The sequence below is a fragment of the Bacillus rossius genome, chromosome 2 (genome assembly GCF_032445375.1).
Source record: "Bacillus rossius redtenbacheri isolate Brsri chromosome 2, Brsri_v3, whole genome shotgun sequence".
NCBI classification, from domain to species: domain Eukaryota; kingdom Metazoa; phylum Arthropoda; class Insecta; order Phasmatodea; family Bacillidae; genus Bacillus; species Bacillus rossius.
The window spans coordinates 73,000,128-73,122,023 of record NC_086331.1 but is presented as its reverse complement, the minus strand read 5'-3'; the positions used below and the strand labels follow the sequence as shown (position 1 = coordinate 73,122,023).

The window sequence follows — 121,896 nt, the reverse complement described above, 5'->3', positions numbered from 1 at the left end:
TCTTAATTTTATTTTTATAAACTTTAGGAATATTAGTTTGGTTCCTGAAGTAAATGCAACCATCAACAGATCAAAAATAAGATTTTTTGCTGGAAAATTTGTTTAGAAAAATAAATTTTTGTTTTATTTTTACTATTGAGGTTTATTTTTTCCAATGAAAATTGTCATCACTTACCACGGGAAGATTAACCGTGTCAAAATTGATATTATACGAGTTAAACATGAAATGAAACCACATGCAATAATAGAACAAAATATTTGTTTAAAATAATTTATTAATGCAATTTTTAAAAATAAAAATTTTGTAATTTTGTAGTTTATTAAAGCAATGATATTACAGAAATAAAGTAATTTCTGTAGCACATATTGACTACATTGCTGAATACAAAGCAAAAAACTATATTTACAAAAAATACATGTTTTGAGTGTCTGAATAATTAATATCTAAACTTAACAGCAATTTTTAAATACTAGCACTTATGTATTTTAGAATCAATTATAATGAAAGCCAATTATTAATTTCCAAATTTAATAACTAAAACTTTTTAGAGGATATCAATGAGTTGTGGAATACATATTACAATAATTTGTGTTTATTTTGTGACTATAGAGATAAAAACATCTGTGCATGCATCGGGAGGCATGTTATACATACTTCAAGCAGTTATGGATTTTTGTTTGTGTTATAGGCTATATTTGGTTATGAGTGTGGGCAACTACTTATGTAGAGTCCATGAAGTGAGTTCTTAGCCTATGTGTGGTGGCTCACAAAGTGTGGGCAGAGACTTGTGAAGCATGTATACATGTATGATTATTGTAGCATCAATAATTATATGGTACCTTTATCACGAACTCAAGTACTTCATATAAAAGAGTGGCACATACAGCCAAACATAAAACAGTGTTAATGTTATTTTAGGAGCACAATTGTTTGAAACGATTTCTATGAGTTTATAAGAGAGATACTGCACAAACAATTCCTTGCTACGGCAAAAGCATTTACTCTACTAAAAGCACTTCTTCAAATACATGAAAATAAATTCTGGTATGGTGCTTAAAAAATTAAATATTTTATTCATTTTGGAAATAAAGTTATTTAGCTAGTGAGTTCAATAGTTTCACCAATGAATATCTGCCAAAATTGCCAGTAATAATAATTTTCCTTGTTAAAATGAATATTTGCCAATTTGCGCACAATTCAACTAATTTAAGGTTAGTAATTACGACGTAGGTGTGCGACTTTTCTTTACTTGGGAAGTACCCAAAACACACTTTCTTCCTTCATTATGTGTAGTGATGTGAAAGTGAACAGAAAACATTTAATTTTGTAAATAAATGACAAAGCAGGACAATGAATGCATATTTTCTGTGTAATATTGACCATTGTGTGTTTATTATTGGCCAAAATAACTGCCAAAATAAGCAGTGTTTCTGATTCGCAATTCATTAATGGTTTTAGATTGCAATATAAAATTTTATGTGGTTTGATCATAACCATATTTTAAAAACAGAACCCATGTCAAAACAAATAATAATGCTACAACTAAAAGTCACTTAATTTTAAGCTATTTTCAACCATTATAAATTTCATAATATAGACGATACACACATACAAAACTCCGCTGGTAAAATATAATCATGGCAGTTGTTGCCTGTTTTATTTTTCTGGAATAAATCACCATTAAATCAATCATGAACATTGTATAATTATTACTGTTACTTAACTGGGTGCTATTTGGAGCATAAAGTAAGTTATAACTTTCGATTAACTCAAATATAAACCATCTTAGGCCCATATGTCACGATGCATAAACACTTATAAGATGCTTAACTCTCAGCTTCTTCAATACCTCCTGGCTTATGCAAATTAACGAGTTTATTTTGAGTCTCAGTTCCTTCGTCAAGTATCTAAACATGGCCATTATTAAATCTAAAGGTGTGTGTGTGTAATTTTTGTGGTAGTGTATGACAACATTGAAATTTAATACATGTAGGCTACTGAAATGTCAATCATATTATATAGCAATATTATTAAAAATCATATTCTGAAAAAAAAAGTTCTAATATCATTTTATTAATACCAGATACAAAATCTGGGTTTAAGGTAAGCATAAAAATGTAGATGATTTTAAAATGTTATGTACATTTTTGACTCAGTTTTATTTTTGCTACTCTGTAAGTAATAAGCAGATTGATAATTTCACGATGTTGTTGAATATGGTCACAATACCCCCCCCCCTAATACATTTAACATGTCATAATACGTCTCATATCTTATTAAGGAAACCATTAATACGCGAATTTAAACATTTTCAATAATCAAAATTATAACATAAGATGTTTTAAAAGCGTGATTTAGATTTTTTATTGAAGTGGTTAAAAAAATAAAAGATACATTTTTAGAATAAAAATATTTCGTGAAAATTGACCACCCCGAAAATTTAAAATGATTTGGGTTTGCCTAAGAAGCATGACCATGTCTAAAATAACTTTGTTTTTATTAAATAATAAATAATGTTTACTGGTATTTTGTAAATCATTCTATTTGCATAGCCACTTGCGGCACATCTAGGTAAAATTATAAAAACAAGCTGTTTAATCTTAAACTGTTTTCTCAGAACTTAAGCAAAGGCAGTGTTGTAACTAACGACTGTATGCAGCTCTGGTTCAGGGTGATGGGACAAACCCGATTAAAGTGGTAACGATGCAGTGCTTTTGAAATGTTGAGTTATACCAAGCACTGGGATTCACACATTGTCTCTTGCAGTAAGCATGGCATATTTTCTCGGACAAGATCCAATTGGACAATCTTGGCGTGAAATGTATTTTTGTTTACTGGTGAATTTTGTAACACAATAGCATAGTTTTTACTCTGACACTGACACAATTCATTTAAACCAAGTTAAGAATCTTACTAAATATGTGATTTTTTTAATACAATAAAATGAAATGCCTAAGATGTAGCTTGTAACATTTTACCCGGAGACCATCCAATTATTCGCATGCGGGTAGGAGCTAATGAGCAAATGGCAAAGTATAAAGCAGATCACTGGATTGTTCCATAGAATACTGATGATGTAGACCGCACGCGCAAGCTGCGCAGCAAAACGGTTATGATACCCTAACATTGAACTGGTTGTTTGTCAAAAGAACCGTCTAAAATGCTTCATGGCGGCTGCAGTTGGCACATCGTTAAGGCTATATCCCACAAGCCATTTTGGTTATTCCATTTTCTTGTTATTGATAATATTTAAGAGCTTTTTTAATTCATCACGATAGCTTTCTTGCATTTTATGTTTCGTCTCAAATGTTCTCAACAGATATTTCCTAAATACATATTACCTAATTGCAGTGAAATGGCAGATACGTTTTCATAATAATTATGATCACTTGCGTGACATTCTACAACTCAAAAATTATATTTACTAAATATGTGATAAAACCATTCGTGGTCAAACAACAAACGCAAATGTGATATCAGAAAAAAATTACACAGGAAAATCCCTTAATTTACAGTAATGAAAAATAAAAATTAATAACCAACTCGGCAAGTGAGACGAGCCACTTTTAAAGTCCAAGTTTCAAAGCAGTAAGATATATTCGAAGACCTGCCTATTAAAATGAGTAATGCTTGAAAATACAATTTTATTTTCAAAAATAAATTCAAAAAATGCTTGTATGTTTGAGTACTATTTGTAAAAATGTAAAAGGTTCTGAGAGTTCTATTGTCAAATAATAAGCATGTAATGGTCACCTGCGTAGAACTAAATCATTGTATACCATAACTAGTTTAAGTATTGGTAATCTCAAACTATACGCCGCTGTAAGAAGCTGGTATAATATACCAAATATGAGATAAGCCAGAGGTGTAAAACTTAAAACGGACGTGGGATATTTTTAGAAATACTATATTTTATGCGGGCCAGCATGATCCGCAAGCAGGCTTAGTAAATTTTTTAGCACAAAACTTTTAAAACACATTTAAACCATTGGAATAATATTTGGTGCTTCTACTCTGAATTCTTCAACTAAACAAATAATGAAATAAAGGTAATAATATCGTGGAAAAAAAGGTAAATTATTCGCCTTTATTCCATGGCAGTTTGAAAGTACTTTTTGAACTATATTGAGATGAACATAAAAAGTGTGTTTTATATGCATTTCAATAGTTAAGAGACAGGCCGCAAACCAGTCCTTTTCGTGCCGCCAATCATTGACTTCCACACATGACTGCATAATTGAGTTACGAATTCCCAATAAAACTGAAACACTCATGAGCCAAACATTACAAATGGCACTTCAACAGACCTGCGCTATATGTAAAGATGTATTATGATGCGGCACGTATTTTGGCGACCTTAATGACGATTTCTAAAACGCCTCACCGCTTTGTAACTGGGGCCTAGAAAGTGATGCCAGTTGTTATAACCTCCACAATATGCCAACTACGTCCGTCGCAGGGACCTCGTGACCGTAATCAGACGGAAGGGGTTGTGGGTTCAATCCCAATATTCTGACATGAGCAGTGAGTTGGTATGCAAGTGGTTCGCAGCACACCGAAACCTCGGAGGTCCCGCCACCTTAGCCTGCGTGCATATCAAACAGTTTAAAAAGGAAGTCCGCCATGACGTATTTGCGGGCGAGTAAGCACATGTGGGCGGAGAGCCACCGCCTCACTCCCGGATCTGGTCGAGGATCCACGCCGCGTACTTGGGCACGAGCGTGTAGACGCCCGGCCAGCCGTCGCGGCCGCACGGGTCAGGCCCGTACGACACGACGCCCAGCAGGTAGAAGCGGCCGTCGGAGTTGGCGTGCCGCTGCAGCTGGTCGGCGACCATGAGCGGCGCGCCGCTGTCGCCGCGGCACGAGTCCTTGCCCGTCTCGCCGCCGGCGCAGATCTGGCCGTCGCCCACGGCGCGCCGCTGCTGCTGGTAGACGCGCGCGCACGCGTCCGTCGCCACCACGGGCACCTTCACGTCCAGCTTGACGGTGCTGCCCGAGCCTGCGCACACACCCCCTCGCCACCAGTCCTCTAGTTCTCCACACTGCTGCTGCTGCTGCTTGTGGTCTACCTTGCTTTCAGTTGCCAACTGTCAATACTCCGTTCTCTCTCTTGTTGCTGCTACTAATGAACGTCATATCCCTCGCTTTAAGTTGTAAGCTGTGGACAATCAAAACAATCTATTGTGTCACTGCTACTATTGTTACTCATACATCATGCTTTCAGTTCCAAACTGTCAATCCATTCTCTCTCTTGTTGCTGCTACTAATGAACGTCATATCCCTCGCTTTAAGTTGTAAGCTGTGGACAATCCAAACAATCTCTTGTGTCACTGCTACTATTGTTACTCATACATCATGCTTTCAGTTCCAAACTGTCAATCCATTCTCTCTCTTGTTGCTGCTACTAATGAACGTCATACACTACGCTTTTAGTTAGAAACTGTGGACAATTACTGCTACTTTTGATCCTCATCAATAATGGTTTTAGTTGTAAACAGTGAGAAATATGTTTATCTGTTTCTTATTGATGCATGCATTGATGTTTATTTGTGAAGATGATGCTTAAATATACATACTGTTTTCCGTTTTCCCCCAGCCAGCAACCACAGTCTTCTGACCAACATAGGACTTAGTAAGAATTTCATCTCGAGGGAAGCAAATTGGGTTCGTCAGGTAACCTAAAACAAAGAAATAGTTGGGTCACACCAAAGCCAAACAACTGTGTATTTATTGAATAGCAAAGGAAAATAAGATAAAATAAAATAAAAATTGTTCCGTGATTAAAAATACTAAATTAAGAGTAGGCTAGTTAATTGGTATGATTAAATATATATAAATTTCACTGTAAAGCTTTCTTCAAGATTGTTTAATGTGAAGGAAAAAAATAAATTACATATTTGTTAAAAATATAGTTAACACTGAAATACAACTTCATAAAAAATAATTTATGAATACTTCTTATATTTCAGACATTATTATTCAGACAAATTTTATTATTAATGTTCAATAAACGTAAAATTATTTTTAAAATGTTATAGAATAAAACATTTTTAGCTATACAGTGTAGGCTCACAATGACAGCTTTTTGTTTTTGGTAGAATAATTTGTACCTCTGTTATTTGCGACACTTGACACACATTTAAATTAAAGATCTCTGTTCTATAAATGATTCATTGACATTACTTTTGACACACATATTACTTATGGGCACAGAGTTTTGTATGGTAATATTTTATTATCGATAAAGTATTATTTGCAGCAGTTTTAACGACAATGTTAGAGTTGTATATAAAAGGGGCTTCTGGCCCTGTGCCGGTGTATGGTGTCGGTGGCGGTGTCAACTGCTTTAAAACCTACTTCTGACATGTGACATCACATCGTCCATCTTGGATTGCCTTGAACTTCGACCTTGACCTTGAACCCGGCCGCAATCTTGGATGGCATCCCAGCCACAATTTTGAATTATGCAGTCACCGCTGGTAATGTTAGCTAGACGTTTTTGCCATATTGAGTTATAGAATTTATAGCAATCGTTGAATCGAGAACCAAACTCCACGGACGTTTAAATTTTCATTACGGTGACATCACCATCGAATTTCCCACTCCTGTGTGTTGTATATTACTTACGTTAGATCCTCCAGCCTTTTTTTAATTATGACATTACTTCCACCATTTTGAATTATGATGGTCAGATCAGCCATTTGGTTTTCTAGAACTCTTTTTATATTAGATTCCGCAATTATTAAATTATGACATCACAGCCGCTATATCAAAAATCCACAATTATTAAGATAGAAAATCGGGACAATTTTAAAATTTATAACAAATAATTTAATTAAAATTTCTAAAAATACACATAATGGAGCTCTGAGTATTCTCTTAGAACTCGGTGGGGACAAACAAAATGGCGATGGGGTCTCTCTTCCACAGTGGCTACCAGCAAACTGACAACCCCCCTCCACCCCCCACAAATATCAAGGAATATATAACGTCAGCCAGTAATATGTCATGACGGCCATCTTGGATCCGCCATCCTTATTTCGCCTGCTAGAGTGTGCTGCCAACACAATGAGCTATTTTTTACCCACAATAGTGCAGTTCTTATATTTACTACCAAACAGTCAACTATTGTCACGTTCGCTATCTCTTCGGCTGCCTTGGCCGCCATCTGGAAAATCTGTAATTTTTAACCTATAAATACGAAAAAAATTTCAACATTATCACAAAATCAACTGTTAATTTACTGAATGATTCAACCGATTCCTGTCATTGGTTTTATCTGTGGTCGATGAAAAAAAAATTATTTTTTATAATAATTAATTACGAAAAGTCCTCAAACAGGCTTAAATTCCTCATGTACCAGATTTCATATCGGCCGCCATATTGCAATTTTGAAATTATTACCAGTAGTATATATTGGCCAGTCTGGTGCAAGGCTTCAGGCTATGGTGCTTGGTGCTGACCGCCATCTTGGATTGTGATCTCAATTTTGGACTCATAATTCCTCAAATGACTCAAAAATCCTAAAAATTTCCCGTTTTCACGATAAGAATTCCCTTTTTGAGAGAAAATTTCGCGTCTTTGACCTTAAAGATACCATCGGCTTCGAAATTCCTAAAAATGGCTTAAATTCCTTAGCGACTAGCCGCTCTAAGCCATACCTTGTCAATTAGAATGTTATGGCCACCATCTTTAGATTACGACGTCAACGTTGCAATTTCCGTTTGCCCGCCATATTGAAAATACGTACATTTATGCTTTAAAATCATGAAACAGTTTTCATTACGGTCGCCATATTGGATTCTAGAAATGTTACACATTTCGTTACACCCACCATCTTGGATGTGTATGATGTCATCGTGGCACATTTCGTTATGAACACCACCTTGGATTCTAGATCGTTGCAATTTCCGTTATGGTCGCTATATTAAAAATCCATATTTTTTATTTAGAAATTTAAAAAAAATTAAAATTCACAAAAAATAATTAAACAATTTTTTAATAAAATATTATTTAAATGCGCACTTAAGTCCTTAGTTCGAACCCGGTAAGGTCAAAAATAAAAAGTTCGATAGATCCTTCCTCCACGGAAGCCACTGACTGACATAACACCACTAATGCCAAGGTATATATCGACAGCTAGTATGACATCATGTCCGCCAACTTGAAAATCTGTAATTATTATCCGATTTTTAATAAATTTTTTTAACATTTATAAAAAATAATCAAAATTTATATAAAAACACCGTTGCACATTTTGTTATGGTTGCCATCTTGGATTATAGAAATGTTACAAATTTAGTTACGAACACCATATTGGTCGTGAATGAAAAAATCGTTGCTTGTTTCGTTATAGAAAACCATCTTGAATTCTAGCCATTACGACGCCATCTTGAAAATTCGTATTTTTTATGCTATAAATATGGAAAAAAATTAGAAATTCATAACAAAAATATTTAATCAAATTTTAATAAAGTATTATTTAAAACATGCACTTACATCCTCGGTTCGAACTCGTTAAGGGCAAAAATAAAAAAAAATTAAAATCGCACCTTCCTCCATGGAAGCCACTGACCGACTGATCTCCCACCACATTTGCCAAGGTATATATATCGTCAGCTAGTAAGATGTCATGTCTGCTATATTGTTTTCGTCTGGTGAAGGCCGCCATCTTGTTTTCGTCTGCTAGAGTGTGCTATCATTATGTTTGTCCACTAGAGTGCAGTATTCAATTATTATTACTGTGGCATTGCCATCTTGAAATTTGGACACCATATTGGAATTGTGTAATTATTTAGCTATAAATTCAGGAAAAATTCTAAAAATAATAAAATAAGTCACTCGTTAATTTACTGATTGATTCGATCGATTCCTGTCCTTGGTTCAATTCTTGACCGATGCAAATATTTTAATTTTATGTAAAAAAATACTTATTTAATAAATCAGGTTCAAAATCCAAAAAGTAGCCTAAGTTCCACATAAACCAGCCTTTGGTAAATCTATATGTCCGCCATATTGAAATTCGTGATATTTATGCTACAAAATCGGAAAAAATTTAAAAAATAATTAATCAAAATTTAATTATATGTTATATAAATAACGCACATACGTCCGCGGTTCGTACCTGGTGAGTTCAAAAATAAATAAAATGACAACAGATCCTTCCTCCACAGAACCCACAGGCAGACTGAACTCCCATCACTAATATCAAGGTATATATTTACATCGACAGTTAGTCACGTCTACCATCTTATTTTCGTCTGTTTGAGCCCACCATCTCGTTTTAAGTAACAGATACAAGGAGCACTAGTGTCATGTAGTACACATGCTATCTGCTAGAGTGCGCTACCATCATTTTAGTTTGATTTTCATCCACTAATTTACAGTAATCATTTATTATTAATGTGGAGTCACCATCTTGAAATTTGTACGCCATCTAGTAAATACGTAATTATTTAGTTAGAAATTCGAGAAAAATTACAAATTTCATTAAATAAAATTGCAATTAATATACTGATTGATTTGACCGCCTTGTTTCAATACTTGTTCAATAATTTAAAAAAAAATAGATGTTCGAAAATAAAATAACGCATGTTCTTTTACAAAAATTATTTTATAACATAATTTCTATTCTACTACAGATACACTTGTGAAAGTTAACAATCTAATAAAAAAATTAGTTCTACATCGGCGTGAAATGACCAATTCTCAGCTCAAATCGGTTTATACTGGACAGAGACCAGCCAGATCCTTTACTGACATAGTCTTCCTATTCTTGACATAGTTTCTGGACACAATTTTTTAAAAGTCAGCTTCACATCGTCAGAACTGTAAATTACAGCAGCCGATGTCTTAAAATCACACTTCTTCACTTTGTCCTCGAAAGGATACGGCTTACTCCAATACTAAAAGTTTGCAATTCTTGTTATGGTCGCCAACTTGAAATCTAATAACATATCCACCAACTTTTATCTGATGTCTCCGTCACTATTTTCGATTCTGACTACACGTCCACTATCTTGTTTTCGTCTGCTGGAGGCCACTATCTTGGATGATGTCACGGCCGCCATCTTGGTTTTTCCATTCTGCTGGAGGCCATCATCTTGGATTCCGTCATCTTTGTTGCTGCTGTTTATTCATATAGAGCCAGCTTCGCTTTGCTTATGCACATAAAGTCGATGTACCATTACCTGCTAATGTTGTTATGGTCCTTATCGACACAGTATTTTTTTTTTACAAAATACATTTAAAGTGCTGTGGTAAAATAAACTAATATTATAATAGCAGTTAATACTATAACAATTCTTAACTTATGCCGAGTGTCAGCGAGAGCGAAAATAGCCGGATTAGAAAGAATTATGAACCAGAATGCGATCGACATTTTGTTCATTCGAGTAATCGTACCAGAAATAGTAAATAAATTCTGGAGCTACAGTGTGTATGCAAATATTAGTTCCAATGCAGGGTGGACTGCAATTGTTACGAGACTGGGTTTCGAACTAAAAAACCACCGTCATATTAACAGCCGTATAATGTCTGGAGATTCACGGGACCTCAGAATTATAAACATGTATGCTTCCTCAGTGTCACAAGGATGGCGGGAACGGGATTTGCTGTACAACAATGACACTGCGCCGTTCCTACAATGTGATAATCAACGCCTTGTGCTCGGAGGTGACTTCAATTGCGTTATAGACCACCGAGATCACGTCGGCGGAGTTTACCCTGTTAATATGCCGCTGCGAAATATAGTTCGAAAACTACATCTAGAATACGTCATCACTGTCTTGCACAAAACACATCCTACTATACCTTTGCTACCACGCACAGTAGGACAAGCCTTGACAGGTTTTACGTATGGGCAAGCCATAAAACAAATGTGGTTCCATATTGTGTACTTTCAATGTCTATAAGTTATCACAACATGGTTATCATTAAATATAAAACATTTAATGAGGTCTGGCACAGAGGAAAATGATTATGGAAATTAAATACGAAGCTTTGTATGACCCTGGAATTAAAGATGACTTCCGGAGAAGCAGGGACACATGGCGGAACCGGAAGAACAGATACGCAAACATTGGGTTATGGTGGGAACACTGCATCAAGCCAAACATACAACGTTTGTTTCAGATTCACGCGTGAAACATTGCGGAGCAAAATCGTAGGACTCTTTATTTTCACGAGAAAAGTTTTAATGAGTTGCAGGAAAAAATAGATCAAGGTCACGAGGTATTAGATCAAATGCGAAAAGTGAAGCGGAAAATTATGAATATGCAATGTCAGAACTTAAGTGACAGGAAAATGCTTTTGCTTGATCTGACATTAGGCGAACGCGAGAAACTGAGTCTTCATATGAGTATTAAAGAACAACAAAGGCACCGTCGTTCTCTCATAATGAAAATATGTGACACTGACGTAAATGTTTATTAAGACCAACACACGGTTGCGAAAGCGTTGCATACCCAGCGTCGGACAGGCCATATAGTCGAGGTGGCACTTGTCAGCCGGGCCCCAGCCTGCGCGGGCCCCCACGGGCCTGGCTTTCGGCAACCGTAGAATAGGAGGCCTGCGCAGGCTAGGTCCCAGCTCTTGCGACCTAAATGTAATACTAGATCAGATAGTTCGTTCATACAATTAGAGAGAAATGAAATAGAAAAATTCTAAAAATGGTTGAACCTGAGCAAGCCACCCCCTGAAACTAGTTTTGAATTTTTTTTTCTGAACGGCAATAACTTTTGATCGAATCAACTTATTTAGACGTGTATCATTATAGCGTAATGCATTACATTTTACATTGTTTCATATATATTAAAAAAACGAAATTTAATTTTGACATGTTTTTAAAAACTCGATTTATTCGGTACTGCAGCATTTATAAATAACAATTAACGAATGTAACGTATTTATTCACTCTCATCTCATACTTCTGATGAAACGGAACGCATTACGCAAGTAAAGAATCTTGTGGTTGGGGAATCCCCGACACGCGCTCCTGGCTACGGGCACCGTATTCCATTGTTTTGTCGGTTTGTATTGCCGTTATCGCCGATACTCTAGTTAATGCAAGTTAATAATATTACGTTTTTTTAAATTTGTTTATGGTTTTTCATGTTTGGATGTGTGATGTGTGTAGTTTTTTTTAACTCTCCTTATATTATGTTAAACACTTAATACATCAAAAAACTGAATTGTCCATTACAATGGAAAAGGTAAGTTGCATATTATTTTAATTTCCTTCTGAAAAAAAGTTACTTTGGAGCCTTTGTACATGTCTAATATTATATATGTATTTCTTACTAAAATTGATGTACATAATGGTTTCAGTCACATTCAGCGGCATATAAACACAAATCTGGTTCCGAGAAACAGAAAAATAAAAGAAAGATCGAATTACAAACAGCTGCTTCGAATCCAAAGCAATCCAGGCTTTCCTTCACGTCTACATCTCAAGAGCTTGAAGATCCTCAAAATCGGAGCGAAACGCAACCAGGTTAATAGATTTATTTTAATACAGATGTTTTTTTTTCTAATTATACAAATCTTTTCATATTTGCTAGTTTTACCCGTAGTTTCACTTTTTAATTCCTTTTTTATATTCTAAAATCTGTCCAAATTACCTGTTTTAAGCCAAAGTTACGTCTTTTTATATATTTTTTCAGTTGTATGAATTTTAAGCTACAGATAGGTACGGAATATTTTAGAGAATGCTCAATTTTTAGAAATCTTAATGTATTATATACAAAAGTCCTGGCTGATTAAATCATTAACGCTCAGCCCAAATCTTCGGACCTAGATAGCTGAACTTTTTTAATGAGGTTCCATTTACTCGTATTGTTGTAGAGGAAAAAAGGCGGATTTTTATTAAATTTCCGAAAACATGCGCCACCGATTTCAATGAATTTTCGTGAATGTGCATATCTATCAAATATGTATATACAATATTTTATTTTTATAGGACCCTCAACATCATCATCATCATCATCATCATCATCATCATCATCAATATTTGTATCAGACGAAAAATTGGATTCAGTTTCGCATGCAAGTACTTCAGAACAGAGCATGGCACCGGCGGCTGTACCGATACTAATCACGCAGGACACAGCATCACAAGAAACAAATGCATGCATTTCTAATCTTAAAGACACAATTACTTCAATTTCTAGCGATACCGGAGCTAGTGCAAATATCGTTAGCGTTGCGCTAAAGCCACTTACATTTACAGTCGATGATTACAGTGAAATTCAAAAACTTTCTGAATTTACTCCGCCAAGAAAAAATGCTACGACTGCTGAGAAATTAAGTTTCTTATCTGTTCACCCTATGCAACCTTCGGGTGATAAAAACAGTTTGCCTTTTGATGGAAATCGGTTTTACTACCGAAATTTACCAACAGGAACTTTAATTCGACGAGAACCTGTCTCTTATTCTCTTGAATTAAATAAGCTATTGTGTACTGCCTGAATGTGTTTTGCGTCTGACGACACAAAAAAAAGGAGGAGGAAGAAGTCCATCTATTGATGGTGTTACTCCGTCCAAAAAATATATTTATGAGCAACTCGTCAAACACGAGGAAAGCCACAGTCATCAGTTAGCCGTGGTCGCCTTGCTTACAGAAAAAAAAGGGGGGTGGGAAATGTGGAACAACATCTCACGCGAAAGAATATGCATGAGATTTCCAATATGCGTCTGGTCCTGAAAATAATAATTGATATAATACTATTTATATCTAAACAAGGCGTTGCTTATCGTGGAACAAGTGAGGCATTCTAATCATTAACGGATATCGCTGACGACAACCAGAAACAGAAGCACGGAAACTTTTTAAATTTAGTTGTCTTGTTGTTGAAGTATGATCCAGTTCTTAAGGCCCACATATTCGAGGAAATTACTAAAAGTAAAAAAAAAATACTCAGGAAAAGGTAAGGGTCGAGGTAGGCTTGTTACCTTTTTGTCAAAAACCACTATAAATAAATTAATAAATATATGTGCACGTCAAGTTAAAAAATAAATCGTTATAGAAATCCCGGCGGCGAAATCTTTTAGCCTCAATGTGGATTCTTGTCAGGATGTTGGCGTTGTTGACCAGGCTGCAATTTGCGTACGCTATGTTAAGAATGGGATCCCACAAGAACGGATGCTCAGCATGGTCCCTATCCGGAAATCAACAAGAGAAGATTACAGAGCTCTTGCAAGCAATGAAGTAGTCCAGTTAGGCTTAGATTTACAAGATCTTATTAGCGTATCATTTGATGGCGCCGGAAATATGGCAGGCAGGTATAATGGTTTTCAAGCAAAACTGAAGGAAGAAGTGCCAAAATTAAATTTCACGCATTGTTATTCATATGTTTTAAACATAGTGCTAGGAGGCGCGACATCAAGCTGTACTGAAGAAAATAATTTATTTAGGATCTTGGAGTCTACCAGTGTATTCATTCATGAATCATTTAAGCGCACATCTCTATGGGTGGACAACATTTCAGAATTAACAGCTGGACAAGACAAATTGAGACGATTACAGAATATTGGAAAAACGATATGGTGGCTAAAGACAAAGCCTTGACCACTATTATGAAGAAAACTTGATATGTCGCGTTAATAAACACTATAAGTGTCATATCTTCGAGCACGGAGTTCAAGCCAAAGGTTTCGTTCCAAGCAAAGGCATTGATAGATTCCTTTTTGATATTTTAAACTATCCTGACAGCCTTCACATTCAAGAAAATGTTTGACCTATCAACCCCAGTAAGCCATTATCTCCGAATCCCTATATTGGATCATCTTAAAGCTTGAGGATTCAGCAAATGTTTAGATATGAATTTACGAAAATATTTAGATACTTTTGATGATGTTTTCAAAGTTACAAGTTTATTTGCATCCGATGTTAAAGACTTGATGTAAGCCGAAAACATTGATCTCGACATACAAACAACGTTGCCGTTACGAAGAATTTCTAAAAAAAAACCGAAGAAACATTATGAGTTATGCCAAGATGAAGCAACATTATTGGCTACAGACCCAAAGAGATTCTATTCTATTTCTGTCTACAAAGTCATTATTAATACAGCTTTGGTTAAAATAAATGAAAAATTCATCTGCAACGAAGATTTAATAAAAGATGCCATTTGTTTGGACCCGAAAAACTTCAATAAAATCAACGAAAATGGGATTCCTAATGATGCACTAAGTCTCTCGCATCAATTGCAAATGTCGATCGAGAGTTGCTGTCAAAAGAACTGAAATTTTTGCAAATAATTTTAATGAACTGTCTAAAACTCTTTGGGATGAGCAAATTTCACCTAGGCAACATAAGCAAGACTCAGATTCACAAAGTGAAGAAGAAGACGACGAAGATGTCTTAGACTTAGACCAAACTGCAAAGAATGCCATGTGTTTTTCCAGAAGTGGTTTTGACGTCTTTCAAAGTTGCATACCATGTGCATGTAAACTTTTATCACAGTAAAACATGCATATCAGCACGTACACCACCTTATATGTTGCATATTGTGTAATTCTCACAATTTAATTCATGCAAGTGACTTGTGAGAGACGATTTTCAGCGTTGAAGCTCATTAAAACGAGACTTCGCTCTCTACTGGGGCAAGAACTGTTGGATTAGTTGATTATATTAAACACAGAATCGGATCTAATCAAGCATGACGAGAACAGTAGCTTTTACGATCGAGTCATTAACTGCTTAGCTGAAAGTTCTCCTCTTTAAAAAAAGAAAGTTGATTGGCTAGCTTTATTTGTTATTTCTTATACTTATTATTTTATTTTATTATTTATTGAGATATCCAACAGCTTATAGCCTAATTAATATACATGTTTGAATTGTGTTATACATAATACAAAAGCCAATAATAGGACATCATTGCCAAAGTAGCCAAGCACTCAATGGTTGGTATTTTATGTAAGTGTAATTTAAAAACAAAAACAATATTTAAATGTATGTAGTAGGTAATGTACATGTGTATTAAATACTAGGAAAATAAAATAACCTACTGCCCATTGATGTTAGAGGAGGAACTATATAATTAATATCAGTCTCTTGTGTCAAATAATTTTCAAAGTACGCCTTTCTTAAATGTGTGTTTAATATAATTAATAATTATTGGAATATCTATCAGGTTACTATACTTTGACCTTGAACTGAGCTCGAGTTATAAGAAACTCGCCTATCAAGGGAGGTCCTTTTATACTGGTAATGGGTAATTTGATGTGCTATTGTCCGTACCTAATAATTTATTACATCATTGATAATTAAATTTTATATTTTGTTTATCTCAATTTGTGTATCTCAGTATTTTCTGATAGTATCCCATCTACCATAATCTAGTCTCGAGCCCCGGGCTTGTGGTTAGCCACCTGGGCCCTTCCGGCCCAGTCCGACCCTGTGCATACCCACTATTAAAATATGTACAAATGGAAGATACGCACTGTCAACTTATTCCCCAAGATTTACGACACTGCGGAATGCATCTCAGTCACGAAAAACAACACCTGAAACTACCAGTAACATGTGTAGAAATTGCGGGAATAATAAAAAAACTACCTTTTAGGAAATGAACAGGGACCGATGGTTTTGAGTATGAACTCAACATAAAATATTGGGACATTATTGCTAATGAATTTTGTGACATGGTACATTGGGTTCTGAAAATTGAAGAATCAAGTGCTTCACAAAAATAAGGTCTCATTGTGTTAGTGCCAAAGACGCGATCCTCAACTAAAATAACACACTATAGACCGGTAACTTTGCTAACGATGGACTACAAGATCATCATGCGTGTACTCGCCAAACGTCTTCGGAGGGTCATGGGTAGTGTAATTGGGCCCGGTCAAAACTGTGCCATACCCGGCCGCACAATTATTCATAGCTTCAGTGCGCTCAGGGACGAACAGGTACTCGCGGTAACTGGAAAAACAAACACGGCCGTTATTCATTTAGACATTGATAAAGCATTTGAAAGAATAAGCCACGAATTTTTGTTAGCAGTTATGCACATATGGATTTTCCGGAAGTTGTAAATAACTGGATGAAAATGAAATTTATATTTATGGGTGCTAGGTCATGCGTAAACATTAATGAGTTTTGCATTGCTCCTATTGAAATAAACCGATCTGTCCGGCAAGGATGTCTGCAATCCATGATCTTTTTTGCAGGAATCTACATGACGAGCCTCACACCATGCACCCTATGCGTGGCCGGTTAGTGTTGACAGCATACGCAGACGATGTAACATGTGCGGTATGTGCAACACGAGATGTAGCTACAAGTTATTCTAAACTGCGTCGCCGAATTTCAGGCCGTCTCAAATATGCGAAAAACAATCAAAATAGTGCGATTTTCCATTTTTACAGCGATGAGAGTGATGGTCATACGTCTCAGACTTTCCGCACGGTGAAGAATATTAAAATATTCGGGATCACCTTCAAGAACGGTATTAGCCAAACAATACACGACAACGGGAAACACACAATAGCAACATGCCGAGGACGCATGACGAGGAATCTAGACTTATTACAGCGAGTTCACGTTATTAATACCTTCATTCTGTCCAAACTTTGGTATCTAGCGCACATCTTTCCACTACCACCAAGTCTACAAGCGCGACTAACCATGTATGTTGGATGGTTTCTATGGAAGTCGCCCGCACAAAATATTTACTTTCCTACAAGTGCCGGCGGGCGACGACTAATTGCCTTTAAAGATAAGTCAACTGCACTATTTACTGTCAATGTAATTAAGGCCCTTTTACGAGAAGACGAGCCAGTGAAACAATTGCAGCGGCAAGTGCTTGATGATGTTGACAGCCTCCCAGCTGAGTATCGAACGGCATACCAGACCGTACACGCAATCATTTAGGAACTTCCCGAAGGCAAACATGTTACAGCAAGACGACTACAAAACGCTTCAAAGGAGGAAACCTTTAATACTGCCAAATAGAGTGCTGCATTTAAACGTTAACTGGGTACAGTTATAGTGGGAACTGTCCGATCCGGCATTACATTCTTACCTGCGGTCAATTGCTTATGAATTCTACAACGACATTATCCCAACGGCATACAAACTACTGTTACGATTTTTCACTGTATTAATGGCCCGTTTCGCTATTTCCAGGGAATCCAGCCAGCTCCATGGACGGCTAGCACTCGCTCTTACTTTCTGACTGCCGCGTTGTTGGCAACTCAGCCTGTCGCTGGTCCCCTCCTCACCACTCCTACCAGCCATATCCCTGTCCGGCTGTTGTCGGCTCGTATCTGGGAGGCCGCTATCGGCCCCTGAGACCAGCTGCGCTGCCGCTCCTCGGTCCGGGGCCGGTCCTTACAGTGACGTCACTGCCGTCCCTAGTGACACTTCTTGGTGCATTGCTGCAGGTGGCTCCATCTTCTAGTCGCACATGTTTGAAGTCTCAAGGTAGAGTCCGACTGGTTCCGTGGTGCTGTCGGTCTGGGTATCCAGTTGTTCCGCGCGCGACGAGTCCGAGTGTCCACTTCGTCGTGGCAGTGTATTCTCGCTGTGCGCTGGCTGCAATATAAGGCCGGCAGTTTCCCACCCGGGAACACCCTGCGGACCTGCCTCGCCCGGTGTATGGCTTCTTGCATCATGTGTTGACACTTCCAGTGAGCCTGCCGACACGGCGCCACTGCGACACTCACTGGCGGCTGTGGCATCCGTCTCGTGCGCCAAGCCGTCATCCACTCTTTATTCCTGTTGGCGTGTGTTTTCCATGCTGATTGTTGCCTAGTCTTCCTCCGTGTAGTTGCTCCAGTCAAAGGGTGTAGGCGTGTCTGAGCTAATCCTGTTCTTTACAGCGGCCGGCAGACGTGTGGACATTTCCTTCTTCCGTTGCTACTGCCCACTGTTTGTATGGCTGTGTAGGTTCAGTGCCGACCCGTGGAAGCATAGGATATTCATTTTCATTATACGGGGTTCCCCCACGTGATGGTAGGTGTTTAACACCTCTTCTGCGTTGTTAGTTTTGTCTCTCTGCAGTTGCCAAGGCCTAAGATGGCGCTGCATCAGTCTCGTCAGCTGAGGGCAGTATGCCCCGAAATGCCCTGCCTGGTCACACACACACACTGCAAGTTTTCTGTTGATCATCATACGTCACGAAAGCTCGGTGACGGTTGATTTGCAGGTAGGACGGAATGTCCTTTTGCAAAGCCATTTTAACTAGCCGAACGCCTGTCTTCACCCTGTATGTGTATTCCTATTCCAGTACTCGTACTGTAGAGAGATTTTTGTGCCGTACGTCGCCAACTTTTCACTGATACGTAGGTTGTTAACTTCTATCGGTAGATTCACAACACGGACTAACTTTTGGTTTGATAATTCTCTTTCTATCTTCACCTAGATGGCTTCACATGATGACGACAGCAGCTGTGAAGATCCCCCCGTCTCTTGTAACACTTTGTACGCACGCATACTAAACGTAAATTTCACAAAAAACAGTTCAAATAGCCGTCAAATTGTAGCGCTTCAAAGGCATCTTCAGTTACACGTAATACATTTTCTAGCCATTGGTGAATATCAGTGGCACTTGTTCGTGACGTAAAGGTTACGCGTAGCGTATTTTTTCGCGTGACAGACATCGCCTCGTGGCGTACCGCTGCACTCGACCGCGCGAAACTCCGCTGGAACCCGCTCCTGCAGCACGATGCGAACTCCTCGGCTGCTCGCGCTCGACTGCCATCAAGACAAATACCAGACCGAGAATTTATTAAGGTATATAAAAATAATACACATATTCGGACTTGTAGTTTTTTTTATTTTGAAGAAATAGATAATATCATCCCTTGTTTGAGACAGAACCGACATATTTAATTTTTTAATACTTGCTACCAACTGTCATGGTATCCGCCATTTTGTCATTTATGTGCCATCTTGGAAATATGTAATTTTTAAGCTAGAAATTCAGAAAAAAAATTAGACTTCAACAAATAAAAGAAGTTATAATTAAAAATACCATAAAATGACAGGTCAGAGAAATGAAACAACAAAATGACTAATTTAAAAAATACTACACGAACAAGTACAAATAAATCACTAGCGTTTCTTTACATATACAGTCTTTTTAGAGTACGAAGCGAGTACCTTAAATGTTTTGACATTAATTTTTAGTTTATCAGGTCGACTAATTGGTACACTTTATTTTTTAAAATGAGAAGAATTTTCGATTTAATTAAAATGAGAATGATACATTTCATGTCGTTTTGCACTTGGAATATTTGCTAATGCTTTGTCACAGAATAGACAGTTGGATTCCAATAAATGATTAATCAGTCCTTTGCAAAACCACATGTGCTTTTTCATGTTTTAGTAGTATACAAAACTAACTACAACACGTGTTGCACTGATATTCAATGCGTTTAGAGTTACTATTACAATAATTGTAAATTACATAAACACGAATTCTCAAGTTTTTTATGTTGTCACAGTACGTACAGTCGGGTAATGGAACACCGTTAGTTTCTACTACTTTTATCGTTGTCGCTGGCACTGTTGACAACCATTTCAACACCAGTAAAACATCAGCCACGGAAGACATCAAGGTCTGCTCTGATGCCAATACTGCATGCATCAAAATCTGCTGCAATTCTGGAAGAGAAGGTGCAATTGTCGACACCGTCACCAACAGGATCGGCTTCGACATCGTCGCCGCCCTTGTCACCATTTATCGAGTTCGTCGTTAAAGATGTTAAAGATGCCACTGAGTTCTCAAGAATAGCCAATAACTGAACTTATGAATCAGATGAGTCAAACTAGCTTATCCGTACTGTACCACTGTCACAAGTGGACAGAGAGGCTTGTCGCCTGGGCCTCGCCTATATACTTGCAGCGACTGGTATGAGACGCGAGTCAAAACAGCACTAAAAAATGAAACACATTATAATTCACAATCATCAAAAAGGAAGCACATTCAAAAAAGGAAGCAAATTCGACAAAAGTAAAGGACACAGAATACACACACCTAACATGTAATGAACACGCAATACACACACTGAACACGCATACACAAATACAGGACATGCAATGGACATGAAGTACACACAATGGAGAATCTATTGTCACACAGTACACACACGGAAACACAAAGAACACACAATACACACACTGAACACACAATACACACACGTGACACTCACGGACACGGAGTACACATACTGGACACTGGACTGAAAGCACCGCCATCTGGACATCACGTAAATACACGCGAATGTTGGTATACTACACGAGACAAAGTAACGATTTTTTTAAATTATTTTAACAGGTTAAAATGCAGAAACCTTAAAAATCTAGAAATAATAAACACTTAAATGACTGTACTGTTAGCGAAACATCCTGTTGGTTTTCTGCAGCAGCGACAATTAAGTTAATGAGTAGTGTTGGCTTGATGCAGTACAAGCACTTGTTTCGAATTAATGATTATACAACGAATCCAAGAAGCATGGTCAGCGGAACACAAACTACTAATATTCCTTCGGCATAAACAGGTAGCTTGTATTCATCCTCGAGACCCGCTTGCCATCTTTGCAGCAGACAGTTCGTTAGGAGTCAGCGAAAGGTTGTTTTTCATAGCGGATGTTTTGCCTTCATCTCTTGTCTGGTCTACTTGGACGCCACTGAGTACATATGTAATGCGCTCAATAAGGGGGAAGAATACTGTTGCTGGATATTGTAGTCGTTGTCGGATACTTGCCATCTGCCTTTGTCAGCGTACCACTTATACGTAGAAATGACTGCGAAGGTAAAGTAAAGATATCTTGCTACTCTACAGCGATGCGTACTTCGGAAGGTAGGGCGTACTGTCCGAGCAGGAAAGGCTGGTGGTACTCGTTCAGTTCCAGTCATGAAAAATGAACGGGTCTTTCACGTTGAGAATTTCATATTCAATATTCATTCGGCACTGGTCCAATACTGAGTAGAAGCTTCATGTTATCAGGTGTTAATGCACCGATGTCTGGTAGAGAACTGGTTGGCTGTACGCCACTGCGATTTCTTTTATAACTGTACGGTGTCACAAACTTTATGCCCATCGCTTTAAGTACTGGCGTATTGTAATTTCTTCGTTTTGAAAATTCACCAAGCATCCTCGCTGGTCAACGATTCTGACGACGACTTCATGTGCGCACTTCACAATAACTGGAAGGTAAACAATACTTTGCGGTACTTCAACCAGTTTATATCCTGGCGGGACTATTGGCGAAAACTCGTGCGTGTTGTTTAGTCTCCCATTGAAATATGTTCCCCTTGCCAAATTGAAGTTTATTCGTATGACATTAACGGGCAATATATTTCCTGCTCGCGTACATGCTTGCTACATCGTAAATCTTTGTTTGAATCCGAGCATTGTGCCTATGGTCCCAGATTTCGTAAAGTCGTCATTTTCACTGCGTGTTAGAATGGCTTTTTGTGTGTTTGGGTTTCCATGCAGTTTAAAGTCTACATCCTTTGGTAACTTTTCCTTGATGTTATTTGCAATGTCACCAATTTCGTAATATCTGACAGGTAGTTATATTTCATTAGCGTATCCATCGTTTTCCAGGACGCGAATATTGCATTTATCTTCGTCTATATATTTGGTATGCCATTATATGTTTTAAAATCTGAGTCCAATCCACCATTCACCTTCCAACTCCAGAGGCGGGAAATGAACCTACGCAGCTCGGAAGTGTGACCACTTAATGTAAGTGCTATCGACATGACTGTCCTATTTTCATGATTAAGCAGTTATTTTATAAGCAAAACAAAGTTTTGGTAACTTACATTTTTTAGTTTAAAAGAGAAGTTACATTGTCTGCAGTTTGTTTAGTTAGGCAACTGTTCGGTTTCATAAATGTAGCACAGTGTAGTTGTCCAGCCTAGATACAGTCTAAGTTCTGTAATAGGTCTCAAATTGCCGAAACTGTTGTAATAAATGGCCTTTTTTTTTCCGACTTTGTGTATCCTACCTAGTGCGTGCCAAGGCCTGTCGACGTGTATAAATTAATAATGGCACACTTATAACTCTTTGACTTGCTGGATATATTGTCTCGCAGAAACAGGCCTCATAAACTACATATTTTCAGTTTTCGAGCGTACTTGATTAAATCTATATTGAGGAGCGGACATTTCGGTAGTAAACTTAGGATTTGTTTTTACTTGTTTCTTTTCATGCCTCTACCTAATTTGTGGGGTTGCAGATTGAGAGTGTCCTGTGACTTTTTTTACCCATGGCAATGGCTTCCATGTTGACATTGTGTCTTCTTGCTTCCTCCAACTGCTTGCGCTCATTCTTGAAAGTGTTAACTGCCCATACTATACCACTCGTAGCACCGATGAAGCCGCCGAGGGCGCCAAATGCAGGAAAAATTAGCTGTAGAAAATCTACAATAATCTTATTGTCAAGAGTCTATATTTTTGCTTCACTTTTTGCACGCCTGCACCAGCCTTACGCTTGGTCTTGCGGGTCCTGGTTCTACGAACACCCATTTCTAATTTGGTTTTTGCCTTCATCATTTTATATACTCTCCACACCGCGATTTTCTCTCCAAGTCCTGTGTCTGGCAATTTACTTTTATCTCCGGCTTCCTGTACCAGTATCTCTTCGTGTCTTGATTCTAGATCTTTGCTGAGGAAATTGGAAATATCATGCTGCTTGCACTTCTCGTCAAGAGAATTAATGCCCACGTCGCCTCAAGCTACCAGTTTGGCTAGATATGTTCCTGGGCCACAGAATTTGTACCCTGGAATGTGCAGTTCGGTAGACAAATTATTAATGAACGAGTTCACAAGTCCTGCGCCGATATGTTTTTGTTCTTACCTTTTCAAGTCATTACGCACAACTGAGACGAAAGTATAAATGCTTTTGCTTTTATAAAATTTCACCAGTACAATGCAAGTCTCAAGTAAGAAAGGTGTTTGCCCGTGCGCATCACGCAAGACGACGTAGCTAGTGCGCGCGAATCACATGGCTCGTTATTGCATCTACCGTACGATTTTTTATGGCAGGTCCGTGCAATTACGGCAAAACATGCGTTCTATAGAGTTTGCTGGAAAAACCAAAGGGACTTCGGTTCGAAAATGTGTACCTCTATTCCAAGAAGTTCCACTAACAAAGTGCCAGTGGCTGGCTACGATTCTACGATCGGTGGAAGGCCTGGAGTATTTTCCATTTACCAAAAATACTGATGTGCTGCCTCAAGAAAAGCACGAGCAAATTCTGTGATGGACTTCGACGATGTCGTGTGTGAGATACAGATACAGATACAGATACAGTAGAATCCCGCTAATCCGAACTAATTAGGACCGAACCCTGTTCGGATTAGCGAAAATTCGGATTAGGCGGAATTTTGTTATATAATGCCATATATTGTCTTTTTGAGGCGTATTTAGTGTCTGATATGTCAAATATTCAAGAAAGGTCAGACGAGAAATACACATTTATTATTTACCGTACATTTTTAGTATCATATAATATTTTTAATTACTCACATAGCTTAAACTGCAATTTCAAATATTCCGAGTTTAACAAATCCCACAGCCTACATTAAGTGAAAACATCAGGTCGAAATGAAGGGTGGTTCTTGAGTGTGTATTAGCGGAAGGATAGTGACCTTCAACCAGAGTAAACAAAGCCCCTATCCTCCTTCCCGCATAGGCTTACGCATTCCTTTCCTCTTCCATTCCCAACTATGATGAGTCGGACAGTCGGTGTGTCACCTGCTACTGCGCACTTGCCCTGTGTTTTGTGAGCCCTTGTGAGCGGTGTGTAGTGTGGTTATTTACATTCTGTGCTTGTTCCTGCTGTTGCTCAACATGACAAGCAAGCGTAAACATAACTCGTGTACATTAAAAGAAAAACTGGAAGTGCTGAAAAGACTTGACATAGGTGAAAGTGCCACTCTGTTATCGAAAGAATTCGGTGTTGGCAAAGCAACCATTTCCGATTGGAAAAAGACCACAGGTAAAATTGAGCAGTTTTGTACTACCACAAGAGAAAAAATTATTGAAAAAAGTAGCAAAACGACAGTGTCTTCTTACAAAAAATTGGACGAAGCACTTTTTTTTAATGGTTTACCCAAGAAAGACAAAAATGAATCCATATGACTTGCCCTCTGATTCAAGAAAAAGCGCTTCAATTCAACAAGCTCATTTACGGCTAGTTGCGGTTTCTTAGACCGATGGAAGAAACGACATGTAATCAGGCAGCTTACAATAACTGGGGAGAAACTGTCAGCGAACAACGAAGCAGCTATTGAATACCTTGAGAAGTTCAAAGATATCATTTCTTCCTACTTGCCACAGCATGTTTATAACGCGGATGAGACGGGACTTAACTTTAAAGCATTGCCTACCAAAAGTCTTGCATCACAAGAGAAACAATCTGCACCAGGGTTTAAAATGGGTAAACAATGCCTAACTGTGTTAGCCTGCTGCAACGCTTCTGCCACAAATAAGCTTCTGCTGATGGTTATTGGCAAATCGGCAAAACCACGCTGTTTTAAAAACATGAACATGAACACTCTCCCTGTATTGTACAGAAACCAAAAGAAAGCTTGGATGGATCGTGTCTTGTTCCAAGACCGGTTTGAAGAACAATTTGAGCCAAAAGTAAAAGCTTTTAACAAGGAAAATGGATTGCCTTCTAGTGATTTGTTACTCATAGACAATGCTCCATCACATCCTGAAGAAATGCAACTTGTTTGCGGTGATATCAAATGCATTTTTCTCCCACCAAAAGTCACTTCAATTTTGCAACCAATGGACCAAGGAGTTTTGCAGTCATTGAAACAGAATTACAGAAAAAATGCTTATTCGTAACCTGCTTGAAGTGAATGAAGAACTGACAATCTTGCATTAACTCAAGAAAATCACAATCAAAGATGTCATTTACTGGTTAGCAGAAGCTTGGGAGAAAACACAAAAGGAATCTTTACAGAAATCATGGAAAAATCATTGGCCTGATTTTTAGTTTGTCCCAATGGTCTTCCCCCCGGCAAAAGATATGTTTTGAACTTCTTCAACTAGTAAAAAAAAATTGTACCAGGTTTAGAAAATGTAGAAGAGTGCGTTGAAAAGTTGACTGCCATTGACGACTGTGGCCACGAGGAAGACAAAGATGAATATATAGTAGCAGACGTGCAGAGAACGTCAAGTAATCTCGATGCAGACGACAGTGAGGAGGAACGGAACGCGCCGACTGATGATGTTTCTCACACTGCCGCAGCCAGTGCCCTTGATCTGGCTTTGCGCTATGTCGAGTAACATGCCGATGCAACCCCAACAGATGTTATGTTTATGCGGCGTTGGCGAAACATTGCATCTTCAAACCGATTTAGTGCATTGCGTCATAGGAAGATTACTGACTTTGCCTCTTAGATAATGGTTTGCTTTTTTACGTATGGTTTTGTGTCAATCCGGTACAGAACATGAATTCTACATATAGTATATAAGTAAATTCAAAAATTTCCAATACGTACATATTGTAGCAATTTACAGGGTTTGTAAAGGATAGCCCCATTAATAGATTTTACTACACACTACACAGTTTTATTGATGGCCACTACACTTACAAGTAATATTATAAGATGGCAAATAATCAATTGCACTTAATAAAATGTCTATTCCCCCAGTCATTCGTTTCTCACAATCCACACACCTCGCTGGGCCGCACCTCTAGCGCAACTCTCGCCTCAGCACCCCTCATGGGTCTCCGCCGCGGGACTCCGTCACCGCACTCCACCACTGCCGACGCACTTGCCTTCGCCGAGGATCCGCTTGACGCCTCGCTCGGAACTTCGCTCGGGACTCCACCGCGCCCGCGACACTTTCGTCCGGAACTAAACTCTTCGCCCTGGAACCTTCTTTCAGGGACTTCGCCGCTTTATCGCCCGGAAACTCCACCGCGGGAAAACTCCCGACTCCACTCAACTCACTCACTCCCTGCCCTGAAACCTTCGTCCAAGGACTTCGCCACTCTGCCGCACCCGCGGCACTATCGCCCGGGATACTCGGCCGCGGGAGAACTCCCGCCTGAACTCTCTGACTCCCAACTCCCCTCCGAGGCCGCCATTCTTGTTTTATATATCAGCCGCCATTTCCAGAACTCAGGAGCGTGGCCGGGGACAGTCGCGTCATTCAGCGCTGACACGACGGCAGAAATCTCTCGAAACACATGTCGGTGGATCGCGTAACTCCGCAGCTGTAAGGTGTCAGGTGTCTTAGGTATCAGTGCCGCGCGGGGAGTGGAGGGAAGGAGGGGTAAAGCGAGAATCCTTGTAATCTTCCAGGCGCGCATGGCGCGTTCCATGTTGCGGCAGCCACCAGCCAGCTCTGCACCTGCACGTGTCCCGGCCTTGCTCACATTCGTAACATTGCCTCCTCCTTAAACCTGTTCGTCCCGAACAGGTAACACTGCGCTGTTGTGAGCCATGCGGCGAAGCCATTCTACGCAGCGGGCAGGTGTACTGAATATGGCCCACTTCCTGACAGATGTAACATCGCGGCCATCCTCCGACTTTTCGGGTACATAGGCCAGCTTTGCGGTGAATATGAGTCTCGCTCTTCTGCACCTGCTGCTGTGGCACTTCCCTTTCCATCAGGCAACCCCACTGAACACGTTCTTATTCCAGGCACCTCCCTTGAGAATACCCTTGTCGGAATGCCGAAGCACAACACCGTAGGCGACTTCCCGTTCCTTTAACCAGTGAGTTACCACCCTCCTTTATCATGCTGTTACATCGATGTCCTTCCTCCTTCAGTTTCTCCACACGATTCGGACAGTCACATTGGACGTGCCCTCTTTCTCGACACGTGTAACATCGTGGACGACCTCTTCTCCATCGGACCGGTAGACTCTTCTCCTGTTTGATCGTTGTCTCACAGCGTTGTACTTCTCCCTTGGGCTTCCTAACACGATTCGGACACTCGCGCCAGATGTGTCCTAGTTCTTTGCAGACGAAGCACCACTGTCTTCCCCTTGTTTTCTGAAACTGAGATTCATTCAACAGCTTCTTCAGTGTTCCAAGTATAATCTCTTCGTTAGTATCTGAGCGGCTATTCACTTGGTGGTAAGGTTCTATTACGGCCTGTCTCGCTCTGATACTCATGTTTCTTGAGGCAATGCAAGCACCTTCGATTTCCAGGGCGTGAACAAGAGCATCGCGTGTGTTTTTGTGGCGGGTCAGCCGAAGAGTTTGCTGAACCTCCACATCTCTAAGCCCGTCTATAAAAGCACTAGTGGCTAGCTGCTGGCGGAACTCTGTTGGTGCTTCTGGGTAGGCGAGGTGCACGAATCGCTCGTTGTCAGCTTCGAACTCTTGGAGAGTTTCCGAAGAATTCTGTTGACGTTTCTTCAGGGCTGTTTTGTACACCTCGTCCATGTGTCGGTCGCCATACCTCAACTCAAGGGCCTCTATTAATACCCCATATTCTTTCTTGTCTGCAACTAGTATGGTCTGCAGCAGCTCTAGTGGAGATCCTCGCAGGGCCAAGACGAGTGCCGTAACCTTATCTTCATCGTCCCTGCCATTCACTTCAGCTGCTGCCTCAATCTGTCGCCTGTAGACAGTCCGCGACGATTGCCCATAAATGGTGGGTGGCTTGAATTTTGGGTGACCGGTTGCGCCTATCCACCTTCACATCTCCAGAATAACTGCTCCTTTTCGTAGCCGATGCAGCTTCCTTGATCATCCGACGGCACTCTTCAGTTACAGCTGCAACTTGCTGTTCGGTGGTCTGCTTGAGCTGAACTAGCTGTTGTGCCATCATTTCTTCATGTTCGGCTAGCTGTTGCTCTTGTTCTGCAAGATGCTCATTCCAAACACTGCATATTGCCTTCAAAATGGATGCTGGTTTCATCAATCTTCTTCATTTCTTCTTGTGCAGCAACTATTTCGTTTCGCATCTTTTCTTGGTTTTTCTTGATGTCTTCGATCTCGGTCTTCATAGCATTCTTCATCTACTCTCGGCAGTTATCAATTTTATTCTTCATTTGTTCCTGGCCACTCTTCATCTTGTCCAGCCTATTTTCTTTTTTATCCTGGTTACTCTTAATTGCTTCCATGTTACTCTTCATTTCTTTCTTCATTTCTTCCTTGTTATTATTTGACTCGCACTTCGTTTCTTCATGACGGTTCTTACTCTCCTTCCTTCCACTCTTCAATTTTTCCGTAAAGTTCTTCATACTGGTTACCAATTATTTGTTACTGTTATTCATAATGGCTAACATTTCGTTATAGTTCTTCATACTGGCTAACATTTCTACCAGGGCAACGCTTATCTCCCTGTATTGCATGACAGTAAATCTTTCAGCAGCCATAACTCTTTAAAGCGTTTACTAATTAAACCACCAAAATAATTATTTATTTCTATTACTGTTATTAATTTTGAATGACCTTGACTAAACTTCTAATTACTCCAACAGTAAATCTATCACTACAGTTTACTCAAACTAAATCAATAAAATTCCAAATTCACTAAAGTTCTAAACACTTACTATATTCTCCTAAAATAAATTCTGTTTCTAAACTATTCTAATAATAAAACTAAATCCTAAATCTATTAATTAGAGCTATCCCACTTCTGACACCAAAAATGTTACGATTTATGGGGGTTCGTAAAGGATAGCCTCATTAATAGATTTTACTACACACTACACAGTTTTATTGATGGCCACTACACTTACAAGTAATCTTCTAAAATGGCAAATAATCAATTGCACTTAAAAAAAATGTCAATTCCCCCAGTCACTCGTTTCTCACAATCCACACACCTCGCTGGGCCGCACCTTTGGCGCAACTCTCGCCGCAGCACCCCCCGTGGGTCTCCGACACGGGACTCCGTCGCCGCACTCCGCCGCCGCTGACTCACTTGCCTTCGCCGAGGATTCGACCGATGCTTCGCTCGGAACTTCACTCGGGACTCCACCGCGCCCGCGACACTTTCGCCCGGAACTAAACTCTTCGCCCTGGAACCTTCGTCCAGGGACTTCGCCACTTTATCGCCCGGAAACTTCGCCGCAGAAAAAATTCCCGACTCCACTCAACTCACTCACTCCCTGCCCTGGAACCTTCCTCCAAGGACTTCGCCACTCTGCCGCACCCTCGACACTATCGCCCCAGATACTCGGCCGCGGGAGAACTCCCGACGGAACTCTCTGACTCCCAACTCCCTTCCGAGGCCGCCGTCCTCGTTTTATATATCAGCCACCATCTCCAGAACTCACAGCGCGGCCGGGGCCAGTTGCGTCATTCAGCGCCGATACGACGGCAGAAATCTCTCGAATCACGTGTCGGCGGCTCGCGTAACTCCGCAGCTGTGAGGTGTCAGGTGTCTTAGCTATCATCTTCGCGCGGGGAGCGGAGGAAGGAGGGGGAATGCGACAATCCTTGTAATCTTCCAGGCGCACGTGGCGCGTCTCATGTTGCGGCAGCCGCCAGCCAGCTCTGCACCTGCACATGTCCCGGTCTTGCTCACGTTCGTAACAATATGTATTTAAGTACTATGTACGTAATCCTGCTTTTTTTCTTTCTTTTTTCAATTAGAAAGTGAAATAGATAAAATATAAGTTTCTTATGTACATATTAATAAATGTACATCATTACTTGAAAAAACTTAGTTTTTCTTTACTTTTCCTAGTTCTTAAAATGAGCAAACGTTTTTACACAACCGAAGAAGCCTTGCAGCTTCTGTTAGACAGTGACTTTGAGGTCAGTAGTGATGAATCGGAAAATGAATCATTACCACGAAAAAATTCTACTCAACAATCGTGGTCAGGCCCATCGACATCTTCAGGCCCATCGGCGTCTTCCGGCCCCTCATCAACACCTGACCCTGAATTGTCTGATGATTCTTCAGAGGGGGAGGAAGGGGATGAAGAAACAATTACATCTCCAGAAGCAAAACGGAAACTTGTGTGGTCTTGTAGAAATCTCACCCCACAAAAACATAAGTTTTCCTCCACAGACTCTGGACTGAAAAGCGATGTTGATACAAACAGTTTTTTCAGTTTGTTTTCCTTGTTTGTAACTGAACAAATTGTGGCTCATATTTGCCATGAAACAAACAAATATTTCACACAAAGGGCTGACGATTTGACGGACAGGACAAAGAAAGAGTGGACAGAACTGACCCCAAATGATTTTTTTATTTTTGTTGCTATGTCTCTCATTATGACCAGGGTAAAAAAGTTGGCTTTATCGGAGTACTGGTCAAAAAATCCGGTTCTGGAAACTCCGATTATTTCTCAACTTCTTTCACGGGACAGATACTTGTCAATCCTTAGGTTCCTACACTTCAATGACAATACTGTGGAAACCACAGATTATTTATTCAAACTTCGTCCCATTTTGGAGCATTTTCGCAGGGTTTTCAGAGAACATTTGTACCCATTTGAAAATCTTTGTGTGGACGAATCACTCCTTCTGTTCAAAGGACGTTTAAAAATAAAACAGTATATCCCAGCAAAGCGAAGTCGTTTCGGAATCAAAATTTTTGTGATTTGTGATGTTCAAACAAATTATATTTTGGACTTTTTCATTTATTGTGGAACTGACACTGATCTTACAAAACACAATCTCGGTGTCTCTGGAGATGTCATTGCAACACTGGTAGAGCCCTACTTACAGAATGGGCACACATTATTTTGTGATAATTGGTATACAAGTCCTACTCTTTTCTGCTGGCTGTACAATCGCGCAACTAATGCTTGCGGCACAGTGCGGCACAACCGGAAGGAAATGCCAAAAATGGCAGAAAAATTACAAAAAGGAGAAATGACATTCAGGTCTGTTTCAGGCCTAATGTTAGCTTTGAAATGGTGTGACAAGCGAGATGTTTATATGCTGTCCACTTTTCACACAGCAGACATGCAAGAGACTGCTAAAATGGACTACAGAACAGGTGCAAAACGTCTCAAACCTTCGGTTGTAATTGACTACAACAAGTCAATGGGAAGTGTTGACCGAAGTGACATGATCATGAAAACAGTTGAAAGCGTCAGGAAATGCACCAAATGGTACAGAAAGCTTTTCTTCCACATAATAGACATGTCTCTGTTCAATGCATTTTGCCTATACAAATTGTCTTCCGGCAAAGTGCCATATGCAAATTTTCAATTAGGCTTGATCCAAGAAGTTCTGGAAAAGTTTAAAGTTGACAGAAGAGCAAGTGGGGTTGGGAGACGTAGTGATCCTCCACAGAGGCTGACTGCTGGACTTCATCTTCCAGGACAGCTGTCAAAGTATGCGACATGTATTGTTTGCAAGAAGAAACATGGGAAAATAAAGCAAACGAAAATATTTTGTAAAGCCTGCAAGCAAACACTTTGTGAATTTCCCTGTTTTGCAATGTACCACGAGGTGAAAAACATTTTCCCTGGTGCCGATGCATAAAAAATTAATATTTTGATCAACTAATATTATATGTTTGAAAAGTTTTTGAATTTGGGGATCCTTTGCAAAGACTGTGTGAATTTGTTTGTTTTGCTATGCATAAGAAGGCGAAAGACATTTGTTTTGCCCATTCAATAATAGTAATGATTTCAATGTAGACTAATAATTCCAGTAAAAAATACTTTGTTTAATTATGCAGAGCTGATTCAAAGGTTGCAATGTAAATATTTTGTGCGCTGTAAATAATATGCTTAAACTATAAATATTTTGTTTATATGTGTTTGTAATAATATCAGAGCTAAAGATAGCAAGTGGCAATTACGTTTTTATGTAAGCGATGTGAGTTCTCTGCAAGTGAGAGTATTATGTAAAGCTTTAAAACAAAGTATCTTTGTTATTCTTATGGTTTGCTAATAATTAAAAAAAATGAAATATGTATTCCCGTCAGCAGATTCATAAATAACATGAACTATATATACGTGTAAAATGTTTTCAAATATAAAAAAATTAACAACTGCTTTGTTCATTATGCGGAGCAGATTCGTAAGTTAAAATAAAAATATTTTGTTTTTAATTCTACATAAATATTGACTGTTTGTAATCAAAACTAAAACACTGCAAAGAAAGAGTTTATTTCGTTACAAACCAAGGTTTATTTTGACAAGTAGCCAGGTTTATTTCAAGAAGTACCAAGTTCTAATTCTACAAGTACACCTCAGCTAAGAAACCGCAGTAAATATTCATAGAAAATCTATACGAATTAAAATAATGTTTGTGCGCTGCTGCCGATTCACTAAATAATAATGTAATGGTAGCATGAACAATATAATCATGTAAAACGTTTTCTTTGGAAAATCAAAAATTACTCGAAAAATGTTATTTATTTTAAGAAGAGCGGACAAAACTAGCGAGCGCGCTTATCAGGTGGATTCCAGTCGGAAGAGGCCCGTACAGGGGGCTCGGCCGGCCGGCCACATGCCCGGCCACAAGGTCGCGCACGACACACTCAGCGTCCGTCGCTAAAGGGTTAAATGTTATAAAAATTATTTTTCTTGTCCTAGCCCTGTTCGGATTAGGCGGATTTTCGGATTAGCGGTGGTCAGATTAGCGGGACTCTACTGTATAATTTAAGTGTACATATCCATGGGCAGACTCGCAAATGAGACTGCATTTACCTGTGTCAGACAAACAGTCGTATACCGAAACGTCTGCTACATGACAATGCGAACATCATAGTACTTTTCCCCATAGATGAACTTCATTTGCGTCACGCTTATGATGAACATGTAAACACCGAAATTATTTTCCAGGAATTCAAAGACATGTGTACCTTTTGATGGAAAAGTGAGCACGGATCCATAGTTATAGTCAAAGACTGGTCTATATATAAAGGCAGGTACAAACAAGGTTTCGATCAGTTTATCATCAAACATGAGTCATAGCATTTCGAATTTTGGTCGCAGTAATCGCACTGACGAACCTGCATACTCAAGTCTCACTACACCGATATCCGGAAATACATTTCGCAATCGACTCAACAAGAAGAAAGTACAACAAACGAATTAATAGAGTAACTGCTAGCCATCGACCAGCATGTATAAGCCTCGGATTATCGAATACGTGACGTGATCGAAATATTCAACGTACAAAGATGAATCATTAACTCATTTGGCAACGAAAATAGATCCTGATAAAAACAGGGTAATGCTTTCTGCGGACGAATTTCAACACTATAAAGGAAGTCTTGCAAAACGTTTCAGCCAATACACTGTCGGACTTGGCCAATGAACTTTATCGTGCTATAGAGTTTGTACGTGAAAAATATCTACTTGCTATAAGAGCCAGACTTGCATGTGAAATGTAAGATGAAGAGATATTTAAACTCATCACTTGTCGTCTCGAGGAACTTAAAATATGGAAGAACCAACAACCTGTGTGAAGACAGAAAATTATGACTACTGCAAAGAAGAGAAAAATAAACCAGCTACAGAAGAAGAGGACTTTACAAGTACAAAGTCTATGCACAAGAAAAATGATGGCAATGCGGACACCAAGTTAACGTAATGGTACAACCAATCTTGAGATTTTTCATGAGCCAGAATAATGACATGACCTATGGAGTATATAGAAAACATAATAGGTGGTTCCAAGAAACTTCTAGAACTAACTCATGCGCATTTTCGCGATAACGATCCAGAAAGTGGCATATATATAGACAAAGATCATGAAAAAATCGACATTCTCACCGATATCTTCAGTTGATTAGCAGTACATAGAATGTGGCCAGAATTTTGACTATGTTTATTGGGACGACCTAAACGAATTAGTCGACCGGTCTAAAAAATTTACTTGCCTCATTTAGTGCAAGAAACTATTGACACGTCAAAGAAATAGTCTCTATAATCGAAGAACTGAAGGTAGCCAGCTCCATACAATGATTCGAACTGGAATCGCTAGCGGACTTCACACTTCTGCAAGACGAAAATACCTTCGGCGCAAAGTCGTAGTGCATGGACTTCATGATTTATTTCAGGGGGACCTTGTTGAGATTATACCACAATCCCGATATTATTAAGTTTGCAATTACCTGTTGATGGTCATCGATTGGTATAGCAAGTTCGCTTGGGCCTGACCAGTGAAATCGAAGAATGTATTTGACATAACCAAGATCATGACAGACATTTTGCATGATGGACGTATACCAAAGCACCTGCAAATGGATCTTGACAAAGAATTGTACAATGCAAACTTCAAAGTTTGGTGAATACGTTTAGTATAAACTCTACTCTACATTTAGTAATGTGAAAGCCTCTGTGTCGAAAGTTTTAACAGAACTGTGCGCACCAAGATGTAGCGACAGTTTACGGCTAAAGGACATACAATTGGCTAGTTATCTTGCCGAAACTAATAAGAGAGTACAATTACACGATGCATTCTACCACGAAAATGAAGCCCAAAAAGGTAAAGAACAATCGCTTGCTTCACACAGTGTTTTCCAAAATGAAAAAGAAAGATACACAAAAGTGTATAGCTAACGTCCGTGAAATTGTGCATATCTCCAAGCAGAAAGAGTTCTTCAAGAAAGGTTTCACCATGAATTGGTGTCGCGAACTTTACCAAGTGATCCGCATTCGCGAATCAGACCCTAGGACTTACTACCTCGAAGATCTAGAACACAAGCCGATTCGTGGTGGCTTCTATTCCGAATAGATTCGACCTACGCTGTATCCCGAAACATAATTGTTTAAGAAGTTTCTCAAACGAAGAAATGTCATATGGTAGGGCTTCCCACTTCGCTTCAATTCGTGGGTAGCAGATGCAGAAATAGAGAAACGCTTGTGATTTGTTTGTACTTGTTTCCTGCACTATAAATTATGAAATAATTTTTTTTATTTGTTTTATTTCTCGAACCTGTATTTTTTTTGAAATTTTTAATTAAATTTTATTTTATTTCATCAAGCAAAAATCGAACTAAGCATGTTATGTAATCGAATCAATCAGTAATTTAACAAGTAGTTTTTTTGTTGAATTTTGGAATTTTTTTCTGAATTTTAAGCTTAAAAATTACATATTTCCAAGATGGCACCCAAATATCAAAATGGCAGATACCACGATAATTGCCTGTCTGTTAATAAATGTTTCCTGCACTCTAGCAGGTAAAAACTAAACTAATATGACAGCAATGCACTCTGGCAGACATTGTGCATGCTAGCACCCCTGGTATCGATTACAGAAAACAATATGGACAGAGGATGATATTATCCCACCAAATAAAAAAAAAACTACAAGTCCAAATATGTGTATTATTTTAATATACCTTAATTAATTCTCGGTCTGGTAAATCTCTTGATGGCCATGCGGTAAAAGGCGTATGTTTTACATCCCAGAGGTCCGAGCTGTCATGGTTCAAACCACAGCACTTCTAAGGTATTTTGTGAAAAAAAAAAAAAATATTGTGTCGATAAGGACCATAACAGCATTAGCAGATAATGGTACATCGACTTTATGTGCATAAGGCAGATGCTGGTGCTCTCTATGAACAAACAGCAGTAACAAAGATGACAGAATCCAAGATGATGGCCTCCAGCAGAATGAAAAAACCAAGACGGTGGCCGTGACATCATCCAAGATGGTGGCCTCCAACAGATGAAAACAAAATGGTGGCTGTGTAGTCAGAATCTAAAAAAGTGACTGAGACATCAGATCAAAGTTGGTGGACTTGTTATTAGAATTCACAATGACGACCATAACGAAAATTGCAACATTTAAGGATTGGGGTGCTCGATGACAAAATGGCAGCATTCAAGATGGCACAAAGTTATAGAAACCAAAATGTCGTAAAACAATATGGCGAAATTCAAAATGGCGGATCCAAATGGCAGAAGGGATCAAAGTCAAAGTGTAAAGTTATCCAAGATGCCCGCCGTGAAGTCAGTGTGGTTGGTCATTGACCGCAACCACAATCCACATACGAACCCAGTCCCAGAAGATATATTCCAATACTTCTCTCGGTTTACAAATTTTCATGTCTTTAATATTATTTAAGATATCTTCATGGAAATTTATTATTTGTTTTTAATTTTTTAAAATATATTTTTTAAACATTATTTTGAACTTTTACCGCTATTAGACAACTTTTTGTATGCATCTTTTAAGAACATTTGAGCCGAAACATAAAATGTAAGGGCACTTAATGGTAAATTTATAGGGAAGCCTACGTATAATGCTGGTGACAAAAAAAATAAAACAACGAACATGGCAACGTAAGACAGTAAGTAGTGTATTACAGTTTTTTTAGTGCAAAGGTATTCCAATGAGCCTATGTATTTGTGGCTTGCTCGGCTATGATTTACTATTCGTGATACTTTGAACGAGTTCGGCATGTCCGTGGTTCGATATCTACGATATAGAGCGTTATTCGGTTTCATTCGCTACCTTCGGCAACCTGCCTATCATCTGAATGAATCATAGGCCCATATGAATAACATTGCGATAAAAAGGTCAATTATACACCACTGCCCTGTCAAACGAAAGCACGAAGAAGGTGCGCGTTGAACAGTGACCTTGGAAGGCGACGTCCTTCACCAGCCGGATGACGCCGATGTCGTGGAACTGGTCCGTGCTGGTGGGCTTGTAGTCAGGATGCATGACGGCCTGCTCGACCGCCACGCGCTGCACAGGCGCCGCGCACTCGGACTCGCCGCCGAACTCGTCCTGCTTGCAGTCCGGGTCCGTCGACGTGTTATACTCGCCCACCACCACCGCCGACCTGAGCGCCGACACCACACACTTCAAGCTACACTGCTCCACGCCCCTTCGGGGGGCGAAACCAAGGTGCGCAACCAAATGCGCGTGCTCCGTGCAACGGAAATTTAACAGCATGAAGTCCAATACGCATGCATTTTAGCGTCCAGTTGCAGGGCCAAACCTAGATGTAAGCGAAGTAGGCTGACGCGTCGGACGCCTGCCAAGGCAAAGGGAGCACCGATCGTGCTCGGCGCGACCTCATACTATATAGACCCATAAGTCGTAACATAATATAAATTAATAGGTTTAAATAGGCCTATAATCAATTCTAGTAGTATATGATAGGGGCTCCGAGATCAGGGTTCAGGGTGTGGATTGAAGATTGTCGGTCCGCCATCTTGGATTGTGACGTCACGGCGGCCATCTTGGATTGTGACGTCACGGCGGCCATCTTGGATTGTGACGTCACGGCGGCCATCTTGGATAAGCGTAACGTGACACTTTTTCGTGCGTGCAGCCAGCATAATGGGACACAGCGTAACGGGACACAGCGTAACGGGACACAGCGTAACGGGACATAACGTAACGGGACAAGTATATCACGGCGTCCATCTTGAATCCGCCATTTTGTATGACGTCATTGTGTGTTCTCGAAAATTCCGGTGATGTGTTTTCCGCCATTTTGAATTATGATGTCACCGTTGCAATTTTCGTTACGGCCGCCATCTTTAACTTTTTTATTTATTATCCGATTTTAATGAAATTTTTTTTAAAAATTATAAAAAAATTCACTTAATAAAATTTTAATCAAAAATATCGAAAAAACATATATTTACGACACGGAGTTCGGAGTCCTCGGTTCGAACCCGACAGAGGCAAAAAAAATAAAAATGGCGACCGATCCATTCCTCACAGTGGACGCAGGCAGACTGACCCCCACCACTTATGTCAATGCACATATACCATCAGGTAGTATGACATCATGTCCGCCATCTTGAAATTCGGACGCCATCTTGAAAATCTTTATTTATTATCCGATTTTAATGAAAAAAATTCCAAAATTCATCAAAAAATTAACGTATTTGAATTCTGTTTGATTATATCGATGCACGTCCTTGGTTCGATTCCCGACGAGAGTAAACAGTCGATCCTTCCTCCATGAAAGCTACCTAGACTGATCTACCACCACCAATACCAAAGTATATACCGTCAACTGGTATGACATCATGTCCGCCATCTTGTCTTCATCTGCTGGAGACCGCCATCTTGTTTTCGTATGCTAGAGTGTGCCGATACCATGTAGTATAATTATCTGGTCACCACACCTTTGACCTTGACCTTGACCTTGAAATTTGACCTTGAACTTGAAATTTGACCTTGACCTTGAAATTTGACCTTGACCTTGAAATTTGACCTTGAAATTTGACCTTGACCTTGAAATTTGACCTTGACCTTGAAATTTGACCTTGACCTTGAAATTTGAGCTTGACCTTGAAAATTGACCTTGACCTTGAAATTTGACATTACCTTGAAATTTGACCTTGACCTTGAAATTTGACCTTGACCTTGAAATTTGACCTTGACCTTGAAATTTGACCTTCACCTTGAAATTTGACCTTGACCTTTAAATTTGACTTAGAACCTTGAAATTTTACTTTGTCCTTGTCGACCATCATGGACCCGACATTTAATGTTCAGTACATGCTACCAGGAGCGACCAACTGCTGGAGTACGTCATCTTGTGTGTGTACTCATATTATAGAGTACATTTACATCTGGTTAATTTTATTTTAACCTGCTACAGTGCAGTAATCATTTATTACCGAGGTGCCCACCGCCATCTTGAAATTCGGACGCCATCTTGAAATCATGTAATAATGTAGCTAGAAAAGCGGGAAAAAATCCAAAATTCATCAAAAAAATCACTCATTAACTTACAAATCGAATCGATGGATCCCTGTCCACGGTTCGATTCTTGACCAGAGACAGTTGTAACTAATTATTAAATAAATGTTAGGTTCTGTTTTCCATTACCTTTCGCGGAGTTTATTAATCATTCACTCTACGAAAATCAACTCAAGTCAATATACCGGACCAACGAATTAAATCAGTGCCGATTAGCCTATTATGAAAGTCTAATTTTTCATTAATCTGAATAACATATAAGCCGTTCATGTACAAAGCCACACATATAGATCAATTGCCTTCAGTCCATGAGACCGAGTCATGTCATTATCAGACGTATAGGCTAGTCATTTCAGGACCACATGACCTTCGTAATCCATCGTGACATTTTTATACATTCTAAAGGACCAAGTAACCTTGTAAAATATTTTAGTAACACCAAGAGGTGATAAACTAGTAAATATTCAATCACTACATTTTGTACTACGCGCAATCAACAAAAAAGGAAGCACCAACAACGAAAAGACAGCACCACCAACGAAAAGGCAACACATTTAAAAGCACCGACTACGAAAAGGCAGCACATTTGGAAGCACCGACAACGAAAAGGCAGCACATTTGGAAGCACCGACAACGAAAAGGCAGCACCGACAACGAAAAGGCAGCACCGACAACGAAAAGGCAGCACATTTGGAAGCACCGACAACGAAAAGGCAGCACATTTGGAAGCACCGACAACGAAAAGGCAGCAGCGACAACGAAAAGGCAGCACATTTGGAAGCACCGACAACGAAAAGGCAGCACCGACAACGAAAAGGCAGCACATTTGGAAGCACCGACAACGAAAAGGCAGCACCGACAACGAAAAGGCAGCACATTTGGAAGCACCGACAAAGAAAAGGCAGCACCGCCAACGAAAAGGAAGCACATTTGGAAGCACCGACAAAGAAAAGGCAGCACCGCCAACGAAAAGGAAGCACATTTGGAAGCACCGACAACGAAAAGGCAGCACCGCCAAAGAAAAGACAGCACATTTGGAAACACCGACAACGAAAAGGAAGCACCATCAACGAAAAGGCCGCACCGCCAACGAAAAGGAAGCACATTTGGAAGCACCGGCAAAGAAAAGGCAGCACCGCCCACGAAAAGGAAGCACATTTGGAAGCACCGATAAAGAAAAGGCAGCACCGCCAACGAAAAGGAAGCACATTTGGAAGCACCGACAACGAAAAGGCAGCACCATCGACGAAAAGGAAGCACATTAATTTGTCATTGACTGCAATATTCATTGGTTCCAATATTCATTGGCTCCAATATTCATTGGCTCCAATATTCAATGGCTCCAATATTCATTGACTCCAATATTCATTGGCTCCATCAGTCATTGACACCTACAGTCTTTTGGTTCCAAAAGTCTTTTGGCCCCAAATATATTAGGCTAGAATTCTTCGAGTCTAAGAGACTATGAGACCACATGGCTACGAGTCTAAAATGATCTAGCTGGTTACGAGTTATACATGGCTTGCGAGGCTACAGAGCTACGAAGTTTCTAGTACACAGGTTTACATGACTGCGAGGATACAGGACTACAAGTCTGCAAGAGTACTTGACTACGAAGGTACTCGTCTACATGACTCCAGTTACCGCATCTGTCTTCGACAGAATTTTCTCTTTTGCTCCAACTGCTCCATCAGCATTATGTTATAAGATTACAAGGCCTCTTGCTTACGTAGCTTCAAGTCTACGAGCCTCCAATGCATCATGACTACGAGACTACGAGCCATGAGGTTACGAGTCTATGCGATTGCGAGTCTTCTAGGTTACGTGATCGCGAGGCTATAGGACTACGAAGCTTCCAGAACGCATGGTTACGAGACTGCGAGGCTACAATTCTACGAGGTCCCAAGACATCCTGGCTACACGACTACGAGCCATGAGGTTACGAGACTACGTGACTACGAATCTTCAAGTTTACGAGACTGCGAGGCTACAGAGCTACGAAGCCTCTAGTACACAGGTTTACGTGACTGTGAGGATACAGGACTACCAGTCTGCATGAGTACTTGACTACGAAGCTACTCGTCTACAAGGCTACAATTACAGCATCTGTTTTCGTCAGAATTTTCTCTTTTGCTCCAACTGCACCACCAGCATTATGTTATAAGATTACAAGGCCGCTTGCTTATGTAGCTTCAAGTCTACGAGGATACTTGGATACGTAGCTTCAATTCTACGAGGTCCTAAGACTTCATGACTACGCGACTTCGAGCCATGAGGTTACGAGATTACGTGACTACGAATCTTCATGTTTACGAGACTGTGAGGCTACAGAGCTACGAAGCCTCTAGAAAACGAGTTTACGTGACTGCGTGAATACAGGAATACAAGTTTGCATGAGTTCTTGACTACGAAGCTACTCGTCTACAAGGCTCCAATTGACACATCTGTCTTCGATGGAATTTTCTCTTTTGCTACATCTACGCCATCAGCATTATGTTATAAGATTACAAAGCTACTTGCTTACGTAGCTTCAAGTCTACGAGGCTCCAATACATCATGACTAAGAGACTACGAGCCATGAGGTTACGAGACTATGCGATTGCAAGTCTTCAAGGTTACGTCATCGCGAGGCTATAGGACTACGAAGCTTCCAGAACGCATGGTTACGAGAATGCATGACTAATTGGCCGCATGGCTACGAAACTTTATGTCTCTAACTGACTACAATAGCACTATTCAGTGGTGAGAGTTAATTTATTTCATGCAAAGGTACTTGCTGCAAGCAGTTCCGCTTTTCAACATCAGATGACGTCACGTTTTGCTTGCAGGTAAAATAATATTTATTTATTTTATGCGGGATGCGGGTTGTTCACTATCGATCGCATAAGAAGAATGGCATCGATAGTCTTCAAGGAGAAGGAAGTTCGTCCTTCCTGCTAGTGCTTCTCAGATTTCTCACGGTCCGCGGTCTCACGGTCTCTATCTTTGCTCAACAATGATAAGTTTACAAGCTAGCAGAACAGATTCTGCTAGCTTGTTAACTTATCATTGTTGAGCAAAGATAGAGTTCTAGTACAAGCCAGAATTTTATGTATTTTTTGTTTTTATTTTAAATTTTTTATTAATTTATTTTTATTTTTAAATATTTTTTTCTGTAATTTTATGATATCAAAGAAAACGTGTGTCGTTTTTCTCTGTGTGCTCCTGATTATTCTTGCCAATATTATGATGGTTTTCTCCGTGTGCTCCTGATTATTCTTATCAATATTTTGATGATTAATCCGAGTGCTTGCGATCATTCCTGCGGTTTCGGTCAAAGGTCAAAGTCACACCCATCCAAGATGGCAGCCGTGACGTCGCAATCCAATATGGCGGACCGTGAGAAATCTGAGAAGCACTAGCAGGAAGGACGAACTTCCTTCTCCTTGAAGACTATCGATGCCATTCTTCTTATGCGATCGATAGTGAACAACCCGCATCCCGCATAAAATAAATAAATATTATTTTACCTGCAAGCAAAACGTGACGTCATCTGATGTTGAAAAGCGGAACTGCTTGCAGCAAGTACCTTTGCATGAAATAAATTAACTCTCACCACTGAATAGTGCTATTGTAGTCAGTTAGAGACATAAAGTTTCGTAGCCATGCGGCCAATTAGTCATGCATTCTCGTAACCATGCGTTCTGGAAGCTTCGTAGTCCTATAGCCTCGCGATGACGTAACCTTGAAGACATGCAATCGCATAGTCTCGTAACCTCATGGCTCGTAGTCTCTTAGTCATGATGTATTGGAGCCTCGTAGACTTGAAGCTACGTAAGCAAGTAGCTTTGTAATCTTATAACATAATGCTGATGGCGTAGATGTAGCAAAAGAGAAAATTCCATCGCAGACAGATGTGTCAATTGGAGCCTTGTAGACGAGTAGCTTCGTAGTCAAGAACTCATGCAAACTTGTATTCCTGTATCCACGCAGTCACGTAAACTCGTTTTCTAGAGGCTTCGTAGCTCTGTAGCCTCACAGTCTCGTAAACATGAAGATTCGTAGTCACGTAATCTCGTAACCTCATGGCTCGAAGTCGCGTAGTCATGAAGTCTTAGGACCTCGTAGAATTGAAGCTACGTATCCAAGTATCCTCGTAGACTTGAAGCTACATAAGCAAGCGGCCTTGTAATCTTATAACATAATGCTGGTGGTGCAGTTGGAGCAAAAGAGAAAATTCTGACGAAAACAGATGCTGTAATTGTAGCCTTGTAGACGAGTAGCTTCGTAGTCAAGTACTCATGAAGACTGGTAGTCCTGTATCCTCACAGTCACGTAAACCTGTGTACTAGAGGCTTCGTAGCTCTGTAGCCTCGCAGTCTCGTAAACTTGAAGATTCGTAGTCACGTAGTCTCGTAACCTCATGGCTCGTAGTCGCGTAGCCAGGATGTCTTGGGACCTCGTAGAATTGTAGCCTCGCAGTCTCGTAACCATGCGTTCTGGAAGCTTCGTAGTCCTATAGCCTCGCGATCACGTAACCTAGAAGACTCGCAATCGCATAGACTCGTAACCTCATGGCTCGTAGTCTCGTAGTCATGATGCATTGGAGGCTCGTAGACTTGAAGCTACGTAAGCAAGAGGCCTTGTAATCTTATAACATAATGCTGATGGAGCAGTTGGAGCAAAAGAGAAAATTCTGTCGAAGACAGATGCGGTAACTGGAGTCATGTAGACGAGTACCTTCGTAGTCAAGTACTCTTGCAGACTTGTAGTCCTGTATCCTCGCAGTCATGTAAACCTGTATACTAGAAACTTCGTAGCTCTGTAGCCTCGCAAGCCATGTATAACTCGTAACCACCTAGATCATTTTAGACTCGTAGCCATGTGGTCTCATAGTCTCTTAGACTCGAAGAATTCTAGCCTAATATATTTGGGGCCAAAAGACTTTTGGAACCAAAAGACTGTAGGTGTCAATGACTGATGGAGCCAATGAATATTGGAGTCAATGAATATTGGAGCCATTGAATATTGGAGCCAATGAATATTGGAGCCAATGAATATTGGAACCAATGAATATTGCAGTCAATGACAAATTAATGTGCTTCCTTTTCGTCGATGGTGCTGCCTTTTCGTTGTCGGTGCTTCCAAATGTGCTTCCTTTTCGTTGGCGGTGCTGCCTTTTCTTTATCGGTGCTTCCAAATGTGCTTCCTTTTCGTGAGCGGTGCTGCCTTTTCTTTGCCGGTGCTTCCAAATGTGCTTCCTTTTCGTTGGCGGTGCGGCCTTTTCGTTGATGGTGCTTCCTTTTCGTTGTCGGTGCTTCCAAATGTGCTGTCTTTTCTTTGGCGGTGCTGCCTTTTCGTTGTCGGTGCTTCCAAATGTGCTTCCTTTTCGTTGGCGGTGCTGCCTTTTCTTTGTCGGTGCTTCCAAATGTGCTTCCTTTTCGTTGGCGGTGCTGCCTTTTCTTTGTCGGTGCTTCCAAATGTGCTGCCTTTTCGTTGTCGGTGCTGCCTTTTCGTTGTCGGTGCTGCCTTTTCGTTGTCGGTGCTTCCAAATGTGCTGCCTTTTCGTTGTCGCTGCTGCCTTTTCGTTGTCGGTGCTTCCAAATGTGCTGCCTTTTCGTTGTCGGTGCTGCCTTTTCGTTGTCGGTGCTTCCAAATGTGCTGCCTTTTCGTTGTCGGTGCTGCCTTTTCGTTGTCGGTGCTTCCAAATGTGCTGCCTTTTCGTTGTCGGTGCTGCCTTTTCGTTGTCGGTGCTGCCTTTTCGTTGTCGGTGCTTCCAAATGTGCTGCCTTTTCGTTGTCGGTGCTTCCAAATGTGCTGCCTTTTCGTAGTCGGTGCTTCCAAATGTGTTGCCTTTTCGTTGGTGGTGCTGTCTTTTCGTTGTTGGTGCTTCCTTTTTTGTTGATTGCGCGTAGTACAAAATGTAGTGATTGAATATTTACTAGTTTATCACCTCTTGGTGTTACTAAAATATTTTACAAGGTTACTTGTTTCTTTTAGAATGTATAAAAATGTCACGATGGATTACGAAGGTCATGTGGTCCTGAAATGACTAGCCTATACGTCTGATAATGACATGACTCGGTCTCATGGACTGAAGGCAATTGATCTATATGTGTGGCTTTGTACATGAACGGCTTATATGTTATTCAGATTAATGAAAAATTAGACTTTCATAATAGGCTAATCGGCACTGATTTAATTCGTTGGTCCGGTATATTGACTTGAGTTGATTTTCGTAGAGTGAATGATTAATAAACTCCGCGAAAGGTAATGGAAAACAGAACCTAACATTTATTTAATAATTAGTTACAACTGTCTCTGGTCAAGAATCGAACCGTGGACAGGGATCCATCGATTCGATTTGTAAGTTAATGAGTGATTTTTTTGATGAATTTTGGATTTTTTCCCGCTTTTCTAGCTACATTATTACATGATTTCAAGATGGCGTCCGAATTTCAAGATGGCGGTGGGCACCTCGGTAATAAATGATTACTGCACTGTAGCAGGTTAAAATAAAATTAACCAGATGTAAATGTACTCTATAATATGAGTACACACACAAGATGACGTACTCCAGCAGTTGGTCGCTCCTGGTAGCATGTACTGAACATTAAATGTCGGGTCCATGATGGTCGACAAGGACAAAGTAAAATTTCAAGGTCAAAGTCAAATTTAAAGGTCAAGGTCAAATTTCAAGGTCAAGGTCAAATTTCAAGGTCAAGGTCAAATTTCAAGGTCAAGGTCAAATTTCAAGGTCAATGTCAAATTTCAAGGTCAAGGTCAAATTTCAAGGTCAATGTCAAATTTCAAGGTCAAGGTCAAATTTCAAGGTCAAGGTCAAATTTCAAGGTCAAGGTCAAATTTCAAGGTCAAATTTCAAGGTCAAGGTCAAATTTCAAGGTCAAGGTCAAATTTCAAGGTCAAGGTCAAATTTCAAGGTCAAGGTCAAATTTCAAGGTCAAGGTCAAGGTCAAAGGTGTGGTGACCAGATAATTATACTACATGGTATCGGTACACTCTAGCATACGAAAACAAGATGGCGGTCTCCAGCATATGAAGACAAGATGGCGGACATGATGTCATACCAGTTGACGGTATATACTTTGGTATTGGTGGTGGTAGATCAGTCTAGGTAGCTTTCATGGAGGAAGGATCGACTGTTTACTCTCGTCGGGAATCGAACCAAGGACGTGCATCGATATAATCAAACAGAATTCAAATACGTTAATTTTTTGATGAATTTTGGAATTTTTTTCATTAAAATCGGATAATAAATAAAGATTTTCAAGATGGCGTCCGAATTTCAAGATGGCGGACATGATGTCATACTACCTGATGGTATATGTGCATTGACATAAGTGGTGGGGGTCAGTCTGCCTGCGTCCACTGTGAGGGTTGGATCGGTCGCCATTTTTATTTTTTTTTGCCTCTGTCGGGTTCGAACCGAGGACTCCGAACTCCGTGTCGTAAATATATGTTTTTTTCGATATTTTTGATTAACATTTTATTAAGTGAATTTTTTTATAATTTTTAAAAAATTTTCATTAAAATCGGATAATAAATAAAAAAGTTAAAGATGGCGGCCGTAACGAAAATTGCAACGGTGACGTCATAATTCAAAATGGCGGAAAACACATCACCGGAATTTTCGAGAACACACAATGACGTCATACAAAATGGCGGATTCAAGATGGACGCCGTGATATACTTGTACCGTTACGTTATGTCCCGTTACGCTGTGTCCCGTTACGCTGTGTCCCGTTACGCTGTGTCCCGTTACGCTGGCTGCACGCACGAAAAAGTGTCACGTTACGCTTATCCAAGATGGCCGCCGTGACGTCACAATCCAAGATGGCCGCCGTGACGTCACAATCCAAGATGGTGGACCGACAATCTTCAATCCACACCCTGAACCCTGATCTCGGAGCCCCTATCATATACTACTAATTCTAACTTTAATTTTAAAATTCGGAACAAAAAATAAACGTTATCTAATTTACAGTTTCATAAATTTTCGAACATAAAAATGGTTTGAAATTGCTTCAAAAGTACAATATTATAAATAGTTTATAATTGAATGAATTTTTATGCAAATTTGCAAATACAAGTTAGTGAGATTTTCAATCAAGTATCATGATTTTATTTTATTGAAGTAGTGTGTGTATGGTTAATGATAACTCTGACATTAAAATAATAAGAATCGAAGATTGCGGCTGTGACGTAAGTATCGAAGATGGCGGATGTGACATCAGAATCGAAGAAAGTGACTGTCATGTCATCATTCAAAATGGCGGAAATTAGATGGCGGCCGGGGTCATGGTCGTCTAATATGGACGTCGCAGTCAAGTCAAAGGTCAAGGTTCCCACAGATGGTAGCCGTGACTTCAAAATCAAAGATGGTGAGCTCCACCACCGACACTACACCTAGCACACAAGGGTAGTTACCTAATCTGAGGAAATGTTGCTTTCATTAATAATTGAAATTTCCACTTACAAAGGCTCTTGTTTTTTCAACTACTGTTTAAGTAAATTACTATAAAAATATAATATAACAAAATGTTATGATTTTTTTAATGTCATCTCTTTGTGTGTTTTTACTCCGTGATAAGCATGGATGAATTTACAACCAATGCTATTTAATTGTACTACAATATTTAGATAATAAAGCACAAACTATGATTGTATACCATTATAGTTCCTCCAAATGTAGGTGTTATTAAGGTTTTTATAAGTATGTTTCCCCCCGATAAATATTTCTAGACTATTTTTGAAGTTTTACTTCTTTAGATGCATTGAAGGCGAAATTTTAGTAGGCGACGGAAACCCAACGAAATGCGCTCGCATTATGCCGCAGAATTTTAACTAGTTGAAGTCCACTGCACATGCGCGTTTCCTCTATACCCACAAGCTCAAATAGTCATGATGGCATACCCATGCTTGGCAGTATTAACCTGTATATAGTCGCCTCCGTGGACATTAGGGGACGTACTAAGCATACTGGCATGCCAAAATAAACCTTTTGATAGCCAAACTATCCAGGAATACACTTTGTAAACTTGAATAGTCTTTAATGATATAATCGAAAATTAAAAAAAAAACTATAATTTATAATCCATGAAAATTGTGTTGGAACAAACATGGCTTCAAAAGTAATATTAAATATTGCATCATGCAACGTTAATTTTACATGACGAAGTCCAAAGTGCATGCGCGTTTCGTCCAGTTGCATATGCCTCGTGCCTATTGTATTTTAATGGTCTCTTTATTCCTCGAATCGGAAGTGTACAAACAAAAACTAAATAGTTTGTTACTTCCTTACCTGATGAAATGTGACGTCAATGATAACTGCAACTTCCTACATCACTATGTATTCTCACACCTACAACATTTTTTATTTAAATTTTTATTTTGAATCTTAAGTATCTTAACCCATGATGCTTACTTAAATAGGGTAAAGTAAGGTAATTTCGTGATAAAATTAATTTTTCGCTAATAAATATTGTTTTATTCAACCATTACTGTCGTATTTGGCCAAAATTGTTTAACTTCTGTGTAATACTAACATTATAAGTAATAAACTTGCAATTATATACATATTTTCAACACAAAATTTAATTTCAAATTTTAAATGGTTTGACAGGTAATTTCGTGATATGGGTATCTAATTTCGTGATAGGGGTTAGGCAATTTCGTGATACAATAAAAATACAAATATTTTCAAACAAATACCAACTATAATAACAAATAATATAATTTTAACTTGTAACATGCATTCTAATTGCTGTTTTCTTCATTTCTTCAAAAAAATGTTCAAATAACCTTCGAAAAATTAGGTTTAGTCTAGTTTTTTTTAGATGCTTACCTCGCTCAACTCACTTTCAGCATTAGCACAATTATCACACATGAAAACTAGTTCCTCAGAATCAGCAGGTTGGCACTCTTCATGATAAGGCATCAAGCAATAACAGCATTGCACCCATTAAGCGCCATTTCTTATTTGAACATCTCTGAAATAACTGTTCCCGCACATACCACAGATCCAATCTTCATAAAGAATTTGGACTTCCTTTGATTTTGTCTTGCATTCGCGAAGTTCTGGACCAGATATGAACGGTTCTAATGTTGGTGTCGAAGCTTTTGAAGTTGATGGGACAGCCTTGGAAGTTGATGGGACAGCCTTGGAAGTTGATGGGACAGCCTTGGAAGTTGATGGGACAATCTTGGAAGTTGATGGGACAGCCTTGGAAGTTGATGGGACAGCCTTGGAAGTTGATGGGGTAGCCTTAGTAGTTGATGGGACAGCCTTGGAAGTTGATGGGACAATCTTGGAAGTTGATGGGACAGCCTTGGAAGTTGATGGGGTAACCTTAGTAGTTGATGGGACAGCCTTGGAAGTTGATGGGGTAGCCTTAGTAGTTGATGGGACAGTCTTGGAAGTTGATGGGACAGTCTTGGAAGTCGATGGGGTAGCCTTGGAAATTGATGGGACAATCTTGGAAGTTGATGGGGTAGCCTTAGTAGTTGATGGGACAGCCTTGGATGTTGATGGGGTAGCCTTGGATGTTGATGGGGTAGCCTTGGATGTTGATAAGATATCCTTCGATGATGACATTACAGGATTCGATGTTGGTAGGGCAGCATTTAAAGTTGAAGTGGCAGGTCTCAATGATGCGTATTTTATTGACCCCAAGGTGGTAATTTCTCCTACTGGAGTAAGGCATCTTGCACTTGAGTCTCGCTTTCTCTTTCCTTTGTTAATGAGGGTGTCTCTTGACATTGATTGCAGGACCAAGATCTTGTCAGCTACCAATATCTGATCCTTTTCCGGCTGTTCTTGAGGTAGAGGCTTGTTTGTTAGTTTGGAGGGTTCAAAAGCTTCCTTAGGAATAGCACACTTGTTGAATGGATGAATTCCCGTTTTCTTGAAAGAATTTGTAATGTTCTTAGTGCAGAAGCTCTCAATAAAGGCAGTATTCATAATAGTATGAAAATTGTTCTATTTGGTTTTTCCGTTGGATTTCCCTTCATGTAGGAGTTAAATGTTGACCCCAATGTGATTTTAGGGATTTGTAAACTCCTACAACTAACGGTTGCAACAAATGAGTTGTATGGGCTGGGAAAGTAAATAAGAAAATATGATTTTCTTTCGCAAACGAAATAACTTCAGGGTTAATATGCGATGCGTGTGAATCCATGAAGAGGATGGCTGGTCGAGCAGGAGGAATGGAGGCTACAAAGAACTGGAACCATTCAAAGTACAGATCACTGTTAATCCACCCTTTTGGAGACAACTTCCCTATTGCATTAGGCAAACAATCTCTCTTTAGGTTATCGTTCCACCTGACACCTTTGAAAATAATCATAGGCGGAATACATGTCCCATTTGTGCACGCACATCCCAAAAGTGTATGTTATTCTCCCCTGTCTGCATAAAGTCTCTTATAAACATATCGCTTTCCCACTGCTGTTACAACTTTGTTTGCTTTCACGACATACGAAAGACCTGTTTCGTCACAGTTCCATAGCCTATCAGGTGCTTCTTTGATATCCAATCTGTCCAGTAATTCCTCTAATTTAATATAAAAATCCTCAATGATTTCTTCATTTGCCATAGAAGCCCTGTATGCTGCAAGGTTTTTCTGGAGATCTTAATGAGTGATTGTACCTACTCTTGAAATATGTCCACCACCATTTTCTTGCACTTTCACTGTCGGAATTTAATAAATTTTCACGGCCGGCATTTTTTGCGAGTTCATGTGCTAATTTCCTTACTGTAGAAACAGTTAAACCAAATCCTAACTCTTGCATCTCTATGATGTAATTATACAGACTAATTTATAGGTTTGAAGTGAGAGCGAATGGTCTTCCTAGTTTTGGCAGAGGTTCATTTCTGTTTTCACAGGTGCTATTTTTTAGACAGTCTCTTAGTGTACTCCATGGCACACCCATTTCCTTGGAGGCTTTATAAAGTGAACAATTTTGTTGTTTAACGAATTCAGCAGCTGCAATTAACTGTCTTGAGTCATATTTTCTGTATTTACTTCTTGTTTTATTCATCATTCAACTGAAAAATAAAATAAGAGCCAATATATTTTTGTGGTAGCCAATAAGTAATTTCGTGATATAGGTAATTTCGTGATATAGGTAATTTCGTGACACACTATAATTAGCTTTCTAAGTGAAACTAAGTTATTGTAAACTTAATTTACAACACAAACTCTCATAATAATTTTGTTCTAACAAGCTTAGAAAACTTACAAGATCAATTCATATTAAAGGCTTTGAAAATGTATCTTTAACAAGGACAAAAATGCTAAGAAACGCCATGAACAACATAAGCAATAACAACTGTATACAGACGTGGAAAATCATAAAATTATTCACACTGTAAGAGGTTTAGATTCTCTACAAAACTGTGTATTAAATGCTAATATACCATGTACATGGATCCTTTTATGAATATTCGAAGTTAAACCTGCAAAAGAGTACTCAAATTTAACGACACTTTGCTCACTTTTACGAAAACTTTTGTTTTGTGACGTTGACGCATTCCAAGACACGAACGATACATACCACATTATCTAATGGAGAACGCTGAAACTACCAGACCAAAATGCAGCTCCAAAAAACCGCTGGTATTTTCGTTACAAACGTCATAAAAAATGTCACGAAATTACCTGTGTCACGAAATTACCTTACTTTACCCTACTATTTTTAATTATTTTTTTTTGTGAAACACTTAACACACGCTTATTTTCGCCTGAGTAAACTGACAGATTACTGAACCCATGAACTTTAGTTTTCCAGTCTAACGTCTTCACCTCTCTTAATTTCATTTTACTTTACTTTTTATACATGAATTTTAACTGTTGCCGGTATGGCATTTATAGCAGGCTTTTTACTATGTAAGCTCGCAAACCACTAGACAAAGAAATAAATACATGTTAAAAATTACTAGATAACTAATATAAATATATAAGTTATTTCGGTAACTTAAAAATCCATATATGCAGTGGCCATTGTAGTTTTATTTCCATCAAGCTCCGCTGTACTATCTCTCATTGTTATAGACAAAGCTTTTGTATGAAGCCTTATTTTCTCGAGCAGTGGCACTCCACGCCAAATGGAGATCGCGTTTCAACTGTTCAATCAGAATCAAAACAAGCAGTGGTGGTCATAAAGGTGGCGGGGATAGGAAATATAACCCCGTTTCCTCCTCCCAAGTTATGAAAAATTATGCGAGATCTCGGTGAAGGCAGAATTTTATTATTTTATTTTGGGCGATGCAATGTGACCTGTTATTATACCTAAAATCACAAATCTTAAATGCAGTCAAGCATCTGGGAATAGTAATGTAACTGTCCAAACCCTTTGTTGATTACATAATTTATTGAAAACATAAATGCTTTTTTTTATATCGCCTTCCAAAATAAATAACTGTACCCGCCACTGCAATTTGTAAATCTGAAAGTACAAGAGATATAAACTTTAGATCATTTGAGTCTACACGTACCAAAATGGCATAACATTAAGGGGGAAAGGAGAAGTGTATTTGTTAATGATACTAAAACTACCATACTGCCTCCTAATATGTTCAAAATATTTTGTCAATGTCCCTGAACTTGTAGACTACTGTTCGCTACAGTAGTTCAAATAGGCCTGTTGTATTCTACTGCACTAGACATCCCAGCGTTGCTGGGCCCGGTTTCTTAAACTCAAACTGACGGTGGCGACCTCCGCTATGGCTGAAAGTTTGTGACATCACCCCTGAAACTTTGTAGGATACCAAGGTTTGGAACTTTGAAAGGGCCTTAAAAATATATGCTGAAGGGTATGTGTTGTGAAGTACTCACAGCTTGTACTTCCTTGGGTCTCCATAAATGCAGTGAGCCGCAGTGACCACATAACGCTTGTTGATCAGCGCTCCTCCACACAAAGATGTCGTCCTGCCATTCTGGACTGAAACATTCACCACACCATAAACCGTACTATTAATATTTTTCCCCTGCTTAAATGGGACCAATCCCGAGCCCAGTTGAAAGTATTTCATGGTTGTAGACAGCCCCCTAAGTTTCCTTAAAACTGTGAGTAGTATTTAAAAGTCCCTACAAGTGTATGATTGAGGTGTAAGTGCTAGTGGGTCAGGCGCGTTTCAAGATTTCAATGGACTTAGAGACGAACCTGGAATACTTTAAACTCCAACAATCCCATATTATGACCAAAATCAATTTACCTTAAAACTACTAAGAAGACTCACAAATTATCATCTCCTTGAACGAATTTTCCACAAATCATAGAAAACTTTGTACGGATCATTTGTGTTTGACGCAGAGAAGATTATACGCAGAGATTTTAAGGGGAAGATGCAACACTTTTAGTGAACTTCAATATTTCAATAAAGAATTTATTTAATAACTTAACAATTTATTGTTTATTAAAATTGAAGTGTTAAGAAAATTTTATAAAAATTATTATAGTAAAAATTTTCAAGGTTCAAAACTCTCCGAAGGAAAACATAGACTGAAATAAAAAAGGGGTGCATGCATGTACTTATGCACGCGCGTTATCATTTATACTTCTTTTTTATTTCATACACAAAGATATTTTGACATTGTTACCAAAATTATAAAAATTTGCTCACATAACTTCTGTTCCTGAAAATATTGTGCAGCATTATGTATATAGAGTTCAATTACATAATTCATAAGTATATGTATTACGTGTTTGTGTTGGCCATTCTTTACGCAGAGAAAAATCAAACTTCGTAAAAGGGGGGAAAAGATTTTTTTTTTGTAGAATTCAGATGCAGACTTTAATTTTCCTTTAATTTGAAACATCATTTATGCAAAATTTCATCAATATGTAGCAAAATGATAATTTCGGGGGAAGGGATAGAGGGAGGAAGTTTTTAGAAATCAATTTGTATTAGTATTTGTCCTTTATTTTTAACTCTAAGGATATATGATAAATGTTATTAAGTAGTACGAAATTTCTTTTGAAATGCCTAATCTGCATTTTTGAAAGTAGTTACAAAATATAGTAGAGGGATATTTCTATCAGTGGGTTTAGATAAGTGTGTAGGATGACTGCACAATGAGGCATACTGCTGCATGAAATTGTTTTGGGTTAGGTTCTCCAACAAATTTAATTTTTTTACTCTTCAAAGTGATTTGGTATTAATTTTCATTTACAAAAATTAGGTACAATTTTAGGGAGACTTTATATTGTGTTAGACTATAGAGTTTAGTTTATCAAGTGTTACTTTACCAGTGCTAACTTTTAACTGTTTTGTTCTTTATTTGTTTGAATACAAATTAAGTGTTTAAAACATGGTTTATAAAAAGGTAGAATATTTTTGAAATTTAGTCTTCAAATAAATAGTTACAATAAAATAATAAAAATATCACAAAAAAATATCTGAGTAAGCTGATAAAGCTAGGCAAGACAATCTTAACACTAAATATTTTAGGTACCCTAAAAATGTTTATAAGTCTTTATTTGTTTGAACAACAATGAAATATACATAATTTATACAACAACACAACAAAAAACTATTATTTTAGGAGAGATTTGAACTCACAAAATTCCCTCTGAACCAGAACTTCTTGACCTAATCAAATATTTATTTTTGAAATTTTTTATTGACAGTTAGTTTTAGGCAGCTGTCAAATGTTACATCTACATAGGGACATTTGTGGGCAGAGGCTTAAGTGCATGTGCCCAAACTCAATTTTTCACATTTTACATTCACAAGGGTATTAACATTACATCGTTTTATTTTCAGATCAAAAGAAAAAGAGGTAAGGGCCACACTTTGGTTAAAGATTTTTGGTTTAGATCAGAGTTCATCGGGCACTACGAAGTTTTTCTTCAATTTCACGTACTAAATAACGTGTTTGTGTGTGTATGGTACAGTCAATCAAGTTCATTATTAGCCAGAATAAAGTTTTCCATTATACGGCGGGAAACACTGAAAAATAAAAAAAGTATGTTTTCTCTACATTAATCTCATGGATCGGGACAGCGAGTTGTCTTGCAATATGTATTCAACACCAAATCTAAAGGGGTTCAGAATATACACAATTAGTGACTAGGTGAAGTGTTGTATCACAATGTTCTCAGAATGCACAACGATCATCATTGTCCAGGGAAATATGACATCTAATTTTTGTAGGAGTGAGATCGTTTATGAATGCTTATGCGAATGCTCGGAGATTTGTCGAAATTTCGACATTTTCTATGTTCTTCCATATATGCATCTAGTTAAAGTATTTCCTTTGGTTTGTAGGTACTCTGGGAGTAATATTGACTGTTTGGCAATATTTGTCATATAACGACCGGGTAGATAGAAACACACTCACCGTGGGGCAATTCACGTATATTCCGTCACAACTATTTTACTGCTGATACATGTTTATGTGGAAGAACCTTTTCGTTTGTCCATTCTTCATGATGTAAAGCCATGCCATCTTCGTCGTAGGTCAGTAATCGTTGAATAAAATTTTTTTTTTTTTCAAACAGGGGTTTGGCTTTGTGGCTTTAAGTTCATGGTCAAACAGTCCTACTAAACCGTGTTCAGGTTTCTGTGTTATCTGTTCGTGACTGGTCCAGAAAAGAAATCCACACCATAGGAACCAACCTATGTATTGGCGGATTTGTGCCTCTGTTCCACGTGACATGGGGATCAGCTGTGCTACGTACCATTGTTTAAAAAGCAAGTAAGGTATGTAATAATGATATGCACTCACTCAATGAAGTCGTTCTTCTACAAGACTTCATCTTTCTTACATTGTGAGCCCCAGAGTCTCAATTTAACTTGTTCATCTGCATAGTAGTTTGAATGAAGGTGGTCCCTTGTGTGCAGAATGTTTCCCTTGTGGTGTAAGGTCTCACTTCGCGCAGTGTATTGACTGCCGTCTTGAAATCTAATATCTTTAAATTTGCTTGGTTAACTTGGGCTGTAGAAGCACAGCTAAAGCTGGTCAGCATGATTTCTGTAATGTGTATTTCTTGTCGCCGTACTATGCAAGTGACATCACCTGCAGAGACACTGCATGTAATCCGATGTTCTTCAATCTTTTTCCCGTTAGTGTCACATGGAGTTATCGGATCAGTGGTTCTGTGAATATATATAATAAAAATATTGCAATGGACAAGGGGCTACCTGGCGCATGAACGACTGGATATCAAATTCTTCGCACACTTTCCCAATAAGATATATATGCCTTCTGGAGCGATTTAGCAATGTGTGGAGTATATTCACATTTGGCCTAAATCATACATGATTCATAAGTTTGTCAAGAAAATTTATCAAAAGCTTTATCGAGGTCAATGTTTAGGTACACAACTGGTCCGCGAATATATATTGCAAGTAGCTGTAGATCACTTAGTACTGATATCCCATGTATGAAAAAGTTTTTCGGAACTGCGCAAATTGTTTGTGTACAATTATTTCAGGCAGTACAACTTTTATTCTATGCGACAATGTACATGCTATGCTTTTATAGCCTGTGCAAAGAAGAATTATGTCTACAATCCACAAATTTTTATTTTTATTTGTATTTCGAATTAAAACAAGAATGCTGTTTGTTTGTGATTTGCGAATTTCTCTTCGGTGCATCACCGTATGGACCATTTCACAAAAATCATTTCTTATTATTGGCCAATATTGTTGGTAAAGTTCGTATGGGATCCCCGTCCTTCCCTGGTGATTGATTTTCTTTTTGGAGCATCGTAAATATTTTTTGTAATTTCTTCGTCTGTAATTACACTCTCCAGGAGAGCTCAGACGGGCTGTGACACTTTGTATGAAGGGTATCCCTGCATCACTGTCTACCTGGTGTTCTGAGTATAGGTCCATACAGTGTATACGGAAGGTTGTCGCGATTGCTGCTGTGTCTCGTAGAGTACTGCCCTTTAGGTATTGTAATATGTCAATCCATCTTTTCGTTTTTATTTTTTGTTTGTTCGCCAAGGCATATATGCTGAGTCTCTCATTTTGTAATGTGCTATTGGTGTTAATAAATTGCAGCCATTCTTCCATATATATTTGATGGTCATAATATTTTTTGAGCCTACGGTCTCTAACCTGATGTTGATCACTGTCGGCGATGCAGGCAGCACCGAGATCTCATAGAGACCGCTTGTATAGACACCGGAGTGATGCTTGCTCCCATCGTACATGTGTTCTGTGGTATTGAAAGAGGTGCCGGATGCTCGTTTTTGTACAATTTTCCCACCATTCTGCTACATCAGCGTATCGTGGTTTTAGTTTAGTCCATGTAGTCCATTATTTCTGGAACTCCATATCTACTTCATCTTGCTCCAGTAATCTTGTCTGCAGGCGCTAGTTGTTTCATCCGAGAAGTGGATTTAGTATAGGATAGGAGATATGCATAATACAAGGGAATGATCTGTGAAGTCTGCTAGGATGATGTCATAGCTTCTACCTAAAATGTGGTTATTTCTTGAAAAGTAAAAATGTTTTAACGTCATACTAAAAGCATGGCAATGGAATGTAGAGTGGGATTGAAGGACTTGTAGTATATCAACAACATCTTCAACTAGCATGGCTGTGACTAAAATTTGCTACACCATGTTAGTCGGATATGCTCCACCATGGTGGTCAATAAGGTTGAAAGCACAATTAATGTCACCACCAAATATTATCTTGTACTGGTAACCTTCTAAGAACAGTAAAATTTTGTGTCTATAAAAATCTGTCTTGGCTTGCTTAGAGTTTACACATTCAGGTGGTGGTGAAGGAATGAATAGTGTTCCCGAAATGATTGGTTATGAAGGATATGTTCAAATGTTTATGTGTAATGAAAGTAATGAAAGTTATCCCTCTTTTTTGGGTGCCAACTTTGTATAAACATTCCAGTTATAGAAGTTTGGCATCTGATTTAGAGATATTTCTTGTATGAAAATTACATCTATGGCATGAGTGTATAATAGACCGTAAAACACACAACATTGATATGCCATTTTCATAGCGCAGACATTTACTTTTGCTACTATCAGAACACGGATCAATGCACTTGGATTATTTCCTACATTTATTGAGTTTTACCAAAGGCAAGCCATGGAAGACCTTCTTTAAGTGTTCTATAGCCTGTTCAGCTACAACTAGAGAGTAAGCTCTTTGTAATTGAGATCCATCCAGGAAACTTGTATTTCATTAGGGGCTATGACTGTTATGACAAAATTGTTTCTCTTTGTGTCTTACACCAAGCAAATCCTTGGTACTCCCTTTTTTCCTTGCATTTTGTTTGTCTGCATATTTTCCTGTCACTCACCCTGACAACTCATCATCTTACTGTTCCTCTTCCCTCAATAATTCATCTAAGTTTCTTGTAATCATTTCCTTGTCGTTGTAAGTGTTTACCTTCACAATGTCTTGTTACAGGAAGAGTGACATGTTTGACAGTACTCGCTGAATGGGAACAATTTGTCTAGAAATCCCGGCTGTGTTATTGCCTGTTGGGGTTTAAACTGGTGTTTTCCAGTAATGCTGTAGTGTCACTTGTGTTGTGCTTGCCCGGAGCTGTGTCGCGCACTCCACCCACGAGTGACTGACCCCAAGAGCGCCTGACCACGGAGTGCATGTCATAGCACAGTGCTGTGGGGCTGGTCACCCGCATGTGTCCTGGCGCACCTCGTGGCAGGCTGTCGTAAACTTCTATGGCTGTGCGATCTTCCACTGTCAGTATTGGCAGTATGTCGTTATGTAACTCAATCTTGACAGCAGATATTCTGGTTTTCAACTGGTATTTGTAATGCCCCTTCCCACCAATAGCTCATCAATTAAAGACAAGACTTTACTGTATCGTGTCATAGGATTACCAATATCTTAATTTCTAACTCCAACAGGCAGATTGATCACATATATTGTTTTAAGGTTGTCTAAAGTAATTACAATGTCTGCCGAAAAAACTCAGCCGATGCTGTTATAATCTGTGATAAACCACCACCAGTCATCCTCATGATCCTCTCGCTGTGTGTCATGAAAGTCAATTTGATAAATATGTATCGTTGGTGACCATCCATCTCGACAGCCACCAGATTGTCTTCCTATATGTCGAATGTCTCGTCCATTCAGTTGTGTAAATCCATTTCAAATGTTTTTGTATGGCACTTCACATAAAGTGTGTTGATGCTTTTGTTGGTGTATGCACATCCATATTAACATGATAATGTGGCAGCGTTTGTTATATAGGGAGATGTATACAGGCAGTGCCTAGCTGAAACCATCTTTAACCAAATGGCATGAAAAGTACACACAAATGTTGAATGCAATCCCATGTACACATATCTGCATGTCTCGGACTCCCAAGGTAGACTGCTACAACACCTCCATTTTTTTAAATATTTGAGATGATACTTTCATTATGAATAATATATGCTAAAATAACAGGTAGTTAAACCAGAAATTATGTAAATATAATAAAATTTACTTTAAAAATAATGTACATAGTGACTAAACAGTAAGTGCATTTATGACAGTCAATAGTGCTCACCCTGCTCGCAAAGGCAGTTATGTCCCTTTGACAACTCACCAGGGCAGTGGAAGAAAGTGCGCTACAAGAACTCGAGTGGCGCGATTCCACTACAGGCTTACAGTTGGTCTCCCGCTGGTGTCGAGGCAGGATACATTCGCATGCTACGGAATTATCATGACCTGGGTGAGTGGTAGTCTATGAATCCCGAATTCGTTTTCTTCTGTTCCATGGGCTAGGCCTCAGCTAACTTTAAACTCAGCTAAAAGGTGCTCCAGCTCCATGCATGCAGGTTCGTCTCTGGGCGAAATGGGCACACAAACGAATAAGTCTCTGAGGTTATATACCTTCCTTACTGACTTAGGGTGCTATGGGGCACTTCAACTTAGCTTTAGGCCAGAAACGGCCTTAACTGACACTGTAATTCACATGGAACTTCCTTCGACCAATGTTATGTATAATAGTAAACTAGTGTCTAACCTTGTTATGTATTGGGCCATAGGAGTGTGCATTAGCCAAAAAAGTGCCTAACATTTTTACAGGTACAATACATACACACATACATACATTGTCGCCGCAAGACCGGGAATTATACTCTGTGTTCATAGCATCGTCATCATTGTGCCGTTGTGAGCCACCATACACATAACAATATTTACATTTTCGACTCCAATTACATTAGTTTTCAATCATTTGTGTATGCTAGCAGGCAACATGCTGTTTGTAAGGATGAGCTTCCAGATTTTGCATGTGGTGAGCTATGGCATAGGACTGCACCTTGTAAACGGATGTGTTGGGATTATAATCAGTGATCCATCAATATTCTTTTATTTATGTGTTAATGGTATCCTAGCCATTCACCCTTTGTCTCTGGCCCATGACCATGAACCTTCCTAGAGACTTCTCGCGTACTAGCGAACACTTGTAATCGATAGTTCGCACTCTGGGCAAGCAGCTCCACACCAACTCCAGCATAGACAGCTGAAGTGACACAAAATGGCGTCCAAATTAAGTAGCAACCAAATAGCGAAGTATTCAAAATTTTAATTTTAAATTTGAGATTATCATCTAGAAAAGGATTTGTGTAGGTAACAAAGATGCAATTGCACTTGGTAAGAAGCCAGCAGAGGCTAGCCAGGCCGGAAAAGCCAAACTGGCTCATTCATTAACACCTCACGGCCACACCAACTTCCGCGAGGTGAGAGGTGTGTGGATACGGGCCACTCAGCCGGGATCAAAGGGAGATGGTCCTTCCTACCTGTCTGTGCCCACTACCGATGCCATGACCTTCGGCCTGGGTTGGACAGATGCGAGTATAGTGCACATGTAGTGATTAAAATGAGGAATTTTGCCAGGACTGTTTCAGACTGTGCGTGACCGATCAAGCTTATAACGAACATCCTTCCGAGTATGGTACATGTCCATGGCAAGTCAAAGCCAATTGGCATGAAGACACTATGAGGAATGGGGTAAAAGCATTTGGGGCATCGGCACGATACCGAGGGCAGCTAAGTGAAACCAAGAAATGTTACAACTGTGGCATAAAAAACACAAAGGCATGCGGGTTCGTGAAATTACGGAATATAATGTGAAGATCGCACAACTAGGGCACATTCTGTAACAGTGGTACTGGCTCCCCATACCACGAGCAGGTTGATCGCCCTTACAGAGTTTGCTGGGCAGAAACATGAGGACCTGCATGAAGTCACGCGCACATGCAGGGACATATTAGCTCAATACTACATACCCGCCGATGAGTGGACGGAGAACATTAGCGGCCAGTTGCGGAGCAGCGCCCGAATCTGGTGGACACAGATGGGCGTGCACAATTTGGAATGGAGCAAGTTTTCCTGCCAACTCAAGAAGCATTTTAATGAACTGCATTCGCGCGCACGATGCCAACATGACTTATTCACCCAAGCCCAGACCAGTGGCGAGAGCTTGGAAGAATTCATTCACAAGAAGCTCCAGGTACACATACATCTTGCCACAGGCAGTCCAGTGAATGAAGTTCTGCTGACCATTGTAGAGCTCCTCACTCCAGAGCTGCTCCTAGTTCTAAGATGGGCTGATGGTAGGAGCATGGAGGAATTTATGTTCGTAACACGAGATGTGGAGCAGGACCTGCGAGCTGCACACCACCAACGCAATTCTTAGAGCAATTGACAGGATACCTCAAACAGATACCTGGATATCCCAAGGATGCACTGGCAGTCATCCCGTACGTCCACCCCCATCACTGCGAGAATGGTCGCCTCAGCAGGCTTGTCACAGGAGAAAGGTGCTGCACAAAAAGGCCCACCTGGCCAATTTTAGCACCAGTCATGCCAGGAGAAATGTCGCGATGGGCGACAAGGTACGCGCTTCGAGCACCTGTTATGCTATTAATACTGTCCGACAAGAATATAATTGGTATACAGGTATGTGGGGGAAATCCAGGGAGCAGACTGCACCATCGGGAAATGTCAGGTAGGGAGTAGTGACATAGCTGACCACCACTTCCTGCCTTAGCAGCCCAACCACATGATGCACAGTTCAGACCCCTAGCCGGCCGTGCAGAGAGCCCATGCAACCACACACCGAAATAACCCACATCACCGGCGAGTAACACTGCACACCTGGTGTCCTCGGCGACACATGCCCCTAGATGCATCGCTTCGATTGGGACTCGACTGGGATGCCTGGGGCCCGAGGCTGGCGAACTGCACTATATTCCCATTGAGCAGAACAAGTGATGCCTGGAGACATTAGTCGACACCACAACGAGCCATACCTACATCGTGGCTCACCTCATCCCCGAGGCAGAGATGGCACTGGAGGCAGGTATCGCGCAGCTGACCACCAGGAGTACTAGCATACCCATGACCAGGAATTCCCAGGTATGAATCGCCATTTAAGACTTTGTTGGTTTTACAGAAGCACTTGTTGAGCGATATCCTTGTGACAAATTGATCCTCTCAGTGCCCTTGCTTACCCAGGTAGATGCAGCAATTGATATCTGTGCAGGGTGTATGCATGATGGTATCCATGGGTGCTGGACAGTATATGGGCTCAATCGCCCCATCCCACATCCTACTTGTGACATCGCTGAACTAACTGACCTCTGCTATTATGTTCACCTAGAGTATGCTGCTTTCATAAACAGAGCCCTGAAACTTCATTAAGAGGTGTTTACCATGGCATACATGCTAGAGTGGACGGATATAATGGAACATAGCATCCCTTTGGTGCTCCACCAGCCCCCTTTTGAGAAGGTGTTGAGATTCGGCCACCTAGAGCAGATGGCAATCCATGAGCAGATTGAAGAAATGCTGGGTATTGGGGTTATTTAACTCAGTACATCACCTTACAACTGACAGATTGTAATGGCTAGTAAAAGATTTAGGATGCTTTGGTTCTGTGTGAACTTTAAACCCATAAATAAACTCACCAATCCAGTACCACACCCACTCATCAACATAACTGAGGTCCTTGCCGGCCTATGGGGTGCAGGTCCCAGTTTATCCCACCCACCATCCCAAGATGGCCTTCGCTGCATCCGAAAGCAGGCTGTTCCAGTTCTGTGTGATACCATTCGGGATGATGGAAGCCCCTGCAGCATTTCAGGCAACATTGGTCCATATCCTGGATGGCTACATGGGCCAGTTTTCCATAGCCTACCTAGATGATGTGATCATCTGGTCGCGAAAATAGGAGGACCTTGCCCATCACCTTTCCTTGGTCCTCGAACAGCTCGCCAGCCATGGTTTCACATGAGTGCTGCACAAATGCCACATAGGTGTCAAGGAAATCGAGTACCTAAGACATATAGTCAATGTCAAGGGCTGTTGCGCCCTTCCAGAACACCTTTCCCTAATTGACAACAAGCAGGCTCCGCAGATGCGAAAGCAGCTGCAGAAGGCCACAGGCCCACTGAACTTGTTAAGGTCATTTATTCCCTTTTTCGCCAATATCACAGCACTCACAACCGACCTCCTCTCCCCAAAAACCAAATTTTGGTGGACAGAGGCTGCAGAGCAGACCCTAAACTTGGTCAAAAAGCGCTTTCGCGAGTGGCACACTATGTCATGACTGATCCTGGATCAACCAATCTTCATTCAAACTGATGGCAGTCATAAGTGGATAGGGGCCATCCTCTTCTAAATATGGAAGGAGACCACTGGCGAGTCATAGACTATTCCAGCACAAAGTTCGGCCATGCCGAACCACATTAACAAACAAGAGTTCCTCGTGGTGGTTTGGGCTCTCAGGTGGTACCAACACCATCTTGAGGGGAAGCCATTCACCCTGCAGAAGGAGAGTCAGTGCCTAAGGTGGTTGAACTGCATAAGGGTGGAAATTCAAGTTCACGAGGTGGGTGCTGCTGCTCCAGAGTTTCGCTTTCATGGTGAAGCACTTTATGGGGTGAAAAAATCAACAAGTCGACGAGCTGTCCGATCACCCCAACCCTACCACAACATTCCATGACAAACAGGGGTGGAACAATCTTTTACTGCCATCACCTAATCATGTCACCAGGCCTCCAGAACCACAGCCAATCATGCTGTATGACTTGTGATAAACCCACTCATCAGAAAAAAACCTTTCCCACCATGCTACCATGACCGAATTAATGGAGCCTATGTGTGCCATTCCACAGACTGACTCAGAGACTAAAACATGCCTGGTAACCTGTAGGGAGCTTAAGTCCCAAATCAACACAGCTGGGAGGGACTACTGAAGTCAAGGCAGTGAGTGTAGGAGGCAGGTGCATGCACGACCTGCCACAAATCCTGCCATATTATGGTTTCTGCATGGTCACGAGCTGTCTGGCCACTCCAGTGTGGAGATGATGCAATGGGAGGTGTGAAAAGTATTTTTGGCCAGGAATGGTTTCCTACATCCGATAATATGTGTATGCTTGCTAATGCTGCCAGTGGAGCAAGTCCTGTCATTCTGATGTTGTGGAGCAACACGTGCCCAGGCGGCCCGACGAGAGATTCCACACAGTCATATTCAACATCATAGTCCCATACCCCCGCAAGCCCTACCGGAAACATTTCACATTGTTGTCACAGATGTCTTCACCTGGTGGGCAGAGGCGTTTGCCATGGCTAATGTAAATGGTGGGACAGTCGCAGAATTTATGGACTGGGAGGTTTTCCTGCATGTGCTCCTCATGGACAATTGGGTGCAATTTAGAGGAAGGCACTGGCATGTGACAGCTTTGGTGGGTGGCCTACCAACAATGGGGGATGGAACACCACACATTTAACATATAAACCCTGCGCGACACTAATGGAACATCGCAATCAGGACATTAAGATGCAGTTGCGACTCTGGCTGGATGAAGACCATGCAAAGAAGGATGTTCAATTACTCTCCCTCTTGTATTGAATTCTTCTAATGACTAATGTCATTACTGGCCACACTCTGGCCTAACTTCTTCAAGAGTGGATCCTCGCCCAACTGGGGTAAATTTGATCGACAGGAATGGCCAACCATGTTTCTTTGTATGAACCAAGGGAGGATGCCCAATGCCAAATAGCCCCATTTAAGGACGACTTAACCCTGCAGACAACAAACCCCCTAACCCAGTTGAACCCGAGCCAAATGGTGCATGTTAAATGCCACAACATATAGGCATGCAGTATGTGCAGCTGTCACTAAAATGGTCTGCCCCACGAGAGGTGGTGGCTTGCGTTGAACCTGGCACCTACATTATTAGGTTGGATAACAAAAAATTCACCAAAACTCACAGAGACAATATGCACCTGGTCTCACGACCTGATGCACTGCTGATCTTAGTGCAGGCGTCACAACCACCCACACTATTTCCTGAGAACCAATGAATACCCCTCCAGTCAGTCGAAACCCACCAGGGGCTGAACCCAGCACTCCTAATGGTAGGATACGAAGCATCTAATGGGAAGCAGACACAGGATGGACCAGTTGCCCCCTCTCTATATAAACCAAGGCCGCATAATTGCAGGCTGTGTCCGATTCATGCAGAGCGCAAATGCTGGAACATGAACAGCTCGTGGAGTGACTGTGCCCTAGGAACCCATCACAAGGACCCACAAAAATTAGTTTTCAGCGAACTTGAGAACTTGGCTACCGAAACTTCTGATATAGAGCCACAAGTAATATTCCCCGACAAATCCCTCCTGAGATGCTGATAAAGGCGGGAAACAGACAAGGCTGGGCCGAGCCTCAGCACATGGTCCCAGAGGATGCATCATGTACCGATGCAACAATATTGTCTGGATGATCCCAGTGAAGTCACTATTGTGCTTCTGGTAGGGACAGTGACATCGACCCGGCATGGCCCCTGTATGTTAATGTAGATCCAGATGACTGGATAGTAGAACATAGGGGAACAGGAACACTGCACTGTGCCACCCAAATGAACTCTGCCATTCTACCCACCACAATGTGGCTGTGACCCATGACTTTAAGTGAGCAGGCTCACAGGTAACATAGAAACTCCACCCCAAAACCAGGGATCAGACACCACCCACCAAAACCCCGAGTTGCCGTGCCATGTTATTACTTCCCCGCCGGGTTCAGCCCCACACACACATACTGAAGACAGCCGAGGTTCACCATGCATCATCTCCTGGGCAGTCGCATACCAACCATGTGTGATTCAACAGTGCATGTGATAGGCGCAAGAATGGGCATAACAATTTTTGAAAAGGGGGAACTAAATAATATTCATCTGTGCTCGCCCTGCTCGCACAGGTTATGTCCCATTGACTTCTCACCAAGGCCTTGGGAGAAAGTGCGTGACAAGGACAAGTGTAGTGCCACTTGGGGCAGCAACCCGATCAGGAGCACCGACAATGAATCGATAGCACTAATGCGACTATCGCTTAGCATAAGAACAGGCATGGCAACCATGGATCTACAAAGAATCCTGCTGATTACTAATTGTTACAAGAAAAAAATTGTTAAACCATATGTATGCAATACTGTCTACTTTATTTAATTACTTAACACTGTTCGCTGTGCACTGATGCCCCCAGATGTAGTATACCACATGTCCCACACTTTAAACACTTTTGCCGCAAAGGCGAACTCGAGTAGCACGATGCTACTAGGGGCTCGCAGTAGGTCTCCAGCCAACGTCATGGCAGGATGCATCCACATTGTATGGAATTATCATCACCTGGATGAGTGGTAAAATATTCTCCATAGTCTATGAATCCCGAATTCGTTTTCACCTCTTATGTCGGCTAGGCCTCAACTAGCTTTAAACTCAGCAATAAATTGCATTAGCTCCATCCATGCAGGGTCGTCTCCAGGAGAAATGGGCATGCAATCATATCAGTCTCTCGGGTTATGTACTATACTTATAGACTTGGTGTGGAACAGGGCCCTCCACCGGAGCTTCAGGCCAACATCGGTCTTAACTGCCACTTTAATTCACATGGCACTCTGGGAAGGATGTTTACTTTATGTAGGCCATAGTCTATTAATGTCTCAGCATTCCTGATTATAACTTTTCTGTATTAGAGTCTGTAAAGGCCCTACCACACTGAAACAGTTCTTCACCACCTATATTTGACAATAGAGTTGGAGGGGTGATATTAGAATAAATATGGCATCGAATTTTCTGCGACATTAGAACTTGAACAGATAACCTCAATAATGTTTTAAATTATGCCACACTATCGATTTTTATTATTCAGCTGAGCTTGCTTAAACCTTGAAATTAAATTAATACAACACAATGCTGGATGGAAATTTGGAGCTTGTTATGTTATTAGTGCATTTATTAACCTTTAAAAATTGTAAATTTAGCTCACATTATTACTTATTACATAATGAAATTAATGTTCTGTGATTTCTTTCAAGTTATATACACATAAATTGCTTTTTAGATATAAAATAATTTTGCATACAACATTCATGTTACCATTAATTTAGTATCGAATTTACATCTTCAATCGCATATATGTTCTTCGCGATTTTTAAGTATCGATGTGACTGACATGATTCCGACTCACTAATTCCATCCAACATCCAAAATATTTTATAACCTGTCCTATGTACAAAATATCTGATGGAAACTCATATCATCCAACTTGTAAAACAAATAAGTGTGTAACATTTTCAGTGACATCGTAACCCTCCCACATTATTTTACAGACTCTATTGGAAGGTATTGGAAGCGAAATTTTGACAGTGTGACAATGCCTTAACGACCTCGCTGTCTTATATCTTAAACTCAGTCAAAACTGATAAATAATACATGAGCTTACGATTCCGGTAGAGCAGCAAGACGTTCCAAGGGTACTCCCCCAGATCGGTGACCTCGCCACCAAAGATCCTCACGCCATAGGACTTGCCACATTCGCTGGGTGACGGCAGCAGCCTGAGGGCCGGATGGTTGTTTATGCTAGCCGAGCCCTGGTTTGGCTTGCTCGAAGACGTCGTCGATGTCACTGCAGGCTGCTGGTTGAAATCGGTGCCATCGCCGCTGTTAACATCCGAGCGCTCAGGGCAGCACACCTTTGGCGAGCGGCCTTGGAAGCCACAATTTGACTCCCTCAGGTACTTTATGGCTTCGTTCCTGGGGTTCTGGTTCAGCAGCGAGAACAGTGCAGGGCAATTCTCGATTGCAATGCAGACGCCATCCATCTTCTTCGGCGTCTTGCATGCTGTGTTTCGATTGTTGCTGTTGTAATTGAGGTTGGAGTATTTCTCTGAAACACACATTTGCATCCTACCTACAATAACTACATGGAGTAGTAGCCTACATAATAAAACCACATGTAATCAACATAACAACGCAGAAATGGATACAGGTTCAAATTCAATATTTTACTGTGGGTTAGCAATGTGTTTCACTTTGACCAGTATTTGCCAAAAAATATAATATTTGGTTAAAAAATTACTAGTGGAAGCACATGTTAGCATTTTATAAGTCACTATGAAATCTGCTCAGTGTGGTAGTAAGAGATTCCAGTTGCTGCTTTGTGTTCAGACTTAACATTAGAATGTAATTTTTTACTTATAAACTGATGATAAGACCAAGAAAAACTACTTCAAACTATGAACCACAGTTGACTGACTGCAGTCACTCGCTTCCACTCACTGGATATCCCGAAGGACAAAGCATGAATAATATCTTGACCCTCTGTGAAAGGTTTAGTTTGGTCAAATTGTTGTGTTAATTTATCTCGCACTGTTCGTATTTCATTCTCGTCTTTTGTTTACCTTTGTCTACTCCACTTCCACCCTTACATCACTCACCTTCTCTTACTCTCAATGCAAGTTGTGTATACAAACATTATGGCAGATTATCGCTGTGGCAGACTTTTAGGTATGATAGGTTATGTAATGAAGAGTAACTTTTGCTCAAGAGCGGATGTATAGAAAAGCCTCGCTTGAACACTGAGTGTTTTTATAAAGCACTTTATAACACCTGGTAGGTTGGCATTTAGCATTGCTAACAAGCACCTGCTTTTTGTTTTCCAGGTACTAGTATTATTTGATGTAGGGTGGTTATACTTCCTCTTCAAAATGTGGTGTACTAACTCCCTCATAGGTGAATGACAGTCCCATAAAGGCACAGTCGCTGAAGTAGTAATTGGAACAGTGTGTGATGTGGCTACCATCTGTTAAGGAATCATTCCTGATAAATATATAGCTATGCGCTGACATCATTCGGCTTCGCCATACAGCATAATCATCCATGCCTAGTCTGGTATAGGAAGCAAAGTGACAGTGAACATAATTGTTTTGCCTTAGGTAGTGACAATTACACAGGTATGTGCAGATAAATGAGAAAAGGAAAGGAAGTAATTAATAGCACACGGCACATTTGATTCTATGGGGCTCTCAATGATTTTGATAATGCCTACCTCATCGTGGCAGAGGTAAGGTTGTGTAACCGATTATCACAATTACTTGCTACAGCATATGGCTGCATGGTGAAAAAAGCCATGTTATACATGCGTAGCGGAATGCCTACCTCCCAGGAGTGTGTCACTATTTTATAACTACACCCATTGTCTAAATGGAGAGTCAACCATTATGTCACATATGCTGTTCTTCATTACATGGCCCATCAATCCTAGATGGTTGTTACAATGATTATGTGAAAGCTTATTTATATAAAACTACATTAAATTTAAATCGGCATTCTGATTATGCAAATATTAAAAAAAAATGGTGTTTTCTGAAGGTATTACATTTTCAAACTAATCCTCTCTTCCGGAACACCCCGAAATTTTAGTATTGCCAGGGAGTTGGGATAGAACCCGGGACCATTCATCGCACGAATCTGAAGCTTTAGCGATCACGAACAACGAGGTACCGCTCTTATAGCTAATCCTGTCTGTCATTTTGCCTGTGACAACCTATCCATTTGACTGCCTGATGAAAGGTGTGGCCGATGAACTCCCAAGTCGAGGAGGCTGGGTTAGGGAGTCGCACGAGTGACTAGGGCACCAAAAGGTACCACATTTTTCGGCAATTTACAGTCCTAATAATTGTTTATTTATTGACTTTAAATTATTCGTCAAGAGAAGGATCATAAAACACAAACAATCACTTAATAAATCAGGTAGATACGGGAGGATGTCATTCATGGCCTATTGTAAGAAAACATTCAAGAAGTAATATACTGGTATTCGAGATATGTACACATTTTACTTATATTTAAATAAGAATTGTTTGACTAGTTGAAAAATTTGCATCATCTATGTGTCAACTATCCGAATTATTTGTTTTCTTTTACATTTCTTATTTAATTTGACTAAAACATTTGGTTGTAACGAATTTATACTTGAAAATCCACACCAGTAGTATAGTAAAGTATTTCCTGCACCTGGTTTAGGTTGTGGAGCTGTTGTCCACCATCTTATTTTGTGACATCATGGTAGCCACCTTGGGTGACCTTGACCTTGGACCTTTTCAAATATCCACCATTTTGAAGTCCGATATATTGAATTCTGCCATCTTGAAATCAAGCAACTCCACATTTGTTGCAATTTTCGTTATGGTAGAACATTCTGACATTTTGAAATTGTGACATCACAGCAGTCATCTTGTTTTCGTCTGCTGGAGGCCTCTATATTGGTTGACACCACATCTGCCATCTTGTTATCATCAGCTGAAGGCCACTATCTTAGTTTCTGTTCTGCTGGAGGTCGACATCTTGGATACCACCACATTTATTTATGCTATTTGTTCTTAGAGAGTGCCAACACCCCTTTGTCTCATGCACAAAAGGTCGATGTTCCATTACATACCAATGATGTTGACCCTTATAGATATATTAAACTTAATTTTTTTACAAAATTCATTGGAAGCTAAGTAACTCGCACCATGACAGCTTGGACCTCTAAATTGGAAAACATACACTTATAACCACACAAACATCCGAGTCATTTAGCAGACCGAGAATTATTTAAGGTATTTAAAAAACAAACATATACGGACTTTAATATTTTTATTTTTATTACTTAATATCATCAACTGCACCATAATTAATATCAGTACTTACTAACAGGAGCACATAGTGTTACATAATACACATGTCATATGCTGTCGCCACACTGATTTAATTTTTAGCCATTAGAATGTTTTATTATTTATTCTGTGTCATTGGGTACCATTTTGTCGGTTGTCTTGGCTGCCATCTTGAAATTCTGTTATTATTAACTATAAATTCAAGAAAAATGCCAAAATCTTCAAAAAATTCTCCTTTCAATTTACTCATTTACTCGAAAGATTACAGTGCTTGGATCGATTCTTGATAGATAAAATAGTAATTTGATTAAAAATAACCCTTTATTTAGTAGAAAAATCTTACAGTTTCAATATATAAAATACCCCATTTAAAAAAACTGAATTTGTTACACAAATTCTATAAATACCATAACAAGGAACACACTAGAATTTCTCGATTTCTTCATCTGATATCTACGAATTAAAGCGACGTGGGGAGCCCCATCATATGATAAAGGATTGTCCATTTCTTCATTCAGAATATTCTCCACCAAATACGTGTCGGGGTACATAATAGGCTTAATCTCTTCAGCATAGACGACACCATGAATAGGCTTGTGGTCCAAATCATCGAGGTATTTGGTACTATGCTCCGATTCTCAAATGTGGATCACACAGAAATGTTCAGGAATCCAGTTCGCAGAATAAATTCGAACATTATCGACTGTATGATCGAGATACTGACGAACGGAAATATTCCACCAATCACTTATGCTTTTTGTCTGATACTTCACGTTCGAATTGCATCGTAAAATCATTGAGACAAGCTTGTGAAAATCTATCGTAAATAAAGGTGCATTTGCGGAATAAATTTAGTTATGACCGAACATTTATAGCATCAAGGTGTACTGCAACTTGCAAAGTTATCAGAGTCAAAATGGATTTGTTCTCAAGGATATTGCTCTCACCTACGAGGACGATGGCTGAACTCGAACCCGCACATTCTGGCCTCTATATCCTTGTAAACTACTGGATGAAAAAAAGTGAACACTCAAATGAATGGCTATGCAAATGATACCATGGCCTGTAGTGGTACGAATTTAAAATTCCATACCACCAAGTGAAAACACGATAGATGATTTGTTACTGCAGAATCCACGTGGAATCATTTATGTCGCCAGACCTGAGGGGACAAAATAACAGAGCCATACATGCGATGGAGCCACTGAAATCGTCGACTTGGAGGCCAAAAATGGCTGTAATTTCCTGCACAAGCTTACTGCAATGTACGGCGATTAGCAACACGCTTGCTACAAGATTGAACTAGTTTGTGCCTGGCGCAACTCGCAGCTAATGCGAAAATGATTCTCTGAGTGCGAGTATAGTCTGCATATATTTAAACGTATGCAATGGTTTCTGCCTTCAGATCTCGACCGACCTGCAAGAAGATATTTTCATTCCATCCTGCCAACATATACATGTGAGCCCAAGACCTAGCTTCGGCAGTGTCAAGTAAATATTCTGGGATGCTGGATATCTCTAAATATATATGAAAACCTGTGATGGAGGATCTCAGCACTGGCAGTTTTCATACTTTACTGAATTATACGAACCAACTCAGCAGCTGCTAGATTATTACGAACCTGGAAACTGTTTCGTCTATCACAAGAGACTGCACACAATCCTTCCAGCCAGTATCGAAGAAAAAATCGCAATGTTTGGCCATGCAACACAAAACTTAGATGTGCTTAGACCTGTTGCGACCTGCGAGGCATTAACGCAGACGCCCAAACGACATACGTCTCCTCGTAGCTCAAGTCAATGATCCTGTCTCAGAAAGGACCGAGGTGACGTCATGTTGCAGCCGTGGTCGCAGATGTTGCTGTCCATGTCTCACCAAAGCAATCGTCTTCGAAGAAGATGACTTTTAGGATACCTGTGTTCCTGAACCTGAGACCAGCTAACCGGTTGGATCCGAAGTCGTCGAGACAGTAGTTTAAGTAGACGAGACAGTGTGTACAGTTTGATTACAAAAATTATTAATGCCTTAACAAAATATGCATTCGTTTATTTTTTAAATAAATTTATGAATCTTTAACTGCGTAGGTTATATTTCTGGAGTTTTAAATACCTGCACTTTAGCCAAATCAAATAATTTAGAAAAATTTTTGTTTTTAATCACATAGTATACCAGCAGCTACGGATATATAAGTTTGATCCAGACGACAGGACCCTCAGTCAACCTCTGACTACAGTGCAGTACATTTCGTCAAGTTTGACTAATCTGGTGCATAGTTTATGTAATCGTCTATTCTGGAGAACTCTGAGGAGTCTTTACCATCTTTAACGGCGACCTCGATGGAAGTTGTACCATCGGTGATGCAGACCTCGTTGACAGTATAGCCAACAGCTGAAGCAATCACGATAAAATGTGTACATTCGACATCGGGGGCCCTGATGGCAGCAACACCGACAATAGTGGAGATCCTGTTTACAATGGTATCAACAGGCATACCTAATGTGCCAGCACTGCAATAGATGTGTGTGCCATCAACTGCAAAGGAGGCTTCAACAGGTGTTGTTTCATCTGTTGAAGTTTCGCCTGTGTTGTCTGCAACTTTGGAGACTTCAATAAATGATGGACTTTCATTGGCATGTTGGACGCGCCAGTGCAGGTACCATGGAATGCTTTAGCCAAAAATTCATGTGCTCGCAGACATGAAATAAGTAGCTATCCAAATTATGAAAAAAAGAACACTGTTTCAGTGCAACAAGGGTAATAAACAATTTGTAAGCCATGATAACTTGAAAAGGCATCCTCTAACATGCAGTAGGTCTCTGACATTGTCCCAGAAGACATAAGTGTGACAAGTGCGATACGGTATTTGCTTATTGTAACAGTCTGGGTAGACATCAGAAGATATGCACAGGAATACAAGCAAGTGCTTGTATGCCTTGATAACATCAGTTATCATCATTTATGGCTTCGCCTGAGTCTATCGTTAACAAAAGTGGATTATTTAACTGTCGGAATCCAAAAGATCAGTTTTGTTTTAAATTGAGTATTTCGACAAGATTTATAGAGGGAATTAACCAAAATAGTGTTGATAAGAGCTATTATGCTTTGGAGAACAAATACGACCCCAGTGGTCTTGTGGCCATAGGCGGCATGGCCACTTGATTTTATATTTATTTTAAGTAATTTTGAATTATGGCTGTTACGTAATTTTAGTTTTAGTATTTGCCCCTTTCCTTTTTTTAAAAGAAAGTATTGGTTTGTTATAAGTTTCGTAAATCTTTTTTTAAATATGTGTTTATATTATGTTATTTTTTACGTTAATGGTTTATTTTCTTAATAATTAATAATAACGTTTTGGACTTTTAATCAAATACTGTGTGCGACGCTTCCCCGCTGTGAGCATGCAAATGGACTGTTCCGAGGCTATAAGGTGGTGGGGGAAATACGTCAAAGGATGACAGAATGAGCTGTGCGTGAGTCGTCAGCTGATCGCCGGGTGACGCATATGCGCTTCGGGCGTAACTGGCGCGATGATGGCTCGTGGTATTGGGCCGGCGCGGACTCGCGAATACTTTTTTAAATAAAATCAGCTGACGTGTATTGAGCATTGGGAAATACTTACGTTGTCACGGGTGCTGACAAGAAGAAGAAGAGTTCACGCTACATTTTCCGTTGAATGCCGAGTTAATATGAAGCATTTAGCACCTCTGCTAAATTACAGCCCGCTAAACTCCGGGCCAGGAGGTCCGGGGTGTGATTCGACGTACATCGTTCATCCAAGTAAGTGATTCCGGCTCCGAACTTTGGCCCCTGTAACCCCGGGGCGTTGATTTAGACTTCGCCAAAATAAGAGTGAATAATCCGAAAAATAACTTCTGCCAAAAGACCCTGATCACAACTGCGAGTGTATGTTCCATCGTGGTACCCATTTTTAACGAACCTTGTATCATGCTTGCCGCGAAGCGTCGTAAATTAAAAATCACCCGGGTGTAATTAAGACATTTTAGAGGGACATTTATTTTTATTAACTTTTATTTAAAAAGAATTGTAATTCATTATTTATATACATATATATATATTTTTGGAGCTGCTTGTCATCAATGTTAGATTTTACTACAGTAATAATTTATTGGTATATACTAAAACGTGGCTCTATTAAAAGCCTCTGTAGCACTATAGGGCAAAAGGTTATAGGCATTATTGTAACCTTTTTGAGATTTTGTTTTCAATTAAATTGCCTGCCATGTTCATGCGCAAGTAGTCCCATTAAAGTTGTTGGCATTGCAAGTAATTACGTGTTTTTCGTTTTAAATACTATTACTCTGTTCTCTTCCTTTTCCAAAAGGTCTTTGAATAATTTACTTAAGAATTTTGGGGCACTCGTTTATTGGAGCAGCGCGCAAAATAATAATTTGAAGAAGGCTGTTCCCAGACGGGTGTCTAACTTGTGGTGGTGTGACACAGGGGGTGTCAACCACGACAGTCTGGACTGCCTACCACCATTACATCAGATAAAACATTTTGAGAAAAACATTCCTGAAGTGGCAGTTAATGTGCATAAGCTAAATGAGAATAATGTGTGCCCGATTCGTGTAACTAAACAAAAAAGGAAATATCTTTTCGATGTGATCCTTATGACAAATTAAAAGAATGCTACACACTACTGTTACATAAATGTTTTGTCTACATTAGCGCACGATTTATGAGTGTGTGATTTTATTTAAGTTTTTCGTTGATCAACCTCGGAAATCGGGTCTTGAAATACAGTGTCTTGAACGTTACAAAATTATATGTAGAGAGAAATGATATATTTTTATTATTGTACTTGTAGCAATTAGATAACGAATTTTGTTTGTAACAAATTTGTGATTTATTTCTCAAATATGTCATAATTTTTGGTAAAAGGATGTGATTTTTAAATATATTAACATATTTGGCATTGACAAAGGATCTAACCGAGGACAGGAATCGATCGAAACAATAAATGAATTAAAAGGTGAATTTTTTTATGGTTTTTGGAAATCTTCCCGAATTTCTACCTTCATAATTTCAGATTTTCAAGATGGCAGCCAAGACAGCCGACAAGATTTTGACAGATACCATGGTAGTAAATACTATTGCAGTCTAGCAGGTAAAAATTAAATCAGTATGATGATAGTGCAATCTAGCAGACGACATGTGTACCATGTGACACTAGTGCTCCTAGTATCAAATACTGCAAGCAAGATGGCGGCAGTTCTCTCTAGCATATGACATGTCTACTGTGTTACATTAGTGCTCCTGGTAGTAAGTCCGGAAAATAAATATGGTAGCAAAGCCCTCTAACAGGTAATGCTATTAATCCTTCAAAATAAAAATAGTACAAGTCAGAATATAAGGGGTATGTCTTACAAGAGAGGATCCAAAAAAAAAACCGGACTGAGACCTCACTGCCATTCGCAGACGTAGTAAAGAGTTCTGCCGCTAGATGGGGCAAGTAGATACCTTCACTAAACAGCTGCGCAGACAGTCTCTGTTTGTAGATTAACGTTTGATCGTAGTATTGTTTTTCCCTTACTGATCTCATGTTCTGCCTTCGAAGTCGTTGTGGCAAATTTAATAGAACAAAGAGTGAGTTGGAAATTTTGTTTCCTTCTTAAAAATCGGCAATGGAAGCTTACCAAATGCTTCAACAGACTTTCAAGGTGGATGCTATGAGCTGCACACAAGTTTTCGAGTGGTTTTGGCGCTTCAAACGTGATGAGATGAGTGTTGAAGACCATGCTCGTTTTGGGTGCCCTTCAACATTTCGAAACGATGAAAACATTGTAAAATCCACCAAAAAATCAAAGAGGATCGTCTTTTCACGATTGACGAAATTTCAGGAGAGACAGGGGTGAGTTGGAGCTCCTGCCAGTGGCTTTACACTCAGGATTTGCAGGATAAAAAAAACAATCGATTGAATTTGAGCCAGGACTTGAAAAAAGAGATTGAAAGTGATCCTAAATTTTTGACATAAGTCATTACAGGTGAAGAGAGTTAGCATTACGGGTATGACCCAGAAACCTAGAAAACATTAAGCCAGTAAAAGACCCCCAACTCCCCCAAACCAAAATTGCAAGACAAGTGAAGTCGAATGTTAAGACGATGATAATTGTCTGTTTTGATGTTCGTGGAATTGTGCACCGGCAATTTGTTTCCCCGGGCCAGACTGTTAGCCAGCAATTTTATTTGGAAGTTTTAACATTTTTGCGAGAGGATGTGCGGAGGGAACGCCCAGAACTTTGGCGATCAGGTGACTGGTTCCTTCATCACGACAATGGCTCCGCACACACGGCCTTGCGAGTGAACCGCTATTTCGCCTTTCAGAGGTGGTCTGTCGTTCCCCACACTCCGTATTCGCCAGACCTAGCCCCATGCGATTTTTTCCTGTTCCCGAGAATGAAGAAAAAACTAAAAAGGAAGAGTTTTAATGATGCGGAGGTGGTAAAAACAACTTCTCAAAGGGCACTGGAGGATATCAAAATTAAAGAGTTCCAGAGGTGCTTCAAACAGTGGGAAAAAAGACTTGACTAGTTCATCGCATTTAGTGTAGAGTACTTTGAAGGTGACTGAAGGAATTTTGAAAAAAAAATTATAAATAAATTTTTTATGACAAATATCGGGGTGTTTTGGGTCCGGCCTTATATATGCCTTATTTAATTCTTGGTCTGGTAAATGTTTCGATAGCCGTGCTATTAAAGGCGTATGTTTTCCAACCTAGAGGTTAGAGCTGTCATGTTTCGAATTACTTCGCTTCCAATGTATTTTGTATAAAAATTTAAATGTAAAATGTCGGTAAGAGTCATTAAAAGGCAGTTACTGGAACATCGACCTTGCGTGCATGAGACACAGCGATGCTGGCGCTCTTTAGGAACCAACAGCAAAAAACAATATTGTGGTATCCAAGATGTCGACCTCCAGCAGAGCAAAAATACAGATGGCGGATGTGATGTCCTCCAAGATGGCGGCTTCCAGCAGACGATAATAATTTTAAGTTGGTTGAACATTATGCCATAACAAAATTGCAACGTTTAAGGTGTGGGGCGCTCGATTTCAAGATGGCAGAAGCCAAGATGGTGAACTTCAAAATGGTGGACGAGTTTAAATTTCAAGTTCAAACATCAAGGTCAAAGATCAGTGTCAAGTTTATCCTAGATGGCCGCCGTAATGTCGTAAACAAATATGGCAGATATCGGCTCCACGCTCCACAGCCTTGAACCAGGCGCAGGAAAAACTTTAATATACTACTCCCACCCGCGCTTTACTACGACTCAAGCATAGAAACCCTCATACCGCAATAATGCGTGCACCCAACTGCATGCGGGGTTAACCCTCTCGTATGCGTGTCCCGCATTTCTCTTTCTACTGTCTCTCTCTGTATCTCTCTCTCCCTCACACTCACTCTCTTTCACTTACTCTCTCTCACTCTCTCACTCACTCTCACTCTCTCACTTACTCTCACTCTCTCTATTTTTTCTCTCCCTCTCTCTCGTGTTGAACGCCAAGTAATGCTCGGCCATATGGCCCGCTTAGCTTGTGCAAGGGGGGATGTGTCTGCAGCTCTTGCGCTAGAGCATAGTGCAGGATGGCTGTATGTTTTTAAATGTCATAGATTAATTTCGCTAAATACTGTTACACTGATAAAAATTTTCAATGGCTTGTCTGTCACAAAAAATAGATCATATGTTTTGCACGATTATCTGTCAAAATTAAATTTTAACATTTGTACTAGGTATATATCATCGAATATAAGTGTGTAATATCATTTAAATTAAAACTTCTATAGAAAGAAGGCCTTTTATAATTTTAAAACCACAGTGCATCTGTTTCTAAAATGGTGAAATTCCGATTTTTCACGAAAGTTCGATCATTTTAGCTATATTGTGTGAACTCAAAATAAAGCGCATTGTGTTTATATATCATTTTTCTGTCATCAGGCAACTTAAATGAAGTTCTTAGTGGCTTTTTGAATCCAAAAATTTACCTGTTAAGTGTAAGGTTTAAATTTAGAGATTTTAGTATATTTTTCCTTACTTTATGCTCTTTGCGCGTTCTGAAGATCAAAAGTATTGTTTATTATAATTTTTTGTGGATCATCATGCAAATACGCAACTTTTAAGCCCTATTAGAACCCGATGCTCGAAAAATCCTTTTTTTCGTCCCACCCCATTACACATACATTAGTGACCATTATTAAAAATAATTAATAACATCTGGGAAAAAATTAATCACTGCTATCTACAGTGAAATATTTTGCTCTTTCCCTGAGAAAATTAGCACGGGATGGGTCCTCTTAATGTTCAGCAATCAGGAGTGGCGTCGTTTGCGATAGCGATCGCTATCTAGTGTCTGCAAGTTTCTTTTCACGAAGTTCGCAACTCTAGTAGAGTATGCAGATATTACTCTGTGCACCTTTGGCACTGTATTCCGTGTACGGAAACAACACATTTATTTGAATTGACATTAATGTGATTCAGCTAATCACTTTGAGCGTTGCACGAGGACATGCATTTCTTTCTCACGTTGTCTTCAGAATGACAGTGAACTCTTAAGTGACAAATGTTGCTATTTTAACATTATTAACAATAGTGTTGGTCTTGATGTGGTAAAGAGTCAGGTAAATTTTGGCTAGTGATTGCGTTATCAGTAGTAGCTATGTTTGGAGTGTCTTTTGTTTTGAAGCTTTAAACATGAAACATGTATGTTACGGATGTAACTGTTGTTATACAAACCGAACTTTGTTTAATTTTAAGTTGCAATATTTTTAGCAGGAACATGCAAGATAAGCAATGACGTTGTTCCTGGAATAAAATTTTTCATCAATTAAATGCATGACGAGTCAAAATGTAAACGGCGAAAGTTTTGTGGCGATTGGCTTTGAAACAATATCTGTTTTTTGAATTTTTCTACTGGTCGATTAATGTATTGGTGTCTAGATACCATATTTTACACTTCAAAGATTTTTTATAGAAGACGTTAGACACTTAAATTGGAAAATAATATTAACAATAGGCTACTGAACTGTTTGCTGTGGCCGTGTTTTCTCACCAAAAAAAATTAAAATTAACTGGTAACTAGTCACATTAACAGCGCGATCGCTGTAAAGTACAATATTTCAGCCGATTATGACCACTAGCCTGTATTTATTAAGATTCGATGTATTATTGTATGCATGTAAGTTTTTTTGTAATATTTGTATGCTGACTTAATTATTTATTTTATATGTCTTACATTGAATTTCGTGCATAATTCCCCTTTAAATAGTGTTCCGTGTTATGCTGTTTTATTTTCAGTGAAAACTTAAATTGTTCTTAGGTTTCTTCCTTTGTTAAAACACGACAAACTGTAAACAATACTACTGACCAATTTAGTACTTATATAAATAATTAATTAAAAGCTGTCATCACGTTAGTAGTGAAACTTCACACTTCAATATTACACTGAAACGACAGAACAAAGTATTTAACAATTCAATTAAAATATAAGACTAAATTATAAAGTACTCAACGCAGCCTCACACTTTCCTGCGACTCAGGGGTTCTTCGGACGAGTTGTTTGCATGTTCTGGGTAATATTTGTGTGAGTTTTGAGATTAATAAATATACGCCATATTAGCTAAACGTTTCTAACGTTGCAACAACCAAAGAAAGTTTTTACAAGCAACTCACTCTAATAAATAAAAAACAAATTAAAACTAGACTATTACAGAAAAAACTATTTTCGAACTATGTAATTGGAAAAGAAAATATTTTAAAACTGCAATTAGAGCTGTTTAAATTTTACAGTACATTTACGTGGACTTCATAAAACTTATAATTTAGTAACAAAAAGCCTACACTGTAGTTCCGATGTTCATGATAAACATGCCAATTCGTTCATACTGTTTTTTTTAAATCCTCCATAAATGTATTCGTGTATGTACTAAAGTTTTGATTTGTAGTGATACAATAATTACCATTTCATTTAGTTCAAAAAAATAAATACTTAGTTTATTTTTCCTTTGTAGTTCACTGTATTTTTCAAATTTTACCCTACGGTCTAGAAATCAGGATCAAAGAGATGTGCACCATGCGACAAAAAGATGACTGAAAGACACGCTTGACCCTTACAATAGTTGCGTGGTCACGCTATAAAACCCCTTTCTTTCCCATAATCGGAGCCACTGTTAATATTATTTTGCGGCTAAAAAAATTTTTGTTTGGCATGTAAATTTCGAGTAAAAGCAAGTTTGAATTTTCACTTAAATCACACAAGTACTTTATTAGTAATGGTGTTAGTAATAGTGCGTTAAAGAAAGTTTGCTCTACAAGCCAAACTTGTGTAACATAAATTCAATGTTGAATAAGAAATAAAATTTTACTGGATAAAAACAATATATATTTTATGATTTTTATATTTATTTCAGCTGAACAAAAACATAAAACGCATATTTTTTTCAGACATTAAGAATATGTTCCTAGAGTGTATGTCTATTCATCAGACTGAAAACTGTGACCAAGCATTGTTTTCACGTTTGTATAGTTTAACGTCACAAGGTTACGCACAGAGGACTGAGGTGGCATGATATCCAAGACTATAGTTGACTTCGGTGAACCACTTTTTTAACGACTCGGTGGCCGTGAATCAGAGTTCTGTCAGTGTGTTGGGATCGAACCCGCGACCCTCGCCACATAATTTAAATAATGTTTTCTCGTTGGTAAAGTTCTTTAGCCACGCGCCAAACACTTACTATTTTTCTACAAACTATGTGCCATATTTGTGACCAGTTAAGACTATTAGCAGAGTTAAAACCATAGGTTGCCTGCAAATCGAACACGGAGCCACTCAACCGTGAGCATCCAGCTATTCTACGGAGGTCCACTTAAGCTACATCGGGCTTAACAGTTGAATCGACATCACACACATCTATGCCATGCGGGGTCTAAACCCGGAACCCCTGGCACCAAGGTTTGGCACTGCGTCACTTAGGTCGGCTGCGCTCAACTCGTCACCGGACGCTCGCATGGACGAGGAAAGTAGATGGTATCTGTTCTGGCTGACCGCGACACGCCAAGGCCATCAGAAGCTAGGTGTGAGCCGGGGCTCGCCCCAGGCGCCGCGAGCTACACGCTACTCAAGATACGGTGACACTCCTTTAACACGTGACTTTGGCCAACATTCATGCTTCGAGAGCTGGATATCGTGAATTTAATAAACAAAACAAACCAGATTCGTTTAGCACCAGACTAGCTTGCCATGTAAAAATAATATTTTTTTAATGGATGAAAATATTCTGATTTGAAAGTCTGAATGTTTCTTGGAGCACCAGCCGAAAACGTCTCACATTATATTTAATACAGTGTACAGTGTATTCCAGCGAACCTGAACAATGTGGATTCAACTTTGGACAGTCATTCCTGCCAACAACTTTAAAAATTATTAACATAACACAGCTGGTTTTACGCCTATTCAGAGTGACAAAATATTAGGTCAGGCAGTTTCATCCTATGCTTTATTGACTAAAAAAAAATCAATAAGAATTTATTAAAAAGGGTTCAGGTTATCTTAATTGCAGTTAACGTGGTGTTGTACAGCATATTCACTGTCAAATAGTTCTCAAAATGTTTGATAATTCCATAACACCAAATTGCAAACAATAGGCATGTTTGATATTTAATGTCACCTTCCTTACATTATATTTCTTAATGAATAAGAATAGCTATCTTAAATATGCCAATGGTAAAAGTTATAGTAACGCGGGTTGACATGAATTGATTATTTTTCTAAGTTATAAAAAATTTGTAGATGTCACAAGTCTCAAAGGTTTTTTTTCTGAATTAGTTTACATTATAATATGGCCATTCCACGTCAATTCACCAAATGACTCCAGATCGACTTTCTTATATTTGTTTAAACTTTGACAGAATGCTGTCAGATGAATTAAAGGAAGCTTTGCAAATTGTAATGGCCTAATTCAAAATGGCACCTAGCCCAACGTGTGGATGGCTGTTGGTAACACAGATGTTATTCGCGAAAATTCTGTCAATTTCGATAGTAGTATATAATAGCCGAAGCTGAGCAGTGTTATTCTTATAAGACTACGATTTTGTGGATGATTCTTGTGGTGGCTTGTCAATAGTCAGGATTCGGCCATGTTCAGGCGTGTCCGTCGCTCGTGGTTTATGATCAGGACCTCAGTTGCCATCTTGAATGACCTTTGACCTTGACAGTGACCATCAAAATTTGCCAAAAAAATTTCCTTTCTTTGAAAATAAATTCCGACAAAAATCTAAATAAAAAAATAGAAAATTAAAAAAAAATCAATTTTTAAGAGGAAAACAAGCAAAACACTCAAAAATTTGGAAATCGAAAAACTTCAAAAAACTTTTGCCTCAGAAAAAAACAAAATGTCCTAAAAGCGGCTTACGAATCCTAAAAACAAGCCCCCCTTAGCCGCTTAGGTCATTATTTTGACAATTAGGATGTCATAGCCTCCATTTTGAATTATGACATCATCGCTGCAATTACGTTATAGCCGCCATCTTGAAACTAGGTATTGTTTATGCTAGAAAATCTGATTATTTTAATTTATCAAAAATTAATTAATAAAAACATTCTGCCATCTTGGATTATGATGTCACGTCCACCATATTGAAAATTAATAATTATCATCCAAAAAATAGGAAAAAATTATTTTAATAAAAACATTTAATTAACACAATTTTAATTGAAAAAGGCTCTTACATCATTAATCTTCAATTATATCCCGGTTAGGCAAAAATAAAAATGGCGACGGCTCATTCCTCCACAGAAGCCACCGGCAGACTTGACCTCCCACCAATAATGCCAATGTATAAATTACGGCAGTTAGTATGACGTCAATCCACCATCTTTTTTTCTTCTGCTGGAGGCCGCTCTCTTGTATCCGACATATTTTTTTCTTCTTGTTAGTTTAATTTTCACTCGCTAGAGTGCAGTTATTATAAATTATTATGGTGCCCACCTTTTTGTCGACCATCTTGGGTGTAATCTGAGAATTTCGTATTTATTTCGCCATAAATTCGGGGAAAAAATTCAAAATTATTTTTAAAAATCCGCAACCAATATAGGCTACTGATTGATTCGATCGATTCCTGTCATTGATGCAATAAAAGTTATTTGGTGTAAAAAAATTAATTTAAATAAATATGGTGCAAAGTCTTAAAAGAAGCTTAAATTCCTAGTATACCAACCTCCAGTAAGGCATTAAAGACATATTGGCGGCCATCTTGGAAATTCGTATTAATTTACCTAGAAATTAGGGAAAATAATTCTAAAATTCATGAAAATATCGTCAATTAATAAAAGTTGACTCGAAAGATTTCCCACTTTTTTCTCGGTCGGTGATAAAAGTAATTTAAGCTTAAAATAATTTTTTTACTATTTTTCCTATTACCTTTATGGGATTTGTTAATCATCCACTCTAAGAAAAATGACTGTACACAAGAAACCTCTCCGACAAAATAAATACGTTGTCGTTGTGCCCACCATTAAAGTCTAATACGTTCTATTCAGGCGTTGTTCAGTTATGTTAGGCGTATAGACCAAGTGTCTCTGGACCAAGAGGTATTTTTCAATGATACTCGAAAAACATTTATAAACAGGTCACGTCCAATGACAGGCGTTTAGACCAGGCATCACCGAACCACGAGACCAATCATTTCTTGAGTACAGACATAACGATTCACAATCAATGAAGAGGAAGCACATTTGGAAGCAAAATCAAAAATGGAAACTCAATCGGAAGTTTAATCAACGAAAAGAAGCACAGTCAACGAGAAATAAGCACAATTGGAAACACAATTAATGAAAAGGAGCACAATCAAAAAAGGAAACACAATTGGGAGTACATTCGACAAAGAGAAAACGAAATGAACGAAAAGGAAGCACAAATGGAAGGACAATCAAAGAAACGGAAGATCAATTTAAAAGGAAGCACATTTGAATAAACATTCAACGAGAAGGAAGCAATTTGCGTATTTACTTAGAAAAATCTTGTGTAGCATGCAATTTTTAAAGATTTTTTTAACAAATTAGTTGCGTGTGCAACTATGTAATGCTTGTGTAAGCTGTGTATTTAAACATATATGCACTAGTTTGAGAAACGTAGCACTGATTTTTTTTTTTTAAATTTTTGACAGATGTTGAATATGCGTATAAAGTGAATTCCATTGATTGTGTTCATGTTGTTCTTGTGTAATTTGATTAGGTGTGTTTTTTATGTCAATTTAATTACTGTGGCTGTTATGCCAATAATAAGAAGTTTGTTTTAATCTTCCGGTGTATTGCTAATCATGCAGAGACACATGCAAAATTTTACCTTTCATATAGCCATGCGATTTATGAAATCATGTTATGTATTTGTCTTTTATTTATTAATTTAACTTAACAAATGAGAAAAGAGTTACCAACTAAAAGATTAAGTTATTAAATATTAACTGTTTACTGTTGCACAAACTTTAAATGCAGTTTCTTATGAATGATATCATACTTAATTTTATATTCGTACAAATTTACTATTATCAAACATATTGAAACTGTGACATTTGTAGTCAAATATAACAAAAATAAACATTTCAAAAAGTCATTAATTAATACAAAGCTATAATTAAAATTAAATATACTAATAAAGCAAACTTTTTGCTAAATTGTACAACATAGCAGAGGTCTTAAAATGGTTGTCCTCTACCCTGATGTACGAATTGATGCTACCCAGGTAACTGTGCCATTATAGCAACAATGAATGCTTGAATCAAGTCATAGACTAATACATCACTTTTAACTCAATTAGCAAAAATTAAATATTAGAACAAATGTTGTTAATCAAGTGAATTTATTACGAACTAGTGTTTTGTTACGTCACAAGAAAATGTAATCACGTGTAGAAGTAGCAAAATAATGTAGTTGGCTTTTAAGGTCACATGTATGAGTTCTGTGAAGTGTGATGCATGAGCATTTACACCTAAATTGAAACTGAAATGCACATGCGAACAGCGTGACCCTGAGTCAACAGTCGATAAACGCCACTTCTCGTTGTGGAATGTAGTAACCGGGAACATTAAAAAAATAACCATCCCACGGCAAACGATATCGGATACGAATGCGGAGTATATGGAGCGAAGTAGATAGGTAGTCTATTTTATTTACATCAGGGAGCGGCCATGCATTCTTTGTTACATTGAAACTGTGTGAAGATACTTTTTTGCCCAGCTGATGGTCTGCGCCATGTTTTTGGTACACCCAAATAATTGGTTGAAGAGATGTGTTTGCAATGAACAAAAATATTCAAAATACTGTATTTAAAATGACTTTGTTTAACGACATAAATTTTACCTCATAATTGTAACCATCATAAGGTGAGGTCACGTACCATTTCTTCGATTTTTTTTAAATTTGGCAATATGACGATTGTGGGGTAAAAATCGACTTCATCCTCTTGACAATATTTTATCTCCTGACAATTCCTAACTCCATGGTTTTAAGTTAAGTCGTCAAACGTGTCACTAGAGACTGGCATTTTCAAAGACCACTACTCTTTAAAAACCGGGGAAACAATCGGCATGGCATATTGTAAGGAACACTCCCGCATTCGCCTGGAACAAGGGGAACTGAAATTACGATGGATGGACGTGTCAGGAACCCTAGGTCCTTCCAAATGAATGAGAAATGTTTTGCCGTTGTGTCACTATGCTCGATGCTGAGATTGCACAAAGATGTTAGTACACTACTTTTTAATAAAACCAAAATTATCCTTACACTTTTGACGAAACAAATCTAAACTTTAACTCGAGAAAAGAAGATAATTTTTTCATGTCTACACTGTGACACTTTAAATAGATAAACATTCAAATTAGGTATCATATAGTCAAACCTAGCTCTCCGCCAGTTATTTATACAGCAGCTATCGTTTATGAGCAATTGGGCTTACTTCGGTTGAAATCAACTTCGATTACCTACGGTATTAGAACAATATATCAGCATAGCTTTGTTACTTGCAGGTGTACAAAAACATTGATTTTAAACTCCAGTGTTCATCAGTAGCCATTCTCAGCATGCTTAGCCTCAATTATCATGTCATAAACGTAGAGGCAAAGCAAGTCCGAAATTTAGTCAAGAAATGCATGACACAAAATCTGTAATTCGATACTCAAAATGTTAAATGTCAACAGATGCAATAACAGGTGTACGTTTCTCTCCACTTGGACATATTGTATGAGCCTATCTAAGATGCGTAAGGACTAAATGTCTCCAAACCACGTGGTCCATCTTATATCTCCTTTCGCCAAGACATTATTTGTCGACACATGCAGAATTCAGTTATGACCAAAAAAGAATCCAGCTAATATATGTCAATAAGCTTTTAAAATCTTGTTCTGAACGCATTACAGCCATTGCTAACATATGCTAACAAAAGGCATACCATGTTGTATATCTAGTTAAACTCTTCCTCAACGATTTCTGACTTCATGTTTCTTACTGACATTATGTGCTCTGCTAATAACAGGTAATGCTCATTTAGTGTTTATTCGAAGCTCATCTCCGCTCATTGAAAACTCATGAAAGGCATATTAACGATTATTTCATTCAAATGTTATGCTATTTCAATGATTATTTAATGAACAATAAATGTCCAATATTAGTCATTCAATATACATTTAGTGAATATATAATGCTCTTCAATTCTCATTTCAAAATGATTAAACAGTGCTGGGTTTTCTCGTGACTACACTCTCACAACCAGCAAACACTTACCACCGCAGTATCAGGGAATACTGGACTTGTAACAGGCTAGCAGCGAGGCAACACATTTACGGTGGCGTGTAAACAACTGCAGAACTACGTTCCAATGGGTTCTGCGTCAGCCAGGAAGCAAGCCAGCAAGTGCAAATCCGGAGCGAATAGGAGCACGGTTTGCAACAGCATATCAGCCGCCACTGGATTTTCGAATATCATTTTTATGTGCTAACATTACATAATTATCGGCTACTTAGCAATATTTATTACTATAAAATCAATATACTGCCGATGCCAAACCATTCTAACAAATCAAAAGGAAACAAAAACTATACTAAAATAAATATTTCTTGGACTATGTCTCGAGGCCATTTTCATGAAAATAATGTTCCGCAAGTTTTTGTGACTGTTGACGGTTATGACGAAACATAAATTTTAACATATTAGTTCATATAAACCAATATTTTCTGATGATTTAATTCGGTGCCGTTTACTTTTATGGCTTCTTTGATTAATCTGTGGCGGTAATTAAAAATATTTAAAATGTGTTTGGCTTGGTAACAGTGGATTGCATTATCTCATTCATTGTAGTATTGCACTACGTCTGAGATATTTCTGTAGTATATGAAGTATGCTAAATGTTCATTTAGGTGAGTGAAAATTTTTGTAGTTATACTTCTACAGACGCGTTATGGAAAAATGTTCATAGTAAACCAATTTATATTGTCACTTTCATTAAAATTAGTGGTTATACCAAATGTATTGGTGTCCCAAATGAAACTTTATAATAGTGAAACTACCCTGTAATATATTTGGGAAACTAAAATAATCCTAGAAAAGAATAATTTCGAGTTTTAAAACACCAAGGATACTGGTATTACAACAATTATAATACCTGTTCTCCTTAATACTTTTTGTGTCTGACTTCGTAGCGAAGTAGTTATGGTACACTGTTAATAAGCTAAATGAACTTGGTTTAAAACTCAAAGTAGAAAATATTTTTACTCTTTTTAAATTACAGATTCCTGAATTATATAAACTGCGCTTTAAGCAAATATATATAAATACGATTTATTTGTTTATCGTATTGCTATAATATTACTAAATACATATCTCAGTGTGTTGGATTGATTATTTTATATTTGGTGGCCTATATCTTCTTTTTTTACTTAAAATTATATTAAATTAATTACATTTGAAAGGAAATGATATTCTATGCATTCGCATATATAAAAAAAAATTTTTAATAGTACAACTATCCTTTAGTACTAAATAATTTGTAGTCATCTAACGTGTGCGCAAACAATGTAGTATTAGCTTTTTTTTATGAATTTTTACAAGGTGGGCAGTATTTTAATAAAATTCCTTGTCTAAAATTAGGTCCAAGCCGGGATTTTGTATTTTTTCCATACTTTATTGTTATTATCGGAGAAGATTCAATGGCTGTCTCCAAATAAAAAGAGATGCTTCCTTAGCAAAAATATCCTTACATCTCTTAACAAATGCAGCCACTATGTAAAGGACACATTTGTACGGGATGGATGGTATCCGAATACTTTTACTGCTTGCACTACCTGTTGATAGTTGGTCGTACTAATGTGCACATAGACATTTTGAGTCATGATATCTACGAACATTCAGCAAAACGGAAATAATAACGACCAATTTTAAATTTTTAATGTAACTTGGATGTTATAAAGATTAAGCATCGAAATAATTTTTTTTTTCATAAATATAAAAATATTAAAAATAATTTAATGAGCACTAAACATCCCTATAAGTTAAGTCCACATTTCGGTAATTTTTATTAACGTTTTTAATTCCCTCTGTTTGAGTTATCGCTTAAATTTATTATGTTTTAAACAAATCTTATGCCAAAAATCTTAAGGAATATTATATAAAAAACAAAAAAAATATCCGAAGCTAATTGTTGTAGGGATGCATCAGTGGATGCGAATGTTGCATTCCTAGAAATTTTCATTTTAGTGGACGCATGCATCGGCATTCCTTGTGAGAATTCGGAAGCAACGCAGAGATGGCACATTCAGTACGCTGCACTTTTAGTAAAACCCTTAGCTAAGTGATTCATTTTATACATAGTTAAACCTTTCGCTTTGCAAATCGTATGATTTCATAGTCAAAGTAGCTGCTCCAGTAGCGAATTATAGTGGTGGGTGCGGAACTACGTGTGAGTCGCGTTCAGAAATTTATTGATTGATATTAAATACTGGTCCACTTAATAAAGATATATATTAATTGTAAATATTAGCTATAGAAATTGGGTTTATAAATTTTTCAAGTGTATTTATATAAGGGAGTTTATGTTCTATTTCTCGTATTTAAAATTTATTTGCATTTTAATTATAAATTAATACATTATTCCGTAATAAGTAATTAAAATTAATAATTGGAAAAAATCCTTCAGCATTTTTTAATTTCATTATAAATTAAAATTTATATATATATTATTTTACTACATTAAATATTTTTATACACATGCTATACGAATATTGAATACTCAGTATTCATTTAATTATTATTATTACAATAAATTTAAAAATAGTTCGTTTTATAAAATAAAAAAGAAATAAAACTTCAAACACGCGTACGTAAGACAACAAACGTTTTTTTTTCTGCCAGTGTGACCTACACAGGTCTTGTTGCTGGAGTATGTCATTTTATAAACACCTAGAATTTTTTTAGAAAGTTCTTTGTCTTAAACAATAAATTATTATAAATAACTTCAGTTATTAACTGGCTTTTGAACGTTTTTGACGCCAATTTGTTGTAGTACTTTAGTGGTATAATTTAGAGACTTAGAGGATAATGTCATTCTTACGGGACTACGGATTGATGGCTTGCTGCCTTGCCAATCGTAAGGATTTGGCTATGTTCGGGGGTGTCTATCGCTCGATGCCAATTATCGGGACCCCGGCGGCTATCTAGGATGACGCCAAGTCCGCCAATTTGTTTTCCCGCCATTTTTTAATATCTGTAATTATAGAGCTAGACATTCTGAAAAAAATTCTAAAAATCATCTATTAATGTAATGATTGATTCAATCGATTATTGTCCTTGGTTCAATCCTTGCTTAATGAAAAAATGTTTATTTAGGTTAAAAATAACATTTAAAAAAACTGTGAAAAATTATTTAACAAGCTTAAATTTCTCATCTACCAACTTCCACTAAACCACCTATGCTATTCTGGTCGCTATCTTGAAAATATGTAATTTTTAGCCAGTTATTCGGATTTACTAGTTGATTCAATCGATTTCCGTTCTTAGTTAGATAATAGTTCGATCAAAAATTTTCATTTTAGGTAAATAATACTTATTTAATAAAACATGAGAAACATCGTAAAAAGGCTTAAATTCCTCATCACTAGCCTCCAGATAGCCGACGATGACATTAAATGACATTGTAAAAACTCTTATTAATTAACCTAGAAATAAGAAAAAATTCTGAAGTTCATCAAAAATATCGCTTAATAAAATAACGATTTTTTCGATTCATTACAGTGCCTGTTTCAATCCTTCGTCGAAGCGAAAAAGTAATTTTGACCCTAAAAAATTTGTTTTATTAATCATCGTTACTACGAAAAACGACACTACACAAGATAACTGCCCGGCTTAAATAATATTGTCACAGCACGTATTTTTTAAGCGGTTGTTTGTTTTCTCGGTTTTAGATTTAGTTAATTTTTTAGCCGTGACTTGGTGGTTTTGTTTAGTTTTTAGTGTCAGAATAGTGTGCCCAGGCAAGAACCTATAAATTTTATTTAAGTTGGTAGGAATAATTTTGTGAATTTGTTTTTCTCTAAGTTATTTAATTCGGTTAAAGTCCTGAAGTTTTTTGCAAGAAAAACCTTTTTTTTTTCAGTATGGAATGGAGGTATGTGAACTTATGACGAGATAATAACAGAGTTGAACATAATAAATGTTTGGGAACAGAGAATTTAGAACAGATAAAGGATAATATTTGTGATTAGTTGAGAGAGATGGTTTCTTAAATGGCATTTTATTGGAACTTAATAGTTGTTTGGTTACGTCATAACATAAAAGTAGTTTATTTTTTGACCAGTTGTTTTAAGTTAATTAGTATGACGTGTCAACGTAAGTCATTGGACACAGGTTGTCATATGGTGTATTAGTGTTTGGTAAAGTAATTATGACATGTGCGTTTTTATTGTTTGAGTTTTATAGTATTAATTCTGATGGTAAAAGGAATGAATGACAATGGCATGGCAGTAGTGGGTCACGTAGGTTAAGTAATTAAGTGTTTTAAGTAGGCTATGCAAGGTAATAAGATTATAAGGGTGATTAAAGTAAATGCATTTTTTTTAGACGTACCACAGTTGTGAGTCGAGGTGAAAATTTTGTTGTGTGTTTGATGGTATGGAACATGGTAATTTTGGTACTTGTTGGAGACGTTAATGTTATAGTTTTAGCTGGTTTTTATGTTGTTTGAGTTGAATTAATTTGTTAGGCAGAAATGGAACTCTTGATTTTTTTAAATTTGTTTTGTAGTGTTGAAAAGTTTGATTGCTGTTGTTCAGAGTTCATTTTTTTGTAGTCTTGAAGCTCTGTAGTCTCGCAGTCTTGTAGCCTTGTAACCTCGTAGTCTTTTAGCCTCATAGCCAAATGCCAATGCAGCCAGATAAAGTCTTGTAGTCTAGTAGTATCTAAGACTTGTAGTCTTGTATAGTCGTTTTCTTGTAGGCTCGTAGCTATGTAGCTATGTAGGCATGTAACCTTGTAGCTTTTCTGTATCCTTATAGCCTTTTAGCCTAGTTTCCTAGTAGCCTAGTAGCCAAATGCCTTTGTAGCCAGGAGTAGCTAGATTCTATCATATCCTGTGATTGTATCCTGTAGATCATATCCTACTGATGGGAATGTATCCATACTGTTACAGCACTGCTCATAAATCAAACCAAAGCAGATTCACACTCAATGCTACCATTTTTGTTACGTTGCGGCAGTGTAGGTAAATAAGATTAAATATAATACCATAAACATTACTTACTGCTGTAACAGTGGATCTTTTAGTTTCCAAGGACATGAGGAATGAACAGAAACAAGGTGTGATTCCGTCTGAATATAATTACTCCATATTTATTTAAATGATAAAACTTATAGCATTTGAATGAGAGACAAAATATTTGAGGTATAAAATGCGTTAAAGTATAATTCCAATTACATAATTAAAAGAGCTCTCGCATATGTTAAAAATACGGGCCGGCCCTAAATTGATTATTAAAAGTTTCACTTAATTTAAATAAATTAACTCAATTAAATTAAAGAAAAAAAAATACAAAGCAGCATATACAATCCCAATTCAGATGGTGAAAGTCCAGAACGAAAGTTTTATATAGTTCTTATTTCTTCGAGCGTAGTAATTAAAAGGTTGTTCCAAAAGGTTAATAAGTACTGTAGGACCGGAGGTCTGATGTTCGCTGGCCAGAGTTCAGCAGTCAACATGGTGTCATGGCATCTGTTTGTTGGAGAGGAAGTGTGCGAAAATGCGGCTAGCACCGCATCCGGCACTTGGACCCTGTCTGTGAACAGTCCGAATCAAAAATAATCATAACTCGTACACAGACAGCAAACTAGGCAGAAAATGTCCGCAAAAAGATAAGGGGAGGTCGGGGAATAAAGCTGAGAGTAACTCACCAGACAGGGAAGTTGGCTTCTAGGATCTGAAGCGTAGCAAGTCCGGATCTGAAGATCGCGGAAACGCGGGAGTCGCGGGCGTTTCCATAATTTAAAAAAAAATATATTTAAAAAAAATAACCACTATGCTGTGTACTGTACAGACGGACTAAACTACTTAAAGAATTTATAGGGATAGCATCCCTTGTCTAATTGATTACATCGTCGGTTACAGCCGTACAGAAGTCTTGTGTGTCTCGCCGATCCGCCGATAACCTAAAACAGTCCGTCTGGAATCGCGACTTTCATAATTTTGTTACTGCGGTTCCTAATGCAAATTCAGGAAAATAAGAGGTTCTGAAAATGCAAGACAGGGATTTTTTTCACCTACGCAGATTGTTCGTCTCAACCAAAACTAAAAGTTACCACTGGTCGACCTTACTTTAAAGATATTATGGAGGTAACAGCCACTAGAAATAAGTTCGTGTTCAAATATAAAACCAGTTATGTGGATGAAGATTACAAAACTTTGGACTTCCTGAACAAAAAAAAGTATGACAAAAATGCCTGATTGCAAACAAAATAAAATCACAGTTGGATTCCCAATACAAAAATTACTCTTCTCAAGAATCTGAACTCATTCATACCAGAGAATCGGAAAGAATTTTGGCAAAAGTTGCCAGTCGTCTAAGACGGTGTAAGTTACGGTGGTGCGTTAAAAAACACTTAAATTTTGTTTCATTGTCACATAAAGATCATTAAAAAATACATTTAAAGGTAGGTTTGGAGCGTTACATTTAAGCAGCTTAAGGGAATTAATTTTAAAATATTTATCTTATTAATTCTTTAGTAGGGTAATAAACTTAAAAAAATATTTTGCAATTTATTAAAATACAGAGCTTAGGAACTAAAAATATCGAACTTTACACCTGTAATCTAAATTTAAACAAAAAAATTTTATGCTATTTATATAAGTGTTCACTATCGTTAATGTGTCGTGTAAGAAATTAAATAAAAAATATTAAAAAATATTCTCATTAGTAAACCCCTCATAGCTTTGAGTAAACAACTAGACAAGAATTTCTAGGTTCAGATTACAATAGAATATGCTGTAATAATGCTTGGTGAAAATATATTAATTATATAAGCAAAAGAGCAAAATTTTTACATACTGCTGTTAAGCTTAACATGCTGCTTTTTTGCCTATAATTCACCGCCTATATTTTACAGTTTGAAATCAGTAAACTTTGTGCGTTTTCATTGGGTTCAGGAGGGAAAAACTAATTTTTTTAAGGTGTAAAATGATTTTTAGGATTTTATAGAAATTGGGAAAACAATTATTCAGCTACAGTTTATATTTTTCCAGGGCTAAAAAAAATTAACCCAGTTTTCCTCAGTTTAAGGATTCTGTATAGTTACTGCCTTTTTCCTTAGCAGGGCAGTATTGATGCCCATATTAGAATGGGCTTTATTGTAATTGTTTCATTTAATTCTGCACCACTTTAAAAACCTTCAGTTTCAAGAAAAATTATGTTTGACTTCTAAATCGACGCAGGTTGGCCTAGTTAGGGGGGGGGGTTGTCGTCCGTTGCGACGACAGCACTCGCGGCAGCCAGCCTGGGGCCCGGCGAAGAGGGTGGAGGATGACCCTTGGCGGGTCACGTGGCTGTGTTCTGTGCGGCACGGGCGAGAACCACCTGTAGCAGGCTATGTACAGCCATCACCAAGCAACGGGGCACAGACTGTAAGTGACCGACAGTTTGGGTGATAGACTCATCAGCCTCACACTGAATTTTCGAATTTCGGAATTCGGATTGATATTCCTCGGTTATGCTATTAATTCGTTACTCAGCTCTCCGTTATTCTTTTTAGCCCCGCGGTGGTGCACGGTTTTCGGGCATATCTGGTTAAGCTTACACCTTTTGACTTTATTAGAATTCGCGCCACTTCATCAGTTGTAGACTGGACAGTGTAGAGAAATTTTATTTTAAAACTAGCATCAAACATTGTCAGTTTATTTTTTATAGAATAAAGACGTGCTAATGCATTTAATTTTCCGTAAGAATTATTTAATATTATTCCAAAATCCCTAGACCATTTTGGTGCCCCCCATGGACTATGAAAGCTCTAAATGTTTACACACTTTTGCTTGGAGTTTATCTATGAACTGGTGCGTTTCTAAGAAGTCGTATTTATAAGGGCGCAAAATATATTTTAAAAAGAATTTCCCAGATCAGTAACTTTAGTCGAGCCCGTTTTGTGTGTGGACATACTTTTTAACTGTTTGTAGTTTTACGTGCGCAATGCACTGTTGCCCTAAATTTGTGTATTTATTTCTGCCTGGCGATGTATTTTTGGAAATGAAAGTTGCAGAGCACTACATCTAGAATTATTTTTCGAGAACTCGCCCAGCGAGTGTCGACAAGTGAGCGAGAAAAGCAAGTACTGATTGGTTTAGGTGATCCACTGGCCTATCGAACCTAGCAGTTTGGTAGGGTTTTTGGTGCTGGGAACTATAACAAAAAACAAAGGAATAAAAGAATATTTTATATTGTACCAAAATAAAATATTTTATATTGTACAAAAATAAGTTTGTAAATGTTTGTTTAAATAAGTTTTGTAAAGGGCAAAGTTTTTAGCTACAGATTGCAGGTAGTAGCGAGTGTTTGTAGCAAGATGATTTTAGTATTTTTTTTTTTTGGGGGGGGGGGGGCGGCCTTTGAGTATGTGCCACTAGGCATTAGCATCCTATTTAAAATAGATAAAACATTTTGTAATGTTTGCAAATTAATTATTTTGAAATTAATTGACAAAACATCGTATTGTTTTTCTACAAGAAGGATAGTGAAAAAGTTCTAACATATTTATTTGGGTCAGACGACATGCACATTTTAACGCGATGTTGGGAGGCTTGCTCAGATGGGACGAGGAGCACACACCAACTTGTGCAATTTTTTTTTTACCTCTAAAGGGGACACTGTATTGTTTTCAAACTATGGGCTAGTAAACTTAGCACTTTATATGAAATATACTCGTGTGCGCCGTGTTTAGGGTATCATAACTGTACACTCCAATAAAATGTGTCATCTAACTTAAGGTGTTCGATTGGTAGATTTACAAGAAACTATTTCGGCCCGAAGTTTCCGAAGAACTTGTTTGTAAAATTGCCGGCGGCCACGGCAGCCCAGCTGTTCTTAACCTGGTGTCCCCGGTGACCCAGCCTCGTCTCGGCCGCCAAGCCGTGACCTTGACGCGCAGATCGCCGCGAGAGAAAAACATGCGCGCGCTGCCGCCAGCTCGGCAATCATCGCCTGGCAGCCCATTACAACTACAGTCGTGGTATTTTTTTTTTGATCCTGCATTCTGTTGTTTGGCACTTTCTGTGATCCGGCACCAATTGAGCTAATCCCTTTCAAATTTTTCTCGGGTTCATTCCGGCTGTTGACCTTGCCCCCAGGTCGCATCACTGCGCTGTCGGCATATTTAGTTCGCTCATAGTAAATCGTTACCTTCGGTTTACATTTCGAGTGTTTTCTAGCGGGTCACATTTCACATTACACGGGAACTTTTTTTGAGGAAGACCATTGCCCATCTGTATTTCTTTCTAACTGGTTTTACATGTCACATTACTGTAAGTAAATGGTTCTTTGGTATTTCCTTTAACATTATATTGACATTCAATAATCCGGAAGTTCCGTGGTCCCTAACGTGCCGGATACAAGACTTTACACTATACTTTAACATTGTATAGTGGCCTTAAGTCCCATCGACAGGGAAGTCAATTAGAGAATGGCACACGCCACGAAAATGCATGAAAAATTGGAGGAGGAATTGGCCATAACTTCTGGCGGGAACTTGGAAACTAGTGTTAGAGAACTAGTATTTGCATTTTTGCACTTCGAACATGGTATTTGTTAATCGTGATTATGATACGCAAATAATTTTACTTAATTGTAGCATTAAATGCCTGAAAATTATCACAACAATAACCACAACAAAAATTGTTCAACCTGCTATTGGGCGCGGCATGAAAAGTTATGTGAAAAGTCATGCGTTGAGTAAATTCCTCGTTTCAGTTAATACGTGTTTTTTTCCCCGCTGAAACTTAAAAATTAAATATAATGGTTAAAAAAGGCAAAAAATAATTTATAACCACAGACTTGCGACTGATATAATATCTGCAATTCCAATTAACACCATGTAACAGGCACATTAGTTATAAAATTCTTCAAACAGTTAGATGTTACAACAGTTATAAATAGTTTTGTTTATATTTTATATGCATCTCTAGCTTTTTTAACTTTCATTCAACCTAGCGTCTCGTTGACAGCGAGATCATAATAAATGGTAACAAAAAATACGTAAAATAAATTGTTATGAAGAAAACGGTTAAAGCGCTTTGTAAGGACACATCTCCGTATTTTCCACAAGTAATTTCGGGAAGAAAATTTCTAAAAAATCAATTAGAATTGGTGAACCGTTATTTTGAACTCAGATTCTCCCGAGTGCAAGTTCAATAATTTACCTCAGAAAAACTCGTTTTGTTTCTCACCCAAATTTATGATGACAATCTACTGCTTACAAACCAGTTTGTCGACATTTGTTACACCAGAAACTTAATCAGTCAAAATCACCGTTAAATTACGAGAACTTGAAAATATATAATTTAAATTCAAGATTTTAAAAATGTAGCGTTTCACTGATTTCTCTATAATGTCTCTTTGTGCAGTTTTATTATTCAGAGTGCACATCTATTTTTGAAAAACTTTTTCTTTCAATTCTGAATATGTAAAATACTTATTTGAATCTTAAGTTACTGTAATGTTACTGTAATAATATTTTCGAGTTATAAGCAAGTAAATCCTTCAACTTATTTGAGACCTTGAAGTTGGTATTCACAGAGGATAACAACAGGCCGTAGCCCAAAACAAAAAAGTTCCAGTACAAAACAACGAGACAAGATACACGATGATTAGAGTGCTCTGTCGCAAATGCAAGTGAAACATGCGAGGAAAACGTGGGGGCTAGACTCATCACTGCTAGATGTGAACTGCGGGAAGATGCCAATTGCAGATGACTACGAATTAGAAAGTATATATTAAAAATACTACTGACAAAATTCAAGAGGAAAATAATGTGCCAGAAGCCTGCTTATTTTCAAAGGGGCGTAGTAGGACCAAAATTAAATTAACTAATGATAACATTCAGTTGATGCTTGGTGTGCAACTTACTATTACTGGAACAGTCTCTCGGATTTTATTAATTTCCAAGTCGGAGCAAGTCGCTTTCATTGCTTCTTTAATATCTACACTGACATTTTCACACTCCCTAACCACCTCTGGAATTAAATTGGGTTTTCTCTTGTTTTGTATTGTCGTAGTACATTACTATCGCGAGCTGTTCATTCATTGTAATTCCATCGTATTTCAGATTTCTGTTAATGACTTTACAACGTACTTGCTCTTGTTATTTAATTATGGAAAATAAACTTATTTTTTTGTCATTAAAAAAGGCTTCTATTGTGTCACATTATATATATATATATTGCATTTGCTGAGCGTATAAAACTAATAGATTATGTCCATTACCTTATCTCCTCTGTTTTATGCTGTAATTCGTGCAGCATGGTATCGTAGATGTGTAAGTTCCCCGTCGTTTCTCCGCCAGTCGAAAGGCATGCCTTTTTAAAAACGTCATCATGTTCGGTTTACATACTTCTCCCATCAAATGGCTATCAAGGCAGCTATTTTCGTCCTCGCCATCGTTGCAATTGTTCTGTGAATTCAGATGTTACTTCTGTATTTTTGACGTGAATACGTCTTTAAAATTGCTTCCATAGTGGGAGGTAATTCTAAAAACGAGTACAGTTGGTGTTGCAAACATAGATCTATCATCTCCATCCAAATTTTAATTACACCACTGGATAGCAAAACGATCGTTACGCTAAGTGAGGACTGTGACACATCGCGCGCGGTGGAGGGGAAAGCGCCGCCATTTTGAGGTAATTTTGCTGCGTTTCGAGATTTCCATTTAGTATAACTTTTGACTCGGAGAAGCTACGACGTTAGTTTGGGTTTCAATCGTCAGCTCTTGTCAAAATCTATCGATTGCATACATAAAACATTAATGTTAAATAGTTATAGTGAATATATATGGTGTTAAACTAAAACATATATAATCGAATATATATAATTTCGGCCTATACGCGTCAAAAAGCCAAATCCAAATACAGAGATCGTATACGGTTAGAAAGGGCTTCCCCAAAGCAATCGAATGATACCAATAAAACACCATATGACCGAGTGAAACAGTGCCGGGAACGTAAAAGAATGAATGCAGCCGAGTGGATCAACGACGGTGCCAGTACATCTGCAGCTGGGGCGGTTGAAATTATGCAAGTGGATGATGACTTCTTAGTGTTCAAACATAATTATAGCATACATAATATAGGTTATTTTATATTTTGAATAGAAAATATTACCTGTTACGTACACATATTCACGTACAACACACGGCCGTGTCCATGATGCAGCCACACCCCATTTTTTTAACAATTCCGTATTGAGACGCCACGTACCTCGCCCATACCGCGTAACCTAGGCAAATTTTTCTTACGTGAATATTACCGCGGAATGGTCACTGATTGCAACTGGTAGTACCTCTTATCAATGCACTTTATTTAAATGCCGTGTTTTGATGTAAAAACTGTCAATCCGTGATCTGGTATGCGTCGTGAAATAAATAATTAGTGTGTATCCTGCCGACAGTGATATCGCTCATTTAAAGTTGAGTTATCAGCAAATAGAGAGCTGCGTTTGAGGATACACGCCTCCCTAGTGGTCATCTGCTTGAGTAATGTAATTAAAATCGCCAGAAAAAACGATCTGATGTCAAGTGGGGTTAAAGATAGGGGTCTATTCTATCCCGAAAAATGTTGTTCTATCCCGTCTCGCTTAAGTTCCGGCGAGCGCATGAATATTCTATAGCAATACATTATTGATCCATCCGGCCGTCACCCGGCCTGATAGATGTAAACGGAGGTCTTGAATTTCCAGTCCAGAGTGAGTAAAAATCGATGTTCACCGTCCCTAATCACCAACATTTGTAGACACATTGAAAGTCAAAAAGCCGCAATAATCGTGCATCACAAATTCTTGAAGGAATGCAGTGTCGACTGCCTGTGTTCTAATAAATGTTTCTAGAGCCTATATCTTTGCAGGAACTGAGATTGTACAGATACTTCAAGTAACTATGTTAAGTATTCTAATCATAAGTGATTAAAAAAACAAAATCTAATAAACACATACTGCGCCGAACTTGTGTTCGCCACAGTGAGCATTCGGCTGTCTTCGGCCTTCGTCGGCGTTAGTGTCGTGTTCTTACCCCCTCCCCTCTCCACATCCCGCTTACCCCTCCTGACCACTCCAGTTTCTGGTGACCCTCCCTCCTTCCTCTTCTTAGGAACTATTTTCTTTGCATGCGGACTTATATCTTGCTTAAGTTATATAAGCTCGTGACCACATGCCTCTCCCATGACTTCACCTTAGTTTCTTGGAAGAGTTGTTTGTCATGTTGTCTCGGCCGGTCGAAATTCAAGTTCGCAATGTGGCTTAATGGCATATTGACTTCAAGTAGTTATTGTACTCTGCTTAAATTTTGTTTTGTGGCCACGTTCTTAATTAAAGTTTGGTTTCACGCGTCTTTTAGCTTTGTTTACCTGATTGTATTACCCTTGATCGACACCCGAATGACACGCTTCGTATATTATTGCCTTCTTTGTAGAACCCTAACATTAGGGTTGGTAGAAGAATTAATTATTGTTTGTACCTTAATAAATTTGCATTGCCTTTGAAATGGTTTTCCTTACGTCAATGTTGAAACACATAGGGGAACTAACGCTTTTCACATTGTTCCTACATGAAGGGACTTAGTACTTCTGTACGCCTGGAGCTTTTGTACTCTAACTGAGGTAAACATTAACCAATCCGGTAGATTTTAAGGAAAAGTTATGATGTTTTGTTTACTTTATAATGTTTGTTATTCATGTCATTTAGCGGGCAAATTATCTGTGAGAGCTTGACTTTGTGAGCTACGCATATTTTTAATAACTGATTTGGCTAGTTCTAAAGATTCTTGTCGGTCCGTTTTCTCGGGTTGTTCGGATTGGGACAGTGCCATTGCTTTCCTTACTGGGCTTTGACTCTCGGTTCTTCTGTCTCGTTCGTGAGTTCATTTATCTCTCGCGGAATTTGTAATCACTTAACGTGTGCCCATGTTTGCATTTTCACGTACGTCCATTTAATCCGCCCGCAATCCAGCTGCCCATATGTTATGTTACCAATTTTCGAACCATTCTGTTTGTGTTCTGATTTGTCGTTTCGCGTGGAGTGTAAGTATATTGTTCCACCCGCCTTCACTTTACGCAAATAGGTCAAAAGCGAGTTAATGTTGACAAGTCGCTGCTCATCCGGTTCCGCAATGGGTATCTGCACTGGTGGTTCCTGGTCGTGCGTGTGTAACAGAGGAAAATCCCCCATAGGAATACAGTTTCGTTAGCCTTGGAGCATGTGCTGTCTTCAACTGTGTTCTGTGCGCCCACCGGCTCGGACAAGCAACACGCCGTGGACTGGCAATATCTACACGTACGCAATTTTCCCAGGTATATTACTATACCACCATGTCCTTCAGTTGTTATGTAGAAAAGAATTTGTTCTTTTTTTTTAATTTAAATTTTTGCAAGGTGAACCCCTGATTTTTCTTTATACGTGTATTTCGCGCTTCAAAACTCGTCATACAAATTTACTACATGGCCATATCCTGCTAGTTCTGTACGAATTTTATGATTTTCTATTTCTAAAATCAGGTTGAGGATTCTTACCAATTTAAAAGTTGTCAATGACTTGTCGGTGACGCTGTTCCGCTCTTGGTAGTCAGTGAGGAACAATGACAGTCCATTCGTGCGATGCAGGATGAATTCACGTGGTCCAGACGAAACAAATTTCAAGAATATACAGTTTTGTTGACCATCAAGCTATAACGCCTTAATTTGGTCTACCGTTACATTCAAAACTGTATCCAGCCACACGTGTATTTCAAGGGCAGGTGCCTTTTGGCAAAGACTATATTCAAAGTATTGACTCGAAAGTTTGACATAGTTACCTTACACTATTAGTGGCACGAACTTAAACTTGCGTCACACTTCATAGACCTAACCCCGTTAGTCACCTGAGTGACCCGCGCCGCGCTGGAACACGATGTGCACTCGGCGGAGACCTCACGGGTCTATTGCGCATTTGGCCTGAGTGAAACTAATAACTAGTATAAAATCATTGCTTAAATTTTCAATAGCTTTATTCTCGGAATTGTGTGGCAAGTAAGTTTTATTAATTTAAAAGGTGAACACCCGGTGGGTATACTACTACTAATACACCGAGTATTATACCAAAGTGAATTTTCCACATAGTGCCCTCTCCTTGTCAGTAGGAAGTAAGCACCCAAAATGTACGAAAATAAGAATTTGAGAGCTCACTATGCGAACAGTTGCGACGGATTATTATTAATTTTGTGGCAAAAAAACTCTTAAAAGATAACAAGCCGAGAAATGTTTCCAGTAAGGCTTGTTATTGAATTATAAGCTTATATGTTAAAAACACACTTAATGTTACGTAATCTTGGTACAATAAGAGACCGAAAAATTTCGACTGTTCAGAGATCTCTAAGATAAACTCCACCACTCTATACATCCTCGGACAATTATCATACTTTATTCGCTGCTAAATTTTTTAGGCATATAGAATGAATGACCATAATTCTGTTCTTCATTTTTGAAATTTAACACTGGCCTACGGTCATTCAGTTTAGCTGCGGAGCAAATTTAAAAGTATCACAAATATATAATGATGTTAGAATTTATAATATCGTAAAATAAACCCCCGAATTATTTCCTGCCCTATGTAATATAAAAGCAAAGTTTGTTTGATGGGAAGATAAACATGCTAGTTAGACTTTACACTATACTGTTTATGTTTCGTACAGCATTTTTCATTTCAAGCAATGACTGGTGCCAGGTTCCATTTTGTGAACCTGACACGGTGAATGGAAGTGCCGTTACTCTACTAGTGATTGTCTATGATTAGTTTGAAAAAATTCGCCACATCGAAAATTTTTCTACCAAAAATATCTTTAAGAAAAATGCTAAAAATTAAAAAAAAACATTCGGTTAATAAGTAGTATATCTTGGCCGGTCCAGCGACAAGCTTCTGGCTGTGGCGGTTGTGCCGGGCCGCCATCTTTGATTGTGACATTACGGCGGCCATCTTGGATCATCTTTAACTTTAACCTTGACATTGACCTTGGCCAAAAATGACTATAAATTTGCCAAAATCCTCCAAAATTTCCAGTTTTTACGGAAAAAAATTCACCAAAAAATTCTAAAAATGTTTGGAAAATAAAAAATTCTCTATTTAGAGGGAAAAATTCCCGTATCGAGAAAAAATTTTCCGTTTTAGTTCTCAAAAATGGCAACGGATTGAAAATTTCTAAAAGCAGCTTAAAAATCTTAAAAGCAAGCCGCCATTAGTCCCCAACCTTGACCAAAGAGTATTTTGGCTCAAACGGTCTTTGCCTCCAGCTGTCTTACGCCTAGCTGCTATTTGGCTTCGAGACTAGGTGTCTACGCGGCTACGAAACTACAGGACTACAAGACTACAAGGCTTCAACTGGCTACGACGCTACAAGACTACTAGGCTACAAGTCTACGTGACTACAAGTCTACAAGGCTACGAGGCTACGAAGCTACAATACTATGAGACTACTGGATTACAAAACTACAAGGCTTCAACTGGCTACGAGGCTACAAGGCTACTAGGATACAAGTCTACGAGGCTACAACAGTCATTGGCTCCAACAGTCTTTCGCTCCAAAAGTTTGTAACTCTGAATAAAATTGCGTGGCGCATTAAGAAATATATTTTTTTTTCCTTCAGGGATCGATTTCTCAGAAATAACCAGAAGCACTCGGATAACATCAGCAGAAGTCTCGAGAGGAATAATAAGGAGCACATGAAAAATACCATGAAAATATTGGCAGAAATAATCAGGAGCACACAGAGAAAACTAATGCACGTTTTCCTTAATCAATATCACAGTAAAATATTCAGCGTGAAAAAATTAATAACAATAAAAAATAAAGTAAATAAAAATTAAAAGTTACAAAATAATAAAAAGAATTTATTACGAAAATAAAAAAAAATAAAATAAAAAACAAAATATGTCAAAAATACAAATACATTCTGGCTTGTGCTAGAACTATATCCTTGCTTAACAATTGAGAAGTTCACAAGCTGTCAGGAGCAGTGTTTGTATTTTTTTAAATTTTGTTTTATAATTTTTATTATTTTTATTATTTGGTATGTATTAATTTTAATTTGTATTAATTTTATTTTTTATGTATGCTCACAAGAGTTTACTCAAGCTGTGTGTGAGACCAGACCTTAGTGAATGCTGACAAGAGTGTAGTCACACTGTGTGTGAGGAAGAAACTAAATGAATGCTAACAAGATTGTACTCATGCTGTGTGTGAGAAAGAAAATTAATGAATGCTGACATGAGTGTATTTACGCAGCATTTAAAACCACTTAATTGAGTGCTGACAATTGTACTCACACTGTGTGTGAGAACGAACCTAAATGAATGCTGACATGTGTGTACTCATGCGGTGTTTGAGACCGGACCTTGATGAATGCTGACAAGAGTGTACTCACTGTACGTATGAGACCGAGCCTTAATTAATGTCAACAATAGTGTACACAAACAGCTTTTAAGACAGTGCCTTTATGAACGCTGACAATTTTGTACGTACATGGCATTTGAGACACACCGTTTAATAAATGCTGTCAATAGTGTACTAACATGGTTTTTTTTTTGACAGAGCCTTTATGAATGCTGACAAAAGTGTACTCATGTGGCGTTTGAGACCGGGCTTTAATGAATGGTAAGAAGAGTTTACAAATTCTGTGTGTGCAACCATACCTGAAAAAATGTTGATATGGGCGTACTAACAATGTAGGTGAGACCAAGCCATAATGAATGCTGTATTCTCGCTTTGTGTGAGATAGAGCCTTGAAAATTTTGAGACTAGAGTACTAACATGGCGTTTGAGATTGGACCTTAATAAATGCCGAGAAGAGTGTACTCGAGTAGTTTTTCAGACCGTGCCTTAATGAATGCTGACTGCAGTGTACTCACACCGCATTTCAGCCTGGACCTTAATAAATGCTGACAACAGTGTACTCATTCTGTGTGTGAGACCGAGCCTTAATTAATGGTAAGAAGAGTGTACTAAATCGGCATTTGAGACAAGATCTTTATGAATGCTGACATAGGTGTACTTACATGGCATTTGAAGACAAGCTTTAATGAATGCTAACAAGAGTGTAACAAAGCTGTGTTTGGGACCGAGCCTTAACGAATTTTGACAAAAGTGTACTCACATAGCGTTTGAGACTAGGCTTTAATGAATGCTGAGATGACTTAACAAATGCTGTGTGTGCAACCTTAGCAGAAAAAAAAAATGTTTATAAGCGTCTAAAACGTCACAAGTTTATTTGGAGTCCCTTAAAATGAATTTTCTCCAAAAGCAACTATAACCACTAACTTTATAAACAGTGTATTCACACTCTGCTCACACTGTAAGTGTGATCAAGCATTAATTAACGATGACACAAGTGTATTATCTGTGGTGAGACTGAGCTTTAATGAATACTGACACGAGTGTACGCACATGGTGTTTGAGATTGGACCTTAATAAATGCTGACAAGAGTGTACTCGAGTAGCATTTTAGACCGAGCCTTAATGAATGCTGACAATAGTTTACTCACACTGTATGTGAGACCAAGCTTTAATAAATGCTGGCAAGAGTATATTCATGCAGTGTTTACGATCGTGCCATAATGAATGCTTGCAAGAGTGTACTCACGCAGCGTTTAAGACCGGAATGCAGACAAGAGTTTACTAATGCTGTATGTGACACTGAACCTTAATGAATGCTGACAATATCGTACTCATGCTGTGTGTGAGACCGACAAGAGCGTACTCACGCGACAAACAGACGGCTGCCAGCCCGAGCAGGAGCGAGATGCTCGACGTAACCTCCATGGCCGCTGGTGAACGAGTGCGGCGCGGCCTCCGCGCAGCCTGGAGCGCCTGGAAAGTCCGCTCGCAGCCGGCTGCTACTTCCTCCCGTTAGCCGCGAGCGTGACGTCACTCTCGGCCGGAAAACACGGGGACTCCGCCGCAGCCGTGACGCAACTGGCCGCCGGGGATTTACACATGCGGCCCAGCGGAGGCTGCGTCTAAGCTGTAAGTTTCCGTGAACACGTCTATAGCGTGTCTCATCCTCAGTTTGCAAGTGTACTTTCTGTTTCCGATGCACGATTCCTGCCGTTAGTGCTGTTCTCGTTTCAGTGTGCTATGTTGTCAAATATATGCAATAGAGCGCAAGAGGTTCAGACTAAACTTTAAAAATAAATGAAATTAATTTTTTTTAAATGTGTTTGAAATATTGTATTTTAAAATGTCAAAGTTTGAATGAGAATTTTGGAAATACATTTGCTTGTTTTGTTTCATCAAAGGTGGGATTCCTGTGCAGCGTCTGCCGCAGAGCACTGCTACAATGGAATTAATGGAAGTGTTTCCCATGTCGCGTCAGCTGCACAGGGCGGCCGCTAGGGCAGTGGAGCGGCGAGGCCACTCCACTCGAGAGCGGCGCAGATGCAACCACACTCAAAAACGGCCGAAGGAATGGTACTGTTCACAGCGGGCAGCACGAGTAATTGCTAAAAACTTATACAGTTTTCTTTCATCTGCGATTTTTCTTTTCTGCTACAAGGAACACATTTTGTAGAAAAATGCTGGGAGATACAAAGCGAAATTTTTGGATGGATAGTTTTCGAAAAGTTCATTGTTTTCCTAGTTTATTCATATTTTTGATAGTTAATTTATCTGCAGTGTCACTAGTTACTTTTAAAAATTAAAAATAGGCTAAGTGTATTTTTTGGGGATCGATCATCAAAATAAGTATCACACCTTATACAGTTAATTTAATATTGTGTTTCTGTTAAATAAAAAAGTTATTTTAAAATGTTTATGAAGACTTACCTTTACTCAGAATTTATTCGCTCTGAGTTGTTACCCTCCTATTTTTCTTAAAATTATTTAAGCGGAAAATGGTTAACACGTGTATTTTCCTTGGCTCAAATCATTTTTAACTTTGAATGTTCAAAGTTCAATGTAGAATATAAGGAAACCGACAGTTTAACAGCTATAAAAAATCAAAAGGTATAAGAAATTATGGAAAACCTATTTGCTGTAGTATAAATGCACAATACGCAAAGCTAAAAGCATAAAATATATATGCACTCTTATAGGCTATTATAAAAGATTAATTTTGAATTATGTACTTACATATAACAAAACATACTGCAAGGATAGTAAATTAAATGTCTACTGAGCTCTAACAAAGTGATAACCTTGCCAAAGAGTTTTTCCTGCATAAGCACGGCTGTTGAAGTATTCTGTGAAAGAATCTCACTTAGAAAATACGTTTAATGCGCACAACCGTCATTCCTTGTTAATGGGCCTAGTTTATGATTATTTCATAAAGAAGTTCGTAAATTTTCTCTAGGAATGCATACCTAAATAAACTGTGTAAATAGAACGCAACAATAAACAGAATATCAGTGTTTTCGGACTTTAAGATTGATTAGAGGGTAAAATTTAATATTTGACTAAGAACAACTAAGACAATTCCCAAAAATCTATGAAATCGAGAAAGATGTTAACATAGTTTAACAAAATTACCGTTAATACATGCAACTCTACGAGAGAATGGTTTCATCGTGCTTGGATATAATCGTAATGCCTCGTCACCTTGTCGATTGATTAAATGTCTAAAACAAAATTTCAAGCCCCTTATTTGAAAAATAAGTGTTGTTTCAGCATTCCCTTCGCATAGTTGCAGTATAAATTATTTATATTAATTTTCTAGTAACATTAAAATTAAATAAAGCAACAAACCGCGCTCAGTTCAGGGACTGGACAGCGGTTGACACTTTATAGGAATCGTCATCTATGCGCCAGCCATGCTGCGTCAGACGCTGCATAGTAATCACACCTTAAGACAATAATCTGATAATATTACTTTTTGTATTTAATTGAAAGACGTCGTCTTGGTTTCAACAATTTTTGTGAACGAATGTTTTGTAAAATATAATTATAATTTTTGGTTCTGTTAAGCATTGTTATTAATACTGATCGTCTGTTACAATAAAATTCTCCTGTGAAATAACAATAATAATCAAATAACAATAATAACAATAATAAATAATATAATAATAATATAATAATAAAAAATATAAATAATGGTAAACAAACTAAGATTTTTTATGTTGACAAGCTGAATGGTATCAATCTTTCAACAGTGGGTGCCATATACTCTATACTACAATCTAACAATGAGATAGAGTATACAGTATAAACTCTATATAGCGACACTTAAGGGACTGTGCATTTTATAGAGTTATTGAGAGTTGTCATTAAATGGAGAGATTAAAAATCAATGTTATTTTACTATTTTAATATGTATTTACTAAAAAAAACATAAAATTATAAACAACAATCATTAATATTGAAACAAATAACAACGCTTATTACGTGTAGCGTTTTAGCTCTGACTTTTTTGCTGCTCCAGTATTTTAATTTTTTATGTTAGTGGAACGTGCTGATAAGTGCGACACTCGCTGTTACTTCTAACGCAGTATCGCCTCTAAGCGTAAGGTTGTGGACTGGCGCGCAGTCTTCACATTAAGACTAAGAGAAATTTGAAATTTGAGTTGTAAGCATGGCATAAATGTAATGTCATTGAGTGTGTTCAAGAATCTATACCGAACATTTCTTTCATGGGTAAAATGTATCATGAAAACATGCACTTTAGCTCTTTTCACTCTCTTCAAAAAGTTAAGTTTAAAAACTAAGTATGGAAACAGAACTATTCCATCCACCTTTTCTAAATTATTTTCCTAAACAGATACCATTTGAATGTGTTGAGAATTTTTCAAATCGTGCTGTTCGGTTGAATTTTTGCAGATTTTATGTGTGGGGTAGATAATCAACTTCTTAGTATTGACAAGTGTGATTTTTTGTAAACAAACGTATGTCTTTAGTAATTTTTTTTAATCATAATTTTAATTCCGAAGCTGCGTACTCCGTATGTGTGTTTTATTACACTTACCACACACTATCTCTCAAGGAATAGACTCTTCAGACTTGCACTTTTCTCGTGATTCTGAACATTGTAAAGTTTTCTGAATGTCTTTTCACAATAGATGCAAGCTATGCATTTTTTTTTTCTGAAAATCAGGATGGAAGGGGAAAATACATTACTCACAAGTTTGTCTTCGTGGTTTCACAGGTTCCTCATGAACTTTTCAGACCCCCAATACTCCTCATAGAATCATCATAGAGTCCTCACATAATTACTCATAGGTATCTCACAGACACTCTATAGAATTCTCTTAGACTTCTCATAGACTCCTCATAAACTTCTCATATACTCCTCACATACTCTTCGTATATAACTCAGACTCCTCACATACTCCTCATAGACATATTATACACTCCTCTTAGACTAAGACTCCTCACTGTTTTTTTTTCCTTCATAATAATTTATCGTATTCCAAAATAAATGAAAGGAAGAAGGGAATATAGTGTTTTTTTTTTTTTTTTTTTTTTTTTTTTTTTTTTTTTTTAGTTCGGTTGCCCTCTCGAACAGAAAATAGTTTCATAATTGTATTTAGTTTGAGTATATTATTTTTAAATTTATTGACATCTTGTAAAATTATTTGTTTTTTTGTTAGTTTATGCTGCAAGTAGGTTTTTGCGAAGACGGGATTAAAATTTGTGGGTTAGAGGATGGTTTTTGTAGATTTTCGCTTCTATATTTTTTATGTTTTTTGTTTCGTTTAGGCGGTTAGTCTCTGTGTTGGAAGTTGTGAGTTTATAGCAAAACTAGATAATGCCCGGCATGCGTTGCAATGCCTCAATCAATTTTTTTTTGTAATTTTTTAAACGTATACTAAGCATCTCTTTTTATCTCTCTAATTCTCTATCCCTCTATGTATATCTCTATTACTCTCTCTATCTTTCTATTTATATCTCTATCTCTCTACATATCTTTCTAGCGGACCCGACAGACATTTTCCTGCCCAAATGTACTTTTTGTGAGATATGGATATGGCGGTAAGTATTTCTACGCTGGACATTTTGTATCTTCTCATTATACATACCCCTCCTCTTGGGCACGCCACTGCCGTTACCAAAACCTTTCCCATGGTTATGCAGAAGGCAACAACAATGCAAAAGCCCGTTGCCATGGAGGCTAATTATCAACAATGCTTAGTTTTTTTGCTTTTAAAGCGTGTATTTTTAGTTTTTCTTAACTCAGAATCGAGATAAAATATCCAATTGTGAATCTAAACCATCCTCGAATCCCCGTGAACTCACACACAAAATTTCATCAAAATCGCGTACAAACAGACAGACAGAAAAAGTACTGTTTTATTATAGTAAGATAGATAGATTATTCTTACATGTTCGCATCCATGCAGTATATGAAAAATCAGCATGCATAGCCCCACACCTATAACTATACGTATCTGCTGCCCACGACTTTTTCCGCATGGAATTTTGTATTATCTTGCACCATTTAGAAATTTAAACATTATAACATAACAGTTGATACAGTTGTAGTAGTTTTCTTACGTTCACAAATGATAATTTTTCTCACCTCTATTTCAGTCTTTGCAATAAAAATATGTTACTACCTAAATTTTGAGTAAAAGTGTTTCTACTTTCAAATGTAATGACGGGAAGACACTTCATAAAATGTCTTTGTAGACCACATTTACTGTTTTTTCCGTCTCGAGCTAGAATGTAAAGATTGTCTGCATTACTGACCCGCGAGCAAGCTACATACATTTCAGAGTGAGAGAGAGAGTGAGAGAAAGACACCTATTGAATGTCTATCTAACTAATTTTTTATGAGAGCATATTTTCATTAAATAAATCATGAAATCATTCAACGATAAAAGCTGTTTATTTAATTAAGCGGACGGGTTCGCTCCAAGGAGAAAATTGACGCGGCGAGACCTCGTGGACATAGAGAAATGACACACACTCACTATTTGTGTGGCTATGAAACATGATTTTTTTCTGCAATTTAAATTGTAATATACAAAAAGGGTATTGAAAATTGAAACAAATATGGCGACACTATAAACTGTCAGGATCTTTATTTTTTTTCTTACTCTCTACTTAGTTCCTTACAATAGCAAAACTTAATGGCTTCTAATAATGCGTTGCAATTTTTGCTTTTAAAGCGTGTTTTTTTTAGTTTTTATTAACTCAGAATCGAGATAAAATATCCAATTGTGAATCTAAACCATCCTCACTATTTGTGTGGTTATGAAACATGATTTTTTTTCTGCAATTTAAATTGTAATATACAAAAAGGGTATTGAAAATTGAAACAAATATGGCGACGCTATAAACTGTCAGAATCTTTATTTTTTTCTTACTCTCTACTTAGTTCCTTACAATAGCAAAACTTAATGGGTTCTAATAATGCGTTGCAATTTTTGCTTTTAAAGCGTGTTTTTTTTTAGTTTTTCTTAACTCAGAATCGAGATAAAATATCCAATTGTGAATCTAAACCATCCTCGAATCCCCGTGAACTCACACACAAAATTTCATCAAAATCGGTCCAGCCGTCTAGGAGGAGTTCAGTGACATACACACGCACACAAGAAATATATATATAAAGATTATATGCAAACAATTTAAATAAAAGATTAAGTTCATAAAAATGTAATTGTTTTCTTGTTTATAGGCATCGTGGATCTTGTTGTGTATCTGGTTTACAAGTTTAATAATTTGTTATTAATTTCAATTTTATTCATAAGAGGTTTACATAAAGAATGTTGGAGGCGGTAAATATTCGATTAGGTTTTGTAAAGTTCAATTATCGCTTCCCCTTAGAATCCTCACTCTGTATATACTTACACTTAGTAATGTCCGAACTGATGCATGTATGGCTGGTTGTGCGCCATCTTGAGTTTTCGCAATTTAAGAAAGTTTATCTTATTTGTATTGACGTTCCGAGTTCGGATAATATCCACGTGTCATATTTAGATTTATATGTTACCGCTCCTTCATTGTTTGTACTATATATTTCCTACGCGAATATTGCTTTCATACTCTTTAAAGTTTTTTTTTTCAACCCACATAAGTTGATTATGTATCATGAACTTCAAGACAGCCTTCAATCTTACATTCGGTTTATTTTATTTTATACAGAAAAAAATGTATATTTGCTTGGGCGTTATATTAATTTTATGATTTCGGGTTGAAAACATCGGATTCATATTTTTCTCAACAAGCAGGTTACAATAAATACTCGGAAGACATATTTATTTCTTTATTTTGACTCTTAATTATTTTCTATGTTAGATTTAAATGATTTTAATTGTGTTTGAATTTTTTTCCATACATGTCCTTAAAAACGTGTTATAACTTTCTGTTGATTATCATATTTTCCTCAACTGTAAATATCGGTACCTTAGGAATATTGTACAGTTATCTTTTTAAATAAAATTTTTGATCTTATTAAATAATGTTATGAATGATAATCTATGTGCTGAGGTTCTGCATACATTCTACCTAATAAGGGTTTTACAGGGGGTGACAAGTTGCTTTAAATGTAGTTATGTTTTAGAAATATAAAATTGTGACTTTGTTTTTAATCCAATGCATTTGAATGATCCCCTGGTCTCTCGAAGATGGTAATATAGTTCGTGTCATGCTTGTATCTGATTATAAAATATACCTTCCGAAATATTTACATTTTTACAATAAATTAAATTTTAAATGTGTACATGTTTATTTCGGTGTTGTTAACAAAATATGCAATAAAGTTTTTTAAAAAGGGCAAGCCCTATTTCGCCATGTATAAACAGGATGCCTTTGCTTTCGCACTGGTTTGTTTGATGTTCGGTACACATTTAGCTGAAATATTTGTAGTTGTACGGAATATTAGAAGTCATGAATGCAGTGTTGGGGTTTGAAACCATAGTAGTATAGGAAAGTATGTCCGGGCACAGACTTTAAGGCTGAGGAGCTGTGTGTACGCCCGCCATCTTGGATTCTGACGTCATGGTGGCCATCTTGGATTACCTTGACATTGACATTTGACCTTGACCTCGGCGGCCATATTGGATCCGCCATCTTTAAATCGAGTGCCCCACTCACTAATGATGAAATTTTCGTCACGGCCGCCATATTGATTTTTTCCTGTTCCGCTGGAGGCCATCTTGGTTACCGTCGACTTTGTTTCTGCTGTTTGTTCCTAGAGAGCGCCAGCGTTGCTTTGTCTTATCACATAAGGTCGATGTTCCATTACCTACCAGAGCTATTATGGTCCTTATCGACATATTAATTTAAATTTTTATGCAAAATACATAGGGAGTGCTGTGATTAGAACCATCGCAGCTCTGACCTCTAGATTTGAAAACACATGCCTTTAACTGCACGGCCATCGAGACATTTACCAGACTGAGAATTAAATAACGTATATATATAAAAATAACATGCATATTCAGACTTGAAATTTTTTTAAATTTTAAGAAATAATGTCATCACCTATTCGAGGCAGAACCGATAGCTTGTATTAAGACATAACTGTTGCAATTATTGTTACGGGCGCCATATTGAAAATCTTTATTTAGTATCCGATTTTAATGCAAAAAGTTCAAAATTCATTAAAAAAAATAACTTACTAATATGCTGATTGATTAGATCGATTCATGTCCTTTTTTAGAAACCGGTAAGAGCAAAAAAATAAAAAAACCAACAGATCTTACCTCCATGGAAGCCACCTACAGACTGACCTCCCACCACCAATACCAAGGTATATATCGTCAGCTGGTATGACGTCATGTCCGCCATCTTGTCTTCGTCTGCTGGAGGCCACCATCTGGTTTTCGTCTGCTAGAGTGTTCTGACGCCATGTTTGTATAATTTTTTTGTTCACCATACCTTTGACCTCGACTGTTGGCATAGAACTTAGACCTTGACTTAGAACTTTGACCTTGACATTGAAATTTGACCTTGAACATTGTCCTTGACCTTGAAATTTGACCGTGACCTTGACATCCGTCTTAGATCCGCCATTTTGTGTTCTGTACTCGCTACCAGGAACGATAGTTAACATATATTACCTGCTAGAGGAAATTGCCACCATCTTGTTTTCATCTGCTGGAGGACTCCATCTTGTGTGTGTCTACTTGTCTGATAGAGTGCATTACCATCATACTTGTTTAAGTTTTACCCTCTAGAGTGCAGTAATCATTTATTATTACTGTGACACCCACCATCTTATCATTTGGGTGCCATCTTGGTAATTTGTAATTATTTAGCTAGAAATTCGGGAAAAATCCTAAAATTCATTAAATAAATTTTCAATCAATATAGTAATTGATTCGATCGAATCCTGTTCTTGGTTCGATCCCTGGTCGATGCAAAAAAAAATTAATTTTATGAAAAAAATATTTTCTTCAATAAATCATGTTCAAAATCCTAAAAGAAGCTTAAAATCCTCTACTACCAGCCTCCAGTAAGCAATTATGACCGCCATCTTAAAATTTGTATTTATTGACCTATAAATTCGGAAAAACATTCAATATCCACCGAAAAATTCACTCATCTATACTAATTTTCTAAAGCTGAAGAGTTTGTTTGTTTGTTTGTTTGTTTGAACGCGCTAATCTCAGGAACCACTGGTCCGATTTGAAAACTTCTTTCAGTGTTGGATAGTACATTTATCTAGGAAGGCTATAGGCTATATTATACTATCAATAACATTAGGGATCCTTACTAAAAGGCCAATTTAGAATCAAATGCGTTGGAGGGGGTTAGATACAACATGCAGTACACGTACGAAGTGTGTGTTGACAATGCCGTAGGCGCTAGAAGTTTATTTCCTATTGCCTATTAACATTGTTGCCACGCACTAGATGCCTTATCATTCTTAATTTTCCCATACAAGTAAAAAACACCCGTGTGATATTAAAAACGAAGTAATCAGTACCCTCATAAGAGTTCAATTAGTATTTAAATACTTTTTATCACTTTAAATCGAAAAAAGGAAGCACAATCATTGAAAAGGAAGCACAATAGGAAACACCATCAAAGCAAAGGAAGCACCATCAAAGCAAAGGAAGCACCATCAAAGAAAAGGAAGCACAATCAACAAAAAGGAAGCACATTTTGGAAGCACCATCAACAAAAAGGAAGCACATTTGGAAGCACTATCAAAAAGGCAGCACATTTGGAAGCACAATCAACAAAAAGGAAGCACATTTTGGAAGCACCGTCAACAAAAAGGAAGCACATTTTGGAAGCACCATCAACAAAAAGGAAGCACATTTGTGAGCACAATCAAAAAGGCAACACATTTGGAAGCACTATAAAAAGAGGAAGTTGTGTTACGAGAACTAAGTCCTAGTTAGAAATCAGAATACAAGAAAAGAATCATTAAATTTTTACTTTAAATATTTAATTTATTTTTCAACATTATACAAATGCAAGTAAAACAAGCCATTATTGTATGTAGCCAGCTTCCCTCTGTTCTTTGAGTATGAAGGATATTTCTTTGATGCACGAATAGTTTCCTGCACAAAGCGAGCCATGTAGAAGTCTTAGCCGGTCAACCAATATGTTTGGATCTTTCCATAATGTGTAATCAATCTCTACCATCTTCCTTGCATGTTTGTTATAAATACTTTTAATATCACTATCATCACAGTGATCATAATAAGCTTTATCGGATTTATTTATTATAACATGACGTTTCGATCGTTTCGGTCTCAGGACACCGTCACAGTCTTCGATCTTGTCGGCTTTAGGTGCTTCATCACAGTGTATGCCTTTGTCAACAGCCTCAGAGTCACAGCAGCCATCACCGTAGAAGGTATCGTCTTCACCCAGATTTCCGTAAGAATTCTATATCGATGATGTCGAAGTTTATTCATCGTCTTCATGCTTCCTTTATAGGAGTCCATCATTTTTACAAAGTAGGAAAGATCTACTTGGATTCGGCTTGAATGTTTTCTCACTTTTCACATTAAGGATTCTTCCATTGTCTTCATTCTTCCATAAATCATCAACGTCCTTCAATTTAAGTTCTTTGTCGAGATCGGAAGAGCCACGAACATAATTTCTCCCAAGACAAGGAAAATTATTGTCGTAATGCTGATCACTCTTTTTTAGACTAGTAGATCCATCGTTGTCCTCTAGCTTGTCCGTAGGCTTGGCGTTACAAGTTCTGTCATGTCTTTTTAAGCTCTCTCTTCGCGTAAACGACTTGCTACATCGAACACAACTTATCATATTTCGTAGTGGATTTTTAACACAGTCATTCTTCTCGTGTTGTCTTCCATTCTTTCTCAAGATAAATTCTTTGCTGCAAAATTTACACCTGTGTCCTTTTAATACAACGACCGACACCGAATCAGGATTCATATTAGTTACTGAGACTAATGCCAGATACAAACGAGAGTTTTAAATTAGATCAATCACTAAAATATAATTTTTTTAATATTTCATCAGCAAGGGTTAAGTTATCTCATACAAAAGAACTTGTTGCAAGTAGTCCCGATTCTTGTCAACAGATGACGCTACGAGTTGCTTGCAGGTAAATATAATTTAGTTCTTTTATGTGGGATGCTCACTAACGATCGTAAAAGATGGAAGGCTTCGCTAGACAACAAGGAGAAGGAAGTTCGTCTTGCTTGTTAGTACTTCTCAGTTGTTTCATGGTATATTATTAGAATGAGGAATAAATGTTTCATTTTTTATTACAAATGATAAAAAAAATATTGTGAGACACACAACACAAGGCTACGAGGCTTCAAGGATACATGGCTCCAACTGGTTACATTAGCTCCAGTCAGCGACGAATGTTAAGTTATCTCATACAAAAGAACTTGTTACAAGTAGTCTCGATTATTAGCATAAGATGTCGTCATGTGTTGTGTTGAGTCATAATTTATTTATTTTATGTGGGATGCGGGATGCACACTAACGATCGCAAAAGAAGGATGGCTTCACTAGACACCAAGGACAAGGAAGTTCGTCCTTCGTGATAGTGTTTCTCATCCGTCTTATCACATATTATCGGACTGAGTAATGATTTTTTTTTTTAATTCCACCTGATAAAAATATTAAAATTGCTGATTTATTAGCAGAAATTCACAATTTAATTGCAAATCTGGATACAATGGCATGTCTCACTAGGTAAACAATCCTTCATGCAGAGATCGGTTTCTCAGAAATAACCAGAAACACTTGGAGAAACCACGGGAATAATCAGAAGCACACGGAGAAAACCATCATAATATTGACAAGAATAATGGGGAGCATGGTTGATTTTTCATTAATTACTGTTGAAAACTGATAAGTTTACGAGAAGGTTCATTGCGGGAAAATTTGTTCGGTACTTTGTGTAGCAATTTATTTAATTTTATATATTTGTATATATATGTAAATGTAATATTCAGTATGCGTCTGTGTAAATAACATAAGCAATTTTAAAAGTATTTTTGCAACATGGACTTAAATATTATTTACTTATAACCGAAGGTAGAGCATATAAATAAGTATTGCAGGCCAAATAAGAAATAAACAAATGGGGTAGCAAAATTAATATTTACTGCTAATAATATTATATATTTAAATATATATAGTCTTTAAGTGAGAATTATGGGGGAGCGATTAAGAGAGGGATTGTGAATATTTGTGTGATGGAGAGAGAGTGTTGATGGAGAGTGTGTGTGTGAGAGAGAGCAGAGAGGGAAAAACAGCGTGAGAGAGGAGGAATAGAGGAGAAAGGGAGAGATTGTTGGTAATGAGAGGGAGTGTTTGTATATGTTTAGGTGCGTGTGTGCTTGTGTATGTGTGTGCAATGGAAAGAGAAAGTGTGTGAGAGAGTGGTGAGGGAAAGAGAGAGGAAAGAGAGGATGGAATAACGGAGGAATAAAGAAGAGGGGAGAGAAGAAAGGTGTGTGTGTATGTGTGTGATAGGAGGATATGAAGTTTTCCAAAATTTTACAAGTCGTTATGTCCAAATCATGAGTGCTAAAGGGAACACTACTTGTGTTTCTATCTGTTCAGTCGTTTTAAATATTAAAAATGTAGCATGCCCTTCCCGCCAGTTTCTTATTATACCCTAACGGTGATTAATGCAACTAAATAAAGTGACTGTGGTGCGCTCTGACCACCATTTGAAAATTTTAATTGTTGTGCTATTTCCCCACCATTTCTAACATTAAATATGGTGGCAAGCCAGGTAGCCATCCCTGATATTACACCCTAGTGGTAATTTGAATCACCACACCCTCCACCAACTTCTTCCAGCTAACTCTCTCTTCCTCCCCTCCCATTTCTTCAAATTTCTTTTCTCCTCGCGATTAATTGAATACCCGCGTCGTTAATTCCCCCCCCCCCCCCCCCAATTTGTAAATTTTAATTATCCCACCATTCCTATTTGTACATACTTTATTTACTTATCTACTCTACAATTGACTCTATGGTCAAGTGGATAAAGTGCTCGCCTCCCAACCTCAAGATCACAGCAGTGATCATTTATCGAATCCCAACCACCGCACTCATTTTTCATAAAACAAACACCCAGCGACTGTGGTTCTACCTACCTTCCAAGATGGACGACAACCACGAAACCTACCTCCCAACTTCTCAACTAAGTCCAGAGGGAATTAAAAAAATATATAGTTTTTGCGAAAGAATGGGGCTTTTAGAGGATGATGAGGGGGGAGGAGGGTAGATTACCTCTGTCACATCATTAAATCACTGAGAAAAATTCCCTCCAGAGAGTGTAAAAGGGGGAGGGGTTTTGGCAATGGGCAGGGAGGAGAAGAGAAAGGAGGTAATGGTCTCAGGAGGGGAGGAGTGGAAATAACAATAGAACAAATGATTTATGACTGACAGAGGAAGTCTTGAAGGGTTAAGGGCCATGCTTAACTGGCTCCACTTTGTGTCAATTCTGAAATAGGCCAGAACCCCTGTACTCCCACTACTGCTTTTAAAGTTCTACTTTACAAACTCTCGACCTGTCCGGTTGGTATCCTTGAGTTTACTTAGTGACGAAAACAATATAGTTCACTCAACCCATCTACCCCTTATATTGTTTTTTTTAATGCCCCTAGCAGTAACCTATCTGAGAATTGTTGATGATGTTTATGATGAATCATGTATTGGTTTTTACCACACTAATTCTCAGGTATGGTTAATCATACTTATTTATCACGTCCAAAGCTGCATTTTCAGTGTAAGAAACATAAAAACCTAAATATTGAAGTAGTTCGTGAACTTACCCAAGGACACAAGCGCCCGGTAGAGAATCTGAAAACACTCAATGGACTTGCATTATACATTCATCTTAATTTCTCCACCAAATAAGTTATGGTTACCCCTTAAATTTCATAGTATCCCTATGCACGACGTGAAGACTGCGTGCTAGTTCAGAGCCTTGCACTTAAGATACTGCACTAAAAGCACCAGCGAGCTTTGCACCAATACACCCCTGTTTAGGCAGGCCCCTTAAGCCCTAAATATACTTATTATTTATATTATTTATATATTATTCATTAGTGTGCTAGAAACGTGTTTAATAGCTTGTACAGAACTCGCTAAGAAGAATGGTAAAGATGCAATCACATAGTGAATATTGCTAAATAAACATATCTTCAATAAATTAGCATTAAACTTCATTATAAACAAAAACTGTTTTGCTCTGCAGACAGGAAAGGAGGCTGCGGATTTTCTCATTTTGACTTCAAGCATTAGCATGGCAAACATGGTACACGCTTACTCTCTTACTTCTTAACTCCATGTAAGAGGTGATAGATTGGGGCCGCGGCAGTAGGCCGAAAATCACTAGACCGAAAGGCACTAGGTCGAAGGCACTAGGCCGAAAGACACTAGGCCGAAAGGCAGTAGGCCGAAAGGCAGTAGGCCGAAAGGCAGTAGGCCGAAAGGCAGTAGGCCGAAAGGCACTAGGCCGACAGGCACTAGGTCGAAAGGCAGTAGGCCGACAGGCACTAGGCCGAAAGGCACTAGGCCGAAAGGCACTAGGCCGAAATTTCGGCTAAATGACTTTCGGCCTAGTGACTGCTACCCGATAGATTAAAATAAAATTTATTGTGTTAGGATCAAAATATGAAAGATTAAAAAAAAACAGTAAGCACAGTATATTATTATGGTTTCACATGTATTCGGTGTTGACAGCATTGCAGGCGGACGAGGGGTGAACGTCGAAATGGAACGGCGACAGAATGGACTGAGAAAATTATTCACTGGCCCACGGCAATTTCAGCTACGTTCCCCACTTAAAAACTTCCAGGTTTGACCTTGCCAGGATCGCCTTGGCGGGAGGCCAGTTATGGACAACCCAGCCCCCTTGGTACAGTTTGAGTAAAATTATATTTTGGTTGATTTCAAAGCAAAACAGGGTTCATAGTTTTAATTACTAACATTCTACTGTTAAATACTATAAGAAATTCCTGAAAATTAATAATTCATATAAAATAACAGATATTTAATTAACAATCAATAAGAAAATATTATTAAAAATTCATTATTTGTGTAAACTCTCCCATACTCTGACGCTTTACGATTTTACTCCTAAAAATTACATATTCTGTTGTTTTTTATCCTCTGCTAAACATTATCCCCATTTTTCAGTTTAAAAAGACACTCTAAAGATCCATACTTAATATAAACTTAGGTTTATTAGTTGCATTTAATTTTTTTCCAAGTTTTTTTAGCAAATTATTTACAGTGAACTTAATGATGCCTTTATAACTT

General features: G+C 38.3%; 1 protein-coding gene across 1 annotated transcript; it reads right to left on the bottom strand.

Moving 5' to 3' along the window:
• Positions 1-257: 257 nt before the first annotated feature.
• On the bottom strand, positions 258-107,116 carry LOC134529373 (serine protease easter). Its single transcript, XM_063363370.1, has 6 exons — positions 107,001-107,116; positions 68,267-68,710; positions 53,376-53,481; positions 37,452-37,657; positions 5,580-5,681; positions 258-5,002 (listed from the first exon to the last, which is right to left on the bottom strand). The coding sequence occupies exons 1-6, from the start codon at positions 107,056-107,058 to the stop codon at positions 4,674-4,676; spliced, it is 1,245 nt and encodes a 414-aa protein (XP_063219440.1). The 5' UTR covers positions 107,059-107,116; the 3' UTR covers positions 258-4,673.
• Between the last annotated feature and the right edge of the window lie 14,780 nt (positions 107,117-121,896).

Bases quoted from the DNA above. Each gene is read 5' to 3' on its own strand.
- LOC134529373 (XM_063363370.1), bottom strand. From the start codon at position 107,058: ATGGAGGTTACGTCGAGCATCTCGCTCCTGCTCGGGCTGGCAGCCGTC. The intron at 5,682-37,451 runs GTCACTGTTCAA...TCTTTGTTTTAG, and splicing joins GAAGGACGTCGCCTTCCAAG to GTTACCTGACGAACCCAATT. The intron at 5,003-5,579 runs GTATGTATATTT...GTGTGTGCGCAG, and splicing joins CTGGGGGAAAACGGAAAACA to GCTCGGGCAGCACCGTCAAG.